The 144179-nt window shown below is 37.8% G+C and overlaps 4 protein-coding genes across 7 annotated transcripts in view; 1 reads left to right on the forward strand and 3 right to left on the reverse strand.

Moving 5' to 3' along the window:
- DDX46 (DEAD-box helicase 46) overlaps window positions 1–36334 on the reverse strand; it is a 57343-nt gene extending 21009 nt beyond the window's left edge. Inside the window, exons 1-13 of the mRNA XM_072400751.1 lie at window positions 36190–36334; window positions 31629–31820; window positions 29794–29934; window positions 28838–28928; window positions 25778–25943; window positions 25039–25184; window positions 24246–24359; window positions 23159–23324; window positions 21625–21745; window positions 15329–15504; window positions 10923–11044; window positions 6283–6361; window positions 2830–2912 (exon numbers count right to left, since the gene is read on the reverse strand). Coding sequence (XP_072256852.1) covers window positions 2830–2912; window positions 6283–6361; window positions 10923–11044; window positions 15329–15504; window positions 21625–21745; window positions 23159–23324; window positions 24246–24359; window positions 25039–25184; window positions 25778–25943; window positions 28838–28928; window positions 29794–29934; window positions 31629–31820; window positions 36190–36206 — 1614 coding nt within the window. The 5' untranslated portion in view covers window positions 36207–36334. The remainder of the gene's footprint in view (window positions 1–2829; window positions 2913–6282; window positions 6362–10922; window positions 11045–15328; window positions 15505–21624; window positions 21746–23158; window positions 23325–24245; window positions 24360–25038; window positions 25185–25777; window positions 25944–28837; window positions 28929–29793; window positions 29935–31628; window positions 31821–36189) is intronic.
- A 17958-nt stretch (window positions 36335–54292) lies between these two features.
- CAMLG (calcium modulating ligand) lies at window positions 54293–66185 on the reverse strand. Its single transcript, XM_072400752.1, has 4 exons — window positions 65940–66185; window positions 59796–60214; window positions 57720–57785; window positions 54293–54838 (listed from the first exon to the last, which is right to left on the reverse strand). The coding sequence occupies exons 1-4, from the start codon at window positions 66088–66090 to the stop codon at window positions 54647–54649; spliced, it is 828 nt and encodes a 275-aa protein (XP_072256853.1). The 5' UTR covers window positions 66091–66185; the 3' UTR covers window positions 54293–54646.
- A 13021-nt stretch (window positions 66186–79206) lies between these two features.
- SEC24A (SEC24 homolog A, COPII coat complex component) lies at window positions 79207–121374 on the reverse strand. Of its 2 annotated transcripts, XM_072400754.1 has the most exons (23): window positions 121093–121374; window positions 114652–115167; window positions 113455–113619; window positions 103827–103907; window positions 102930–103096; window positions 101980–102164; window positions 99660–99762; window positions 99190–99316; window positions 98499–98608; window positions 98154–98266; window positions 96609–96727; window positions 96093–96148; window positions 94467–94673; window positions 93185–93308; window positions 92934–93092; window positions 92266–92439; window positions 91360–91470; window positions 90233–90408; window positions 89345–89482; window positions 88711–88815; window positions 88209–88301; window positions 87409–87512; window positions 79207–86434 (listed from the first exon to the last, which is right to left on the reverse strand). In XM_072400754.1, exons 1-23 carry the CDS (start codon window positions 121148–121150, stop codon window positions 86320–86322), a joined length of 3306 nt encoding a protein of 1101 aa, XP_072256855.1. In that variant the 5' UTR covers window positions 121151–121374; the 3' UTR covers window positions 79207–86319. The 2 variants fall into 2 exon arrangements, with proteins under 2 accessions (XP_072256855.1, XP_072256856.1); XM_072400755.1 differs by lacking the exon at window positions 113455–113619.
- A 15891-nt stretch (window positions 121375–137265) lies between these two features.
- SAR1B (secretion associated Ras related GTPase 1B) overlaps window positions 137266–144179 on the forward strand; it is a 35931-nt gene continuing 29017 nt past the window's right edge. Inside the window, exon 1 of one of the 3 annotated variants that reach the window (XM_072400758.1) lies at window positions 137266–137292. The gene's annotated coding sequence lies outside the window, so the exon portion shown is untranslated. The other 2 variants (XM_072400757.1, XM_072400756.1) reach the window with 2 other exon arrangements.

The following is a 144179-nucleotide window of genomic DNA, read 5'->3' on the forward strand; positions in this document are numbered from 1 at the left end:
AACCAAATATGGGGTCCACCTACTAGATTGTAAGCTCTTCCAGGCAGGGTGCTCTCCTTCTGTGTCACTGTCTGTATTCGTCTGTCATTTGCAACCCGTTTAATGTACAGTGCTACATAGATATTATGTTGGCACTATATAATTCTGTTTAATAATAATATTAATAACGTCCTATCCGTTGAACAGCCTCTAAAACATCTGCCTGTAAGATGAGGGGAACCTTTCTGCATACAGTGTGGCAGCATTCATTAACAGTTTAAAATTAGTTTCAATGGCCGATGCATTCACACTGCAATGGGCCACAGGGTCCCAGATTTGTGACCAAACATCTGGATCCAGAGATAAGCTCAAGCCTCTTTCTCAACAATGTATATATTGTAAGGGTGATTGTTTCTGTTTAATCAAAAAAAGATCATACAGGATAAAGATATGATCCCTATTTTTAGGTGGGGTGGTCAAAAGTCGGATGTTAGCAGAGACAAAGTGTTTGATTTAGAGGTACGCGGCGAAAGGGGACAATCCTGTAGGGTGCCCCTCTATGGAGTTTGAGGAGAGAACACCCATATATTGTATAAACGCTTAGGTTGAGTTATACAATGAAAAACCCCAGCTCTGAAAAAAGGCACCAAGGCCCTAATGTTCCAGAAGGGAGATAAGACACAGCACTGAACAGATGGATGCTTCTAGAGTGCAATGAGCCAGCATACCTCCCTTGCAGATCGCATTAAAGAGCCTCATAAGATACACTGTCAATACAGCTGCAAATATTTTATAGTAGGCGGCCGTAAAGCCATCTGTTAGATTTAAGGGCTTTTATCACCACTTGTATCTCAAGTACAGTAATAGGGGCTTCTATATTCTCATATAGAGCTGGGGGGGATAGTAGGTAAGGACAAGTTGGCGAAAAAGGATCTCAGTTGGTTTAGGGAAAAGGATTTTAGTGGGATCAAAGTGCCATGTTTGTTCAACATGATGAATGCAAGCGGAAATTATTATTTATTTAAACATATACTGTCTGACAATATAATTCAATAATTTTATTATTTGATACATATGAATTTTTTACATAATTAGGTAGATAATTATTTATATATTTACTTTTTTTTGATGTTCTAGAGTCAAACTTCCCTTCTAAACTCCTGAAGACTTTTTTGTTTTGAAAACAAAATGCATTATGTATGGGCATTCTTATATCAAGTTGGACAATATGTTATGATCCTAAAATTCTTTATATTGATTGATTCTTCTAATGTTGCAATACACGAGTTGTGACTGAAATTTTTTAAATTGTTACCAAAATGAAGTTTTTATGCATGTTTTCAAAATATGCGATCAAATTATTTTCATATAATGTGTGCCATTAATGTCCTAATATATTGATAATGATGAAAGTAAAAGTACTGGGCATGAAAATCATAGCAATTTTATTATTAATAATAATAATAATAATAATGGCATCAAGGTGGGCTGTACGCCCAATGAAAGGGATTTAAGAGCAGTTCTAATATAAAATAAAAACTTATAAGAGCTGGAACAAAAACACAATAGAACCATCAGAAAGATCCAGGTATACCTGAGCATAGGTGGAGGACACTTGGGTGTTCTTTGGAATGAGGTAGAGCCAGATGCTTGGCAAGAACCATCAGGTTATTGGATGGGTAGACACAAAGTCACAAAACAGGTGTCAGCTTCCTCTACTGTGGTTATGATGTAGGGCTTCCCTCCAAATTAAAAGAGTAACTTAAAGGGGTGACCCCAACGGTGGGATACAGTGTGTTCCTGCAGAATTTTGAGGTATGGTTTAAGCTCCTGTCGACGCTGCATGGTGGCAAAACCAAGATCCGCAAACAACTTGTATGTCCCTGGAATTGTAGGGGGTTATGGTACATACTGTTTGTAAAAGTTTATCCTTAGTTTGAAAATAGTGTAGTGCCACTATAATGTCAAGTGGTGGGCCCTCTGGTTTGGGTTTAGGCAAGGCTCGGTGAATCCTGTCAAACTCTCCTGCATGAACTCTGCCCAGGTAGAGTGATTACAAAGAATTAAGGCCAATTGGTTCTGGGTATCCTCGTATATGCAGGTTTGCCCGGCAAGATCGTTTTTCTAGAACCTCAATTTTGTATTGCAGTACTTGGAACGTTGGATCAGAAGGTTTCTAGGATAGAATCATGGCCCTCCAAAACCGTATTGGCATCATTCACACGACCTTTAAGCTGTACTCTATGGGATAACAGATCTAGAAAGTTCTGGCTTAAAGTGATTTGTAATACATTTAGCCATGACTTCCAAAGAAAAGAGTATAATTCGTTGGGTGCACAGGTGAGCCGTCAAGTAATCTGTCAGATTCACTGGGTAGATCACTGTCCTCTCGGCACGTCTCTGGGCTGCCTGCAGCCATCTTAGATTTGGCCAAGGCCATGGCCTTTTTAGTAGCATGCTTCGATTGCCTGGTTTTATGGCTAGTAGGCTCAATAGGTGCCAGGAGTGTCCTCAAAGCCTCTCACTGCCACTGTGCTCAGTATCGATTGCCGTTGTGGAAAACCTGCCTTTCAGCCAAGGGGGGCCCAGCACACAAGACAGGTCCATCAGCTGGTCCTGCGCATGCGCACTCGCTGGTGTATATTTTAAAAACCTAATTGAACAGGCAAAAGAATACATGCAAACGAGGTTCAAATTGTTTCCACGAAAAAAATGGCAACTACAAATATCTAATTGAAAATGTTAACTGTTGGTATCACACTGTTTGTTCATTACTACATGTTCAAGGATTTCTTCAAATACATTAGTATAATGTTATAAAGTTTGCTATGGTTTACGTCATGCTGTTACCTGTGGTTCAAAGCCCATGTCAAACATTCGGTCTGCTTCATCAAGAACAACATAAGTAGCCCGTCGAAAATTTGTTACTCGACCTGCACATTGGAAAGTCACAAAAAAATACAAGGGAAAGCTTATTAGAATATGAACTATTAAAAAGTGACTGTAAAAAGTTGTTTAAAATAAATTGGACAAATTAAATGTTTAAACCTAGCATTACAGACTTCACATTGGCTAGGAAAATTTCATAAGATGGCATTATTAGTCCCTCTAAAGTCTGGCTCAGTTGTGCCTACTCTTGCGTACCATCTCATGGCTACGAGGACCTGCATAATTCAGCCCTCTCCAAGCACACATCATAAAACTAAGACTGAGGTGGAGCCACGTGAGGCATTTTATGACAGCAGTCACCTAGGAAAGAACATATTAGAGATTACAGAGCATGTGTGGAAGGCAGAAAGTCCAAACTATGTGTCCCAGATTCAGCAAACACACTTTGTCCACTGACTTCCATAAGAAACTGATTGCACAATCTGTATGGGTAGTAAGGAGTCATTTCAAATGGAAATAACTATCTACAGTCTTAGTAATTTAGAGTCAGATTATCCAAAAATGCATAATCAAATAAATGCTGACATGAACAGTCATCTGATGGTGTCTTAAAACTTGCAGGGTGCCTGCATTGAAAACATCACTTGGGATCTTAGGCTCTACTTTCTTGTTATATCTGTCACCTCATTCCTGCTGGTATTGTTCCCTGGAATACAGAAGAACTGAATACCTGAGGTTACACTAAATAGTGCAATTATATAAGAGGGAACAGATGGCATCACCCCTCAAGGACTTCATTGGGTTATCAAAAAGCAAGTGGGCTTATGAATCTGCCAATATACACCCAAAAAATATAAACTAGTTTTAAAAAAACAATGCTAATATGGATTTAGTTTACTTTTCCAGTGTACTGTAAATGCAATCTGGGTGACAGCAGAGCATGGTCTTCTAGGTGATATTTTTTCTGCTTGCTCAACTCAAATAATGAAATATAGCATTTGTAAGGTAAACACACAAACTGTTGCTTATAAAACATATTAACAAACCTAATACATTTACATATGAAAAATACCTTATTACCTCCTATAAATAACTCAAACCTTCAAATACCTTGCCATTACTAAACAGGCTTTCGCTTTTTTCAAACTGCATCCTCACAAAATGGCAGAATAAACCTACCTCAGAAGAGAGAAGTCTTGGAAATCCAGTTCTATATATCTTGCACCGATATATTTTTTTCCCACAGAAGTTAAATAATGTAACAGTTTAGTAAGTTTTTTCATGGTAAATAGACTGATAAAAACAGACAAGTTCAGCATGCAAATCAAACAGACATAAGAGCCAGAAAATATTTTGATTGTAATAGCAAGGTTTTTTTAGCCACTGTAAAATTCAGTATTTAAGCAAAGCACTGTGAAATGTTTCATATTATACTCTTCAGAAATGGCTTCAAAAGCCTTTCAACATCCTGCTATCAAACTGCCTGTGGTGCTTATTTAAGTCTCAGTCTCACCCTACATGGCAGGATTTCCTGACCTGGGCTGTGGTGTTTATGCCAAAGGGTTTGTGCTTTTTCAACATAATCTTAGACACAAGCAAGAAACCAACAGTGGGACACTTTAAATAGGTATCATTCTGAAGGGGAAACCCAAAATTAAAACCTGTGATATTTAATAACTTCAGGAACTGTTAACGTGGGGTTGCTAACTTTCTAATTTTTAAGTGTGGCAATAATTTGTTTAATACATTATTACAGATACATATACAGACTTTGCTCAGTTTCATTGTGATTAACAATTTTTGCAAATCCCAGCAGGTGCACTGCAGCAAAACGTAATAATGCAGAGAGCTCATTTCTATCCCATTATTTACTACAAGATGAGACACTGTGGTAGATTTTTGGCAATAAATTACTCAGAAAACTGGACTAAAGAATAATGCAAACAGAAAATTGTGGTAAAAATAAAATATATATATTTGTAATGCTTCCACAATAATATTTATATTGCCCATTGCATACATATTACAAAACAGATAGTCTCAATAATCATTATAGCCATATTTGCCACAGGAAGAACTGAACCCTAAGGATACTGTATTCCGATTTTCACCCTGATTTTATATTGGGTCAAAAAGTTTAACTCTATTTCTGGTTTTACTTGCTGTGCTGCAAATGGAAAATGTAGGGTCACATGAGCTTTCCCAATAGATACTGCCTAAAGGGGAGCATATTGCATGTTTTGTGACCACCTGAATAGCACAACAGGAACAATACTGTTCGGACATATAAAATAAGAAGTTTACTTTTTTGTTGAATGTACATTGTATAATAGGAAATAAAACCCTGCATCTTAACTGTAAAACATATTAAAGAATTACAAATGTGAAGATGTTACCTTAGGTCCTGGACATCTTTGAATCACTACCAGCAATCAGGAGTTTAGGGTATAACTCAGAAGTCATGAACCAAGACTATGGTCCCCAACATAGTAGCAAACACAGAAAATCTGTGCACATTCTATATTTTACAATGCCAAAAGGCAGAGACCTGACGCTATACTGAAAAATATTTAATTTTGCATTAGGTCTTTTTGTCATTAAAATTTTAAAAAGTGTGGGAAGGTTTCTTACTCCCACCCACTGTTCTATTGATCTATTCTAAAACCTGCCTTGTAATACCAGGACCTCAGTTCTATTAAATATGTAGTGCGTGTGCGAGAAAAAAAAAAAAAGGATACCCAGAATCATTGGGCATCTACCAGTTGAGGTAAAAGCAGGGGGAATGGGGGATTGTTGGAGTGGTGAGAATCAGTACATTGGGCGGAGAGGAGACTTTTCATACACTTACTTTTGCCTATTTTCTAGCACTTTTGCTCCACAAACTTATACATTGTGTTCAATGGCAATGTTACATGTGTTAAAACTATTGTTTTTATTATGAATGGTTTGATATTTAGGAGACAATATTAAAGAAGTCAACATTTCTAATTGTTATAAACTTCTTACAAGACTTTTTGTTTTTAAATGTAGAGACTGCAGAACAGTGCTGGTACATCTAGAATTTTTATACGAACGACCAGAAAAGATCCTTCTTTTCATAGTCCTAAAAGATTTATAGGCTTCCAACCTGGGAAGTCAGCTGCAACAACAAGTGAAATTTGTAAGAATTGCTTTTAAGATGTCTTGCATTATTTCAATCAAAGAAAAGCCCTACCACTCCAAAATCCAGCTTTTTACACTGTAGTGCAGTGTTCATGTGGGTTAGTTACAGTATGCCATTCCATGCAGCTAATTTTGTGCTTGGGTAAACTGATAAGATGGCTCTTAGATAAAATAAAACTTGCCATTACAATGTGTACAAAAAAAGAAAAAAAAAAAATACATACACTTTGAAAAGAAATTAAGTAAACTCACCATTGTTAGCGGCTAACATGTCAATCATGCGACCTGGAGTACAAACTATTATCTCTGCACCTCGTTTCAATTCCGCAATCTAAAAAAACAAACAAAAAACAACTGTTTAATAAATGTTTTATGTGCCTTTCCTAAACTCAACCTGTGCCTAAGCCCCTGAAACATATTCATATATTAAGAACAAGTAGTAAAAGCACTTAACACAAATAAAAGTCGCTTTAAAGCATTGTGAAGAACATCTTCAATGTTCAAAATTGATGCGCTGATATTAAAGTTCTTTCTTTCTTTCTGTTGCAACAGAATTTTTACAGCCTGCAACCCCTTTAATTTTAAACACACAACATGTGTTTCTAAGGGCCTTTTCTTAGCAAAAGCATTGCCCAATGCAAAAACAAGGCAAATTGCCTTTAGTTCACACCAAAACACTTTTGATGTGACCTTTAAATATTTTGAGAATGACATCAGTGTGCAAAAATCTTGGGATTTTTATTGTTTGTTAGGAATATGTGAATATTTTAAATTCCTATTCTGGGCACAAGGTTCTATAATAGCTCTACACAGGCATTGCTGCAAACACAAGCCAATTAAGCGGAAATAAAAGACAGTTTAAAAGGAAAGCGCAAGTTATTTTTTTGAATTCTCAGTACTGTAGTTTTAAATCAGTTAAGTTTAAGCGTATCTAAATGTAAATTTTGTTTTATGCAGGCAAATATAAAGTAATACACAAAAAAAAGGTTTCCTATTTGCCACTTTCATCCAGCAATTACAAAACAGAATAGATGGGTTATAACTGGATTAAAGTCACACCGTCTGCCTTATGTCTACCTAGAAAATAAACAGGGCTTTCCGTTTACACGGGATGCCAACAAGCAAGCAGTTTTACTTTATATTTATACAAGTCAAGCATTTCTTGAAAACTAAATGATATGGAGTCCTCTTGTATTAAATGGTTCAGTTAAGCACTATATTTAGGGGCAAAACAAATAAATGTATAATTGTGATTAAGTGTAGTTATACTTTAAAGACCAAGTGAGCTTTCATTTCAAAATCAGCTAAACAAATCTAACCCACAGCCTAAACAGAAAACCTGCAATCCCCATGTTGTAGAAGGACCTTTACTCAATGTGTGAAAGCAGTGATCCCTATGCAGAGGTCTAAGACCTATAGCTCTGCAATGAGCAGTCATAATCTCTGCTGATAGGAGAGCTCTAGTTTTGATTCACAACTGTCAACTGTACAACTGTCCTTCATTACAACAAGCTAGCAAGGTACAGGCTTTTGTATTTAGGTTATGGCTGTGCACCTGGAATGTATTTAGCATGGATGCTCCAACGATAGTCAGTCATCATATGTACATCCCATCTGCCGATACCGTCCTTCCATGACCTTCAAATCTTGGTGGAATCCTTCACCTTGCTCATCACTGACTGTACCCAAGGTTTTCCAGGAAGTTAGAAAGATGGCTATGCAGAAAATGCACCTTGATGCTTATATTGCAATCAAGCATTTTGTAGCTCTCCAAGAGTTTCTGGACAATTTATGTGTAATTATTTGCTTGTGTGATTCCAAGAAAATCCTTGACAATGGTTTTGAATGATAACCAAGCATTCGTTTCCACTTCTGACATTGTCCTGATAAAATGTTCATCTTTGATGAACTGCCGAATCTGTGAACCATCAAGCACACCAGCATTTACTTTTTCAAATGACAGGCTAGGAAATGCCAAAATTAGGTACTTCAAGCAGTCTCCTTCAGTTGGAAAAGCTTTGGCTAACTGCTTCATCAGACCCAGTTTCATGTGCAGAGGCCGGAATATAATATTCATTCTATCAGCAAGTGGCTCATGTAGAATGTTTGGATCTCATGGTTTTAGGGCAGATCTTCAAGGCCAATTCCTTTCCATCCAATGCCAATTCCTTTCCATCCAATGCCTCCCACGAGCTCTGCCACCCCACATGCACAGATAACGGGGATACTTGGCGTATCCCCATTGCTGACTAAGAAGGAAGCATGCCATTTTAAGGTCAACACAGATGACCCAATTGTGTTGGTGATATTGCAACAACTCAATGACTCTCTATGTCTGGATTATGTTCACACAGAGAAACTGAATGGCCAATTGGGACTGATCCAAATATATTGCCATTGTGAGGGACACTTTAAGCTCTGCTTTGAGCTATTGATGAATAGTCGCCATTCAGATCAGTTATAGATTTGAATTTCTCCATTAAACCAGGTATATTATGGCAATACACAAAGCCACTGTCAATTCTAAAGTACTGGAGAAATGCAATTTCTTTGGTTCCAAAGTACGATACCATCGTTCCTTTTTCGAGTTCTGAAGCCTTCTTCGATAGTCCCAAATCACTCAACTCATACTGATCAAATCTCTTACGAACAGAGTACTCTTCAATATCAAACTCTTCATCATTGTTGTCACCTAGTTCATCACCATAATCACGTTCTTCGAGAGAGGGTAGTTTAACGAAAATGGGCACTGTCATTTCATCTGAATGAGCCACTGGGCATATAGCTGATGGTAGACTAGGATACTCTATGTTACATTTATTTTTCTTGTTATAGCCCGAAGTTTTCACTATACAAAATTAACAGTCACTGAAATGATCTCCTGACTCTCGCCAAAGCATAGGTATCCCAAATGGCATCTTATCACGTGTTCCCTTTGTCCACGTCCGTAAACCCTCTACACACTGTTTGCACACCTTATGTGGGGACAAGGCTTACAGTTTAAAGGTCCATAAATATTTAGACTGACAACTTTTTTTTTTTTTTTATATATATAGTTTTGGTTGTGTACATTAACACAATTAATTTTCAATGAAAGAACGTAGATGCAGACTTTCAGCTTTAATTCAGTGGGTTGAACAAAAAGAGTGCATAAAAATTTGAGGAACTAAAGGTTTTTTTTTTTTTAAACAATCACTTCATTTCAGGGGCTCAAAAGTAATTGGACAATTGACACAAAGGCTATTTCATGGGCTGGTGTAAGCAATTCCGTCTTTGGTCATTATCAATTAAGCAGATAGGTCTGGAATTGATTTTAGGGGGGGGGGGGTGCTTGTACATGGAAAATTTTGCTGTGAACAAACATGCGGTCAAGGTAGCACTCCATAGGATCCCTAAGCTGCAAAAACAGAAAAAAAAAACATTCGAGAAATTGCTAGATTGGACTTTGCTCAAAAACATCTGAAAAAGCCAGCACAATTCTGGAAAAACATTCTTTGGACAGATGAAACCAAGATCAACCCTTACCAGAATGATAGCAAGAACAAAATATTGAGAAGGCAAGGAACAGCTTATGATCCAAAACATACCACATCACCTCTAAAACATGGCGGAGGCAGTGTGATGGCTTGGGCGTGCATGGCTGCCAGCGGCACTGGGACACTAGTGTTCATCCATGATGAGACACAGGACAGAAGCAGCCGAATTAATTCTGAGGTGTTCAGAGACATACTGTCTGCTCAAATCCAGCTAAATGCAGTCACATTGATTGGGAGGCATTTCATATTACAGATGGACAATGACCCAAAACAAACATCCAAAGCAACCCAGGAGTTTATTAAAGCAAAGAAGTGGATTATTCTTGAATGGCCAGGTCAGTCACCTGATCTGAATCCAATTGAGCATGCATTTCACTTGTTGAAGACTAAACTTCAGGCAGAAAGGCTAACAAACAAACAGCAACTGAAAGCCGCTGCAGTAAAGGCCTGGCAGAGCATTAAAAAGGAGGAAACCCAGCATCTGGTGATGTCCATGAGTTCAAGACTACAGGCTGTCAATGCCAGCAAAGGGTTTTCAACCAAGTATTAGAAATGAGCATTTTATTTTCAGCTTTTAAACTTGTCCATTTACTTTTGGCTTTAGTTCCTCACATTTTTGCAATCTTTTTGTTCAACCCACTGAATTAAAGCTGGAAGTCTGCAGTTCAACTGCATCTGAGTTGTTTCATTTAAAATTAATTGTGGTAATGTACAGAACCAAAAGTTGTCTCTGTCTAAATATTTATGGACCTAACTGTATCTCGATCACCAAGTATAACTTTGAAATATGCCAAATAGCCTTGCTCTACAAATGTGCTGATGATCGCCCTTTGACTGAGAATGGTGAAACTGCCACACATATAACAAAATGAATCAGAGTTGTTTAGGCACGTACGACGAGAAAAAGCAGAGCCAGACATGATCTGAAAGAAAGGAAATACGTGTGCTAGTAGAAAAATTAATTTTGCTCATTCACTATGTAGAGCAGCACACAACCTCTGACTGCACTGTCTTGCGTGTAAATGAATGGCCTATACAAATCCACGCTACAGTAATCGCATTATTATAAGCGGTAGAGAAAAACACCTGACGTGATAAAAGAAAAGTGCACTTTCGGAATCACAATACCTATTTTAGTGTAAAAAAGCTTAAGGATTTAGGTCAACAAAAAATTTGTTTAAAATTGTTCCCCAGTGTATTTGTTATCACTTGTGTGTAACACAGACTAGCAATGCTATTCCCTTTAACTATAAAGCCAAGTGATAAAAAGAGAGCTCTCTCACTGGTTACCTAGGTATTCACATAGTTTAGTCATAACTCAAATACATTAGAGAGAGATGATTATATTTTTGTTACCTGTTCACTGATGCCTGTCCCTCCATACACACAAACTACTCTCAGTCCAAGGGGCTTGGAGAATTTCTTGCACTCCTTTGTTATTTGCAAAGCAAGCTCTCTTGTTGGGGTCATTATAACAGCTGAAAATAAGAACATTTTGTGTTAACAATAACCTTTTTAGGATTCAACTACAATTATATTTAAGCACAATACATGCCCAATGTGCTAAATTTTGTATAATTTTGAATTCAAGCAGACCTAAACATCCACAATTCGATTTAACTTTCCATTTATACAATCAGCAATTTATTATTCCTGGGAAAAACAGAGCAGTTGCATGAGGGAAAATTTGCACAATATGAACTATAACAAGTACTATGGTTAGTGAGTGTGTATTTGTAAAAATTCATAATAAATAACCAGTTCTCTGTGCATAAAGCCCTCTTTAGGAAACCCATGATTCCTATTTCTGCACTTTGGTTGGAAAAGTTTAGTCATCTTAGGTGATGTGTTTAGAGAAACTTTTCAGAAAAAGTGACTGTAAAAGCATAGAATGTTTATGTCTGCCAACCAGTGATGGCAATAATATTGAGAAACTAAATTACAATTCTTGCTAATAAGATATTAAATTTGCACTTCAAATAGAATTAGACAGTAATTATTTCATCAATAATGTTCCACCTCAAGAGATATCAGTACTTGCCCCACCCCCTTCAATTTGCATAACACATCCATGCTAATTGCAGACCTATAAAGAAGAATATTGCAAAAAGGATAGGAAACATCAAATTATAAAAGAGGGAGGGGGAATAAGATCCAAACCTAAAAAATTATAATTACCTTTAATTCCACGCCGTCCTGGAATCCTTGTTCCCAAAAAAAAAAAAAAAAAAAACACCCCTTCATGCCCTAACCATAGTCTCCATGCAGCCAGGAGCCTCCTGGGATGCGTGACGTGGGTATTCCAGGAGCCTCTGCGCTCACATCCTATCTTTATCAGCAGCACTTTTTTTTGTGTGTTTTTTTGATTTTTTAATGGTGTAACCCCGCCAAATCTATTCCCTAGTTTTAAGAACACCCATAAACAGCTGAAAAGTCAAAGTTTTAACACAATATATGAGTCAGGAAATACGCTGCTTTGAATTTCCAAAAAAATTCACAAGTTTAACTTTTACAAATGCTTTATCAGGCAAGTTATTATTGCAGAAAAGGCACAGGTGATGTCCTTTCTGCAATAAAATGTCTTACTTGCCTGACTGAGCGTGTGCATGCATAGTGTCAGCTTTCATTGCCAAGGAAACCCAGCAGTCCCAGCTTCCCTAGTGAGTGCTTCCGCATGCTTGTGCAGAAGTTACGTTAACCGGGAACGGCCAATCAAGATGCCTGAAGATTATCTTGGGGAGGAAGAGGAGAAAAAAGATAATGATGCCCTGCGATAGAACATATTATATTCACGTGAGTTTAGTTTAGATCCACTTTAATGGCTCTTATGACACAGCAAATTTTAATATTCTTTTGACAGATTTAATGAACACTGACACTGAAAGTGCTTGGTGAGAAGATGGGGGGAAAAAAAATTACCAGCTACAACAAAATAAACATTAGTAAGAACATCCGTATAAGAGGGTCATTTATACAAAATAGGTAGAAAATAACATTGTTTTACCTACACCAATTGCTTATAAGCAAGGATACAACCCCAGAGTCTAAATAGTAAAGCTACAAAATGTAAAAAAACATTACATTACAAGTGTACTATATATAGTCATCAAGGCTTTCAGGGGAAACTAGTCTCCTTTACTGATGCCAGCATGCACATTGTTAGTAAATGCTAATAGGTACTTAGATGTAATTTCCCTAATATATATGATTCTCAGCTGCTCTTCAACTGCTACTCATTACACCCCTCCACATTTAGTGATTAGTAATCAAGGAGCCGGACTTGGAGTAGTATGTACTCTCTCTGTAAAATATGAAGAACCAGTTTGTCATTTTCAAAAGTATTCACAATATTCACACAAAAATGAACTTCTGTTCAATTATCAAACCAAGCTCAGTTATAGACGTGCATGTAGTAGATAAAATGTTGTCTAATCAATATATAGAAGTCTCCTGTAAAAGTACAACAGTTTTGACCAGAAGGTTTTACCAGTCTCACTTAACTGCATCAGAGATCTGGTAAAACAATGGTTCCTATCAATTTATGGAGGAAGCAATGGCTGCAAGATATCATTCCTGCTTTATTTCAATATATACTCAGGCTAGGTACACACACACACGCGTGTGTGTACAGTGCTTGTCATCCATCCATCGAACCGAACGACCATCCTGGCCGATCTGTCTTCCCCCCCCCCCCCCCCTCCCCAACAGAACGGTGCTGTTTGTACAGCACTTGTTCATGCATTGTGCAGTCTTTTGTCGTTGGGAAGGACAATTATTGCATGCCTGGTACATAGCCTTAGTGTGATGATTGGATTATTGATGTGGTTAAATTGCTCCAAGCCTAAAGAGATGTGATTAAATAAAATCTAATCCTTCTCTGCTTTGAAGTAGGGGGGTATAACAGAGTGCAGAGGTCAGAAGTACATACAGTCCAGCACACACAGATTCCCACCATACATACAGTCACTTACCCTTTTAGGTAATCCCCACCTGATAAAGGTAAAGTTATGTAGCAGTGGTGTTATTGCAGTATCCCCACTAGATGTCACTACTACCAGCATTTACTGCATACAGATGCTTCTCATCTAAGGACCATGTTCCGTTCCCAAGATTTGGTTAAGTGAATTCATCATTAAAGTGTACCTAAATTCAGAAATTTTACTTTTTTTTTTTTTAAAGTGTTGTATACCCTTTTATGTAAAGTAAAAATTTTCTTTGTTTTTAAGTGCCCATATATAGTGACAATGTAATTTGTTTTTAAAGGTGTGAAAGATCCTTTCCAAAGACAAATATTGCATGTGTGTACTTGGTTGGCATTAGGCTCCATTTTTGTCAATTTAACTTTCACCAACTTTCCTTACTTCTAGACCTTCCTAAACAGATAGCATAACCAAGGGCTGTTAGTAGGTATTTGATCTTATAATCATTTATCCCTGCCCCAATAGGCAAAAAGACTAACATTTGTAAGTAATACTTATATACATTTATAAGGATATATACATGACATTATGTACCGATAATGTCTAATATAGCTGTACAGAGCGCTGGGGTAAAATAGAATAAAATTCCTTATAGTTTTAATCAAAAACTAAAACATACCAATACCTATTACACATCCTTCTAATTCCTTCAAACATGTTTGTGTAACAAATGCAAAGATGCACTATACTGTTTCTCTTTCAAATTCATTCAATACAGCAGTTCATTACCAAGATTCTGATTTGTCTTATATTGTGCCTTATATGCGGATCACAACCACTGTTACACACACGTTTCATAAAGAAAAAAAAATCCCCCCCCCCCCAAACCCCACTGATATAGGTGCTCTTAGACTATCTCAGAAAAAAAAAAAGACTCTCCACACCTGTTCTGTAATCTTTGTCCCTCCAATATTTATCTTGATCTATTTGATTTCCAAACAAGGTGGGGGTTCTTCTGGATACATATAAAAATATCCCTTTGAAGTTTTAAAATTCTTCCAACCCAGGAGTTCATTTAAATTCTTGCTCAACAACTTTACAACCACATGCAATACTGTATTAACTTTAGTTGTTGTTTATAAAACTCTGTTAAGTAATTATGTCGTTTGACTTCCCATTCATGTTTATTCGGGCGATACAGACAGGATGTGCTTTTGTGTGAGATTTTGTTGACTTTAAAGAATTGGTTTCACATAAATATCAGGGGAGGAAATACATACTGCAAGTCCAATTCCTAAATGGTACATTTCTAAATGTGGAGGCATTTAATGAACAGCAGTAGAAAATATGTATACATGTATGATGAGATCTACTGCATGCAGTGATACTATGCTAAAACCATGCTCTTCTGCATGGTATTCAGAATTATATGAACTTCATGCCCCCATCAAGGAGCAAGTTCATCCAGTCTCATTTCCTATAAAGCATTGTTGTAGATTGAATAATCGTTTATTGGAGGTAGAGCAGTCATCACACTGGGGATACTGGACGTTCATTACAATAATTTTCCTGATTATACTGTATTTGGTGATTTGTGCCTTGCAGTTATGCAAATAATTTAAGTAATTTTAAAGCTAGTCTTAAAATGAGGAGGTCTGGAAGTTCTTTTATGGGGAGTTTTTTTTTTTTTTTTTTTACATTGGGAGTGCTTTTTTTAACATTGTTTACGTTAGAATAAACTGTAAATGTGGGTAAAAATGAACACTTTTAGGAGTAACATATGGTTGTTTGATATCAGCTGCAGTACATAATTAGGTTTTGTATGTATAAACATTGAGTTACCTATTGGTCCTTCCCCATCTTCAAGAGGCCTCTGATCCATAATATGGCGAAACATGGGCAGAAGGAAGGCAATTGTTTTTCCACTACCAGTTTTGGCAATTCCTATTAGGTCACGTCCAGACATAATTGCAGGAATAGCTTGAGCCTGGATTGGAGTGGGCTTTTCATATGAGTGCCTGGTAAAAGAGAAAGAATTTTTTTAATTGTATTTTATTTTTCATTTTTCATTGTATTTTTTCTAGACAAATTTACCAAAACAGATATTCAAAATAAACAACATTAAAACTAAAGCACAAACTCATATTGTAAAACATGCATAAAGAGATATTTGAAAGAGGTTGAATAACTAAAAAGTCTTCTACCTTCATTATAATGTTATGCTATCCGCAAATGGTAAAGCACACTACCCCTTGAATCATAAATTACTGTAATGTCTGAAATCCAACTGACAAATGCATCACACAGAAAGTCTAGGTCTACCCTGACAGTTAAATGCTTTTGCTATAGGGGCGTGGCCAGAAGACGGCAAACATTGCTGGTTTTGCCTAAGGCTCTTCAGCATGTACGACCCCCAGGCTCATTAGTGAATATTACAGAGTGTTTTCTTACTTGGTCACTGGCTTCTTGACTCCCACGATGTGAAAATGCAAACCGGGTTTCTCTACTTCCCCTGGAGACTCACTAAGTTCTTCACTACAATTGAGCTAAACTGAAACTCTGCTTACCAGATGACATAGATAACAGGGTAAGCCCAGCTATTTTTCCTATTTCAGAAGAAACAGAATACACCAATCGTATCCTTCCCTACTTCAGATTGCCCAGTTTCAGATACAACTCTTAAAGAGATGTTAGTTTCTCTGCACAGCTCTCTCCACCAATTTTTTTTTAAGCCCTTTTTCAACAACTCAAAAGTGATGTACAAGAAGTGGGGGATTGGGTAAACCATGTTGAAAATAACATAGGAGAGTATGCTGAATGAAGCCCAGGATGAATTAGCTGACTCTTACACTGAAACTCTGATTACTTTACAGCAAGTGCAACTTAAATTGGCGGTTATAGAAGATCAAGCAAGGAGGAGCAATATTAAATTTAGAGGTATAGAGTCGATACCACCTGCAATATTATGCCCTTACCCATCACAGTTGATCACTACCTTGATCCCTTCTGCCTCTCCATTTGAATTGACAGAGCACACGAGCTACAAAAACCTGCCCAACCATCAGAAAAAAATCTCCAGATATGTTTGAGCCCAAATTCATTTTCAACATATTAAGGAGCTTCATGCAATGATGACCATTTCCAAAAATAAATCTTTTTTTTTTTTCACCTGAATTGATGACCATTTCTAAAAAAGAATCTTTTTTTTTTTTTTTTACCTGAACCATATTCCCAGATCTCATTGTTGTCTGATTTAAACTAAACTACAATTCTAGCAAGGAGGACATTTTCGCCTATTACCTTAGCCCTCAATACATTATCCTCATATCCATGCAACATTATCGGGGATTATAAAATGGATTATTTTCTCAGATATGAATGGAAATTGATCCTAACAGTCATTATATAATTTTAGTAGCTAAGTTCAATAATGCCACTAGGAGCCTAGTGAATGTGTATGCTCCTAATGTCTATTCAATAGCCTCTCAAAGTTTTCAACAAATAAAGAAAAAATTCAAGAGGCTTCCCTGAACTCTAACAAAAAAAAAAAAAAAGTACACAAGGCCAACTATTTCTTACATCTCCAGAAAGAACTATGCAGTGCTTGGAGATGAATCCACTCATCAGAAAAGGACTTTACCTTTTTCTCAACTCCACACCAAAATTACTCACGCATCGATTTGTTTTTAGTAAACAAACTAAAATGATATAAAAATTATTATAAAAAATGTACAAGAATATTTTAGATTTAATGACTCATGAGATGTGATCCTTCAATTCTATGCTGTGCCCATAAGGCATATGCTAGAAGTATCCTAATTCAACTATCTTGTGGGGAATGTAAGAAAAGAAATGCAACGATTAAATGATTTACTTAAGAAAATTGAGGAATTGAAACATATCCAAAAAAGTGTGATAACTGCCTCTGTTTCAGAGGAATTGTTTAAATGCAGACAGGAACTGTGCCTACTCCTACTTCTACTGTCTACTACTGTGATAAGCAAGAAAAATCCTTCCAACTGTTGCGAACAGCTTACCATGCACAAGGAAATAGAGCAAGTAAGTTACTTGCACCTAAACTGAAAGCAAAACAATCAAAACATAAAATTCCCCTTTATTTTACACCATAGAACTAAAGTGCAACCATTTAATCCCTTAGATATAGCCAACGCCTTCAAAGATAATCAAAATCTTTATATTCTCAAAAATTATGTACATACTAAGCAACCTACTCAACCCCTAATTGATAGGGTTTGAGAAAAGATGTATATTAACTTGCCATCTCCATTCTTAGCTAAATAAAATATTTACCCAAGCGATTAGAGTACAATATTTTCCAAGAAATGCTTAAGGCTATAATTGTTACCATACCCAAACCTGGAAAGGAACCATCTCACCCTCATAACTTTTTTTTATTATTATTATTAGTGTTAAGCAGGATTTATATAGCACCAACATATTATGCAGCGTTGTACATTAAACAGGCCTTTATTGATCTTAAATACGGATCTCCAAAATTTTGCCAAAATCATGATTTAATTCCCCATTTATTCCATCCCAACCAAGTTAAAGGGAGACAAGCCACAATTGGTACACGGCGAGCGATTAATCTTCTAAAGATAGAAAAAAATACTAATAAACCGGTAGACTTTTTCATGCTTGACACTGAGAAGGCAAAAGAAATACACTGGGGATATTCACATCCAACACTTAAAATTGTATGCATGGTACAATTTTATCTGCTATTATGGCCCTATATACTTTTCCTTCAGCCTAAGTCTTTACTTCAAATATGTTATCCTCTTCCTTTGTGCCCTCTCACCATAGTTATTTGCTCCAATTATGGAAAGTCATTATTACTCCAAGTTTATTATTTTTATTAGACCAAGTTTTCTCTATAGAAGAGCTCAGCTGCAAATCATAGCTAATTAACCTTCCTAGCAGTCTAATTCCATGCAAATTTCCATGTAAAAAGCAGTACAATTTTTTGCATTGAAATGTATATTTCTGATTTTAGGCTATAATTCTTAGGCATAACTCACCGATATTTAATACATTTAATGTTAAATTAAAAAAAAAAAAACACTAAGTGTACAGTAGAATGCTATATAGATATATATATAATTATACATACACACAAATATATGAACATTTCTTTGTATTGAACGCAATACAGGTATTTTGTATTGCATTCAATACAAAATTATTAGAATTTCCCGCCGATCCGCCCGCAACCAAACATGCGCCGACGTCACTGGGAAACTTCGGAGATCGTCGCTGCATTCGCCAGCTAGAGATCGAAGAAGGAATGACGTGACCCCAGGACCTGCGGGGACCAGCAGGACAACAGCGGAGCAAGGTAAGTGTTTTAACTCCCTACACTCAGCTACCCTTAGTGTAGGGGGTTATCCAAAGCAGTCTACTACAAAATCAACAAATTCAAATGCAATATACTCAATGCTGGGATTCCCTCACTAATACAATTGGAGATGTCCACTGCCTTCTCTTTCATTTGGACCCCCAATTGCATTCCATATTTGGGAATCCAGTTGACATATGCTTCTAAAAATCTATGTAATTATAATTTTATACATCATTATCATCTTTACAAGAGGATATCCTAAAACTTTCTAACACTGAATTATCTTGGTTTGGCCGTATTGCTGCATTTAAAAGTTCAGTTCTGGCTAAAATATTGTACTTGTTCCAAAATATTCCCATTACTCTGCCTACTTAATTTTTGACTTCTCTCATGGTGAACACATTTTATACGGAATCATAAAAAACACACCTATTTCTTATTCCCTTCTAATTCGGACAAAACGAGTAGAAGGTATAGGCCTCCCTTATTTACAGAAATATTATGGAGAATCCATATTAGATCAACTCAAAATTATGTATGAATTCCACTGCCAATAAACGCTGGTTGAATATAGAAAGATCCCCCATCCCAAGTGAAAACTACCTAGCATTTTTTTTAGCAACTTCATGTTTCCCAACTTCATCCAACAGTGGGTATGGCAGAAAATTAGAAATGTACAATTACCATAAATTTCAAAGGAATCCCGATTCCTTTGAAATTTATGAAATTATTCATTCCAGATCTTAATCTCCAAACTTGGCGTGAGCAAGGGTATTACTTTATTAAAGACTTACCCGATTTCTTTCACTTTTAAAAAAATATATGTGGCAAATAAACCACAATCTTTAATCTCTCTTTCTAGGACATACCACAAGCTTTCTGGAAAAGAAGTCAGAACCCAAACATTTGTAGAAGTGGTATTGTAGTATAACTTGCTTCAATTAAAAAAATAAATACATTGACGAAATTACCTATTTTTTTAGTCTGGGGGAGACCTAAAAAAACAAAGAACAAAACAAAACTTATTTCTCCCTTTCTCAATGGAAACTAGCTATCTCAACTAATTCACTTGCTTTGAAATGTATATCCTATTGGGAAAACTATCAAAAATACTCTTCCCTGGTTTAGAACACCTAATAGACTCTCTAAATTTGTCCTAGTTTATTTGGTCTAATGTTGGAGGAACTCTGGTGACTATGGCACCTATTTACATATGTTCTAAGAATGTAAAAATCTTTTCGTTTTTGGAATTTATTTTTTCTTAACTATCTAAAGTTACAGGATGTTTACCAGACCTAACCCTGCTTTAGCACTACTCAGTCTAGGAAAAGATAATTTCCTTCCCCCACAGTACTGGTAAACTATATACTAATAGCAGCAAGACAGACAATTGTTAGTTAGTAATCACTCCACACCGCCTAATGATACAGAGGTGGTACAAGCAATTATTTAAATTACCACTATGAAAGAATGCTAGCCTATAGTAAATTTGCCTTCTAAAAATGTTATAATAACTGGAAATATTGGGCAGACAACTTACCTCCTTCATTTAGATAAAATGAAGTAGATCTGAATTCATTTTTTTTACGAAAATTATTTCTTTATTACACTATAACTTACATGTTATACCATTGTATGTTTCGCTTTTCACGTTTGGTTCTTTTGACTTTACACCTCCTTTCTATTTATTTCCTAATCGGATTTTATACAAAATTGAACTTCTTCATTTTAAATAGTTCATTTGGTAATTATATACTGTTTGCATATTGGAACTCATACCTTTCCTATAAACTCCAATAAAAATTAAATTAAACAATAAATAAATATATTTGCTATAGAGAGCTTTAACTGCTTTTTGGCAGTGATCTCACGGGTGGTGCACCGAAATCAATGTGCTTTTTTTTGCAAAGGGCACAAAAGATAATATCAGCCATGTAATCCAAGGTTAGCATGGTTTGATCCAGCTTAATGTCCACAAATGGCAACTTTCGCCTGGCAGCTAGAGGAGAGGTGAAGAGCTTGTGATCTGTGTTAGCAATATCTTGTAAGTACATGTAAAAAAAAAAAAACAAAAAAAAACGTACTTATTTAAATAGTAAAACATGCATGGTCTGATGCTATCAAGAGCAGCTGAATATAAAGATGATCAATGTAGTTTTTTGGTGTTTGAGATCCTGATGCATGTGTACCATGGTGTGCGTTTGTAAAGGTGATGTAAAATATAAAATTAGGCAAATGAAATAAAATAACTAATACACTGAATACCAAAATTACGAGTACTAACAAGACACAGTAACCTGTAGCAACAAGTGAGTATAGATAAACCTTTTTTTTTTTTAGTTAGAATAGGGAAGAGATAAAAAAAGAGATTTTTTTTGCTGTCTACATTTCAACATTTCCTGTGACAGAGAGGAAGCAAAGTTATGAAAGTTTCCCAAAATAGGACAATGAAAACTCGGGCTCTACAATTATATATGGTGTTGCCTAGAGTTACTTAAAACTGATAAGCAACTTTTTTAAGTTACTGGATTTGTGTGGTGCAAATGTAATCACAAATGGCACACTGTAAAAACACAGACTGTGTCCAAAAATCATATACAATGCAACTAACAGCTGCAAGTTGTGTATCGCACTTCTCTAAGGTGGTCTCAACTTTTGCACACAAGATTTAAAAAAAAAAAAAAAATTCACCTTAATTCACCTAAATTCTACCTTAACTTTAAGAGCAATACATTGCTTAAACCATATGGATTCAACGTAAAAGACCAAAGCTTACTTTTTTAGTGCATTTAAAATCTTCATAGATATCCCACACTGCACCCAAGTTTTGATTGGCTTTGGACAATTCTTTCCTTGCACTGTAATGCCCTCCAATTGTAGTCTGAAGGCACTGACTTCTAAAAAAACACAAACAAAAAATTATATTACATATTGCTACTGCATAAATCTTTTCAACCCAAACCCGACATACTCCCTCAATTATACACGTTTGTGTTCCCCTGCATCACATGGCAGTGTTCTCACCAGCTTTTCTTAGGTGAGTTCACCATGCGGAACGTTTCAGTAACCAACTAGCTGCTTTTGGGTGGTTACTGAAGAGTTGGGTGACAGTACAAGGGCTGCCATCCACCTACAATTTCTTTCCCCGTTTGCCTTAAAAAAGGACTGGGTTTAACAGTGCATCAGTGAAATGCTTTTTTGGATAGGGCAACGTTTCTCAACCAGGGTTCCTTGTACACCAAGTTTCTTTCTGGCTATCTGTAAGGGTGGCATTCTTCTCACTGGCCATCAATGTAGGAGGCAAGTATTCCACTGGCTACAACACTAATGTACTTATGAATATAAAAATTACTGAAAACCTGAAAGTTATTTTAGGGGTTCCCCATGCAAAAAAGATCGATAAACATTGGTCTAAAAAGAGAATAGTAAGCATGAAAAGTTTATTTCTCACTTCTCTGGCAGTTAGCACATTTCTTTACTAAGTGAAGTAGGTGGAGCCTACCTGTCCTTCAGTACCAAACTAGCTTTGGCTGTTAGGAGTTCTGAAAGGAATATGGAGTGGGAGAATTCCAGCCCTTGTAGCGAGTTAAGGCCTTGTGAGTGTCACTAATGTGACACTTTATATGTTAAGGGAAAAACTAGAAACACTACATGTGTAGCCAATAAATAATAGAAGACATTGCTAGTAAGCAGTGCTAGTAAGCAGAAGTGAAAAAAAAGTGTCACCTCACAAGAGTTGTGGGCAGATGTGCCCGTCATACAGACAGACTTTAGGTGTTAAAATATAACTTAATATGAAAAAGGTCTTTAACAAAGAGATGGATTACTTACAGCAAAATGGAAAAGGACAGGAGGACAGACAAAAAGAGCAGGAAAAATCTAGAAAAAATGCCAGGAAGGCCCTATATTGTGCTGGTGAAGAAAATGACCTGCATAATGTGAGAGGCTGAGAAAAGAAGAATCTTACCCAAATGCAAAACAAGCTCTAGGGTTGGCAGCAAAAGTACCACTAAGTTGATACCTCCAATTGGACAAAACAAGCCAGGACTACAAAAGAATAGCTACATTTTCTCTAAAAAGATTTTCAGGAATGAGTAAGTAAAATAAAAGTTTAATATTTAAAATATATTAAAAAATGTTTATTTTAAAATAAAAGTTCATATTACACCTACTGCGTCAGGTACAAATTAGGGCACAAGTTTATAAGAATAGCATATCATTGAGGGTATACTTTGTGAAAAAACCTGCAGGAAAGTAAAATAACCTTAGAAGTCTGCAGTGTTCTTCAGCAAACAAAAGAAAAAGTTTACCTTCTGTGGTCATTCTGGCAAGCTCTGGAACTTCCACATAAAAGTTTTTCCTAAAGGGTTCATATTCAATTTTCCCATGATCCACAGGCTCCAGTAGTTTTCGCTGCTTAGTTTGAAAACCTGTCAAAGCAGTTTGAAGGTCTACTTCTTCTTCTTCTGAGGAATACTAGAAGTGTAAAATGGAAGCATTTCATTGCATCTTTATCTTTGATGTTAGGGGTTAAGCAATATTAACTTTTAAGCAGACAGCATACCCTCTAGATGGAACTAAACATTTAAAAATTAAGTCCCTCATCATCCTGCAATACCTCTTTGCCCCGGCGATCTTCTTTCTTTGTCCTCTGCCTACGTCACCTGATCTTGCACTGCACAGGCACCAGATCAGATGACTTAGCCTACGGTAAATGAGGAAGAAAAAAGTCTCACTGCACATGCGTGAGAGCAGCATTTTTTTCCCCATAGAAGTAAAAGCTCCTTCTGTGCATGCCTAAGATTGGTCATGCACAGAAGGAGCAGCCACAAGCTGAAGTTTTACCTGAAGGGTTGTCTACCCTTTGATGTAAAGTAAAAACATTGGCGATAGGTCCTAGTTAACCTTGCAAAGCAGAAAAAAATGTTAAAAAATACCATTGAAGCACAAGTGGGAGACTGTCTTCATGGTAGAGGGAGGTTAAAGGTTACTTTTAAAAACGTGTTGACCCGAGTTTACCTTAAAAAAATACTTATTGACAACACAAGGTGACTTTCAGCAGTCTGTTGACTGTCAACAGTATTATATGGCTAGGTCTATACCAGCACAGGAACAAATATTATGTTAAAATAAAATTGTGATAAAATTGTTGGTGGTACAAAGTAAATAGGCGTTACTTTATAAGTTTTAGCAACAGTTTCAGCTAATACAAATGCAATTTATTCCAGCTGTACATTAGCATTGCACGAATAGTCCTTAACATTAACCAAAAAAACCTAAAACCTTAATTAACTGTGATGCCAAGAAAGCTTGTACATTGGGGGAACAAGGCAAATCAATATTACATCTATACAAATTGATGAGAAATTATTTCTAAACATTTTTAAGGTAATTTACCTCCATTGCATCTTGATCATTTTCCATTAGTTCTCCTTTTTTCTTTGTTGTTTCAGCAGGAGCCTTTTTTGTGGTTAGCACAGTGACAACTTTTGTGACAGTTGGTCCACCTTTCTATGGACAAAGAATAAATAAAGGTTTATCAATACAATACCCTAGAAAGTTATAAATGAAATCTTTTATGTTAAAAGTCTGGCCCTCTGCTGTATGTATAATACAGGACACTTTGGCTATACTGGAGCCTATTAACAAGATTAAACAGTGGTGGTAGAGAAATTTTTGTGCATTTAGAGAATATTTATGTTTTTATGGGGCTTTTAGATTATGTTAAAATCATTAAGAGCCTCAATTTAGACCTTGGTGAGTCAACCTTAATATGAAGGTACAAATACAGTTGATGCATTCATGCCAAGCCCTGCTTCAAAATCCTTCACCTACTTTTTCTTACATCAATAAATTTAGGGAAAAGTCTCTATACCAAACAATGCTTTAGAGCAGAATTGAACTGCAAAGATGACCTTTAAATGAACAAATGCTGTCTATGTTACATACAACGCAATTACAAAATAATAATCAATTTTACAACATAGGAACTATTTAGTGTCTATGTTGTAGGAAGAGAAGAATGGGAAGGATTCAGTTGTTTACCAAAAAGCAATTGGGCACAGTTAGCACGAAAATTCTGAGCTTTGATGGGCCACTTCTCATGTTATCATTGTCTCTCCATGGGTTTTAATAAGATATCCATACTGGATACAAAACAGTCCTAAAACAAGCTACAAACCAATCTTACCTTTTCACTTCCACCTTTGACACTGCCCATGTTAAATTTTTTGACTTCCTCTTTGACTTCTTCCATGTAGGCATCCAAAGGATCCACTTCCTCATTTTCCTCCTCTTGCCCTTCTTTCTCTCCTTCTGCAGGTTCCTCTTCATCATCTGTAGTAAAGAAAACACAAAATGCACTTAAGCAACATACATAAGCATGGGACATGTAAAGGTAAAACATTTTTATTTTAGTCTTTGATAAGGGAATGAAGGATTAGACCCCATCAAGTTTATACTGCTGTGTTAGTCCCCAATTTACCTCCACACTACCATTATTTTTGTCCTGGTAATCAATGTTAATAGGTATAGAAATAGGGGGAAATGCAACAATCAGCTTTCTATGGACTAAAGGGAGGATAGATTATCCAATAGGGACAAATGATAAAGTGACAACGAATATGTAAATCATCTCACTTTGGGGAGCTCTCCTCTTATTTCCTTTTGTGCCAATAAAATAGGGGTAAAAATACACAGTGGGATAAACATCAAAAGTAACCTAACTAGGGGTTTTACCCTTTTCTTACTGTATCCAATGCCTTTGATTTTAGGGGCTTTTTCCTACCTGGGGAACCTTATCTCACAATGTGAAAAATCAATCAATTTTAATAAAACAACTTTTTTGTGGTGCATTTTAAAAGGAGTCCAAAAATTTGGACACAACATAGGTTGACATGTTGCAATACAAAACTGGTAGCAGAACTAACCATCATCATCTTCTAAACTCCACTTTTTCCCTTGCTTCAACTCTTCAACTTCTCTCTTTAACTCTCCAATGGTCTCCTCGACTCTCTTACGCTGTTCTTCTCGCCATTTTTCAACTCTTTCTTTGCGTTTTCTCATTTCTTCTTCAAGTTTGTTCTGGTCAAAATTCTAAAGCAGCAAAAAAATATATTTATACTAAAAAGCTTTCTACAAATCAATAAGCCAGTATTACAGTAGCAGGGAACATACTCCTGCAACTTTTAAATAATTTTAGGATGAACATCCCTGAAAAAAAGGTTATGTATGACTATGGGAAACATGGTACCAACCAGTAAACAGAAAAAGACCATGTAGATTTTTTTTTTAACCTCAGGTTTTTCCATTTTTCATTGAAATGTAAGCAGTTTACATCCATCTAATAACCTATTAATTTATTGTTCCTTACACCTTGCATACCAAAAGTCTTCCCTTGGTTTTCAGCTGCTGATAGAGCTGGGTGGTGAGAAAAGCAGTTAGGATGAGATAGGGACACAGGCTGTTCCTTTCCCATACTCTAGCTCATGCTGTGCCTTCTATATTGAAAAAAAAAAACAAAAACACTTGTAACATGTATGTAATGTATCCCCCGAGTGGGCATGTGTAATTACATCATTGGGAGCAGTGCAATAGCGGTGTGTGTGAATGCTGCATGTAAAATTCTGCAGCCTTACTCTGTGCACAAACCTTCATATCTCTTAAGCCGTATGTTTTAACGACTTGACATTTTCAAAGTGCACAGAGGTCCCTCATTGCTAATAGTAATCACAACTTCAGCACCCAGATTTCAGGAATTTAAAGATATGGGGACGAGAATAGTAAAAACATGAAATCAACTTTGGGGTTGCTGTTTCAAAAGCAAGTGCCCCTAAGAGTCCTTAATTGAAAATACAATACGTAGTATGTTTTTGTACATAGGTTTGTTCTTTAGTTGAATTTGTATGTAAGTTAGAACAGGTACATTATTTTAATAAACGTAAATAGATGATTGTCTCAACATATTAGGAAGTGTCCACTCAATTACTGTAAAAAATCCTCACTGTAAGTTAATCACAAAGAAAGCAAAAAAAAAAAAAAAAATGGAGCCTAGCTAGATGTTCATTAGCTTCTGGAGCAAGCTGTGCTTTGATATGGCATAAAAACAACTGCAGAGTTTGTCTTGGCCATCAAAGAGTTACAACATGTTGGAGAGGAGCTCAGTCTCAGGTGTGTTTATTATTATCAAATAGGATTTTTATAGCGCCAACATATTATGCAGCGCTGAACATTAAATACATGTTGCAAATGACAGATGGATACAGACAGTAACACAGGAGGAAGAGAGGACCCTGCCCTGAAGAGCTTGCAATCTAGGAGGTGGGGGAAGTCTCACACAATGGGAGGGGAGATGTGTAGTGAAAGGAAGTAGTGAGGGTTTTAAGAGACAGTTTATAGCAAAGATTTTCTCTGCAAGTCTTGCAAACCATCACCCACCCCCCAATCAAGCCTCTGTCCTGCACACAAACGAGCAGGGAAGCCCCATTCAAATCTAGGAGTCGCCGTATGTTGAATGTCCTTAACTCAGGGACTACCTGTCTCACACTACTACAAGGGATTGCACTATTAAAACCATGGAACACTAAGAAGTTGGAACAAAATACACAGCACTGAACAGTTTGGGCATAATACAAAAAAATAGAAAAATTGGACATTATAACAAGCCAGGCATTAGAAAGTTGGACACATAGTATAGAGGGAAGATAGAACACTGACACAAAAGGAGGTTACTGGATACCTATGGCATAAACTAGGAGCACTAACTTTGCTGAGTATTGCCCTGCCCACTTGTTTACCACCCTGCTGAAAAAATTTCTGGGGAGAATATCCCCATAATAATTTTGACACCTGTGAATGTTCAGCAGGTTTTTATGGTATACAGATTATCTAGTGAGATTTTGATGAAGTCAGTATAGGGCAAAGCATATTACACATTTGCAAGTGACAATGTTTTTAATGGCAACATGTGAAACGTACCTAATGAAGTACTAGATGACTGACCTGTGTGCTCGTGGTAATTGATTGGGGAATAGGGAAAAATGTGTATTCGATATGATATTCAATTGAAAGTCCGAGCTGTATCTGAAAGCGGTTTCTATTTTTGGATGTTCAATTCAGTCCAGCTAAGTGAATGGGCAACCCAGCAACAATGATGCCAAAAAGCCAAAAATGTTGGTGTCCATTTTCTGGGACAAAGACGGTATTCTGTAGGTGGACTACCTACCTCAGGGCTCTACTATCACCGGACAGTATTATGCTAACCTCCTGGAGCTGAAGGAGGCAATTAAGACGAAACGCAGTGGAAGGTTGACCAAAGGGGTCCTTTTTTTTGTAGGACAATGCACCTGCGCACACATCCAACATTGTGGCTGCCAAACTGAACACCCTGGGTTTTCAATTGGTCCACCATCCCCCCTACCCACCTGACCTGGCCCCTTCGGACTAATATCTGTTCCCGAATTTGATCAAACACCTGAAGGGGCAACGTTTCAGGACATTTCTGACATCGAAGATGCTGCCGACAGCTGGTTTGCGGCCAAAACAAGGGACTTTTATTTGAAAGGTCTAGGTTATTTCATAACTCTGGCTCTTTTTTCTGGGCAAAGCCAGGAACTTCTCAGCACCCCCTCATTTAATATATATATTACATGAAGATGTCTTTGTATTGGACTCAATACAGCTATTTTGTATTGAATCCAATACAAAATATTTGAATTTCCTCCCACTCCTACCTGCACCGACCTTGTCTCTGCAGATTGCGGCTGGAGATCGGAGGGCGTAACCTCAGGACCTGTGGGGACCAGCAGGACACCGGGGACGCTAACAGAGCAACGTAAGTGGGTTTTTAAGTTTTAAGCAAACCCGAGTGTGATTCGGGATTACTGCTAGGGGGGTTAATGAAGTTCCCAGGACCAACTGGATTTTCATCCTTTTACATTTCAAGAAACTTTTACTACTGCATACCACATAAATTACACACTGATACTTACATTAACATCCTTTTCCTTGTCTTTTTCTTCTTCATCCTTTTTCTTTTCTTTGCTTGTATCAGGAATGTCTGTCTTCTCTTTAGATTTAGATCTACATAAAAAAAAAACAATAAGAATAATATATTAGGTAATTTGTCATTTTAAGACCTATGTTAACTGTACTGTTTGCATCAGTCTGCTTTTGCACTCCATATGTTGGACAAACTAAACCAAAGTATGGTTTTGAAGAAAAATAATACTAAACCACCTTTAGGCATCTGTGTACTACATTTTGTTCACAAAAAATTTTGTTTACCAACAGGGAAGAGATAAAATCTACAGCCGAGTTTGTTGTAAACTGACGTTTATTGACTCTAGTAGGCAGAGTGACCTGGTGCCTGTATAGCCCAAACTAACATCAAAATAGGCAGGACATGGACAACAAATATACCTTGCGTTAGCGCTAGGACCAAGGAATGCTTCCACTCTAACCAATGCTGGGGTGCTATTTCTAATATTGTCACCAATTCCATACAAAGTTTATGAGAATACAAAATTCTTGAAGATGATCAATTGCAGCTCAGGAGGTCTCAAACTGATGTCATGCACACAAGCACTTAGTCTTATTGACCAACAGCGCAAGGGCATTTATTACTCCCACCACCACTGAAATCTGGGCCTTTATTGGTAATTTTAATTATGGGGAATGGTCTCAGAAACAGTGAATTGTCAATTTGTGAAAATGAAAAAAAAAAAAAAAAAAAAACTAAAATATACCTCTTCAGGGAAAATTATATTATTACTTATTTTTAGCTAATAATTTTATTACTGAACCTGAAATAATTTGGTGTGGATGGTAATGTTTTTATGTCAAAGCAAGCAGAAGTCTTGTTACATTTCTGAACTTTTTCAAGAGTGTATAAAGTAAAAAAAAAAAAAAAATAAAAATAAAAAAATAAAACACTAAGGTCACCTACCTTATTTCCCCCTTCTTAGTTTTGCTTGGACTAGCAGAGCGTGATCGCCTACTGCGGCTTTTGCTCCTGGATCGTCGTCTTTCACGACTGCGGGATCTTCTTCTTTCTCTGCTACGCTCCCTCTCTCTGCTTGGTCGACGGCTGGAAGTAAACAGAAAAAGTTACCTAGTAAATCTATTGAAAAAAAAAAAATGTTTCCCTAGATTCCAAGCTCCTCAGGACAGGGTCCTCTACTCTTCCTGTTGTCACTGTTTGTATCGGTCTGTCATTTACAACCTGTATTTAATGTTCATCGCTGCATAGTATGTTGGTGCTATATAAATCCTGTTTAATAATAACAATAATAATAATTAACAAAGCTGAGACTGAGCTCCTCTGCAACATCTTGTAACTCTTTGATGATCAAGACAAACCCTGCAGTTGTTTTTTTTGCATATCAAAGCACAGCTTGTTCCAGAATATAATGATTGTCTAGGCTCCATAAAGTTTTTTTGCTTTATTTGTGATTAACAGTGAGTATTTTATACAGTAACTGAGAGGACGCTGTCTAATATTATGTTGAGACAAACATCTAATTGCATTTATTAAAAAAATGTACCTGTTCCGACTTACATACAAATTTTACTACAGCAGTAGTGAAATTTCATTTCATGTACCATGATCTGTCAAAGTAAATTATTGCAAGGGTTCCTCTACGATAACATATTGAAAGAGTGCATAGGATATGGGCAAGACAGTTGGGCTTAAAATTAAAATTAAGGTAAACCTTTAGAAACCAGATGTTTGACATTTCAAGTGCCAGAAAACCATTTTATTAAATACGTTTGAATTCACTTGGTGTATTTCTAACTACCTTTGGGAAATAATAGGATACATTCAGATATCTATTGCACTGGGCCCATCTAAGGCTGGGTCTACATGAACGATTTTAAAAACGCATATAAACATTCCTACCACATTTATCTGCGCTTTTATGCACGTTTTCAAGTGTTTTAAAGCTTAAAAGGGGGAATGAGTAAGGGGATATATGTACCCCTGTACTCATTCCCCAGGGTGGGGCGGTGGAGATCTGGGAGTCTCCTTATTAAAAGGGGCATTCAGAGTCCAAAGTCCTGCTAAAAACGTTTATAAAAGTTTATAAAGTTTCAAGCGTTTTCCCACGTTTTAATTTTTTAAACGTTGCAAGCAACGTTTAAGATAACGCTCAAAAACGTGCCTGAAGGAAACATCCTGGTATAGATTAGCCCATTGGAATGCATGGGGACTTCAAACATGGGCTTTAAAAGCCTCAGGTAAACGCTGGGGAACGGTCCGTGTAGACTAAGCCTAAGGGAGACAGGGTAGATTGTTATTTTCAATAAAAACAGAGCTGTCCATTTCTGAAATTAACCCAGATGATTTCCAGGTGTTACTTTTGGTGTATAGTAACCTTTATAGTTTATGTTAGGCTGGGTCTACATATGTAAACATTCCTACTGCGTTTTTATGCATTTTTTTTGGCACTTTAAAACTTGCCTTGAAAACGCTGGAAAACGTCTATGCCGTGTTTTCCTGCGTTTTTGCATGTTTATGTTTTAACCCGGTGTTTTAATTTTTTAAACGTTGCAAGCAACGTTTAGGATAAGTGTCATAAACCTGCCTCAAGGAAACGTCCCTGATGTAGATTAGCCCATACGAATGCATGGGAATTTCAAAGACTTTAAAAGCCTCAGGTTAAACGCTGAGGAAAACGACCGTGTAGACTAAGCCTAAAGTATCTCAGATTTTAAATATTTACTTGGAATATGATTTGGATGGAAAGTGTAAACAGAAAGTGAAGAATAACTCCATCCTACCTTGGCCGCTTTCTATCTCTGGATCGTGATCTTCTACGATCCCGGCTGCGTGATCGTTCCCTTCTACGATCTCTGTCACGCTCCCGGCTTCTGGATCGGTGGTCATCTCTTTTAGATCTCTTATCAGGTGGTGATCGGCTTTTTGACTTGCTACCAGAACGACCACGTGATGATGAGCGTTTTCGATAATGTCTAAAACCAAGAAATAAAAAGATTATTAACCTCCTGGGGAGTTCACTTCTGTCTGGTATTTACTATTACTTATGACTGTTTAAGCTATCCCGAGTGTGACTCGTATCACTTTCAGCATCTTTTTTCTAACCTGAGTCACATTCGGGGTTAGCGCTCAGGGGGTTAAATTAAATAGGATATTAGAATGCATTCCTCTGAACTTACTCACTGACATAATATAAAATACAGATACCATATAAGCCAGGTCCAAAAAAAGGCAAGAGATATTCACACATTTCTACACTTTTTGATTACAAGTAAAAGGCTTCATGTTAAATTTATGTGTATAAAACAGAGCTGTGACTTCATTTATTTTCTACAGTTAAAAATATAAAATGATAGTCATTTCATTTATTTTGGCTTTACACATTCATATACATGGAAAAGAAAAAATTAAAGAAAACTTTACCCAAAGAAAAATTTTAATTTGAAACTGAATTTACACTTTACCAATGCTTGATCAGGCAGGCCATTAATGCCAAAAAGGGACAGGCAATGTTGATTTTTCAATGATGCAACCGCACTTCAAAAATGCAACTTACCGGTCTGAATAATGCAGTGTCAGCTTTGGCTGCCAGTGAGACTCAGCAATCCCAGCTTCCAATGCCTGTGCCGTGGATGAATGAACTCCATCCTGGCATGGCCAATCAAGATGGCTGAAGATAGTCTTTAGGACTATGCTAGGCTGCATGTCATATTTTGCCTAACAACTCAGGTTTGTGTACAAACCTTCATTTCTTCCCAACAGTAAGTTGTAACAACTTAACATTTTAGGGTGCACAGGGCACACTAGTTGTAGTAGTAACCAAAATTTCAGCCACCCAGCTTACAAGAATTTTATGACATGCGCCTCATGGCCCAAAACTGAAGATGCACATTGGGTCCCCCCCCCTAGGGGCACTTACATAGCAAGGAGCATTGAGATGGGGCCCCTAAATTTATAACTACTTTTCAAAAAACTATACTACCCTGTCTGTCTCTGCTTCTCCTAATTGGGAGCGCATAGCCTTCTGGGATACCTACGTCACGCATCATGGGAGGCTCTTGGGTGCTCCTTCTGCGCATGCCCGAGCATCTTTTGCACAAAGAAAAAATTTTTCCCATCTCACGCATGCGCAGTGAGATCGGAAAGTTTGTTTTCCATCCTACGTCACCCAATTTTGTGCCTGAGTCGGTTGACGTAGTATGAAGAACCAGGAAGAAGAGGAGAATATGGCTTCCGGGACCGGTGCAAGACACCCCCAAGTGGATTGGACTGCACTGCAGGATTAAAGGTACGTGTTTTTTTTTTTTTTTACGCACTTTTCAATTTAGTTTCTATTTAAATTTAATTATGATCACATCATCAGAACATGAAAAACTCCACCCAAGAAACCATACAACCCTTTTAAAGATTACTACCCACTTCTAACACTCTGGAATGGGAGGGTGTAAGAAACTGAAAATGTAAGTACAAGTGGGGAACATCTGTCTACAGTGGTAAACAATATCCCCCAAAATGTTATCACTATGGTATCATTAGAACATAAAATAAACTCTGCCTATTAAAATAAAACTGGGGTTTAGTTATTGGAAGGGGTATAGTCATGTGTAACAGATGGTTGCCTTTTGATGGGTAAAGTTTTTATGTTGTAGTGATGCTATTGTGATGAGTTTGGGGGGTGTTAGCCAAACATGTCCCCCACTTGCACCTATATCTTTATTTACCTGCACATCTTCATTCTAGAGAAATTAGGGTTCAAGAGATGAAGACAAATATGTGTAACAGGGCAGGCCAGAGCGTTTTGATAGGTAGATGTTATAATAATGCCATGATAATTTTTTTTTAATTTATACACGTCCCCCACTTGCACCTATATTTTCTGTTTCCTACACTTGCCCATTTCAGATGAATTGGGGTTCAAACAAAAGAAGCAGACAGGGTGGTTTAGTATGACAGTCACAGTTTTTTTGAAAGCCAAGTAAAAATTTAGGGGCCTCACCCATATGCTCCTTGCTATGTAAGTGGCCCTGGGGGTCCCCAAGTTTCATTTTCAATTTTGGGCTCAATGACACACTTGCCTTTGAAACAGCAACCCCAATCATAGTTCTTCAAAGTACCCTTCTGGGTTGAGTGCCCGGCTGCTCTGCCTCCCCCCTCTGTCTCTTATCAGCAGTTCTAATCTCTAATCCTCTGAATGGACAATGAGGAGGCTGAGGTAAACCCATACAGATGACATCAAACTACTTTTGCTGAAAACAGTCTTTCATGATAACTTTTGCATATCTGAAGCCAAAGGCCTGTCAACAAAAGCGTTGGTAAACGTACTAATGGTGCCCTATAATTGGTGCACGCCTCTTTATTATTGCACAGTATTTATAGAGCGCCAACATATTATGCAGCGCTGTACAAAGTCCATGGTCATGTCACTAGCTGTCCCTCAATGGAGCTCACAATCTAACGTCCCTACCATAGTCATATGTCATTACCACATTCTAAGGTCCATTTGCGGGGAAGCCAATTAACCTCCAGTAACTGTATGCTTTTTTTTTTGGAATGTGGGAGGAAACGCACACAATCACAGGGAGAACCTGCAACTCCACACAGCCGGATGGTCACTGAAAAGCCCCGGATGGTACGCCCTCCTAAAAGGGGCTGGGGAGAACACTGTAGCACGCTATCTGCATGGAGTTTGCATGTCTCCTCTGGGCACTCAGTTTTCTCCCACATGCCTTGAGAGACAGTTAGTTACATGGCTACGGACTTAAGCAATGCATGATATGTTGTGGATATAGAACAGCAAAAAAGTTAATATTGTATAGTCAAAAACTATAGGCACTTCTTGATGCTACAAAAATAGTTAATTTGATGAATGTTTAAAAATCCTATATATATATATATATATATATATATATATATATATATATATATATATATATATATATCTGGATGTATGTGTGTATGTCCCACCATCACTCGGAAACACATCGACACATTTAACCAAACTTGCTGGACATATGACTCAGACCCATGTGAGTGCACCGCTGATCTTTGTACAGCGCTGTGGTATATGTCAGAGGTATATTCGCATATGTGTGTGTGTGTGTGTAAATATTGCTCAGTGGCAGTGTGCCTTTTGCTTAACACTACAGCTTTATTTGATTGCTTTTCCTGTATAATAAAGGATTGCAATAAAAAAATACCTGGGCAATGCCGAGTAATCAGCTAGTTTTCTGATAAAACACAAGTTAGGTTGCTGAGTAGAGGACAACCACTCAGAAGTTTGAGCTAAAGGAGTAATTTCAAGAAAATAGCAGGCCAGATTTTGCCGAGTGCTTGCTAGACTGATTGCTAGACTACTTGCCTAACATGAACCAATGTAGATCAGATGTGCAGCTTATTGTGGCTTATTTACCACACAGTTATATGATTGTTTTAGATGTGTAAATGACAATACTAAAACCAAAAGATCAGCTTTACATCCAGGTAAATTGGCATTGTTTGGAACGAATCCTGACGGGAAGTAAATGTAACATGTATCACCAATAAAGAATACATATCATTATTGTAATTTAACTATATTGGGAGCAAACCCCACACCCCCATCCTGAACAGAGTAAAATCGCCTCTTTTTCCCTTTTGACGAAAGGGAGCAGAAGGAGATACCAAGAGCCTACCGGGATGCGTGACGTAGGTATCCCAGGAGGCTTTGCGCTCCCATTCTCGATTGCCTAGGCGATCGAGAATGAAGGGGGCAGCGTTGCACCTTTTTTTTTTTTTAATGATGTAACACCTAAAAAAAAAAGAAGTTTTACTTTACATTAGGGTTATCTACCCTTTTATGTAAAGTGAAAATTGTGAGTTTAGGTACACTTTAGACCTTGGGGATTTTTGCTTGGGATGTCCATAGAAATACATTTCAGCATGTGTTATTTAGTTTATATTTAATACAAGAGCACAAGGCAAAGTGTACGGGTATTTTATGGGATAGGAAGCAGAGGGGGCATTTCCCCAATGGCGGAGGTTGTCCTCCGTCTGTAAAAAACACGTCTGTAAAAAGAGAATTACCCTGACCTGGCAGATTCGGGCCCCGTAAGATGGTATGAGGTTTTACATACTGACTGGTAAATATATTGCTATGTGTACACAAACATAACAACACATCATGCAGAGAGCATTGTCACCATCCCGCCTGTACAGCAGATCAGTGTGCGCGCTCTTACCACGGGCAGACAAAAGTTCGTCCCAGAGCTCGCTATTTCCCTACAACGCGGCCCAAGACACAACCGTGTTCCCCGCCAAATACCCCTTAGAACATGCAACCAACGCTACGACTCCACACACACTCACCGAGACTCCCTGCCCATGGTTCACTCGTCCTCAGCCCGAGCTCACACCTTACGCAGTGAGAGATTAGGAAAAACAGCGGCGGCTATTTCCAATACAGCACAAGGACCTGGAAGTGACGGTGACCAGAGAACCGGAAGTAGGCGGGACCTCGTTGATCAATCTTCAAGCCCGGGAAACCCACACTTGAGAGGCAGGGAAAATGGATTATTAATCTCCTCACACAGCAAGAAAGGCATAACTCTGTGTGATTTGTATAATATAGGCGCTCAGGATTATTCTGGCGTGTCATACCCTTATTGTAGAGGGGTATGGGGGTTCAGGAAGGGAGTGTTAGGTGATGGAATGCATTGGTACTATTGCAGGATGAAGGTGGTGAAGAAGGTGTCAGACAGGTGATGGGGTGAACTGGTTATACATATACATACTGGTAATTGCAATGGACATGGAAGGATAGGGAAAAGTGAGGGCAGGTGTTTGTACACTGGTGTTATTGCAGGGTAACATGGAGTTCAGGAAGGGAGAGATGGGTGATGAGTGGTGTACAGGAACCTGGCAGTGATATTGTAGGGTGATACTGGGATTAGGTAAAGGGTTAGAGAGAGGTAAGGACAACGCGGATAATGGGGGCAATGTGCTTCACAGATGGGGGTGCAGATTATGTAGATAACACAGTTTAGAGTAACAGCGCAGTGTTACCAGGCTCCACAAATGAGGATGATGGTGATGATACTGTGCAGTTGGCAGCTAAATGGGGTACTTAACCTTCCTGGCAGTATGAATACAAAGTATTTTTAAATGTAAAAGCAGTACATTTAAAACTGCTCATTGTTTTAAATTACCTGGCTGGTCCCACCCTCCAGCCACACACTCACAAGCAGATGCCCGGCTGGCATCTTCTTCCCCTGGCCTCACGCCCCCAATGTTGGAATCACCAGGGGAAGAAGATGCCACGGGCACCACTGGAATGTGGGAACCAGGTAGGACTTGCAAGCCTCGGCAATTCCAACCTGAGTGTGGCTCAGGGTTACTGCCTTTGGTATGGATAATTCACCCCGAGCCACACCCAGGATTACCACCAGGGAGGGTAGTTTGTGATGGTGGACCTGATCTGTATCTATGACATCAGCACCAACCAATCACAGAAGACAACACACTGAGTGATTGGTTAGAGAGCCCATGTGGGGGTTGAGAAATGAGGGAGGGATGTAGGCAGTGAAGAAGATTAGGAGTGGATGGCAAGGCAATTTGCCACACACAGGATGGCTGCTTTCATATATATAATGTTTTATTTTTTATTGATGCAAACTGACCAGCGCCAATATGGAGTTTGCTTTAAGTGGATTCCAGATTCTAAATAAGACCCACAGCCACATAACCCCACACACATTTTGGGCCACGTTGTGGGAAAGAGGCTCAGGTAGGGGTGAAGGCCTGTTTTTGCCAGAAACCCAAAGCAATTAAACAGGTAATATGCATATTACAGAAAGGGATCTTTCTGCAATAATGACCTGCCTGATCATACAAATTTGTAAGCCTAGTTCAGAGGCGAGGTAAATCAATCACATAGGCACATGCATGCATAGTGGAAGCAGTGGGAGTTGTTAACATTTTAAAAAAATGTGTACAAGTAGATCTGCATGCATTGCCAAGTGGTATCTTATAAGCAAAATGTCGCTTCTCAGTGGGGTTTACCACGCAACCACTTCTATTGGCTTTAATAGAATTATTTGCAACTGGTTTGCAATGTGTTCCCCATTCAGGTCAATTGAATCAGTTGCAAAATGTCCCATGAGGTTGCAGTGCTGTAAGCAAATATAAATACAACTACTGTGGTTGCCTTATAGAACTACTCCTGGGCACATAGTGGTTACACCTGGGAGTAGTTTACTAGGCAGTTGACAACTGTACATCCCAAACTGACCTAAGCACTGACATACGTGTTAGTCAATCTACACAATCTCTTCTAGATCCAAAAACACCTATGTAATGCAAAAGTCAGCCAAAATGGATAAAGATTGATCAGATGTTTTTGGTAGATCCAACTTTGTAGGTAAATCTAAAGTTGGTTGTACAATGAAATTGTCATTTGTATGGCGAGCTTTGGTCATTATGTGATTAGTTTGGATGAGATTACAAAGGTATGTAGCTAAGGTATTATGCCAGGAGAGTAAGCTGGAACAAGGGGATAGAGGTGAACAGGTGCTAGAAGCCTCCACCAATGTGTAACGGTAGATTTATTTGATGGGCAGAGTTTTTTATGTTCTGGCGATGGCCTAACAATGAAATTTAGGGTGTGTTAGTCACAGGTGTCCCCCACTTGTACCTCCAATTTTGTTCACCTGTACCCCCCATTCCTGAGAAATTGGGGTCCAGGTGCTAGAAGCCTCCACCGATGTGTAACGGTAGATTTATTTGATGGGCAGAGTTTTTTTATGTTTTGGCGATGGCCTAACGATTACATTTTAGGGGGTGTTAGCCACAGGTTTCCCCCACTTGCACCTACAATTTTGTTCACCTGCACCCTGCCCCCGTTTATGAGAAATTGGGGTTCAGGTGCTGGAAGCCTCCACAAATGTGTAATAGAGTAGATATCTTTGATGGGCAGAGTTTATGTTCTGATGATGGCCTAATGATGACATTTTAGGGGGTGTCAGCCACAGGTGTCCCCCACTTGCACCTATAATTTTGTTCACCTGTACCCCTGTTTCAGAGAAACTGAGGTTCAGGTACTAGAAGCCTCCACCAATGTGTAAAGGGTAGATTTTTTTATGGGCAGAGTTTTTTATATTCTGGAAATGGCCTAACAATGAAAATGTAGGGGGTGTTAGCCACAGGTGTCCCCTACTTGCACCTATAATTTTGTTCACCTGTACACCCTCGTTCCAGAAAAATTGGAATTCAGGTGCTAGAAGCCCCCACCAATGTGCAACAGGGTTGATTTTTTTTTATGTTCTGGTGATGGCCTAACAATTAAATTTTTTAGGGCGTGTTAGCCACAGGTGTCCTCCACTTGCACCTACATTTTTGGTTTTGTACATCTCTTTGTTCCAGAGAAATTGGGGTTCAAAGTGGGGAAGGGGACAGTGTAGTGTAGTATGACATTTTTAGTTTTGTGACAGGTAGGTATAAATTTAGAGTTCGCACCTCCTTGCTATGTAAGTGGCCCTGGGGGTCCATAATTTGTATGTTTAATTTCGGGCTTCTAGACACACTTTTAAAACACCAACTAGTTTTTATAATTATGACCGCCATATTTTGAAAGCTATTAAAGGTGGGGATATAAAATTTAAGGTACTGCTAGCTATGAGGGTACCCTTGAGTACGCTGGAAATTTCAGGTCAGTATGACATACTGTTTGGGAGAGTTGGAGGTTTGTACTGGGAGAGATGTAAGTCTGCAGTGCATGACATGCAGCATTCGTAAACAGTGAAAGTGAAACCTTCCTAACGATAATGTCATTGTACACGCCTATTGGTTTATGCCCCCTGGTAGATTTTTTTCATTAGGACACCAGCTTAAACAAATTATTGGTTAAACACTGCAGTGTTCATCATTTCAGACTAATATATACCCAGATTCCATGAACAAGTACTGTATGTTCTATGGTAATCTTGAATTATAGTTTCATATGTTCTGATTTAAATAACTTTTTTTTTTCTATGTCTTACAGCTATAATTGGACAACATCGGGGTTCTAATTTGGTTTCCCCCAAGTCACTAAGAATGTTTAGCTTTGAAAGCTATAGTTCCACTGAGCAGATCCGTTTTTTTTTTTTCTCTTTTATTATGGGCCCCCGCAGCATATGGGCCCTAGAGAATGGACATGGAGATGCAATGACTCTTTGTTTAAAGACTCTCTCTGTGCAAAAGCGGTTCTTGATGCGATAACCCAACGCCTCGGACCCCACTCCCCTTCCTATGCAGTGGGAGGCCATGAAAGCAGTTGTACAAGGGGTTCTAATACAACAAGGCGCTAGGTTAAAAAAGATCAGATCACAGGATATAGCATGTACATCCGATAAAATCTGCTCCTTGGAACGCCTGCATAAACAAAACATGGCCCCTGCTGTAGTTTTAGAATTGACTGCTGCTAGAACCCATCTTTTGAAACTGTATGATTTGGCTCACCAACGCCACAGAGATCGTTTCCGTAAATTAATCTACCAATATGGGGATAAATGTGGCAGACTGCTGGCGAGGGGGCTTCACCCGCGCACATCCACCACATATATCCCATCCATACATACCCCTAATGGCAGGTTGACATCTATCCCCAAAGAGATACTGCAAACTTTTCATAACTATTATGCACAGCTTTATCAAATCTGCCCTGCTTCAGCTACTCCTTCCTCTCTACAGGAATATTTGACTAAAACTGCCCTTCCCACATTAGATTCTGAGGTGATCGGAGGAGGTCTCTGCTGCTTTGCAGGCCACCCCGACCGGAAAAAGCCCTGGTCCAGATGGATTCACTCCACGGTTTTATAAGCTCCATGCTCTTAATCTTGTCCCTTTCATGACCAAAGTGTTCTCTTCCGTTTCTGCTGATATGCCGTTTCCACCACAAAGTCTAGAAGCGCATATACCAGTCCTTCCCAAGCCTGGAAAAGACCACACCGTTTGCTCTAATTATAAACCTATATCATTGATTAATGTGGACGCAAAAATTTTTTCTAAGTTGATTGCCAATAGGCTGTCCCCACATATGCCCTCGTTGATCCATAAGGATCAAACAGGGTTTATTTATGGAAGGGAAGCCAAGGACAATACTATTAAGACTCTCCTACTGACATAATTTGCTAAATCTTCAGGCACCCCTGCGTGCTTACTGTCAATAGATGCTGAAAAAGCCTTTGACAGGGTTAGCTGGCAGTTTATGTATTCTGCGTAACGCCAGGTGGGACTGGGCCCTTGCATGGTCTCTAGAATTGCGGCACTGTACTCTTCACCCAGAGCTTGGGTGCGGACGAGGCAGTGGTGTCCTCTTTCCCCTTTACTCTATGCCTTAAAAATGGAACATTTGGCTGTAGCTTTGCGCCACAAACCGGATGTTAAAGGGATCCAGGTGGGTGATACACAATATAAAATTTCTTTATACGCGGATGACCTCCTGATATATATAACATCCCCTCATATCACGATACCTTCCATCCTGAGGGAACTTGATTAATTTGGTATACATAGTAATTTCAAGGTCAACTATTCCAAATCTGAAATTCTTAATGTTACCTTGGATTCTAATCAAATGTCAGTTATGCGTGCTAATGTGCCTTTCCGGATTTGTACTGATGCCATTAAGTATTTGGGTATATTGGTTCCATCAGATCCCTCCAAATTGTTCTCAATTATTCCTTAATGTACAGTAAACTTCAATCTGACCTTCAGAAATATGACTCCCTGCTTCTCTCCTGGTTCGCCCGCATAAACACTCTTAAGATGTATATAATCTCCAGACTGTTATATCTTTTTCAATCGGTTCCTATATTCTTGCCAACCGCATATCTTCGTAAAATACACAGGTTATTTTTACAATACATATGGCAACAGAAGCGCCCTAGACTGGCATTTAGTACCCTGTCCAAGGCCAAAAATAGAGGAGGGGCAGGGGCCCCGGATGTTATTTCCTATTATACGGCATCGGTCCTAGTGCGTCTGATAGACTGGTTTCACAACAGGGAGCTGAAGGAATGAGTGCGGCTGGAAGACTGCTTATCTCCAGTTAGCCTCCAATCCTTGCCAAGGGGGGACCGGTCGTTGATACAGCCGGCCCATCCTCTACTGCCACTTACCATTAGATTTACTACACATTTGGGATATCCTCCTCAGGGCGGGCAAATTGTTGACGAATCCAGGACCCATGACACCGCTATTTGATAATCGAGCGTTCCCCCCGGCAAAGCGAACCTCCACATTTCTATCTTGGTCCGCCTCAGACATCCGCCATCTTGGGAGTATATTGCATAATGGACGGGTTCCCCCACTGGCCTCCCTGGATCTTACAAACAGAAGCAAGTTGCTATCTTGGCTTTCATACAGGCAACTGACGTCATTTGTAGCTTCATTTACTGATTTATCTTCCCTATATAGAAGTTTTACGGTATTTGAGCAGTTGATTAGCTCGCCTGACCGCCCCTCTCATGTTGTGTCCAGGTTGTACGAGCTAATTACTCTCTGCGCCTATATACACTAAATATTGGGAGAGGGAAATGACTGGACTCATAACTGCGGATAACTGGGAAAAATCGTTTATCCTAACGCATACGTTGGCATTAACCTGTAAAGCTCAAGAGATTAATTACAAGATTTTATCCAGGTGGTATTATTGCCCTGTGGACTGCCTAGAATCTCCCCTACACAACCTGATCGTTGCTGGCGATGCCACTTACAACAAGGGACTATGCTTCATATATGGTGGGAATGTCCACTCATATTTCGCTTTTGGGACACGAATATTCAGATATTTAATGACAGCACTGGGTCCAATATACCCAATACTCCCAAAATAACTCTTTTATCTATCCCCACCCCACCTTTGATAGTTTTATCTCGCTCAAAACTATCAAAGGTGGGGTTTTACGTCATTTTCTTACGGCAGCAAGGGCCACTATTCCGAGATTACGGAAGCAATGTGTTGCTCCTTCTATAGCCAATTGGATCTTCGAACTTGAGAAAATTTGTCATATGGAGATGTTGGTCGCGGAGGATGATGATAGATTGGAACAATTTAATCTTACCTGGTCTATCTGGGATTGGTTTAAAGACTCTCCCCGATTCCATACATATTTTATTTAGTGTCTAGGTTTACAAGATGGAACACGACCCCAGTATTGAGGGTTATTGAATTTTTGTTATATTCTTGTATCGAGTGACATTCCCCACCCCCCTCCCGTCCCCCCTTTTCCCCTGGGCTGATTTATTATATGTGTTTGTTTTTGTTCTTGTTTTTATTATTATTTGTTGTCTAAGATTATTGGTTTATACTCTGTGCCATTTGCTTCCGCTAGCGGATATGTAGCTGCTTTTGTACGGGTTCAATATGTGCTATACCTTTTGGACTATTATGCTTTTTGTTATATTTTCTGGGTATATGCAGCTTTCTGATTATTTACTTCTGTTAACGTGAAGCCTATACTGTTATGCTTGAAATGTTATATGCGTTGTATGTCTGATTTTTTGTTATGTCTATTTGTTCTTTTCTCTGTAAATTCAATAAATTCAGATTGAAAGAAAAATCAGATTCTGGCTTGGCAGTGACACCACGTAATTGCATATTACCACTGCTGCAGTAACACACAGTAAAGAACATTTAGTGCATTTAGAACATTTAATTCATTCTGAATGGCCCCCCAATACACTTTGGGGACTGATGTGCTTTTGCAGTGTGCTGCCTGATGGCACATGCTCCTTCAAGGTGTGTTAAGTAGCCCTTTCATAGTTAACACTGTTGTGAAAGGGCCTTCAATGACATCCAAAATATATATATATAAAAAAAAAAGCACACCAAAAAAATGTCAGTGGGGGCAGGAGCTGTTGCCTAGCAATGGCCTTGCATTTTTACAGTCCAGCTGCTATTTCACCCTCACCCTGCAATTCCTTGCTTACCTTTACGCCTGGCAGATGCAGCACTCATGTCTAATCTAAGCAGCCATCCTTCACGGGTCTCCCACAGTATTTTTGTGGCTTAGACACCCGCGGCCTTCCAGATTTTCAATCAAAGATGGTGCCCACACATCCTCCAGATCCTGTGAGTCTGTGTCCCCTGTGAAGATTTCTTACTACAAATTCAAGCAAGACTTCAAGGCTTAGCGCTCGCTTAGAAAGCTACCCAAGGTCTCTCTACCATTACTTTATGCCTAGCGGAACATGAAACTACAACTACAGAAATTTTACCAGGGTTCAAGGCCAGCCAGAAGCTACCTCATCTTCAGACCTGAATACTATCATCACTGCTATCTTCAATTTCCTATTGGATAAACCCCTGACAACAGCTCTGGAGATTAAGTACATCGAGTACCTGACTCAATGTCACAGTCGTCCACTATGTGATGTGATCTGTAGAGTTCATTTTTTTTTTGCTCTAAAAAAAAAAGCTGTATTACAAAAAGCTCATAGTTCTCCCCAGAGGTTTTTAGCCAGTTGCTCCGCCCGGCTGATTTGAATATCCCGCCCAGCTCTCGGCAGCTCCCCTCCTCGGATGCACGGATCTCGGGCTGCTGTGTGTCATCAGTTCAGAGGATTGCTGCTGCCGATGAGAGGTGAGCACGCAGCTCAGCCTACATGTGAAAGAGACACAGGCAGCCCCGCCCCCATCTCATAGCACAGAGCTCGGATTACTGTTTAAAAAAAAAATGAAATGTATCCAGTGTGTATAAAGTCTGCATGTCATTCTGCATCCTCACAGCTCTGTGTACAAACCTCCATATCTCCTAAACTGTATGTCACAATGACCTGTAATCTTCAGGGTGTACAGGGGACCCTCGTAGATACTAGTTACTACAATTGCAGCCCCCCAGGTTCAAAGAATTTCAAGATATGGGGGTCACAAATAGTTTGTGAAGTTTGGGGTTGCTGTTTCAGGGGAAAGTACAACTAGGAGTCCTAAATTGAAAGTGCAAATTGGGGACCCCAGAGCCACAAACATAGCAAGGAACATTGGGGAGGGGCCCCTTAATATATACTTACCTGTCACAAATCTATACCTATGAGACTACTGTTTGCTTCTCTTCTTTGTACACCAATTTTTCTGAGGGTGGGGGTACAAAACTGAAAATATAGGTACAAGTGTCGGGCACATTCTCCCCTTACAATCTCATTACTACAGCATCATTAGAACATAAAACACTCTGCCCAATAAAATGAGCTTCCCTGTCCTGTTATACATTCCTGTCCTCTTATCTAACATTCTGAACTTCAATTGGGGAATGGGGAGGTGTAAGAAACAAAAAATATAGGTACAAGTGGGGGACATTAGTGACTAACATCCCCTAAAACTTCATCACTATGGCATCATTAGAAAATTAACTCGGCCCACTAAACTTTATTGAGGTTGAAGTGTTGGAAGGTTACAGTCGTGTAACAAGGAAGTGCATTTTGATGGACAGTTTTATTTAATGTTGTAATGATGCCATGGTGATGAAAGGTGATCGCCACACGTGTCTCCCACTTCCACCTATATTTAAAATCTATCAGTAAAATGGAAATGATTACCAGCAATCCCCTTCTCCTCAAATGTCAACTGCTTTGATGAATGTTAGGCTACAGCTTAAATCCTTATTATTCTTTAAAAATGATGTTTATATTAAACATTTGAAGGCAACACAGTACTCTCTAGGCAACAAGCCAGGGGCCCTTCTAGGTAGGAAAACCAAACTTAGGAGGGTAAGTCCAATATTTTCTCTATAGTGGACACTATTAGTAAACGGAGTTCTTTCAGTCCGCATGGTATAGCAGAAGCTTTCTGTAATTACTATAAGTAGTTTGAGTAACTTGTGTGAGGATAGAGACACATTTCAACCAACTGATTTGACTATTGACGATTTTTTAAGCTCCACTCCCTTGAGGTCAAATACCGATGCTCAGTTGCAGTATTTGTCCAAACCTTTTTACAGTGGCTGAAGTAGATAGAGTTATAAAATCCCTACCAAATCATAAATCTCCGGGGAATGATGGATTCCCTAATGATTCATTTCAGTACATGCTTTCGTTAAGATAGCTCTTAGATACATGAAAATTTCCAATGTACTCAACTAGTTTATTGAATTTAAATATGTTGCAAAATGTAGTACTTATTATCCTTTAGAAGCAATGTGCAGGATACAGACATCTCCTACTCATTACCACACTCCAGTTATTGCCACTACTGGAGACATCCCAATGTCATTTGTGGGTGAAAATACTGAATATCGATGTAAACAAAGCCTATTGTCCTGCTGGGACTGGTTCTGCTACCACCTGGGGATTGCACAACAACATCCTTTTATGCCTTTCACACCCCTGGTAAAATTTTAAAATTGTGCAAAGCATGTATGACTCTACTTTTACATTCTCAGGAGGAATCCAAAAACTGCCCATTTGTCTATATTTTCAAAATACTAAATCTTCTTTAGAAGCAAGACATCTCCTACTTATTACCACACTCCAGATATTGCCACTACTGGAGACATCCTAATGTCATTTGTGGGTGAAAACACTGAATATTGATGTAAACCAGGCATATTTTCCTGCTGGGACTGGTTCTGCTACCACCTGGGGATTGCACAACAACATCCTTTTATGCCTTTCACACCCCCCGTAGGTGTTCCTCTACTTTACCTAACAAAAGGAACCACTGCTGTCTCCTGATTGGTTAATTGTGTGAGGGGCTTGGCATATGAAGGGTTTTAAAAAGGCCTCAAGTAGATACCAAGAAACAACTGAAGATAGATCTACTGGGATAAAACTCTGTTCTCTGCCCAGAGGTAGGCTTTGATTCATTCTTTCAAATTAAAGTCCTGTTTTTCAGCCTAGAGAGAACATTACATTCAATTATCCCATCTTACATGACTCGAAACACAGCTCTCTCATCTTCCATTGTTGATGAGAAAGTGTCTGCAGTTTCTGCAAATGGAATTTATTATAGATAAATGTAAATTTATGCAGTTGGGGGCTAACAACATGCATAGTCCATATTGTCTAGGGGGGATACATTTGGGGGAGTGATAAATGGAAAAGGATCTGGGGGTTCTGGTAGATCATAGACTTAATAACAGCATGCAATGCCAAGCTGCAATATCTAATGACATTTAAGTCAGAGGAAAAGGATCTGGGGGTTCTGGTAGATCATAGACTTAATAACAGCATGCAATGCCAAGCTGCAATATCTAAAACTAGTAAAGTACTTTCCTGTATTACCCTGAGTGTGACTTGGGGTGGATTTTACTTGCTAAAAGTGGTAAACCTGAGTCACACTCGGGGTTGCTTTACACTTAAAAAAAAAACACTTACCTTGCTCCGTCGGCNAAAGGATCTGGGGGTTCTGGTAGATCATAGACTTAATAACAGCATGCAATGCCAAGCTGCAATATCTAAAGCTAGTAAAGTACTTTCTTGTATTATAAGAGGAATAGACTGCAGAGATGGAGACATATTCCTGCCCCTGTACAAAGCATTGGTCAGAACACATCTGGAGTTTGCAGTCCAGTTTTGGGCACCAGTTCACAAAAAGGACATTGTGGAATTAGAGAGTGCAGAGAAGGGCAACTACATTAATAAAAGGAATAGAAGAGCTCAGCTATGAGGAGAGATTAGATGAACTGAATCTATTCTCCCTTGAGAAGAGACGTATAAGGGGGGATATGATCACCCTGTATAAATATATTAACGGTCCATATAGAAAACTCTCTTCCCCATTTTCCACTTTGAGACCATTACAAAGAACAAGAGGGCACTCTTTGCGTCTGGAGGAAAATAGGTTTTTGCTCCAAGAAAGGAAGGGGTTCTTCACTGTAAGGTCTATGAAAATGTGGAATCAGCTCCCTCAGGAAGTAGTTTCAGCAACTACTATCGATTGCTTTAAGAAAAAGCTGGATGCTTTTCTAGAAACACAGAATTAATGATTTAAAGTAAAGATAACAGAAACTGTTGATCCAGGGAACATCCGATTGCCTTATTGAATCAGGCAGGAATTTTTTTCCCGTTGAAGCAAATTGTACCAGGGTTTATTTTGCCATCCTCTGGACCAACTATGTCTTATAGGGTTTTAAATCTGGGATATGTTTTTTCCCTAGTGGTTGAACGTTTTTCAACCCAACCTACTATGTAACCACACACCAGTTATTGAAGACATCTTAATGTAATTTGTTGGGGAAAACACTGAATATTGATTGATGTAAACAATGTCTATGGTCCTGCTGGGCAAGTAGTAATCAAGTATCAAAGCCAGAGTGGGTACACAGGAAATAAGTAGCTGGAGACGCAGGCAGACATAGCAGGTACCAGGAACAGAGCCTAAGGAAACTTCCTGTTGCCAGTCACTTCCTTTTATAGCAGAGGTCATGAGGCAGATGGAAATCATATGACCCGCAGGTAAGAGAACCCACCATCAGTGGGAGTACGGAAGCAGATGCAGCTCAGGTAGTGTTCAGCACTTCTGCAAGCAGATGGAGTGCTTCTGTGGAATATTCTGGTTCTCTGGGGTAAAGGGGCAGCTCTTCTGGGATTACGTGACTCAGACCAGCGGACAGGATTCATGAACAGAGCAGCTGCTGGCTGCACAGAAATGTGGGTGGTACAGACACAGGCATAGATCCCCTGTTCATGTGGGGATCTGTGACAGTTTCTTTGCATTTAAATGCCTACTGGTTTGACCAAGATGAGGAGCAGATTATCCAATACATGAGTAACATCAATTTTCTTAAATGTTTTTTTTAAAAAAATTCAAACCACTTCATAAGGGCTTCTTTTCTGTCAAGACATACATGGACGTCACTCTTTTGTTTGAGGAATTGTGTAACCAGATTTCTGACATGAACCTGCTGACACAGGTGAATCAGATGTGGTACATGAGACAGAATCGAGTACAAACCAGAGGACAGGGCAGGCGGCAAGCAGTAGTAGTCAAGGATTAAAGCCAGAGTCGGTACACAGGAAAGCAGTAGCTGGAGACGCAGGCAGGAATTGCAGGAACCTGTTTCAGGGCCTAAGGAAACTTTGTTCAAGCAACTTCCTGTTCAGTTACTTCTTTTTATAGGGGAGGTTATGAGGCAGATGGAAATCACATGACCTGCAGGTTAGAGTGGGGAAACACAGGCACCTCAGATGGTGTTCACACTTCTGCCAGCAGATGGAGTGCTTCTGTGGAACATTCTGGTTCTCTGGGGTAAAGGGGCAGCTCTTATGGGATCATGTTACTTGTCACAATTGCCTTAAAAGCGGTTGCACAGCACTTCTTAAGCAGCACTTTTATGTCAATACCGAAATAGACATCATTCTTCTGTTTTAAGTATTGTGTAACCCAAAGGTGCCCAACTCACATGCTGTGGGGCCAGATCTGGGATGATCCCATCTACGGAATGTGTCCTAGCAGTTGATTGGGCGTTTACAATAACATCACAATCAGCTGTGTGTCTGTACACGATTCTCCTATCTTTTTTATTAGATCGGACTACAAGAAGGAAAGGGAACGTCCTGAGCAAGTATTAGTTCCCTAAGAGTGGGTGCTTACTGTAGTTCTCAGAAATGAGCCGTGTTTCCGCACACCTTGTACATTTAAACATCATGCTCCCAGCTCACTACTGCCTTAAGTCAAATCTGCAGACGCTGTGGTTCAAGAGACTGAGCAGCTGGTGGGGTGTTGTTAAATGTAAGTGCAAGTGCAGGAGTTTTATTTCCAACTCCCCCTACAGATTCATCACAAGATATGAAAAACTATACCTGTCATATTGTGCTACCCTGGCACACCTAGCTGGCCACTTACCTTCAGTGAACCCTAATATGTCTTTAACAATACAGAAAGGGAAATGTAGGATAAGTGGTGGACTCTTGTGGCTCACCCCACAAAAATTTTAACAATCCTACTATACCATAGCATGGTGCCCCGTCTCATATAAAGGTTTGGCTATGTTCTTTGAACCCCAAATTTTCCTGAAAGGGGAGCTGTAGGTATATTAAATGTGGGATAAATGCTAGATGTAGGGACCTAAAGATGGAGTATTAGGTATCCCTTGGCTATCTGTGACATGAATTATATTTCTCTGAAAATATCCATTGCAGAGATTATGGGGCACAAAGAAGGTTAGTAGCCCCCTATAACTGACAGGACACATTGTACGGTGTAGTTTCTGCCCTTTGGTACAGGAATGGTGAGGGGGAGTAATATAGGACTGGCCAGGACTGAATGATAGCTTTTGTTTTGTATCTTTTATTAACCACCTGGGCAGTTACCCTGACCCTAATTCGGGGTAAATAAAAAAAACTTGCTGAAAGTGTTTACCCTGAACTAGGTTCGGAGTAGTTAAAAATAGAATCAAGCGTTACAGTGCAATCTGATTGTCATACAACATTGTATGACAATCTGATTACAACTGGAAAAAAAAACACCTTGTCCCCGCAGGTCCTCCGGAAACGTCTTCACCCGGCATGTGCAGAGACGAGCTCCCGGGTTTCACGGTTATATTATAAACATTTTTTTTTCATATAAAGTTTACTAACAAATTTTTTAAATATTGGACATATTTCAGCAAGTTATGCCTAAGAATTATAGCCTACAATGTAAAATAAATTTCCATGCAAAAAAATGTAACGCTTTTTGCATGCACATACAGAGAAAAATAGAACACTGTGTTCGAGTCCCTCTGCGAATCCGCATGATGTGCGGGCGTGAGCCTGTCAAGAAGGGGCATGGCGGGAAATTCTAATATTTTGTATTGGATTCAATACAAACTCTTGTATCCAATCCAATACAAAATATATTTATGTGGTTTTGTCTATAGCTATGTGACGTTGTGCTGCCTTGTTTTAAATCTTACCACACTAGGGAGGTGTTTTAGAAAAATATAGTACTTTACAGAATACAGAATTATTGCATTTTCAGTATTTTTGATTTATGCATTCTTCTTTAACCCCCCTAGCGGTAATCCCAAGGGTGCATTCCACTTGGAAAAAGCGGTATTCCCGAGTCAGGTTTAGAAGCACCCCTTACCTGTGCCCCGCGCTCCAGCAGCGATCTAATGCCGGGATATTTCTGAATTAGGGGGCATGGCCAGTCGCTGCTGCCCACAATCCACAATGCGAGCAGCAATAGTAAATTCTGGGGGTGGTCCCAGCAGGAAATCACAGCTGGCACCACCCCCAGAATTTACTACAGCTGCTCGCATCACCTGAAAGATGCGATGCACAATGTAGAAGTCCTGCATTGTGCTTCACATGTGCTTACATTTGGGGGGGGGGGCGGAAATTTAAAAGCAGATTACAATGTATTCTGCTTTTAAATGGTTTTTACAGTAATAAACACCACACAACATATAATAAAAATAAAAGTACATATTTTAGTGCATCAAACATAATTGCCCATTGGCCTTCATTTACATTTTGCCTTTTGAAATGTTTTGCCTTTTAAAAAGTTAGTTTTTTTTTTTTTTATAAATTACATTGTTGTGGTCTATTATTTCATTATTTTGTATAATTATTTATTATATTATAATATAATAAATATAATTATCATACCCGGGAGTTAATCCTAAGAATTACAGGCCCACAATATAAACAAAAATTTCTATGCAAATAGGATCACTTTTTGCATCAAAAAACTGACAGAATTAGAACACTGGGGGGGGGGTGTTAAACTGATTTTTGTGTTTTTTTATTAAATTTTATTATTAAACTTTTTTTTTGCATGATTGTGTGTTTCAAACTTTATTATATTCAGGATATCTACTAGACCCTTGTTTGGACATATTTCGGTAACCTCTTTTGGTACAGAAATCCAGACATTAGTGAAACGCCCAGAAGGTTAATAAAATGAGCAATAAATGGTAAATGCAAAAATTCCTAATTTGACATTTCTTTTATTTGGTGCATGTACGTTTCAACAACTAGAAACATTTCAATCTAATTTCATTTTAAATTAAAACTATTCTCGTTTTAAACATACATCTTTAATGTTTGTTTCCATTGTGGCCCGCAAGTTTTATCCCAATGTCAACAGCTGCCCCCAGATGAAAAAGGGTTGGGCACCACTGTTCTAAGCAATCATTACATCATCACATGTATAACCTGGATCAGCCATCCTGAGGGTTTTAATTTAATTTATTTTAGCACTTTTTTTTTGCCCCTCTCTGCACTCTCTCTATTTCCTCAACATCCATTTGTAAACTGATGCTCAAAACTGAACTTTATACTCTATGGGCAAGCTTCTGTCTATACTACGTCTAATACAAGAAAGTATTGTACTTTCTTTGAAAACTGTAGGCATTGCATGATATTTTTAAGTCTTTGATCTACAATAATACCCAAATCATTTTATAGCTTCCCTAGTTTTATTCTCACAGAAGGTATGAAACATGCATGTATTTAGCCCACATGTGCATAAAGTAGGGGATATATGTACCTGGAAGAAAAAAAGGATGAACACACGAAAATTGATTTGGTTTAGGTTTTTTTTTTTTTACTGTTTATGAACTTTGTATGCTATAAATTGATACATTGAAATGATAAATGTTATTGTTTTTGAAGTATTCTTAGATTCACAGTATATACATGTGTGGGTGGGTGTATATATATATATATATATATATATATATATATATATATATATATATATATATATATATACATATACACATACATACATACATACACATATACATATATACACACACACACACACACACATACACACACACACACACACACACACACACACACACACACTATACATTCTTTCAGTACTGGACATACTTTTCAAGTAGGCAGAACTGATGCATTTAATGCTTTTTTTAATTATGATTAATATTATTATTAATTTTATTTTAAAATTAAAACTATTCTAGTTTTAAACATACATCTTTAATGTTTGTTTGCATTGTGGCTCTGGTCATTTTAAACATATGATTTGGTAATTTAACAGCCTAACCAAACCAGGTTTTGGAACACATTTTTTAAACTGACATCTTCTCTAACAGACTATGTAACCAAACTGTCACCAGCTTTATTGATATTTAGCTTGGGAATAGATAACTTCCCCTCACAATACAGAACTCTTGTTAGTAACATCCTTTTTGCACGCAGACATGCTATAGTCAATTTATGGAAGCATAGCAAATCCCCCAACATCTCTAAACTATTATCCGCAATTCAAACTGAATACACATATGAGAAAAGGATACCGTAAGATGTGCATGCAACACAAAAATGTAACAAGAATTAGGAAATCTTGGTTTACGTTTAGTGTTTTATCTCAATAAATGTTATCGTTGTTCACTTTAATTTATCACACAGTTGTTTACGACTTCCGAAAAACATTTTCAAGCTACATTGGTGTAAACTTATTATTTATAGTAAAACATAAAATAAAAAAAGGAAAACAAATGTAAAGAAAAATGCACATTTGCCATTGTGATCACCTTACCATTTCAGTTTTAGTAAAAACGCAGCATGGATTGGCAATGTATAGGAATGAGAAGGATGCAAACTACAGCTATATAGAAAAAAAAAAAACTAGAGCAAATCTGTAGTTACTACGAGGGAAAGGGGGTAAGTAAAGAGAAGCACAAATGGTATCAAAAAGATCCAAACACACCCCAACTCAGAATTGTTTGCTAAGCCTGCATAAAGGAGAACCACAGTTGTAACTGCCAAAATATAAAGCATATCTTGTTTGCAAAAAAAAAAAAAAAAAAAAAAAAAAAAAAAAAAAGCAGAAGCAGGGGTATGTTCCCCCAACACAATATGAATAACTGCATAAAGCATGTGCACCCATGAGCCACACACCAAGCAGCATATGGGTCTCGTAGTCATAATCCTTTCCATAGAGGAAACCAACAGGAAATTACATTTTTAGGCACCAGCGATTTATGAAGTATTTGAGTTACCAGTGCAGCATTGAAGTGGGCTAGTTTAGTAGGCAAATTTGCCACAATATGCAAATGTGCTTTGCATACTTGCATATTATGACAAAACCCTAGTTGTCGAGAGGAAACTCAATTCTATGTCAAAATCAAACTCCAGCATTACAAATATTTTTAATGTGCTTGATATTTCAGGAACAGGAAGGGCACAGATAGCAAGAAATTTATTCCCAGAAGAATGGCTATGGAATCAAAAGCAAGTATTGTGTACCTGGAGTTGAAGAAAGGAAACATGTACTAACTACTACTCCCCAGCCCTGGTCAGAAGTTTTGACTTTTTCATAATAAAATTATGTTTGTTTTGTTTACTTAGGGGAAATATGAATAGGGACACTGGCTGCAATTACATCTTTACAGGATGTTACTGCAGTACCTGTGCCTATTCAGAAAATTTCTACTAGTTTCTTGTGAGCAAAAAAAACAAAAACAGGCAGTTTTAGGTACAGGTAAAGCAACAAAAAAGGTTTAAAAACCCTTATATACAATCACCACAAACAAACTGGGAAAACCATAGACACATGTATTTCAAAGCACATTACATCCATGCATGGTAGAAACCTGGGTAACAACATATTTCCCTTTTGATATGATAACTAATATGTTAGACAAGCATTTCCAGTACTTGGATATTTTATAAATTAGCCTTAAAACAATAAAAATGGTTACCCTACATTTTAAACATAATATTCCCCAACAATATAACATTAAATATTTGATTTAGGCACCACAGTGTGTTTCCCAGTTTTGGACTTAAAATAGCTATGTAGCTTATGATTTAAATCTCCTGGCAAGTAACTAAGTATCAGGCAGTAAGGCCAGAAAGATATACAGTCTATCGGAGGAATATTGAACTGTCATAGATCTTCTGTGCCAAGAAATAAAAGCACTTCATGACAGAAGATAAAGGTGAAAAAGTAAATACACAGGTCAGTAAAAACATCTGCCATCTTGCTGTATGTATCCAGTGAGCGACTGATCACCTCAGACGGAATTCCAGACAATAAAAGGGCAGCAGTGAGAACAGTTGTCTTTGTTTTCTTCTCCCCCTAAAAATAAAATTACACATTTTTTACTTTCAGCATTTAAAAGACTGACATTCTATTTTACATTTGATGGTCATTGCCCTGTCTGATGGATCATTGTCCTGTTGCATGACCCAATTTCAAGCTTTACCTGTTGCACAAATTGACTCACATTTGATTCCAAATGTGCTGGCATGTTCTTTTTAAGAGGCTTTTATACTGTAAACCCTTCCCAAACATTTAACATTCTGACCGAGGCATGTAGAATTTGATATGTATCTCTTGGGTTTTTTTGCAATTTTTTCTGACCAGTAAATGATCAGACCTTAGGGTGAATTTGCTAAGAAGACCACCACTGGGCAGATTGGCAGCTGAATTGAATATTTTCCACTTTTGAATAATCCTACTGCAGAATGATGGACTTTGAATTGTTTAGAAATGGTCTTGTAAGTCTTTCTAGATTGTAGAGGAACAGCAAACTGACAAAAACTTGTTTTTCACAAAAAAAACAAAAAAAAAGTATTTGATTACTAGCATTTGGCTTACCCTCTCAATCCCTATATAAGTGTTAGGGGTATATAAAATAGCGACAGTATATTACGTCATGGTTTGGTAAATCTGAGGTTGTAATTACCTAATTTTAAAAACTTCTAAGGATCAGATTATTTTTATGTCCTAACATGCAAACCCTTAGAATTGAAAAAGGGTGTATTATGACTAGCAAACAGCTTTAACAAGAAGGGGCTGTTTTTTACCTGCTTTTCCAGCAGTTCACAATGACCCTTCTTAGGATATACTGCATCTAAATAATAGAACAGCATAAAGCATGCCAAAAGTAGCCCCTGAACTGCCAAAAGCTCTGTAAATGAAAGTCAATGGGATTTTTATGACTTGTAGGTCGAAGGCTTCAGATTAAGATCAGGGAAGAACATGGGTTATTTTATACTAGTTTAAGTTCAGGCTGAAGGCAGGTTGGGATGTGTTTGTAATATTACAGAGGATTTTTGTCTCTCTCGTCAGTAAATACTGAGAGAGGCCATGCTAGCACACTTGATTAACCTCCCCAGCAGTAACCCCGGGTGTGGCTCGGGGTAAAAAAAAAAAAACTGCTAAAAGCAGTAACCCTGAGCTACACTCGGGGTAGCTAAAACAATGAAAAACAATAATAAATACTACGTTACCTGGCCCGCCAGCGTCCTTCAAAATCCCCGCCCTCTTGCATCCTCTGGGCGGCATCCTCTGCATCCGATAAGTCACCCGGGAGATCCCGGTGACGTCGCTGGGTGCGACCGTTGCGTTTGGGTTGAGTGGCAGGAATTGCATTCAATACAAAATACAGTGGATTTATATGTCTAAAAGCAGTACATCTGTCTTAGTACATGTGTACATGTACTACATGTGTCTTCCATGAAAATGTATTTTACCATATAATAGCGAGTATAATAAAGTTTGAAACACAAAATCATGTCAAAATAATAAATTTAAACAAAATTTATAATACATTAATTATTAAATTTTTTTTAATTTTAATTTATTTAATTTATTATTTTGACATGATTTTGTGTTTCAAAGTTTATTATACTCATTATTATATTATACTGTAAAATAAATTTTCTTGAAAAACAATTTACAGCTTTTAGACATAAAAATCCGGACAGAAATGAACCACCCAGGAGGTTAAATTGATTGCTAAGTTAGGGGGTGCAAAATGTAAACACAATTATTCCTAAGGTTGAAACCCTACAAAACTACTACACACTTGCATCCGATATTTGACTAGCAAGGTTTGGAATACATAAGGGCCTACTGCCTTTGCCAAAACCCATGAATTCAGGAGCTCACAGTTTGTGGTTATCAGTATAAGATGGCTCTGTTTGCTAATGACCTTCTCCTATTTTTCACCTCACATGTCCATCCTATTCATTCTCAAAAACTTTTGATCCAATTTAAAATGGCCAATTTAATTTAAAATGTATGCGTATATACACTATAGGTGACATTTATCAAATCAGGCTCAAAGCAAGGCAATACACAGCAGGAAAAATGAGATTGAATGTGTGACAGATTCATATAATACTACATCTTGATTTAAAATTCCTCCTTTGGCTGAATTAAAACTGACTACTTGCTAACTATGCATCTGCTTTGAGTGAAAATATGAAAACTCTCTCCTGTGCAGGGAGTCAGAAACCTGTCAAGAAAAGACTTTGCTAAGTGATATTTGCATCTAACTATATATTGTAATTTGCATAATACATAACCTCCTAGATGTTTTACAAAATTATTTACTACATTCATTTACACCTAATTGTAGATAGCTTCGGACAGGTAGTCCAATTAAAAATGTCTAATAATGGCAAGAGGGGTTCACTCACAAAAGACGGCATTCTGTTGGTGGACTACCTACCTCAGGGCTCTAGTATCACCGGACAGTATTATGCTAACTTTCTGTACCGGGTGAAGGAGGCAATTAAGACGAAATGCCGTGGAAAGTTGACCAAAGAGATCCTTTTTTTGCAGAACAATGCACCCGTGCACACGTTCAACGTACTCACCTGACCTGGCCCCTTCGGACTATTATCTGTTCCCGAATTTAAAGAAACACCTGACGAGGCAACATTTTTAAAGGACATTTCTGACGTCAAATATGCTGTTGAGAGCTGGTTTGCAGCCTGACCAAAGGAATTTTATTTGAACGATCTAGAAAAGCTGCAACTATGCTGTAATAAGTGCATCAGTTTTAGGGGGGATATGTTGAATAAATGTGTTATTTCATAACTTCGCCTCTCTTCTTTCTGGGCAAAGCCAGGAACTTCTCAGTACCCCCTCGTACATGCTTGTGTGAAAAAATAATATAGGCATATATCCAACAACACATCATTTAAAATTACAACTTAAATCTTACCTTTGGAAAATATTTGGATAATCCCATAAATGCAAGTTGTAATGTGAGGAACGGAGCAAATATTGACTGTAAACAAACACAAACAAAGAAGTCAAAGCCAATTACAGAGATGATGCAAAGAATAATCGACAATGCCACTTTCCACTTATTAAAGGATCCTAAAACCAACTTTACAATGTTTTCTGTAAAAAACCCCAACAGGCCATGATAAAGCTACTGGAAAATCAGAGAACTGTCTTACTTGCTGGGTTTATCACAATACACCTAAGAAATTTACATTTTGATTCCATGTTTTAAAACTTCATTTAATAATAAAATACCCTTTTTCTATATATAGTTTCATAGGTAGTACAGAAAAGCTTTGGGAAGAATGTTATTTACAACATTAAGATAAGAGAAGAATTTTTTTAACAAGCTGTCAAGATTGTTTCCTAAAAAATACATTTCAAAACTATTTGTTTTTAGAAAAGAGAGACCACAAGAGAGAGTGTTTAATGGGGACAATTATGAAAAACACAAAAAACAGCACAAAAAACTGTACTGTAGAACTTTATATTGCAGATGTACCTCCATTTAAAAATATAAAGGATCAAGTTATTTACGTATTTAATTTATTCATCCAACTTAAACAATTTTTTCTAATGAAAAACTCAGAGTAAATCTAAGTAATTCCATATTTCAAGTATTTTGTAGATCTAAACTCTTAACTGGGCAAAGTTTTGGTTAATAAATTACTGTATACCAAACTACTGCCCTTTTTTTACATACACAAACATGTATTCTTATCTTAGAGTTGCTGATCTCATCCAGCCTTTTCCATCCATATCTTGCATTCATTCACTTCCTCCAGTTTCGACTACAGAATATTGCCCTAAACTAACTTCCTAATACCAGTAGTGGCAATGCCAACTTAGGAAAGCAACTGCAACAAAGTTGTTATTCCATTACAGTTAGTGCCTGAATAAGGACCATAAGAATTTTAATGGTATTAAATTAGTGTTGGTGTTCCCTATATTCAAGCCGAAAATGGCAGTTTGAATTTGGGCAGATCTGACCCAAAAACACGAAATTCGACTTTGCAAATTCGTGTTTAAAAATACATTAAAAAAAAAAAAAAAAAAAAAAAAAAGGCGAACCCTAGATGAACTTACAAGGAGTTTCTTCATTGAGAGACATAATAATCCACTGAGTTCAGTTCCTATGGTCACTGGGCTGTACTTATCATTTATGCACACGAGTGCTTTCAATCAGCTGTGACTGCAGATGAACTCTCAATGTAGTTTCTCTATTGAGAGTTCATCTGCAGTTCAGTTCCCACGGTCACCGGGCTGAAAAGTACAGCCTGGTGACTGCGGGAACTTTGCGGTGACAGCTGATTGGAGGAGGCATGCGACTGCTTCTAATTAGCTGTGACTGCAGATGAACTGCTGTTCCATATGTGTTCTTGGATAGAGAATCTCTATCCAAGAACACATACTACAGTTACGCTAGGGCTGCAAGAGCAATCAGGGAAGCGGAGCTGTCAGCAGTCCGCCCCCGAGTGCTTTTGGAGTTTTACATAGTCCTAAAAAAAACCTGAATACCCCCCCCCCAGACTCTAATGGTGTTCGAATTCGGCATTCAATCACCCGAAAAATATCAGGCTATTCGATCAAATAGCTGCCGAATCAAACACTCGGCTGTTCGACCAACAGTAATTATTTTAATGAAAAATGCATATGTAACTGCTTACGCACCAGAGCATTTACTTTTCAAACCTCTACAGTATACCAGTTTCTATTTAACCTTAAATATTGGCCCTAAAATTATTCCTCTGAATGCTGTATCTGTGGCAATACCAAATATGCATTGCACAATCATTGCTTATATACATGTGTGCTCCCTACAAGAGCGATTGCATTCATATGTGTGTGCGCGCACAAGGAGCCCCAGGACCATGAGCGAAGGATAAGAGAGAGAAGGGTACACAGACAGCCACCTTGGAAAAAAAATGATGGATTACTTCTACATGAAAAGCTTCTAGCTAAATTAAGGTCTAGAAAAAAAAAAAAAAAAAAAAAAACATCACTAACTTACCAAGTATTTGCACACAAACATTCTAACAAACACAGCAAGGATGGCACTTCCCACAAGTCTAAAAATGCGGAAAGAGTCCATTTCATCTACGCCATTGGTATTGTCAGGAACTGGCTTGTCATTATTGATCTGGTTTCGAAGTTTCATTGCTTCATCAAATCTTGTTAAGTATTGGTTCAGGCCTCCTGGGGTAGACTCTGCAGTAACATCTGTTCTGTTTCGGAGTCCATTGCTATCTTTTCCGAAATTGGAACTCTTGTTGAAGTCCATCCGTTCCTCCAGGTTTATTGCCATGCCTTCTGAACAAGAGTGGTCACCTGAAGGGGCAGTATCTCCTGAAAATATAGCCCCTCGCTTAGACAATGATGACTGCAATAGTAGGGAGTCTGGCTTGTCAAGTTTTTCAATTCGAAGTTCATCTAAAAATAATAATAATAATAGTAATAAAAAAAATTTAAAAAAAGATAATTTTTTCAAGGTTTTGAGAAAACACCAGCTAAAAGAAATGGAACCTCTGTTACTATCAGTCAAATCTATTGGAAGCTCAGAAAAATATACCTGCCAGTGATCAAAGGGTCTTACAAAGGGTGCTTAGGAATACGCTGTGTGTCAATGTTGTATCCAGTATAATAATTTGGGAGCTAGCAGGGCGACATGACAAACAATATTACAAACAAGCGATATTAAACAAGTGAGCACCCTGTGGTTTTCTTATCATCTCTATACAAGTATTACCCATAAAACGCAGGATTAAGAAGTATTTTACAAATACAAGGAAACCATTTAATAAAATAAACAGATTACCCACAATAGTTATTAGTAAAGGAGAGGTTTTAGGTTTAACAACACTTAAATATTAAAGTCCATTCAGACTCCAGCAATTTCCCTGACTAATAACCTATGCTAACCCCTAAAGATGATTTACATTTTAGAGAGATGTGGTGCTTTAATGAATGCATGTTAATATATGTTGTGTTAAGGCATCAAATGCAGGCAAATATGACCAGGCACCCTTTCTTTCAGAGGCAGCTTGTAGGGATGTGGTAATATTAGTTGCAGCTTCTGAACAGTCACAGAGCATTATTTTGCAAGTGTAGTTCATTTAATATAAAAAAAGTTAACTATAAATAATATATTATGTTATCAACTTTGCCGTGTCTTAAAACATATTGGGTTGTAAACAGAAAAAAAAAAACACAATGGCTAATAGACAAAATAGAAACAACATGGTACAATGTAAACCCCAAATAGGGCAATATTAGCAGTTTACCTTAAGGCCAGATCAGAACACAAGTAGTGCAGTAAAGTCATATATAAATCAATCATGCAACCACTGATTATATTTCCTAGAATGCCAATAAAGGCAACCAATTTCATATTAGATGTGCAACCACTAACAGAGTTTTATCAAGAGGTTACCTTTGGTACCACCCACTACTTTAGGTGAGCACCACTCTCCAAGCTCTGTAGAACACTCATCTACCCTGGGTAGGATTTCCAGAGAGGAAACAAGATACTACTACTACTTCATCCCAACATGTACAAAAAAAAAAGCCTGTGTGTCATTAGTTATATAAAAAAGGACATAATGCATATGGCAAGAAGAAGCCCTGTACTGTACTGTACAAAAAAAAATACTGCCTATGTCTGGATATCCAGATTTGGTAGTAGCACTACCACATTTTGGGTGTGTGCTTGCTTTTCTTGCTTGAAAGGACCATGCACTGGCCTCTCATGCCCATGTAGGAAACCATAAGCTTTTACTGGAACTGCACCAAGCTACTTCAAGAGACATACAGGCACCCACTGCTTCACTGCAAGGACATAACTTTATATAGCACAAACTTATGCAGCACTGTCATTTAGGGCCAATTCAGATATCTGTGTCACTGTAATGCACATAACATTCCTTGTTGTGACACCACAAAACAAATTAAGACACAAAACAAATTAAGAAAGAGCCCCTGCATTGCTGTGTACTGCAATGTATGGGGACATTTCATAGCATATTATGTTGTTGGACAATTATATGCTTTGTGTTTTTTTTTCCATCTGTTTTAATGGCTGCATTAATGCAGCACACATAAAACACGAAACATAAGGTTCAATTAAGCACTGCATAGATTTAGAGCAACCCTCATACATGGCTGAATCAATGTTTCTAAATATAAGCAGTAAAGGTACATGAACTTTACATCAACCCTTTTGCAAAAGAGCTCAGTCTAGGGGCACTAGGAGTTAATCAAGTGTGCTGCAGTGCAAAAAGATTGCAAATTATAATAAAAATCTGAGTGACAGAGAAATGAGCTCATCAGTATGCTGATTTAGATTTCACCATCTACTCAGTGGGAAGATGTAGAGGGGGCCTGTAAGTACAGTTTAAACTGCAGCAGGAAAAACCACAGATCCCCTCCACTTTCAAGCAGAACTGTAAATCATTTGGTAGTTAAAATACCGGTCATATGTATTTCTGTGTCTATTACCCGTGTGCAAATGAAATCTGTGTTTTAGCAGTTGACTCCTGAGGCTGAATTCACACTAGCAGTGAGGTTGCCTCACAGGGAAATGCTACCTGCGGCAGCCCCATAGCAAAGCAATAAGAGGCCACAGATGTACCTTACAGCTTCTAATTGACAGAAATGCAGCATTAGTGGTACCTTGTGGATATATCAGTTTATCATTTGCAACTATTTATTGCACAGTGCTGCATAATATGTAGGTTCTATATAAATACAGTTTATTAATAATATTAGTAATAATACTACATCTAACAGTTCAAAAGTCTCAATTGCTGTTAAGAAAAAAAAACAGAAAAGAAAAAAACTGATTCCATATTACAGTCCATGGAGTTCTCACTCTGCCAAACAGACTGTTTTCCCTATGATAAATTGGCCCCTTTTGACAGTAATTTTCAGGGGTGTCAGAAGCTTTTAATATTAAGTTTAAATGCTGATGCATAGAAATATTCCAAACCTTGAGCTGTGTTGGGGAGTGCCTGCACATTATCAGTGAAAACAAGGGGTTTCTATGCTCTGCACTGACAACATCTCAGCTTGTACCATTGTCACTTACAGACAGCTGGATAATTTCCAGGCAGGACACTTTTGTGAGTGAGGAGGGGAAAGGAGTCCAAGCTAGACTCAGAAGCAAATTATACAACTGATACAGCCAAATGTTATATTAATTGCTATACAGAAGCAGTGTCAGTGTGTGTTTACAGACGCTCCTCGATAACTAAAAGGTTCTGTTCCTGCGACCTGGTCATTAAGTGAATTCGTCATTAAGTGAGGAGCATAGGAAAGACCTAGTCGGCAGCACTGGGAGTGTGCAGCGCCTTTCAGTAACACGTTCAAGTTTCAGTAACTGTCTGCAGACCGGGAATCGTGAAGGAGGGAACCAGAGGGAGCCCAGAAGACCAAAGAGGAGAAATCGTGTGGATGTAAACTGTACAGTGTACTCCTCAGAGAATCCGGTTGTGTGGGTGGTAAACAGGTAAGTCACTAAAGGAGGAATGCCTGTACTGTAAACATTTAATTCATGTTAGAAGCTTGAAAAGTGATTCTTGTTTAGGTAAAAAAAAAGTCCCTAGGGTCCATATTTTGTTAGCTGTAGAAGGCATATGCCACCGTTCCTTTGGCATGTATAAAATAACCAATAAAACTAACAATGTCCCTGATCAGTAAAAACTTCAGAACAGAGCACTTCCAAGTTCATTCTTAGCAGATGACATCTGTTAGCAGGAATTGTACAATCACCTGGTTCAATCTTAATGTAAAAGCTTGTATGAATATGAAAGGTATCTCTTTTCACTGAATGATGTACATTGGATGACAACTGGGTTACTAACTTTTTCAGAAGCAAAGGGCTACAATGGCAGCCTTCAAATTTTCTCCACACAGATTTCCATTGATACACAATTCAATCTAGAAGATTCCTAAAGTATAAATATGACATATTTGAACAATTCCATGAAATCCAAGAGAATGTAAACCATAACAATGAACATAAAATGATCTTTCACATACGAGAGGGTGCTTAGAAGTTCCTGGCTTTGCCCCCTTCCAGATGAAATAGAAAAATGAGTGTGGGGGCATATGACAGCTTAATATCTTAGTATGTAAGTGTGCAAATATTGGGTCTTTGCAATTCTTAAACCTGTATTTCTTTTAGTGAGAAGCTGTGAAGGCAGAGGCAGAAGCAAGTTTTAAGTTGTTGGAGTTACGGGCCGTCATGAAGTTTTAGTTTCTCCAGGGAAAGTCAGCAAAGGACATTCACACTGAGATGTCACAAACACTGGGGGAGAAGTGTCCTTCATACAGCACTGTCAAAACCTGGATATCTCGTTTTAAGACTGGGCATTTCACCATTGAAGATGAGCCCCACAGTGGGCACCACCCAACCTCAACTGACCCGGCAATCTGCGATGCTGTCCATGAGCCTATTATTGAGGATCGACGAATATCCGCAAAAAGTATTGCCCAGATACTTGACATCTCACGGGAGCGTGTTGGGTTTGTATCATCACTATCCTAGACATGCGCAAGCTTTCAGCGAAGTGGGTGCCTAAATGTTTGAACAGTGATCAGAAGAATTGCGTTGAAGCATCCAGAGCTGTTTTGTCCCATTTTGAAGGCACAGGACTTTTTGGCTAGGTTAGTGACTGAGGATGAAACCTGGCTCCGCATCTATGATCCCGAAACCAAGGAACAGTTAAAAGAATGGCACCACAGTGGGTCCCCGCGGCCGAAGAAGTTCCGAACCCAGAAATCGACCAAAAAGGTCATGGCGTCTGTTTTCTGGGACAAAGATGGTATTCTGTTGGTGGATTACCTACCTCAGGGCTCTAGTATCATCGGACAGTATTATGCTAACCTCCTCGACCAGCTGAAGGAGGCAATTACGACGAAACGCTGTGGAAAGTTGACCAAAGGGATCCTTTTTTTGCAGGACAATGCACCTGTGCACACGTCCAACGTTGTTGCTGCCAAATTGAACGTCCTGGGTTTCCAATTGGTCCACCATCCCCCCCTACTCACCTGAGCTGGCCCCCCTATTATCTGTTCCCGAATTTGAAGAAACACCTGAAGGGGCAACGTTTTGAGGACATTTCTGATGTCAAAGATGCTGCCGAGAGCTGGTTTGCAGCCAAACCAAAGGACTTTTATTTGAACAGTCTAGAAAAGCTGCACCTACGCTGTACTAAGTACATCAGTCTCAGGGGGAATATGCTGAATAAATGTGTTATTTCATAACTCTGGCTCTCTTCTTTCTGGGCAAAGCCAGGAACTTCTCAGCACCCCTCATATACTATTAAAGATAATAAACTTACAGATACAAAAAAAATACCTATCGATCACGACAGAAATCCATTAATCTTTTTTCTACCTGAACCTTTTGCCGAGTTCACCTATGTTAGTTACAAACCTCCACTTTTCTATGTTACAGAGATGATGAGGAGGTGGTGAATAGCACAAATCAGAGCAACCTAACTTAATGCTGTAGCTGTATGCACACAGTACAGTGAAAAGTGATACCCTGGGAGATACTGAAGGATACAGCCCATCTCATGTCTTGGGTGGAGGGTACCCGCATCATTTAGCCCTTTCCTCCCCGGCCCTAATGTCCCACCCCTTTCATTTATTAAAATCTCTTTTCTTCAGGCGTGGCGGATTAGACTCACATAAATGTAGCCCACATGCAGCCTGCATATAATTGCCCACTTCAGACTGATATCTACCCATCAAGGCATTCTGATCTTTACATATCTCTCAAGAGCCAGCCCACTGCTTCCACCACATGGAGGGGAGATGCTGTCAGGTTTTCAGAAAGCTCTGTACAACACCATTCATATTTTAATATAACTATGAGTAGGGTGATGCACAACACCAGTAATGTCCTCAGAAACACATGTGTATCCTCTGACACAACAAGGCTTCTCTTGCATTGTCCTTACACCACTGAAGCAATGACTGATTCACGATGGTCCACCCAAGTAAGACAGATGTGGTGTTATTACTGTGACGCTGATGTGGCCCCTGAACGCCATCCACCCATATTGAATTATAAAACAGGAATGTCATGCTGCCTACAGATACAAAACACAAGTAAATATCGCATCGTGCGCAGATCTGGTCAGGCTCTCACCACTGCTGACTGGCTTATGTATGCCCATGATCCTATTCATCCTCTCCTCAGAATTAATCATCAGTTTCCGTCTCCTGATCTCAGCTCTCCGCTGGGAAGCAGACATTCTCTCTGGAGCTGAGTCTCCAGTGCCGTCCGCCAAAACCTCCATGCCGTGTAAGTGTATCTGACCACCTAATCACCTTCTGTAATCATCAACACAATGAGCTCTTCTGTCAGCTTTGTGCCGGCTCACTGTGATGACATCATTGCCTGCGCCCTCCATCTTGTGGTTGGCTGTTACGTAAAGTGAGGTTACAGGGACAAAATATTAGCTGCGTCATGAAAGTTACAGCAAAGCTTTAGTTTCGCTTCCGGTCTGCTCTTTTTTTTTCGTGTTTCATAAAACCGTCCTTAGTAGGTGGTCCTTAGAAGAGGTGATTGGTAACCACCATACTGTATCAGTGTTAGTTGAGTATGTCATTGTAGCCTCTGCTCACAGAAGTGTTTTGGATGACCCTGTTGGTTGTTCAGCCAAACATTAGTCCAATCTGAAAAATGTGTATTTTAATTAAAATTGAATGAACTTGGGTATTTCTATTTCCACCACTTTTTAACTGGGCAAATTTGTCCAATGATTCTTTGATTCATATACCCTATAGAGCAGGAGTGTCAAACTCAAATACACAGAGGACCAAAATTAAAAACAGACAAAGTCACAGGCCAAACTTGGAACTTTATTGAAAAAATTAAGGTTTTTCCTTCTTGGATTAGATTTCCTTCTTAGATTTATTAGATATAAAACATTTTCATATGGAAACAAAGGTTTTGCTTAACATTCAATCTGGAACAAGCCTATAATAGAGAAATAGTACCGCTACTACAATTCCCTGCGTCAATAAGACAGTCCAATGTCGGGGCTTAATGTTATGAGTGGCTGGAACTCCCTCTTCACTAAAAAATCACGCTACTACAATTCTGTGTGTCTATAAAACATGGGCCGCTGGTCTATAGACGCCGGGAATTGTAGAAGCAGCTTTTTCAAAGAAGCGGCGGGCCAGCTGCAATTCATATTTAAAATTCATTTGGAGGCCAAAAAAATTCCTTTGTCTTTAAATGTTTAGCCTAAGCACAATTACACTTGGGAACCCATTTTTTTGTTGAGTTAGATCTTACACTTGTTTTTTTACTGTTTTTTTGGTGGTTAATCCAGAAATGACCCCAGTTTTTTTGCTATCACATCCAGTTTTTAGGATATAGGGTACCCTCCATTTTTGTCAAAAGAACATACAAATTTTTCATACAATGCAAAAATAAAGAAACAACTTGAATGTACTGTTTATTTAAATTTATTTTGTTTATACAAAGTAATAATTGTTACTCTATGACATTTTTTTTACAGTTAAACGTTTGAAAATTAATCGGGGAAGTGGTTGAGGTAAAAATTTACGAAAGATGGCTATGCAGAAAATGCACCTTGATGCTCATATTGCAACTAAGCATTTTGTAGCTCTCCAAGCGTTTCTGGACAATTTCTGTGTAATTATTTGCTTGTGTGATTCCAAGAAAGTCCTTGACAATGGCTTTGAATGAAAACCAAGCATTCTTTTCGACTTCTGACATTGTCCTGATGAAATGTTCATCTTTGATGAGCTGCTGAATCTGTGGACCATCAAACACACCAACCTTTATTTTTTCAAATGACAGGCTGAGAAATGCCAAAATAAGGTACTTGAAACAGTCTTTACCGAACTGCTTCATCAGACCCAGTTTCATGTGCAGAGGCGGGAATATAATATTCTTTCTATCAACAAGTGGCTCATGGTTTCCTAAAGTTTTTACTTAGTTTTTACAAAAGTACCAGTCACTGGGGGGCGTGGCCGGCTGATGGCCACCTAGGAGGCACATTGCCCTAGCTCTCGCCAGCCCGGGGAAGTCCACACAGTGCCAGCACTTTTAGTGTCTCATATTCAACACTGGATAGGTCCCAAAGGCAAGGGGACCCAGAAGGGACATCCAGGCAGGCAGCAGGAGCACAGCGGGCGGGCTCACCAGATACTTTTCCTCAGGCGCCCACACCACGTCCTTAGTTATTCCGCGGCCACGAATACAGGGGCGGAAGCGCGGTCACCCAAAAGGCAGCAAGACAGAGCCCATATGAATTCAGCAGACTTTGGGACCATGGAAGGGACCCCTATTCATGCATCCAGCACCTCAAATTCTCTAATCAAGACCCACAAATTCCTGAAATGATGGAGGAATCCTCTTCTTTTACTACCTCTCCAGCAACAGGTGAGGATGAATAGGACTGGAGGGCACATCTTGGGGCATTGCCCACCAGATATGATCTGGAGCAAAGCATTGGCAGATTAGAGGAAAGCTGCAAGTCTGAATTCCAGGCCATGCAGCGCTCTATCCAGCAAGTTGCAGCCACCACACTCACGCTGAAGAACACTTGTGCTGACCTCTCTACTCAAATGGCTGCCCACAGTACAATTTTAGAAAGGCATGAAGCCCATTTTACAACCTTATTCTCGCTTCATGACGATGCTGAAAACCGTAATCCACGCATTATCTGCATCAGGGGTCTGCCAGAATCCGTTCCAAACAGATGTGGACTCAGAGATAGATCAAGTCCATAGAACATTGGGCCCACCTAGCAAAAAGCCCCAAGGACCAAGAGACGTGCTCTGCAGGATCCATTTCTACAGAACCAAGGAAGATATCACGCGGAAGGCCAGAGAGTCCATCAAATACACAGGCGCACAACTTCAACTCCTACCAGATCTATCCAAGTTTACACTGGATCAAAGGAGAGCTCTTAAGCCACTACTCAACGTTCTGAAAGAGTGAAAGAGTAAATATACTGTATATTCTTCATATTGTGCTGATCACAAGGGACCTACCTTGGGAGTTGATACCACTGACACTGTTAGTTCCCTCTATACCCCATGGGCATCGTGGCTACTGGTAGATATATATATATTTTTTTTTTCTCTTCCTAAGTTCTCTATATTTGCATTTTTGTTGATGTTATTGCTAAAATCCGAATATGGTTCTCTGATGCTGTCCCCCACTGGTTTCTCTGCTATTTAGCTAGAGTTACTAGCTGAACGTTCAATGTTATGTGGACACACTCGAAGTCAGCAGTGGATTGACACACTTAATGTGGTTTACCCCTTTTCATTGTTTTGATGGGTCTATGGCCCAAAAACTTGGCACATGCTGCGAGGTGGAGGCTGACCGGTATTCATATACCCTTTTAATAGTCAGAATCCCCTATCAGCATTCTACTCCCTTTGTATTGCTCCATGCTTCAATAATGGTATCTACGCTTTGAACATGTTTTTTTGTACTCTGCGAGATTTCATGTACACACCTGGCTACACGGATTCCCCCAGGTGAGATTTAAATTGATTTGTTTTGTTCAACTCCACCATAGGTTGACACTTCCCCACATAGGCCAACTGTCCTTTCCGGACGGCAGTTTTGGACTTATGATTCCACTTTACTTTTTCACCCCACATGCGGGACCTTAGCCTGTCTCATGACCCTTCCCCCCATCCCTTATCCACATGTGACCACCCAATGTACAACTGCAAATTTTGAGAATTCGTACCCCTAACACTAAAGATCTTATTAGCCCCAATAAGCGTTTCCAATTGTTATATGCCCAACACAAAGCTAGAGCACATAAATTACTTCTCCAAGAGACCCACTTTCAGACTAACCGGATCCCATCTCTCTGAAACCGCTATTACTCCACTTGGTCCCATAGCTCCAACCCTGAATCCAAAATCAAAGTTGTTTCCATAGGGTTACACAAAACGCTACCAGCGCAGATATTAGATTCTTATTGTGACCCTCAGGGCAGATATTTGATTCTTAAGATTTCCATTTGGAAAAAGAAGTTTACCATTGCTTCCTTCTATGCACCCAACTATCAACCCACGACGGCCATCACTCAGTATTTGGAGACCCTAAAAGGAGTCGCTGAAGGCACTGTCATAGTAGGTGGCGACTTGAATTTTGTACTAGACCCCCGCATTGACACATCCTCTGGGAAAACCCCCATTTCCTATTCCAAGCTAAACTCTTTCCGCTCCACATTACACAATCTTAGATTGATAGACATCTGGCGTACACTGCACCCGGCAACTAAAGACTATACCTTTTTTCTTACACCCGCACTCCATGTATTCTCGCATAGACTATCTACTAGTGAGTCACTCGGCACTAGTCTGGCACCCAACTGCCTCAAATGACTCCTGCCCCCGATCCGATCAATCCTCAGTGACATTAACCCATTAAATCCCACAAGCAGGTCCTAGAGATTGGACATGGAAGTGTAATGACTCTCTGTTTAAGGACCCGATTTGCGCTAAGGCAGTACTAAACACGATATCTAATTTAATCACAGATCACTCCTCAGATCTCACTCTCCTTCTGACACAATGGATAGCTATGAGGGCTGTTCTTTGGGGGGTTCTAATACAGCAGGGAGCTAGACTCAAGAAGATTAGATCTCAGGATATTAATCTCACGATTGATAAAGTCGCTCTTTAGAACACTTACACAAGCAAAACATGGCCCCTGACGTATTTTTGGAACTAACGGCAGCTAGAACACACCTTTTAGAATTGTATGACCTGGCAAATCAACGACACTGGGATCGCTTTCGCAAATTGATCTATCAATACGGGGATAAATGTGGCAGACTTTTAGCGCGAGAACTGCACCCGCGTACATCTGCCACATTCATACCCTCTATACAAACACTTCCGGTACAATGACCTCCATTCCTAAAGACATTTTGCAGGTATTCCATAAATATTATTCCAACCTATACCAACTACGGCTGGACCCAGTTTCCCCACCTTTCTTAGATCAATATATATCTGAAACGGCTCCCCCAGAACTAGACCCAGAGATCTCCCACCTGGAATCCCCATTTACTGAGGAAGAAGCTAGTGCGGCCATAAAATCCACTCCGGCGGGTAAAAGCCCAGGGCCAGACAGGTTCACCCCTTGATTCTACAAGCTACATGCTCTTAACTTGGCTCCCTTTCTGTCTCAAGTATTCTCCTTTATATCAACGGACACATCTTTCCCTCCACAAAGCCTTGAAGCACACATTATTGTTTTCCCAAAACCGGGCAAAGACCACACAGTATGTTCTAATTACAAGCCCATATCCTTGATAAACGTAGACGCAAAACTATTCTCTAAACTACTGGCAAACAGGCTCTCTCCATACATGCCATCATTGATTCACAAGGATCAAACCGGGTTCATTTTTGGAAGGGAGGCAAGAGACAACACCATTAAAACTTTTTTTGCTGACCCAGCCTGCTCCAACCACGGGAACCCCATTGTGTCTCTTATCAGTTGACATCGAAAAGGCTTTCGACAGAGTCAGTTGGCAGTTCATGTACTGGACACTGCGCCAAGTGGGTCTTTGCCCAAATATGATTGCAAGAATTTCAGCACTCTATTCTTTTCCAGCAGCATGGGTGCGGGTTAATGGTGCTCTGTCCGAATCCTTTCAGAATGGCACGAGACAGGGGTGTCCCCTCTCCCAATTACTTTATGCATTGGTAATGGAACATTTAGCGGTAGCTTTGCGCCAAAACCCAGCTATCTAGAGCATCAAGCTGAGCGAGTCACACCACAAACTCTCACTATACGCACACAATCTCCTCCATCATATATCCTCTCCACACATTACAATACCATCTATACTGAAGGAATTCAATAAATTCAGTCTCTATAGTAACTTCAAGGTGAACTACTCGATTCGAATCAATACCTAGGTGTGTTATTTACATCTGATCCCGACAGTTTATTCTCCTAAGAGTACACCCCTCTATACAGTAAACTGCAGGCAGACCTCCAGAAATACTCCTCCCGAACTCTAAACTGGTTTGCACGTATTATTACTCTTAAAATTTACATGTTGCTATTTATGTTCCAAACAGTCCCTATATTTATTTCGGTGACCTATTTCTGTAAATTGCATAGCCTATTTTGACACTTTCAATGGGATGCGAAGCATTCCCAGTTAGCATTCCATACATTGGCCAAACCTAAAGCCAGAGGTGGGGTAGGTGTTCCTGATGTGATTTCCTTATATTGGGCATCGGTTAGTGTGGTTAATAGAATGGTTCCATAATAGAGAATCAAAAGAATAGTAACGCTAGAAGAATCTCTCTCCCCAATTGACCTTAGGTCCCTATCTTGGGTAGACCGGTCACTTTTGCCCCTAACTACCCCCTACCTAGGCTTACTCTTGATTTATTGCATAATTTAGATGTCTCCATCAACTCAGGTAACATATCAACAAGATGGGGCCCCTTGACACCATTGTTTAATAATCCAGCCTTTCCACCAGCTATGGGTACAACTTACTTTTTATCTTTGTCGGCATCAAATGATCGACATATCAAGAATACTTTAATGGCCAAGTTCCCCCCTTGACATCTCTTAATCTTTCTAATAAAAGCAAGATGCTATCCTGGCTTTCATACAGACAACTGACATCTTTTGTGGCCTCCTTTCTTGATACCTCCCCACTTTGCAGGGGCTAGACGGAATTTGAGCAGCTCCACCACACGTCCCACCCATGTTATCTCACTACTATAAGGGTTGATCACCCAGGTACCCAACTCCAACATACCTGTGTATACCCGATATTGGGAGAGAGATTTAGAAGGGTCGATAACAGATGAGGACTGTAAAAAAACCTTTATAATCACCCATAAGCTAGCACCGATATATAATGCCAAGGAAACGTATTACAAGATACTATCTGGATGGTATTCTTGTCCAGTTGATCTCCATCAAATATCCCCCAAACAGTCTGATAGATGCTGGCACCTTCACACACAAAGAGGATCATTGCTTCACATATGATGGGAATGTCCGCCTATTTTCCGGTTTTGGGAGACAGTTCTTCGTTTATACAACAAATGCGTTGGGTCCACTGTCCCATATAACCCCAAGGTGACTCTTCTTTCTATGATCCCTGGATCACTCAAAACAAAAGAAAAGGCTTACTTCGCCATTTTTTTCACGGCCGCCAGGGCCCTGATTCAGAGATTATGGAAACAATGCACAATTCTTTCTATTAGAGATTGGGTCTCGGAACTTGAAAAAATCCGCCATGGAAATTCTGGTGGCGGGGGATAACGACCGCATGGAACAATTAAAAAAGACATGGTCTGTCTAGGACTGGTTTAAAGAATCCTCCCAAATCCAGTCTTAAATATGCTAAAGCAATAAAAGTTGAAGAGAATCTTCGGGCCTAGTGTTGAGAAACCCTACCTACAACACATCACCCTTGTTACCCCCTACGAGGGCTATTTTATTGCTTGTTTGTATTTATAATTGCTTACGTCTGTTTGGAAATTGTTGTTGTCGACCAAGGGTCCGTATATTACCATGGACATAGGAGCGGCCTAACTGTGTATCTCATGCAACATGATGTTCTCATTTCCTCTGATAGGTATATGTTATTTTTGTTAGCCTTATAGGCATTGTGACATAAGCCCATGTTTATACTGTACCCTGTTTGAAATATGGTCCCATTTTTTATTATTTTTTTGTATCCTGGATGTTCAAATTGTTGCTATGTAATTGAATTGTATGTATCCTGTCTATCTGTATGTTGTAAAATTTCCTTAAAAACCATGAAAAAAGATTGAAACAAAAGTAACAGTCACTGAAATGATCTCCTTACTCTCGCCAAACCGTATGTATACCAAATGACATCTTATCACGTGTTCCCTTTGTCCACATCCGTAAACCCCCAACACACTGTTTGCACACCTTATGAGGGGCCCAAGACTTATCTTGATCACCAAGTTTAACTTTGAAATATGCCAAATAAGCTTCCTCTACAAATGTGCTGATGTTTGCCCTTTGACTGGGAAAGGTGAAACTGCCAGGGTTGTTTAGGCACTTACGATGAGAAACAGCACAGCCAGACATGATCTGAAAGAAAGGAAATATATTTGTAAGTGTAAAAATAGATTTTGCCTATTCACAGGTAGAGCAGCGCACACCCTCTGACTGCACAGTTTTGAAAAGTTTGTGAAAAGCCTATACAAATCGACGCTTGAGTAATCACATTATTATAAGCGGTAGAGAAAAAACCCAACGTGATTGAAGAAAACCAAGTGCACTTTCAGAATCAGCATACCTATTTTACTGTATATAGGCTTAAAAATTGAAGTCAACAAAAAATTTGTTCAAAATTGTTCCCCAGTAATATTAGTCTGTGTAATTATTCATATAATGGTTTATGACCACTTAGTAACTCTCTTAGTAAAGTGAATTGACACTTTGCAAGGGATAATTCACCTAGCTGAGTGAAGTTTTAAAAGCTTGCTGATTTTAGCCATCCAATCATATGGAAGCAAAATTAATTTGCATGTGATTAGGTATTCCTTGAAAAGTAAATTTTCACCCACCCCACTAAAAAGACTCAATTATCCTTTGCATGGTGATAATTTATTGCTAAGTACACATCCTAAATTCCTGTAGTAAATCATCCCCAATGTGTTCAATCCAAGTGACAAATGCTCATCTGCTTGTTTCTAGCATCCATACGTACCCGGAATGATGTCAGTCAATGCAACAAAGGCAAAATTGCAGCTTCTTGTAATCGTCATCCTTTTTTTTTTTTTACAAACCAATTACAGCTTCAAAACTACTTCACAAGGATACATTCTCATATATTATTTTCTAAAAAAAAAAAACCTAATTTTTGACCTAGTTAAATTCAAGTTTGTTATGCATTGATGGATTCCCCTAATGATTCTAAACAAACAGATAAGAGTGTTTGGAAAAATATACAATTTAGGTTGATTTCACACACAAAGTGTGTGTATGTGTGTGCTTAAAGATGGGTGAATTTGTCACAGTTTTTCTATTTCATGGAAAACCAGTCAAACTCAAACTTTTTTGCAAACCCTTTCAAAGTCTATGTATATCAAACATTGCAATTTTTAGAGCTAAATTGGAAACTTGTGAAAAAGGTATGGAAAGCCATGGAATGTAGGGCATGTACTATTTAAAAAAAAAAGCTTCAAGGAGAAAAGACACAAAATGATTAAAACTCCATCTCTTACCTACCCTCATGCTTTTTAATTTTAATTATAATTTCTTGTGATACATATATATAACATCCAAGCACCCTGACAGTCCTGCTTCCAGGTGCTGGAAGCCGCTGATCCACAGCACAGATGAGTACACATCACTTGCTGCTCAATAGGAATGCATGCAGTGTTTTGTCACTGAAAATGTGAATAAAAGGGTCAGATGCGACAACGCCATGATTAGTGGCATATTGTTAAGTTTGAGTTTTAGCAGGTAGGATTACTAATTAGAGATAGATTTATTTCCTGCTGAATTCAGGACACGCAAACTGTAATCAGGAATGACTACCTAAAGTGACTAAACACCATAAGGTCAGAAGGAATGCCCTCTTAGACATCATGGAAGCCATGGTACTTGGTTATATGCAGAGTTATATGGCTGATTGACCAGGAATTGTAGGGCAGACAACAGGTTAGTGCACCTATCAAACATGCCCTTGCCTGGTGTAGGATGGTATGAGGTTGGCCACCTTTTGGCCTGTAACTTGAGTGCATATGATATCCCTGGTAAAGAAAGCCTTTAGGTCAAATAGTGGTGGCTGGGAAACTACTATTATGGTGAAGCACAAGCCATATATGAATCTACCAGCTAGAGCTCCAGAAGTGTGACCAAGATGGCAGTCACACTATGGGCATAGGGGTGTTATCTATTTCATTTGTAGACTTGCCTTAAAGGAGTCTACAGTGGATGTTGCAGGAGTATCTTGTGAGGGGGTGTAAGACCTGGACAAGGAGAATTTAGCAGGAGAAGAAGAAGTCTTTCTGGCTAACTGGAATTATTTATGTTCTGTTTCACCAGGATCTGTGTTTTAGAGTCACATGCCTCCTGATGCATGTAGTACCCAAATACTGTTGTTTTTTCAGTAGCTGATGTACTGCAGGCACAGGCTGCAGGCCACAACAGTGCTGTCAGCAGCAGATACATTAAATCAGTGTTTTTCAACCGCTGTTCCGCGGCACACTAGTGTGCCTTGAGAGATCTTCGGGTGTACCGTGGGAAATTATCCAATTTCAGTTAATTGGTCCCAAAATGATTTATTTACTGCAAAAAATTTGTCTTCATTTGTCTATACCAGCGATGTATAGTGATAGGCAGATAATTTACGTGTCTGACTTTTTGGTGGTGTTCCGTGGGATTTTTCTAATTGTAAAATATGTGCCGTGACTAAGAAAGGTTGGTCAATGTTGGGGGGCGTGACTTGGCCAATGTCAGGATTGGAAGCCAGGAGACACAGCTCCCGCTCCAGTGTCCTAACAAAAAAAACTACCCATGAAAATTAACTGCCAGGGTGTGGATACCAGTGGGTGTGTACAATGACCTAATCATCAAAAAAGTTTCACTTTCACTTTGCGTATGAATTGCGTATCCAGAACAGGTGGAACTTGGTTCTGGCAATTGCCTATTGATGAAATTTTAGGGGGTGTTAGCCAAAAGTGTCACCCACTTGCACCTATGATTTTGTTCACCTGTACTGCACCGTTCATGGGAAATCGAGCTTCAGGTGCTGAAAGCCTCCAGCAATGTGTAACAGGGTAGTTTGTCATGGGCGGAGTTCCACCTGTTCTTGTAATGGCCTATTGATGAAAGTTTAGGGGGTGATAGCCACAGGTATCCCCCACTTGCACCTCTAGTTTTGTTCACCTGCACCGCACCATTCCTGGGAAATTGGGCTTCAGGTGCTGGAAGCCTCCAGCAATGTGTAACAGGGTAGTTATTTATGGGCGGAGTTCCACCTGTTCTGGCAATGGCCTATTGATGAAATTTTACGGCGTGTTAGCCACACGTATTCCCCATATGCACCTCTAGTTTTGTTCACCTGCACTGCACCGTTCCTGGGAAATTGGGCTTAAGGTGCTGGAAGCCTCCAGCAAACTGTAACAGGGTTGTTTTTTTATGGGCAGAGTTCTACCTGTCTAGGCAATGGCCTATTGATGAAATTTTAGGAGGTGTTAGCCAAAAGTGTACCCCACTTGCATCTATGATTTTGTTCCTCTGCACCACACCATTCTTGGGAAATTAGGGTTGAAAGTAGGGAAAGGGACAGTGTACTGTATTATGAGCATTTTCTAGTTTTGTGACAGGTCTGTATAAATTTGGGGGTCGCATCTCCTTGCTATGTAAGTGGCCCCGGGGGTCCCTAATTTGTTTAATTTTGGGCTTCAGGACACATTACCTTTTAAAACAGCAACCCTGATGTTCAATTTTCACTACTTTTATAACCTTTTTATACTTTTTACATGACCCTCATATTTTGTAATTTATTAAAGGTATGGGGATGAAATTAGGGGTATTGCTAGCTATGAGAAGCTATCCTCTGTGGAGATATGGAGGTTTGTACAGGGAGAGATGTAAGGCTGCAGAACATGCAGCATTCATACGCAAAGTGAAAGTGAAACTTTCCTGACAATTAGGTCATTGTACACACCAACTGGTATCCGCCCCCTGGCAGTTATTTTTAATGGGTATTTTTTTTTTGTTAGAACACCGGCTTCACGACAGTGACAAGAAACTGATATAGGCAGCAACCATCAGCAACGGATATAGGAAGTAAATGTGCTCTACAAGCTCACAGGCACTTCTGGATTAACCCTATCGCAGAGGATAGGGCTCTTTTTTGCACTGGATCTGCCCACTGTCCTCCAACCAGGCAGCTTCCAAGATGGTGCTGTGGTCTCCCTGTGGTCCCGCCTGTGGGCAGGAGCACACATCAACCACTGCTGCCAGCATGGCTCAATCTGAGTCCCCTCCCTGCATACAGGAGTACTCCGCTTTTATGGGCTTATCAGGGCAGCCTCAGGAAGCAAAAGCAACAGCACCCAGCCCCCCTCCCCTGCGAACTCTGACAAGCACATAGAAGCACTTTTGCCTACTTTGAGGATTTTAAGGAAAGCCCAATACTATTCTTTACTTGTCTAAATGAATGGTTGCAAATCAGTATTGTCCAAGCTCTCCCTCTTGCACAAAAGTCACAAATCATGTAAGAATAAGTCCACTGACTTCTATATTGTTTGCAAGGCTATGGTAGGCTTTGTAGCAGAGGAGAATGTTGGCAAGCAGCAGTGGCATTGGCCAATCTGCATCTGGAAAGTTAAAAAAAAAAGGTTATCAGGCCAAGTCATCCAATCCTTCACTACCTGTTCGATCCCTGAATGTATTACATGTACGTTCTGGCCTCCAGAACTTGCCCATCATCTTTCATCTCTGCCAATCCTTCAAAGCCTGACATTTTTGAGAAAAAACCCTAATAAAAGAATTTTGAAAGTGTTATCTTCCCCAGCCTTGGGGAGCTTTATTAAATTGCACTCATTGTGTCATTACGGCACTGACTTGGCAACTTTTAACTGCAGGTAGTTTGCTTTAAAAAGAAAAACTCACTGGTTTCCAGGCATTTGGAGCTTTCCTCCTCCTCCATACTTACGGTAATTTTCACAATGGCAGCATACATAGTAACGTCTTTTTTTTACCTATGTTTTTAGGAGGGCTAGTTACAGTACATTAGGTGTATGGACTGCCTTGAATTTATCTAGTCAGGTCTTGAGAGTAGGAAGAATAAGGGAATAACCCATTCATACGCTGCCATAGAGCAATCAGGAAATTAAAGCTATAGTAGGTATTTTCTGTTGTCTCTCTGTGAGATTTCTTTGCAGCTTGAACTAAACACCATAATACTTACCTTATGTATGGTTATGTTATAATATTCATTGCTGTATTCCCTCAATTTTATTTATGCAAATATAAACAAGAATATTGCTATAACAATTATAAAACCAAGGCCCTGCAACTTTTTTTTTGTCCAAATGTCCAAAAAAAATTTGTTTTTATTTATATACTTGGTGATCTGTATAAGGTAGTATTTTTTTTGAAAGTTTAAACAGTAATTAGTCCATTGCTGCCCAATAATCCTGAGAGGGTATAAGTAATTACATTCATATGTAGGCCTGCATGGCCAAAAGAAAATGTGAACCCATCAAGCTAACTTAAAAAGGCCCCGTAATCATGAAGGACTCCAAGGGGACAGTGATCTATGTACAAAGTACATCCACCACCAAGTGTCTGTACTACATAAATTAGAGACATTAAAAATGCACATACAGTGACAGAACATGCTACTAAACAATCAACAAACAAACAAGATTTATATTAAGTTTATTAAGTTGCTAAACCTGATAACTTAGCACAGACAAAATAAGCATGTGCATGTGTTACAAATGAGATTTTCTTTACAGAATTAAAACAGAAATTTACAGTACAAACTGTAAAAAGAATGACAAGTCAGCTTGTCCCAAACTAATTCTCATAAGAACGGCACATTTTTACCTGTTCAGTTAAGGTTAGGATTTTCTTCCTCCTCCAAACATGATTTCAATATTACAAATATTACACTACTTTACAAAAATCAGCCTAGAAATGAGAAATAACAAACAAGTGTTATATACAAAAATGTGAACTTGTAATCAGTATCCACGGCTCAACGATGTTTTCAGTTGATAGGATATGGCTAAATTCTGCATTTTCCCTGTCATAAGAGGAAACAGCATCCCCTTCAGCAGCAGGAAATATCTTCAATATTGTTGCAGAAGCTATGTCTGTATTATATTACACATATTTTGCACACTATTTCAGTATTGAAAATTTGACATCCATACTTCAGATAGATAGGAAACTCATATTTTAATGAAATCTTACCCCAGTTTTGCTAAATGGGTATTAGAGCTGGTTTTAAAAAGCATTAATTAGGCTTAAACATTTTGTACCATATGAGGTGTCCGCTAGTATTGCTTTTTTACTTTATAATATCCTGAAAGCGAGAACACCAAATTAAAAGGTTATGGCAGTCTTGCATCAATATTTACTATAATTTTCCCTAGTCTGCACTTATCTTTAGGGTTAAATAAACATAAAGCTTGAATAGGTTGATGCAGATAGGAATCCATTTGCGGAGATGCAAAGATTTTCTACAAAATATGCACACACAAACGTGCATTTCTAGAAATTTGACTATGATTAATTTACCTTTGCAATTAGACCTTATTATTCTAAATGGTCTATTTATCAGAAAAGGGCATTTTTTTCCTCTACTTATTTTCTGATTGCCACATGTTTATGGCTATTTCTGATCATAGTGGTGATCAGTAATGGATCATCAGACCGTACTCTAAATTACCTGGAAACATTATAAATTTTTATAATGGCTATCAGTACTCTATTAGGTTAATAAGCGCCTGTTGTCTTGTAATTGGATCATAGGGCAATATTTAAAAAAATAATAAAAAAAAAGAACCTATTCTTTACCGTTACAAATTTTTATTTTTGCTCCATATTTATACAAGCGGGAACAGGTTTTGTAGGTTCTGGAGAGCAGCCTTCAAAATGTGGAAAACAGAGGAATCGCAATACTATTCTGCCGATTTAAACATCTATTTACTTAAATGAAGTACTGATAGCCACTTCCTGATGCTAATTATTTTAAAGCAGCAACCAGTGGTTTGGGGAACAAAAAACACTATTCTCCAATGTGCCTCAGGCTATTCTCTTTTAAAGTGGCCAAGGCTAACTGGTGAAATTTAAGTGTCAATGAAGCTGATCACTTTATAAATGTGGCAAACAGTACAGTAAATGTCAAAAGTGGATCTAATTATACAATGAGAATGACACTGAAAAGCAGCTTCTTTTTTTTTTATAAATGTAGCAAAGTTGTTTAAGTTGTGAATAGGTATTTTTTCTGAACAGTCTGCTTAGCCCTTGATAAATGGGGGCCCCTAAGACATTTGAGATTTTTCAGCTTTACTCCTATTGATAAAATTGAATGGGAGCTGTGGTTTTCCACACACTTAACCATGCTCCTATTCAACAGAATGGTGGTTGGGAACCATTTAGTGCTTGTGTTGTGGCACAGTTCATGTAAATGACATGTTGCTCCTTGTCACGCATTTGCTTTTCCTTCTCCCTTGCAAGTTTTCTCCTCACTCATAAGTGGCTAACTGTACAGTTTATACCACGGGTCTGAAAGAAGCTTTAGGAGCTGGTATGAGAATTTCTTCAATTTACAGATCAAAACCCGTTTATCTGAGTAACACTTGCAGCTTTTACTATACATTTACATAACTTCACTTCAACTGAACACAACCCTGCCTTTCACATTAAAAAGCACTGACCAAATATTCTTGGTGTCTCTTAAGCAGTAGGATACACAGTGGGCACAGTAGACATTTCATTTTACCCAAGACATAATGTGTGGTATTTTCTTTTTGTTCCCACATCAAATAATAGATGGCCCCATCTCCTTGCAAACTGGCTTTCACAGGAAAATTCTGCACTAATGTACAGAAAGGTTGAAATACTTTTTATTCATAAATGTTGCCCCTTCTTTTCTTTTTATCCATAAATGTTGCCCCTTCTTTTCTATCTCATGATACAGATTCTGAAATAAGGTTTTCAGCCTAGAGTTCCACTCTAAACTTCCAAACTTTGCAGTTTTTGTGCATAAAGATATTGGTGTTCTCATTTACAGGTATCACCTCAAATTATAGATTGTCCCAAGTTAAAATATACATGCTATATAAAACTTTTCTGCACCTAGAAAATGGTCTGTTGAATCTTGCCAATGGCAACAAGTACTGGTGCATAAATGAATGCTAAACACATTTTTATCTATTTTTTTGTTAAGTGTTAATTTTCATTTATTCAAATATAAAATTCTTGACATAACGTATGTCCAGATTATAGACTTGTAGTATTTGCATTCATATATAAATAAGTAAAATAGGTTCAAAACAACCATTCATTACCCTCTAAATGTGGACACTGAGAAAGAACTCATCTTTAACTCTGCTTAGCTCAATGTGTGACCTCACGCTGATACTCTTCTAGCAGCCTTCTAACATAAAAATAAACACAAAGCAGGTGCTCCAGGAAGGGAAACAGAGGAGAGTGGAGATAATGGGCCTGAATTATTAAAGCTGGAGAGAATAATACACTTTCATCAGTGAAGCTGGTTGATCCAGCAAACCTGGAATGGATCTCATCCAAGTCATTTGCTAGCAAATGTTTTGAATCCTGGACCAGATCCATTTCAGGTTTGCTGGATCACCTAGCTTCACTGATGAAAGTGTATTCTCTACAGCCTTGGAGAGCTTAAATGAATAGGGCAATAAAAAGGGGGGAGGGGTACTGTGAACTGCACCACAGAACTGACAGTCAGAGGTCAATTAAATTTCAATTTAATGCTAAACTACAATTTAAGAACCAAGCCAATTGAACTAGCACCTTCTAGAAATTCAGCATAATTTGCAAGGTAGTCTGTGATGAAAGACAAGATAATTGTTTTTCCAGTTGCATGTATCAATCTTTAGGGACTCTAAGACAGTGCCTAGGACATTAAGTATAATTGAAATGACTGTAGCCTGACATTCTTGCTCTAGGCAAGAACAAATTAAATGAACAGTAACACATACAAATGCGTTTTACTCTTAAAATAAAGTTTTCCGTGAAATCAAATATAGCATGAAATAAAATTTTATTGAATAAAAATACCTCCAATCTTACAGTTTTATTTTAAACCACACACATCAAAAAGACCCTTTTCTGTCTCGGTCAGGAGGGGGTACTGAATGTTTGGAAAATCTGGTCATTTACACTTGTGCATATTTCTCTTAAAGTGAAGTTAGTAAATGCTAGCTTGAAGAGTATCTTTGATCAGCAGGCATTTAGCCAGCAGCATAAGCATGCATTTAACATTTAGTGTCTGAAAACATCAACTCAGTAGTCTTCCAGAAACAGCCTTTCAAAGCCTGCTAAATGCTTATTATAATCGTGATTCCCATTAAAAACATTAAGCTAAAGCCAAGAAGCAGCTCAACAGCATCTGTAATTTAAACGTTAGTTTAGTCAAATATTTTAGTCTAAATACTTTAGCAGATAAGCTTTGTGTTATGAATACCTTCTGCTAAGTTTAGTGGATTTGAATTAGGACTTTGCATTAATGCTGTAGAATGTCATTTTTTATTGTATTCTATCAGCTCTCAAGGTCAAAAGTAAACAATTTATAGAATCTTTAAAAACTTAACAAGAAATTCCAGAACAAAAGGTGAATTTTATTAAAACAATGAAAACTGAAATTATTCAATTACACAAATTTTGTTCTATCCTTGCACTTCACAATAAATTAGTAATAAAGCTATGCCAAAATAGGGGGGGGGGGGCTTAGGTGGGCAGAAACTTTTTTAGTTAACTCTAAACTTTTCTGGACACCCTTGTTGTTTAGGGTGTAATCCCTCATTGAACCAATGTCTTCGAGACATTCAAGAGAAAGTAGGTATGCTTGCTTTAATAATTGAGTGGAATGTTTTTTTTCATTCAGTGTCACATTCCAAGCTTAAAACATTGGTTTAAAATATTTGGGATTTCAAATATGTTTTTAAGAAAACTTAATAGAATAGTTTGGATACCCTAGCAACAGTGGTGACCCATGCAAAACCTTCTACAGATATAGCCACAAATATGCAAGGTGAAACCTGATATATGTAAACTGGCTTTAAAACAAATTATAATTTGCAAATGCTTAAAACATGGTTTATATTTAGTTGAAAAAAAAAAAAAAAAAGGTCAAGCGCTTCTGTAACAAACCCAGTGCACAGCCTGTAAGATCTTACAACAAAATGCAAAATACCTCAGTCTCCGTTCCTTTTATTGTTATGAAATTTGTGATTAGTCATAGGACAGTAGAGAATTTTCATTCATGTAACTGAGAATTACACATATAGATGAGCCTGATCCTTTGGTAGATTATAATCAAAGCTGAATGGGCAGCTGCCAGGGGCTCAGATTCAAGAGGTCTTTAATACACAGGAGTATATAATGGGTTTTGAACAACTTTATGTGCTAATGACTACTTGTCCGCTATAGACTTTAGAGAGGTATCAGAGATGCCTGAAAATTCTCTACACCAGAACTATTTATGGAAAGTTATTTTCTGCTTTGGAAGTCTTAAGTTTGTCTTAGGATTTTGTTCACATCAAACAGATTTTGCATTCTCATAAAAGTCCATAAAAATGAAAAACCCACTAGAAACAGGTCAAACACACCTGTCAATGAATTCTGGAAGATTTTAGAAGCATTTCAAATGGATGCCCCGACTTAAGCCTAAGGACCGTGACCACAGGCTATGAGGCTAATCAAATGGTCACATACATGCATCTCACTGCACCCGAAAGCATCCTTTCCATATTTATTTTCTATTATGGAATATGCCAAATGAAAATGACTGTGGTAAACCTGCATTTATGAATCTGCTTTTCTTATCCTTTCTGAATCACTGACCCAGAGAATGACTATTCAGGTCTGGTGACAACTTGCACAACTTGCCACACAGTTATCTACACAAGCTTGTTTCAGTTGAATGACAAACTACAGAAGTATTTTTGTATAGTTATCCTTGATACACTATCAAATAATTGCCACTTCCCTCAACATTGTAATTTATAGAAAAAGCTTATAGGATTTTAACAGTAAATATTATTTAAATATAACAATTTATCATACAATAGTAAAATTATAAAAAAAAACGCAATTATATGTGTTAATAGATATTAATAATGTAACAATTAACACAAAGTTTTTTTTATAATTGTATTACTGTACGTTGAATTGTTATATTTAGGTTAATATTTGCCATTAAAGTCCCATAAGCCTTTTCTATAAAAGACAAACCACAGAAACCAAATGACCAGCGTTACATCCAGGCAATTGGCATTCTTTATAGTGGGTTTAGCAATGGTAGCTTACACTAGTGTGGTAGGTCTGCTTTTATAAACAAAAGGCAAGTTCAAGGCTAAACTTGAAAGATTTCAGCTACCCCCTATCTGATCCAGTGAGAGTTTTAAATACTGATTTTCCTGTAGCTAAGGTGGTTTATAATTCATGCAGAACAACTATTTGATGTACAGCGCTGCGTAATATGTTGGCGCTATATAAATCCTGTTTAATAATAATAACTATAAAAAAATGAGATTCTGTAAAATCTGGGACACAATCCAATCCATTCCTTTCACAGCTACTTGTATGTTCCTTTATACATTTTACAGAACATTTGCTGTTTGTTTTAGTCATTGCCAAAGAAGCACAACTTGAAAACTATTGCTAAAATACAAATGGCTTCAATGTCAAGGAACATCTTGTAATTGTCACAGACAAAAATTATGATTCCATTTCTTGCTAGAAGTTAAAGTGCACCTATGACAAAGGAAAACTGCTTTGTTACATGCCTCAAGATGGAAACTATTTTTAAAACTTGGTCTTGAGTTTGGGTATTTATAGCCTGGAAGTTAAAAAATGACAGATTCCATCAAAGGTCTGGCAAAAAGATACCCTGCATCAAAAAAAGATTCCCTCAAAATAAAACTCTATCCAAAATCTGTGATTGTAGTCTAGGATAAATCTGCATGGATATCAAAAATTATCCACTGAAATCAATGAATCAGTCATTCATAAGCAAACTAGCTCAAGCAGATAATAAATAAAATGGTTTCAGAGATTTCACAGAGGCAGATCAGACAAGAACAACTACTGTTTTCTACAATGCAAAAAAAGTTCTTGGTGAAGTTCTAAATAATGTTTAAAAAAAAAGCTATTTATCACACATAATTTCTTGTACATTTAAAATAGAGATGGTCAACACATCCCAGTTGCAGGGGAAAATTGCTCTATTGCCCACTGTAAACACATTTTTAAAGTTCTGCCAAATTATGAAAACATATGTGAGTACAAAGCAGTTTCTCTTATAGCAGCAACTTGTATTTTTTGTATTTCATTTAAATTTAAAAAACTAGCAGCAAAAAAAGACAAGAAAGCAAAACAAGAAAAACATTTTAAAATCTGTATTCCAAAGTAAGATTTGGCTATATTTTATTAAAGGTCTTTTTGCCTCCTGCATTCTGTGGAAACTATATGATACCAACAAGGGCTGCTGCGTAGTGCGTTGATTTGCCCATCTGTTTTTACAGAAACCTGGCACAAAGGCATCCCCATTTATTGTATTCCACGCATCTCAATTAAAATGACAGTTTACACATCTCAGTTCCAAAATATGGTCATTAGATTACTTTTTGTTGAAATCACAGTGTATGCACATCTTAAATCATGAGGCCTAGGGACCTAACATTGCAGACGTTGCATTAAGAGGGCCATTGTATGGGGTACTGCTGAGAAGGAATTCTCCTCTTGCACACAGGAGCTATTCAGTGGTTTACTTGTTTACTTGCTGCTGGAGGTGAAGAAGGAATTCGTAGTAAGATAAGGCCGATTCTGTTCTGTCTTCAATCATGTACTGAAGGAAAGTGGACTTTAAAGGACTCTCATCCCTGAGGATTTAAAAAAAACAAAAAACAAAAAAAAAAACACGATAAAAAAGACTGTCAATGGAATAACCAAAATCAAGACTATCTGTCACTAAAGACAAGAAACAGACCAAAGGTAGCTTCAAAGCCACAGACACGTGCCCAATAGATACATATATGGTTTTTGCCTACCAATTTGTCAGCCACTCTTCCATCGTCTACTCAATTTTACATATAAACCCATCATCTGTCAATCTGTATACATATGCCTTATTGACTAATTTGGAGTATTGTCTGCAATAACTTAGCAGCCCTATACCGAGGAACCCAGACAGCATATAGCACAATACTCAGATTTTGGGCACAGAAATTAGTGATTATAGAGAGGTTGTAAAATAAACAGACTGATAAGAGAATTAATTAGTATACTGTATTTTATTGTATCATTCCCAACAAATGTATATGCTTTTGCATTGAGCTTAGAAAGGAAAGAATGTTATGTCAATAATAAATATATTTTTTATTTTACATTTACAGTAACCCTGGATATAACAAAATCCTTTACCATTTTTAGTCCAGTTTATGCGTTGTTATACAGAATCAACTCTTGATAAAGGACTTTGAACCCTTGAAAATACTGGATTTTTATGATACAAGAGTCTGAACAACTTAACTTGAAATATGGACTTTATATATTCTGGTTTTGTTTATTTCTCCCTTGTTTGCACTTGTTTCTACTCGAGCGATGGAGCCGACCTTTGGTCCACTACTTCTGCTGCTTTAAGGTAATTAATATACACTGTTTAAGAACTGACTGGAAGAGATCCAGTTCTAAACCACTCCCACTGATCTGATCAGCAAGTGTAGTGCTTTTTTTTTTCTTTTCCCCGTCGTGATAATTTTCCTCTCTCATGACCATAATGACACAGAGTAACTCATCAAGAATAAATTACAAAGAAAAAAGAAAACACTACATAAAAAAAGTTGACAAAGCTTACCGGATTATGTGTAATGTTGGGAAGAAAGGTCTTTGCTCTCTAAGCCAAGAGGTAAAAGCCACTAGTCTGCTGGATTCAGGTGTATTAAGTTCAGGGAGCTGAGTCTATTGTAGAGAAAGGCGATAACAAAATTAAAAAATTTATGAGCTTTAAAGTCCAACACAATCCTTTTTAAGCAGCAGAATGCAGTTTCAATTACCTGTTGTCGGTTAATGCATACTATTCATTTATTACAAAATACACCCAAAACAAACTTCTGTTAGCTAGAAACGGGAGGCAATGTTAGCGTTTGCCTGGGTCAACAGTACTCAGAGGGGTTTAGCCAAGTATTTAAAGTGGATTGTACCAAAAGGTACACTTGTCTTTGAGATGTAACAATTATACACAAACGCATGTGGATATCCACATCTTTTAAACAAAAGTGTATCATCAGACAAAGCAACTTTTTGGGTGATCAGTGTATGTGTGCATATTAGTACATTGATCTTGAAAGGCAGATCCAAATATTTATATACACAAACACTGGAAAGGTACGGGACATGTGGCTAACCACGGATTCCCTATGTAACCTGCTAGTTGCGTATTAGAAACTCCTTTTGGCTTAATAACTAAAGATGAACGGTCATTGATGGTTGCTTTTACTAACATACCAAGACATGTAAATGTAACATGAAATGAGCACGAGTACATTCTATATTATCTGTGCTCCCTCCTGCACATGTGGAAAACACTGTTAGTAAGTCTTGAAAAATGGTCATGTTGCAAGGTCCCCCAAACCCTTAATAATACAGTAAGCTTACCATGTCTTGCATTAACGCCGAGTAATTTGCAACTCCAAGAACTTGAGTAATGAAGTTCTGTCCACAGTTGCGTCCTACCCAAAGAAGCATAATCTAATAATATATACAAAAAAAATGGATTATCAAATATGTGTTTCTACCAAATGTTCTACTCACTTAAACATTAAAACATATGATTATCACTATATTAAAAAAGTAAAAATATTTGCTCTCTAGATATATATTACAAGAAATATCCAATATAAATGTTACCAAAATTAAAGGGTTAATAGATGCCCTAAAGGTTCCCATAAATAGCCATATATTAATAAGTTATTTTTACATAAATGATGTTAGCTACAAAGCTGTTGTCTAGAATATTGCCCTTAGTTGTAGACTCACTCATGAAGGTATTTTTCTAAACATCCAAAGCTATGAGTAAGCAGAGTGCAAACAAAACACATTACGCTAAAGTGAACTTCCACTGAAGCTTCAGTTCCAAGTAATTTTTAATTGTACATACCGTTCCTGCATCCATAAGATAGGCTCCATCCCTATTTAACTTTTCTACTGATAGTTGAAGAATTGGTGGTTGAGGTATTGTCTTGTCGTTGATGTTAAGGGCTCCCTGCAACACAATGTAAAGAATATTGTAACTCCAACTGCAGTGTGGAAGGCCAACTTCAACTTTCCACCAATTTAGCATTACCATTAAGTAATGAAGATATACTGTAAGAAATTCTATAGAATTCACATAGCGTTTGAAGACAAATATGACACACCAAGTAATTTTGCTGTCAACACAGTGTTCTTGTTAGGAGAATGCTTTGAAAGAATGCCTCATTTAAAGAATATGACAAGAATAGTTTTCCTGTTTTTTTTTTTTGGATAGAGTTAGAACCTCTGTCAAAGTCCCCATTGCAGAGTTTGACACTTACTAATATACTATAAATCATGACAGGTTGTGTAGGTTCACAGTGATCAAGCCAAAGTAGGGCACCCATACCCTGCCACAAGATGGTGTGGAAGACAAACAAAGAGGTCAAATTTGTAACAAACAAGGCACAGAACGCAATTCTATTCCTCAATGAACCTGTCATTCAGACAGGTGACTAGTACATTTTCATACAAAATATTTTAAACAAAGTAAAACAAACCTCATCTGATAAATTGTCCACTCTGTACAAGTTTGGATGGGTCATCAGCATAAGGTATATGAGTGGCTGGCTCTTAATCTGACACATAGCGTAAGTTCTCTCATCCAAACTTGCATTTGTACCAGTCTGAAATGCTTTCTGTAGATTAAAAAAAAAAGGTAAAAAGGTGACAATCATACAGCATAATAAATTAACACTTGATATAACTTCACATTAATGCATTCTTCTAGCATGACAGGATTTATTCAATTCACATTTAGGTAAACACTGAATATCAGACTTGTGTGTCAGTATTTTTTCAAGTGTATTCATAGGTGCAAAATGAGCAAGAAAGCCTGCCTATTAATTCTTTAAAAATTTTGTTATTAAAGAAAAGGCATACTTATGGCAACCTGCTTGTGATCTTGCAAGATGTGGCTGTCCTATAGGAATGTCCAAGGCTGCAGAGTGTATGTGCATTAAGATGGGAATCCAACTAGAGGTTTATTTTGCAAAGATATGCCTTTAGGCAGGGCTACAAAGGGAACATCACAATTGGTTAGGAAGGTAATTGTGCTACTAGGTGGGATAACCTTGAAAACAGATTTTTAACAGACAAATTCAACAAAGAAAATGTCATCTGAGTTAAAGTGGTAAGCTGCCTTGATTTGTTCAGTTATTTAGGAAATAGAAAAGTAGTTAAAATTGTCTAAAAATAGACAAAGGTCTGGCCAGTGGCAACGGTTTGCTATAAGGACCACTGATAGATATACTGTAACTATTTCATGTGTAGAAGGTTACATGCATCTGTTTCACATTTCAGTGAGGTGTATGCACAAAAAATTAAAATCTCCAAACTTGTTTAAAATATTTTTAACAGTAACAAGTCATGCAATAAAAGCTACTAACCTGCTTTAGCAGGGCAAGCACAAACATAGGGAAGAGACACAATGAGTGTGGTGCCAATAGGCCAGGCTGCTGTACAGTAAGCACTAAATTACGATATGCAGTAAGAGAGTCAATTGCTGCATTAACTAAAGCATCTCGTGCATCACTTAAACTTGAAGCCACGGACCGGTCTACAGCTAGAGGTAGAAAATGAAATACATTATACATTAATAAAACATTTTTAAACATGCATACCAAAAAAATAAATAATCTTGCGTGTACAGTTTATATCTTCATTTTTCCTGTTTACAATGGAAACTGGCACTTGTTATAATATGTTGATTTAGTCAAAATGTAGTATATCACCTAAGCATTGAAAAAGGAAGTGCAATCAAAATAAAATATATATAGTGTAAGACTTTATGCACACAATGCACCGACCATGTTCCCCTAACATATCACAGGCTTGAGGCGGTGGGCGCCACAACCTGCCCACTCTCCAATTGTGTGCTCAGACCTGCCATGGGAAAGTGGGTGGGTTCTGGCATCATGACGTCACTCTGGGGGAAGTGTCCTTCCCTTTGACTGACACACGGCTACCCACGCATGAGCGGTCCCGGAGTCCGTAAAATTAGTGGTCTGTGAAAAACAAAAGGTTGGCGACCACTGGTATACAAAATAATTGTAATTAATTACCCCCTGTAAAATTCTCTTCTCTGATATTTATCAAGGTATACAGTCCTTGTATATTCAAGACCTTGAGTTTCTACTGCTACCTACAAGTGGATAGATTAAAAATAAAAAAAATAAACCCGCCACATGTAGCAAGCAGTTGAGAATTCCAAGGGAATGGCAAAGGGGAAAGGAATTGTGCTCCCAAAATATCTGTGAAAGTCCACCTCAAAATGACACCAAGAACATACAGCAAAAAATGTCTGGAACACAGAACTCAGTTGTTAACATGCAAATTTATTCTTCTAGTGACGGCAAGTGGTACGAGGTAGACTTTTCCTGTAATAATGTCTCCTATATGGTGCAAATCTCTTATATTTGTCATAGTGCTGTCCAAAATTGTGTTTTCTATTATATTTTTCAAAATGATATTAAAAAAAAAAAAAAAAAAAAAAAAATGAATATCTGCTTTTTACCCATATTTGCCAAGAGTCCAACCACTGCCTGCACATCAGCGCCAGCATAGACATCAGACAGTGCTGAAACAACAGGAAGGCACATTGTGTGCACACGGATCCTCCTCTCTCCTATTGTAAAGAAGACAATAAAATCAGAAGAAAAACAAAAATTTCAACTTATGTACACCACAAGATAAGTAAATACCATACCTAGCGTTAGATATTTTCATATGTGATGCCTCAAATGGGCAACTGTGGGATGTTTATAATCTTTAAATGACATGACATGTGGTACGCAACCAAAAACAAAAACGTAATATTTTTTCAGTTAACCAGTCCTGTGGCTGCATTTGTTTCCTTTTTTAAAAGACTTTCTCTATTTCCAATGGTGGTCTTGCCAGTAAAACTTCCTATCCTTGGGTGACAACCCTCACTTGCCTAAACTGTACATATGAGGAACCGGCGTTGGCACCCTAAGCTAGTCCTATTTGAAGTTCAAACTTTTACTCATTATATTAAAACATGTAAAAAACTAGAGTAGTTTGCAGAATTGTTATTATAGTTTGGGGCAGATGAAGTTCTGATTATACAAGTTTTCGCACATTATCAAAAGTTATTTTTCAGTATTTTTGCAGAAAATGTACTTGATCTGCACTTGCACCATGCTTAGGCACATTGTTTCCCTGTACCATAACATTACTAAATGCTTGTGAGCATTTTGTCATTCATCCCTACACAGCCTCTCAGCAATATCTGTAAAACTTGTTTCAAACACCCCCTTGAGTCTTCCATGTATACAGGGCCTGAAAGGATTATAAAAAGACTATATTAAATATAGTACAGGAATAAGTGTTAAATGACTGAACTAAAATGTGTATGTAATTTGGTGAACAACATTAAATATGAAAAAAAAAAAAAAAAAACCTTTGCTTGAAGTATACAAAAGAGCTGACTGAAAGGAGACTAAAGGTGTATCTGTCAAATTCTCTTCCACTGACATCTGGACAGCAAAGCCAGCATCAGGATTAATGTTGGGTAGTGACAGCAGATCTGTAGAACGCACAAAAAAGTTTCCATGGAACGTATGGATAGAAAGGCCTGTTAGGGGGGGAAAAAAAAAAAAAAAAAAAAAAAAAGGTCAGAAATGTTTATGCTTATAAATTGAATAGACTTTGTTTTAAGAAGAAAGTAGATAATGCACAAATCTTTGTAATTTATTGTGAAACATTAAAGGAATGAGTCAAAAATAAAATAGCAATATAGTACACTACTATATAGATCAGACACCTGGCAATAAAGGCCAGGTTTTATAAACCAATCAGTATAGCTTGTTAAAAATTCTAATATTACAAAGTATGCTGGAACTCCCGAAACCCAGGGCCTTTCTTGACATGAATGAACTGTAAAACCCAAAAAGCATTGTGTATTTACATCTGCATATAGTGGGGATTTTCTTGCCTTCAAACACCTTGAAAGCAGTGGATTTTTTTTTTTTGACCAACTGGAATGTATTTGGATTTCTTTTTTCTTTTGACCAACTGAAATGTATGTCATCATATTTTTATGATAAAAGTGATTTTTTTTTTACTAACCTTTCGTACACCTAATCCTCATGACAGCCTCAAAACCAATCTTCCGGGTCAGGTATCGCTTCAGTTCCTTCTGAAGTTTCTCAACTTGCACAGGATTGTGCTGATGATGATAAGCACGATAATAGTAAATACTACCAGCTGAATACCGAGAAATGCAACCTGAAACAGCAGTGAAATACAAGCTGTCAGTCTGTAACTAAACACAAGCAGCCTACTGAACAGTGAAGATAAATGCAAGCTTTAAAACATACCTAGAGAGGCCAAATCAGAGTATCGTCCACTCAGAAGAAATAGGTCCACTGCTACCTGTTGTCCTGAACAATCCAAGGCCAATTTCTTGTAGAAGTCAGTCGCTGGTGTCAAATTGTGGATATCCTGTTATAATTTTAAAAGTAAAAATTGACTATATATATTTAACTGTTATGAAAAAAAGATCACCACCTGCACCTGCTTTGACGCCACAAGGACTTACTTGTTTTTAAACAAAATAGTTTTGGCATTAGAAGTAACACTTTCCAGCAAACATTGTAAATACTTTTTGAGAATGAAAGAGCAGCAGATTGGTGGTTTGTTTATATCTGCCAGCCATTATTCCCCTCCTTGAACCTGCGCATTAGAGGTTAACAGACTTCAAAGCTACAGTTAGGTCAATAAATATCTGGACAGAGACTCTTTTCTAAATTTGGTTCTGTACAGTACCACAATTCATTTTAAATGAAACAACATGAATTGCAGACTTTCAGCTTTAATTCAGTGGGTTGAACAAAAAGATTGCATAAAATTGTGAGGAACTAAAGCATTTTTTTGTTACACCATCACTTCATTTCAGGGGTAAGTAATTAGACAATTGACTCAAAGGCTATTTCATGGGCTGGTGTGGGCAATTCCTTCACTTGTTGAAGACTAAACTTCGGACAGAAAAGCCCACAAACAAACAGCAACTGAAAGCCGCTGCAGTAAAGGCCTGGCAGAGCATTAAAAAGGAGGAAACCCAGCATCGGGTGATGTCCATGAGTTCAAGACTACAGGCTGTCATTGCCAGCAAAGGGTTTTCAATGTACAGCACGTATGTTTTCTTTTTTGGCTGTAACATACTTTTTTTGGCACTTGTTTACCCCCTAGCTTAAATGCTGCATTCAAATGCAAGGTAAAAATAAACCTGTTGGGGGTAAAAACTGTACTCACATTTTCCTGATTTCTGAGAGGGAGTGAAGTCATTCTCTTGCCTACAAGACCCCTGGGAAAACAGTGTATCCAAGGACTCTTGTTGGAAGGAGAATGACATTACCAAAAACTAGCATTTGTGGAAGAAAGCTACATCATGTAGTAAACAAGAGCTGCAGCAGATACTCAAATACAATTATATGGTCAACATTACAGTGAGTACCGACATCAAAACTAGTTAAAAATACAATATAATATATAGTGCAATTAAAATAAATCACTGTTTCTGCTTAAAATCAAAGGCTACTATAAATAAGGCATTATAAAAAGACGCAATAAATGCTGGTGCAAAATTTTAAATCCTATTACCTTAGCGGTGGATTTTTGATTGGGTTCTTCTCTGGGTTTTAGTGCTCCAGCTCCTACTGTTGGCAGTTGTGTTTGGAATACAGATATACGTCCACCAGTGGGTGATATAAGTTTATAAGCTGCTTGGAGAGCTGGTCCCAGCGCACTTTGTGTCTCGGAGGACTTTGTGAACATTTGTGGCAGGTTCTTCAGCAAATCCTGGACTAGCTGAATACAAAAATATAAAGAAAATATAGTACCAATAGTACCACAACTACAGCTAGACGACACAACTAAGCAGCTACAATACCATAAAACAAACGTGAAGCAGAAGAATTAACATATATCTGTTCTGCACTGAATTACTAAAAGAGTAATATTTAACTGTGTCACTACCATAGCAATTTTTGTGTTCTTTGCACTTAAGTCCTTACGTTAAAATGTTCCCTTTCATTAAATAAAATTTAAATCCCAAAACATTCTGAAAGCAAAGCCTGTGGAATAAATTGATTCATAGTTGCAATTTATGTCACAATATTTGCAATAACATACATATGTGCATACAAAATTTACTTTTTTAGTTGAGTAAGGAAAATGGTGGGGTCTTTTCATTTATTGCTTCAACATCTTGTGACTACAAGGAATAGTGGGCCTGACCGCAGTTTCATTTTTTCCGTGGCCAGAGGTTCAAAATGATAAATTCTTATTAGATTCTATTAGATTCTATTAGATTCTCTAAAAAGGTGTAATACAAAGTGTCATGACTAATTTAACTTCTTATTTTAATAACAACCACTTGGGTCACAATTCAGCTTTAAAATGTCAACTTTAAAATTGACTTGTTAAGCTGCTACAGTTTCAGATGGTTGTTTGTGCTATAACTAATACGGTCATTGAAAGCTGGGAGCTTGGAGAACCAATGCCATTTAGGTTTTTAGCAATCAAACCTGAAAAAAGTTGTTGGTGTGCTAATTAGGGTACTCCTCAATCCAAATTGATCTTATCTGAATGTTATGCCAACTTGTGTAAACATTTTATTGCTGTGTGCATTATCAAAACAGAAATTAAGCTCCGATACATTACATACAATTCACTCTGATTTTTTAATGTGGTTGTATTTTGGTAAAAATACCTAGGTATAGGCAAATAACAGAAAATTTATATCTGGGAAATCACTGAAATGCATTTTTTTCTAATTTTTCCTGAAAAAAAATATTTTCAAAATCATCTACACATGACTTTTGCAATTTACAAAGTCATGTCAATAACTGCCACCTACAGAAGCCTAGGATCTAATGTCCCTACCATAGTCATTAGTATAGTCTAAAGCCCATTTTGGGGGAAGCCAGTTATGCTTTTAGGATGTGGGATGAACACACGACCTGGAGGAAACCCATGCAAACAGGAGAAGAGCATAGATGCAGAAATGCAACTCTGTGTAGAGTGAAAACTTTAAGACTATAATGCTACAAAGAAAGTGTTGGTCACTGCTCAACTATGTAAAAATATATGTATTAAAATTGCTAATATATTAAAGCCCTAAAGCCAATAATGGCCAAAATGAAAAAAATCCTTTAGAACTCAAACAAAGTTTGGTTAAACAAAGGAAGCTGCTGACATATGGTAGATTGGGTTCTTAAAGCATACCTCTTTGCATTCATTTAAGTTAACCAAGAGATTTTCAGGCATTGGGATGAAAACATCTGTAACCAAGTAAAAACAAAAATAATTAATTGCAATTCATTTAAAATTGACTAACTTTGAAATAACTGGTTGATAGCAAAATTCTCTTGCAGTTAAAGAGAACCAGTTACTAAAAAAACACTGGTTATAACCTCAAACTCCACTTATGTTATTATACTGTGGTATTACCTGTTGAAAATTGAAGGTGATTTTTTACTATCTTTTGACATTCTCTGTGTTTAAAGTTAAATTGTCAAAGCTGGTAATGTACAAAAAGCTGTTGTATAACAATGGCGCCAGATTGGGTGACGTAGATGGGAAAAAAGTGTCAATCTCAATCTCTACCCTTTAATGCAAACTGAAATTTTAATTTAGGTCTATTTTAAGACTACGAATACATTTACCAATATTGAGGTATTTTTTGTCACTATGTACATTAGTACACACTTATTTTTAATATATTTATATAGGAACACTTACCATCAATATCTGACACCACTAGCATTTGAGGCTGTGAGAGTCCTTCTTGTAAGCTGTAGAAATGTATTGTGCTGTCATACGTGATGAAAGCTATTTTTGTCCTTGTGTTGCCTGGAAGCCTGTAAATGGTTACAAATGTCACTGGTGATAATTTTGTACATATTCTAATAAGAAATGTAATGTTTTTATTATACCAATACCCTTGACTGCTAGTTCAACAAGTTTTGGCGTAAAATTGCTTTTTGTTATTATTGTAATGTACACCATTGTCCTAAAAGAGCTTGCTGGAAAGGATGTTGTACCTGAGGACTTGTAGTTAACATATCTTTCAGCTTTTGCTGCCTTTTTGTTATTTCTTAGTCATTTGGGGGAGGGGCAACCCTGACAACATAGTAAAGCCCTGTTCCTTTGCAAAGATGGCCACCTCCACGGAATGACACAGTGAGGAACAAGGCAAAGTTACACAGTTAGGTTGACAAAAAATAAACCTACATATACCAAACACGAAATATAATCAGATATTCCTTGGATCAACAATATAATTTATACCACTGATTTTTTTTTATAAATGTTCATTCTGTTCCATTCCTATGCAAAAAAAAAAAAATACATCATGCCTTTTATGAAACAATCAATCAAAGGAGTATAATCCCAAATTTTATGGCCTTTGCTCCAAAAAATCTTTTCCATATGCTGAGGTAAACCTCTCTTCCTGTGGATGCAAAGAGTTCCTCTCCCTCCTACATGGTAACTAAGTAATAGTTGCATACAGGCAATACAGGTGTCTAAAGGTTAACCCTTTTTGAGCTAATCAATTATTTTGAGCAATGTTTTATTGGTAACGCTTGCTAGGTTGTAATAATGATAGATAGATAGGGTCTTAATAAAAGCTGTTTATTAAGCTTTATTAAAAGCTCTCCAAGGCAGGCACCAAAGAAGATTTGGGAGAGTTCTTTGGACACACTTAGATCACAGCTGCTCTATTATGAGTTGAAGCAAACAGCAGGGAGTGCAAAACTGCAAGGTAGTTAGTCCCCGAGCGGGGCTTTTTTTTTTTTGTTATTTTTTGTTGTTCACATTGTGTTTGCTGGCATGCCTGTGCTTGAAAAAAGTACCCAGGCCGGAGCCTGAACTTTGACTGATGCTGCCTCATTTAAACTGCTGCAAGTGTGTTGCTATGAACAATCCCTCACAGCAAGCTCACTATATACATATATACATTATATAGTGTTTGTCAATATAGACCTGCAAAAGTGTCTTCCTTTAAACTTTCTGTGGCAGACTAAAGTGAAAACTAAAGAGTTAAAGAATACAGCAAATTAAGTCTATAGTTTCTTTAACATAGATCCTAAAATTACCAAGTTTGGGCATCACATAAGGACCATTCACTATAACTAAATTGAAACAATGCAGCGGTTTCAGAAAGTCTTACATGTATAAATATATTTAACAGGTATAAGACTATATGGTTTTATGGATAATTCAAAATGTGTTCACTTACTTACATACAGACATTTTATTGGGTAAGTGAGTGTGCAAACATACCATTCCAGATTGTCAAGCAAGGTCTGACATACAGTATTTAAATATCCAGTCTCTATAGCATTGTGGGACACATCAAACATGAACAGATATACTGGAGGTTGAGGAGGACGAAGCTTTAAAGATAAAAAACAAATCGAAAAATATAGTTAACTTTTTGGGGCTTTTTGGATGTCACTTTATGTGCACACAATCTCAAATGTAGTAATTTAGCAATATTTAGTTTGTTTTTTTTTTATTTTACAGTTTAAAATATTTACAAAAATGATTTAGACAGGTACAAAACTGTGGTACATCACTGAAACATTTCTGTACTGCCAAATAATAGTGTATTAGTCACACTCTTACCATATATTCTGATGGTGCCATAAATTCAATAGTGGCATTCTGGACTTCTGGTCTTTTGTGTGGTTCTCCGTAAGCTCTTGTTACAGGATTGTACATGAATTCTTCAGGCACTACATTAAAAAATACATAGCAAAAAATAGTTTATTAGTTCAAATCTAAAAGAAGTACACAAAGAAATTATTTTCTAATATACATATATAGAATATAATCAATTTTGCTGGAGTCTGGTTATTTAAAACCAGTAATGTGACAGAGAATGATAATATCTATATGGTCATATTACAATGCGGCACTGACTTAGTCTTAGCTTCAAGAACCAATTTTAGAAGTTGCAGGGACTGTTGCTTTACAAAGGGGAGTGTGAGTGTAAGGAACAAAAGATTTTCTAAAAGATTCCCATTAACTTTACTATTTTTAAAGTAACTATCTTACTAGAAATCAAACATTCCCAAATATACACTATGGTATGTGAAGGGAATTTTATTTGGGGTCTCCCAAATAAGGTCACAGATGGAATTAAAAACTGGACAGAGTCTCTAACATTGATATATTTTATGCATTAAAAATACACTGATTTGGCTAAAGACAAGTTTCATAATTAGATGCAATTTTTTTTTTAAACAAATTAAAGCAAAATAAAAATGTTGGTCTTTTTACATGAAAAATATATTTCTTCACAAAAAACACTTACCATCATTTACTCTGTAGCATAAATTACATTTCCACCGCCTTTGGTCCAAGAAGGTGACAAAAGGGTTGATGTATGTACGGCAAGAGCGACATCTGACTATAGTACTCGATGTTACAACAGGAAGTTGCTACAAAAACAAGATTATGAACATCTTAAAAAGAATAAAGTTATAATAAAAGATGACCACAGTAAAACATATGCAATTAACTATCAGGGCATTCCCAAATCTGAGGTCTAGTCACTAAAATGTAACTGGGATTTAGATCTATTCTGTGAAACTGAATTTAGTTAGGATTGCTATTGCAATACAGGTTTTTATTTAAACAATTTTTTTTTGTAACGAGAGAGTAGCACACTAATAAGTAAGGAAACAAAGTATATTCATATATAGTTTAGCACTGGTTAAAATTATAAAGTTAAAGCAAGCACAAAGCGTGCACAAATGGTACATGCTTGAAAAAGGTTCATACCGACAAATCCTTGAATGGATGAAGCAGGAGCCCCAGTGGAAGCTTGGCTTTGTTCAGCAGAGCCTGAGTTTGAGGGATGTTAGTTAAAGTACAGCGAAATAACCTGCAAGGCACATCAATACGGACCAGGTAAGACACAGCCATATTAACAAAGCATATGGTTAAAAACACCAATCTGAAAGCAAGTTTATACACAGATTCCCACTTTTTTTGATCTGCAAACTATGTATCTAGTAAGGAGGAGGACAATAATGTTAACCCTGTGTAAACTGGAATGGTTTACCTCAAAAATTCTCTTTTGCAGCTACCTAATTCCTTGTCATCAGTTGGAATTCCAGAGTTCCACCACACTTCATCTGCCCCTTCCACAAGATTATCCACTAATTCAATTATGACCATAAAAATAATGGACATGAAAGGATTTACATATAAGTTTACAAAAAGTAAATCTATAAAACAAGTCATACTTGACCTCTCTAGCTGTGAACAAGGTAAATTGTGGTTGTGAGAGTTAATCCACACGCTACTTCAATTTAATGTGTGTATGGCCAAGCACTAAACAGTATAAATATTTGATACATAACAGCTTATTCGATTTTTGGCCACAAGTTGGCACTAGACAAAACTGGACCCCTATTTATTGTACAGGGCTGCGTAATATGTTGGCGCTATATAAATCCTGTTTATTAATAATAATCCAAAGTACGTGTAACAGAGACTTATAAATCGGAATACCGATAAACGAGTGGGTAATGGTTATAATGTCCAAAATAACGGTTGCCGACATGTTTCCCCTGACAATTAGGCTTCCTCAGGGGTATTATTGGCTTGCAATAAATGGTACAGAGGTGTATGATTGGATGCCAGCAAATACACATATATCCAGATATATAAAGCAATGTACAGATCAAAAGGTTCCTCATAAGGGTAAACAAAACCTTCTTAAGGAAGTTAAGTTAGCTTTCAAAAACTCCTACAAGGGTCCCCAAACTAATCACATAGCTTATGTTCTTTACAGATGTCCAAAAGTAAAGATCCTATCTGTGAGTCCTATAAGACATTAATGTGAAGTTATTAATTCTCAAAGTTTTTTGAGGAATAAAACACACGGAGTTCAGTTTCCAAAAGCATGTTCACACTAGATATTTTTTCTTTTGGGGTTTAGTTCCGCTTTAACCCCCCTAGCGTTCTAATTCTCTCTGTATTTCCATGCAAAAAGCATTACATTTTTTTGCATAGAAGTTCATTTTAAATTGTAGGCTATAATTCTTAGGCATAATTCACCGAAATATGTCCAAAATGTAATAAATTTAATAAACTTTAAATGAAAAAAAACACAAAAATCTGTGAAAAAAATTGTGAAACATTATATAACTACAGTATTATTTAAATTATTTGAATTTCCAGCCAATCTTTCTGCCTGCATCGACGCCAAGGGGAAACCCCAGAGAATGAGTGAGGATCAAAGAGGAAGGACGTGTCCCCAGGACGCCGACGGAACAAAGGAAAGCGACCCCGAGTGTGACTCAGCATTACCGCTTTTAGCAAGTAAAATCCACCCCGAGTCACACTTTGGAATACAGCCAGGAGGGTTAAGCCTACAGGCAATAGCAAAACTTTTTGACTTAAAACATTTTTTTTTTTTTTAGTAAGATAAGGAAAAATACTCTTTCAAACCCATCTACCCATGTACAAAAATAATTATTGTTCCAAACATGTTAGTCATCACCAATAATGTAACTAGTAGGAATAAATGGTGCTAATCTTTAAAACTAAAATATGAGTTTTAAGAAAAAAAAAAAAAAAAAAGGGGGGGGGGGGGGGGTGGTGGACAGCTCTGGCAGAAAAATGATATCTCTGTATATTAAAAGAACAAAAGCTATTTTCAAATATAATTTTTCCAGTTTATTCCTTTGGCAGCCTGTAGTCCTAATGCTACACAAGGGCCAGGCCATTATGATTAGGATCTTTAAGTATAAAAGAATGTAAAGCTATATACATTTTGCAATTTTTTGACCTTCAGGCAAAACAATGAAGTTCACATTTACAAGGAAGTGAAAGAAAGGAACAGAATTTTGTACAGCCTCACTAGGGTAAATTAAACAGTACTGTATGTTAAGAATGGTAAAAAGTTTTTTTTTTTTTTTTATCATACTAAAGGTACCTAAAGTTGTACAGACATGGAATATTTGACATAGATGTGAAAAGTACCATAAGATCCTTTCCATACAAGTGATTTATACTTTTGGTGGCCATGTGCGATTTGAAAACCACGTTATATATATATAATATACACATACAAACCCATATAAACACTTACTCTGGACTACAATTGACTTTCCGTATATCTTCCTGTAGACAGGGTGTAGGGGCCTTTACTGGTGTTGGAGGCAATATGTTCCGCTCTTGAAGAAGGTTCACAGTACGTAACTCATCTAGTTGCTGTGCTTGATGAAGACTCAGACCTCCTACTGATGATACCAAATTGTTCATCCCCATAGAAGGCTGTAAATAAACAAAATAAAAATGGTTTACAGACCTGGAAACAAGTGCAGTCATATCCTAAAAGCTTCTGTCACTAAAAACACTGCAGTACAAAATCAGGTCTTATTCCCTAAAAAGCAAGGTTTGAAAAAGGAATTTTGTGGTAGAATCACAAATTACAAACTACTTGTTGCAGTCTGTCACTAGAATTACTGACACTATATCGTTCTGCCCTTATTACCTGAAATAGGGTGACAGTGCAGCACAAAGAAGAATTGTCACCTTATGGGCAGGGAAAATTTAGATTAATCTGTATTTTTAAATAGAGACGAAAAGTAAACTAATAACTAAATCCAGCAAACACACCTTGGGAAGAGAGTTGAAAACATATCAATAAAAAGCAAAATGTTGTAAGCAGAATTATTAAACAACCTCAAACTGTAACTTCTGCTGACCTGCTAAAGGGTGGAGGAAAAAAGAGGATCTACTGGCAGTATCAACAGGTAATGAAACCATTTACAGCATAACTGCAATTTGGTCACTGATAAAAGGTTTTCAGACTTGTGAAAATATCTTTAAACTTCTGTATTTATCATGAGCTAAAATCCTTATTAATCTCAACAGGTAATACATTACTCATCAATGAAGCATATCACTAGCAAAATGTGAAGTACAGTGAGAAAATTAATATCTCTAGCTGTTCAATGGAATAAAGCCATAATCCAAAGAACAGTTTTCTGTTTAAACTAAGATACATGAAAGCAACAGTCTTATCTTGTATTGTACCTGAGGCAACGGCTGTGGTGGAGTAGGATATCTCTGTGTAGCAGATGTTAAAGCTGGACCTCCTGCTGGGAAAGCATTTTGGTACCCTGGAGGTAAAGTTGGGTATGCATTCCTGGTGATTTTAGGATTCTGAGGAGGTGGAGGAGGCTGAGCAGGATGAACCATCCCTATAACAAAAAGAAAAGTAATTTGAATGCAACAGATAATTTAACATAAAAGGCATATTTGAAGCTCCTGCAAGACTTCTCAACAGTAATATGATAACAATTCAGCGCCTCCCAATCTAAAAGCACCTAGTGCTGGGTGCCAAACACACAAAAAAAAAGCCTTCCGAGTTTGGAGTTCATAATAAGTAAATGATTGTAGATATTGTTTAAGTAATGTTTTGCCTTCTAAGTCTCTGCAAAACGAACACATAGATAACAGAGGTTCGTTGTTTCTTCATTAGCTATGTTCTTCACTGTGCTTTTCTCCATATGGCCAAGGTGGGGCTTTTATAGATAGTGCCCTCAGAAGACAATCTGGACAAATCTTGAATGGTTGATAAAACGTTTAGCAATATAGTGAGCACCAATTTAGAAGCACTTGAGTGTTTTTTAGCAAGCAAAGCCAACAGGGAACTTGTAGGCTTTCATTTAAGAATATTTAGTTTTAAGTAACTAACTGAAGTTCAGAAATTAAATGTGTTTTGGGGAATCCAGGTAATTTTTTGACATATGATTTTAAAATGATAAAAAAAAATCAATTTGGAAACTAAGTACTAGGTAAACTAGGTAACTTTTGAGGCACAGACCAAAATAGTTTATAGCCAGGATTGTGTTTCTCATGTTTGGAATGGCTGACAAGTTATTGTTAGTAGATCAAAAATGTCCTGGAAAATGAGAATTGACTGCTTACCCATGAATCCACCACCTTCTATGGTATCGTAGCTGTTTTGGACTGAAGTGTTGTCACTGGTTGGGGGTGGATGAGCAAGACCTAAAAAAATATTTAAAGTCAATACATAAAACTCTTTTTAATTTTATCAGACTAAGAACAAGGGCAGCACAAATTTTGACTTGTCAATCTTGCCAATTCTAATGTTTTCTATGAGGAAACTCAAAATGCAGCAGACTATAAAAGTCCTGTGCATGTGCGCGACAATTCATTTGTCCTTGTCATTTGTGCCCAGTTTTTATAGGCTCTCGCAATCATGATCATGCAAATGCATTATACATTCAACAAAAGATTGCAAATACATGTGTAGAAATTTTTTACAGATTAATTTAATGGTTTTAAGGCTAGGTTTTCTTTCTGGTTATTAACATTTGTTCGTCGACAAAAATTTTTTCATGTGAACATTATAATACAGCAATATATGTAGGGACAAATCCAGTCTATGAAATACACTGATATCAGAAAATAGGTTTTTACCATTGTCTACTCTATTCAAACAGAAAAAAAAAAAAAAAAAAAAAAAGTGTCTATATTTACATACTAACGCTCTAAAGCTAAGTACACACGTCAAATTTTTCTCGCCTGATAATCAGGTCTGGGCCTATATCAGGAGAGAATCTGGCGTGTGTACAGCCCGCGTCGTTCATCGTCCGTGGACCCGATCCTAATGCAAGGGAAGGGGGAGAGCACACAGCAGGGTGTCGCTCCATCACTCTCGCCCTCCCCTCTCCATAGAGCAGAAAGGTGCTGTATATACAGCACTTGTTCATGCATCGTGCAGCTCTTATCGTTGGAAAGGATCATGAAAGATCTTTTCCAACGAGAAGAATTGCATGTGTGTACGCGGCTTAACAGCTACCAAAACAAAAAAGTGTGTTACGTGGTTTAAGATGATAGACCGTTAAATGATCTGAAGACATATGTATCACATACAGAAGGATTCAAATGTAAGGTCTTTTTTTATTTGGAGGACAATGTTCTGAATAATACTTATCATCAGATATGATTATTACACGGCATGTTCTTTTAATTGAAGTGATAAGTGACTCCCTAAATCAGTTAATTTAAAATGGATAATTTAATCTGTCTGATAAAGCATAATCTAAATATATTAGAATATGATCAAGATTCTACATTTAAATGCTATTGATACATGAAGTGCCACGTCTTATTTCCCCAAGGGGGGGAGGGGCTAATTTAGAAGGATGACTTAAGGAAAATACAGTATTCTGATAAAATACTGAACAGTGCTCAACCCAGGAATTTTTTTGAGCCGGGTGGGAAGAAATTGTAGGCGGATGGCAGCCCCTGTATTGTGACCCAACTTTTCAGTAGCCACATGAAAAAACAGCCGGGTGGTTACTGAAAAGTGCCGGGTGGTGCGCCCAGCTAAAAGGGGCTGGGGAGAACACTGCTGAAAATTGTTATCTTGTTTTTAATTTTGCATGTCTATATTTTTTTTTTCCAACATTTACAGGAGCAGTGCTGGGGATATTTAAATCAGCCACCTTTTAGTTATTCCATTCTTTTTAAAAAAATAATTACTTTAAATATTTAGGCATCCTGGCACATTTGTTGTAACCACTTTACACAACTGCTTTTTTGCATAAAAGTGCAAAGAGAAACATGAAGACAAGCAAGATTGAAAAATGAATACACACGATACTATCAATATGGAGTATTAACCACATATAGAATGCACTGTAGCTTTAAGTGCTCATATACAACAACCCCAAATAAACACCCCTTCCCTCTCCACCGCTATTGCACAAGTCTAATTATAGGTTCACATAGGGTTACAGCAATGTATTTCACTTTTCCAGGGAGGATTCTTTCCCAGAGGAGAGGATTGGAGTAAATATCAGAACTGCTTAACCCAACCTATTAATATACCAAGCTGGTAAAGGAAAATATTCTTCTCACAAACTTGCTTCTACTGCAATAAGACATAATATCTTAAGTTCTTACCAATAAGTGTTTGACATCATTCTGATTTCAACAAATGTTTCCCTGGGAAATTTTTAACTAAAATCAAGGCTTATTAGCAATTACTGTGTACCTTACAATGCAATAACTTTATTTAGTCAGTCTTTTAGGTGGAATTAAAGTTTAGCACAACATGCAATAAAACCCTGTCTTCCAACTCCTAATTGTCCATATAACTATTCTACTAACCCTTGTCCCAAAACAATGTCATCTGTGCAAAAAACACAGTTCATCATACATTAAAGTGCTTAAAATCATAGATATTTGTTCTTAAACTAATAAACGATGTCCCAGAAGTTGAAAAATATCCAAAACATATTAAACAGTAAAGTATTCAGAATTTTAATATTAGGGCAATCATTTTGTTGGACAACATTTTGCAGTTCTCTTCTTTCTTTGGTACTGCAAGTTATCTCCATATATAATTAAAAGCAGTAATAAAAATCAAAGCAACTTATGTCACAAAGTACTGGACATAGAGTTTTGTGGGCTCATTACCATCTAAAATAAGCCGTAGGGGATTTCACCTACCACTGTGCATAATAGTGAAAGTTTTGGGTGGGCTGTTCCTATGTGCATGTGTATTATTTGTGAACCCAAACAAATAATAAGGCTTTGCTAAGGGTAAAGACTGGAATATATTAATTGTAACTTGGTCAAACAGAGGTACACATTAATTACAGCACGAAGGTATTAGTTTCAAATTAGCACAGTAATATGTTAAGGCTAATCCCCTACCTCTTGGACACTCTACAGCTGTACCTGCTGTTTCTCAGTTGAATGCGCTTCCTTCTCTTGTACTGAAATGCTCACTCCAAATTCATAGCACACGGTGAGCTTCCAACATTGTGCATTGAAAGCTGCATCAGGTCTCACAAAGCAGTTTTTTTTTTTTTTTTAAGTTTGGAGGTTGTCTAGCATCGTCTAGCACTTCTTTCGCTTGATTCAATGCTAAGGGCTCTTTATATAAAGTACAGTGCTTTAGTTGTAATGCAATTTATTTTTCCCCCATGTTCTTTACCTTACCTAGCCGAGTTCTAGATCATGTAATTATACCAACTAGATATTGACTACCAATATTCATGCTGGGAGACCTACATCAGTACAAGGTGGAGACAGCCTTGCCTAGTGCATGTTTCTCCACAACCTGGAATTGAAGACAATTTTTTCCCTTTTCAATTAACCTTTACTGAAAAAGGTGAATGCTTAAACGTGGTGTGCTTCATTCAAGACACAAGACAGGAGAATGTCAAAATTAAACTGATATTTACCATTTAAGGTTGAATATATTCCACAAAATGGTGCTAACTACTTTACAATAAAAAATAAAGGCATAAAGTCAGTTGAAGTTCTAAATTTGTTACATATGACAATATGCAGCAAAGGTATATTTTTTTAATGAAAGCTGTTATTTTTCATCAGCAACAAGAAATCCTTTGGCTAGGCCGAGACTTCCTCAGTACGGATCGAGGTAGGAAACCTAGCCAAGAGCTGCACATGCATCATGATGTAAAGGTTTAGCCACCATATTAAATAGGGAGTGCATTAGCTTATTAGGAATATATCTGATACTATGTTCATTTTGAAGCGTATGTATATCCAAATATTTTTTTTAATTACTTATAGGGTAGGAAGTCATTTCTGTGATTTCCCTTTACTACGTGTCATGGAGACGGAAAAGAAAATGTGTGTGTGTACTTTGTTTATGTGTATGTATATATATATATATATATATATATATATATATATATATATATATATATATATAAACACAAACACACAAAGTGTGATGAATTCCCCTCTTAAACACTTGACCCCAAATGCAAAATGTTTCCATTGAAAGATCAGAAGCCATTTGTAGTATTTCTGTGACAAAAGTTTTCAGTACAAACAGAATAAATATCCCCAGTATAGTCACAGGCAACATTAAAATGTAGCAGTTCTTCTAACCCTTCCCAAGCTCGATCCAAATCTTTCCAGAATATTAGACATCTTTTTCCCTTATGTCTCTTTACAATTATGCTCTCTACCATTCTAAACATATATTACTCAACAGCAATTTAATCTTGCACAGGTCTATCATACTGATGTTCTGTGCACCTGAATTCCCAGATGGATAAAGAGAACCTCCCTTTGGCAGAGCAGGTGCACAAAAGCACAACGTGATATTAAGAATTTAAAAAAACGAATACCAAAATTAGCCATGCATTGCCACAAATGCAGACTAGCTAATCCCAGGTCCACATTGACTTCTTTATCAGTGCAGCAAGAAACAATATTTGTAGTCAGTTTAATGTCATTGTAACATGGCAGTCAAGAAAGACATCAACAAGCGATTTGTTTTCAGCATTCAATAGTCTAAACAGATGCAATATTGAATGCTCTTAACAGGCTGCAATAGGTTGTGGCACTATGAGCAACATTTCTACATAAAATGTAACAAAAAAAATCTCATTTACAAAATAAAAGGCTACAACTCCTTCTAGTGGAAAAAAACACCATAGCTCATAACACAGATCAACAAAAATTTTGTTTTTTTTCGAGCAGATTTTAGATCTGTTTTCAGTTTTTCCCTAACACGTACATTTCCCGAGTTATGAGTACTAATATAGTTGTACATGCATGTTTTTTGTACTAAAACGTAAGCACTTTTGAAGTGAATAGGGGTTGAAAATGATAGATATAGACAGTGAAACAGAAGGGGGAGAGAACCCTGCCTAGCAGAGATTACAATCTAAGAGGTGGGAGAAGTAACACACAATAGGATACCCAACACAGCTTCACTGTCCTACATGCCACCTCCATTATCCCCAGTGCTACTGACATACTCACTCCTTCAATTCTTTCCACTGCTTACCATCAATACAACAGAAGTTACATTTGTTACAGAACATATGAATACAGGATATAGAAAATAACATTTTACATATTATGAAACATTCCAAACAACAACCAGCAAGCACCCTTTCCAAAAAGTTCCCTGTTCATAAGAGTGAACATTATCTCTACTATTACAAATAAATCTACACTAATCTGGAAGATTCAGGAAGGAACACAGAATTATTTTGCATTACCTACAGTTCATTCCAAGTTACTTGACAGCTTAACATAACACAATCTGCAAGCTTAGTTATACATCTTACATCTTCAGTGTGAAGTAAAATAGAGCACACTGTGGTATAGATCTACTGAACAGTGTTAGTCAGGTACCATTGTTTCTTCAGAAATGCTTAGAGTATTATTTTCTTGTGTACTCTGTCTGGATTGTAGCATTCAACAGTAGTCAGCCATTATACTTTCATTCCAGAAACCTTGGTAGCGGTGCTCTATTAACGGAATGTCCTGGTGAAAACGTTCTCCCTGTTTGTCACTCACCATACCAAGATTTTACGGGAAAAATTTTAGATGTGAGTGCAAGAAATGACACGCAACAACACAGTTTTTCTGGTATGAATCAAGCAAATTCTGAACCCCTTCTTTGTATGCAGAAGACTTATGGTTTTTGCCCAGGAAATTTTCACACAACCACTTGAATGCATCTCAAGCTTCTAGCTCAGCTGCTAAGAGAGATTGTTTGAAAACATCATCCTGCAAAACAGGCTTGATCTGTGGCCCTATACATATCCCTTCCTTCATTTTTGCAGTGCTTATGTTTGGAAACATCTCAACAAGGTACTGAAAACCCATGGAGTTTGATTTACTCATGGCCTTTAGAAGGTTCTTCATCAAGCCTAACTTGATATGGAGAGGTGGCAGAAATATTTTAGGTGGATCAACAAGAAGCAGAAACTTGACACTGCTTGTTCCAGGCTTATAGGTATCTCTTGGTAGCCAATCACGCTTGGCATAATGATCTCCCGTAGATCGGCTGTCCCACAGGCATAGGAAACAGCAATATTTTGTGAATCCTCCTTGCATTCCCCTCAGTAAGCCAATGACCTTTAGATTCCCACAGATGTTCCACTGGTGTGTTTTATACTGGATTGCTTTAAGTAGTAACTTCATGTTGTCATACGACTGCTTCAGGTTAACAAATGGTCAATCGGTAAACTTGGTTTGGAATTACCATTATGCAGTAAGACTGCTTTCAAGATTCTTTTAGAGGAATCAATGAAGATACGCCATTCAGATGGAACATGCTCGTGACAAACTGTTTAAGAGTGCATTTATATCATGACAGTAGCATAGTGAACCATCTTCAGAAATAATTTTAAAGACATCAATACAATATATAGCCTGCTTTGACCTAAGATAAAGGCAACATGCAAACAAATGCTACTTAAGTAATGGGCAGAGTGTTAAGGATATTTAATAACTTAGGCGGTTTTTCTCTACAATATCTCTTATTATAAAAGACATAACAGCAGCTGTAAAGAGAATTTTAATAATTCTACAAATAATAACAAGTCCCCTTACCTATTATAAGGAAGTTACATGCAAACAGTCAGAGCTTGGCAGATGATCGCAGTAACTTGGCTTTAACGTACACCAACTGCACTAACAGCTTTAAACAATGTAAAAGAAAAAGCTCCTGTCTTAGCTATAAAAACAGTATATTGTTACTCTAGGGGTTTAACCTATCTTCAGGGACCATGCTGATTTGAACTTCTAAGGAAGGGACCTAGGGATTTTATGTGTCAGGCAGTGTATGGCCGATTTGTAGCAAATCACCTGCTAGAAGCGTATAATTGAGCTCTTAATTTAATATCCTTCACATCAGCTTTGAGTAGAGAAAATTCAGGTTTACAGTATACAACAAAGCTTACTATCATTATGTGGAAATGGGTTTATTGCACAGCAATGCCACTCAAATCCTCCATAGGAGAAGTTAATGCAAAAAGAAAAAAAGAAAAAAAAAAGGAAATCTAAAGGACAGACCTAAATGGAACATTTCATGTAAGAGAACCCAGAATAATTCAATTTAGTTCAAAAAAAGATATAAGGCTATTAGTTAAGCTATATAGTATTTTTCTTTTATAAATCCTTACTTTGCCATATGCCTTTATTGTTATTATTATTAATAAGAATAATAAACAGTATTTATATATCACCAACATATTATGCAGCGCTGTACAATAAATAGAGATTGCAAATGACAGACAGATACAGACAGTGACACTGAAGGAGAGGGCCCTGCTCTGAAGAGCTTACAATCTAAGAGGAGAAAGGAACTTTTATTTTGTATGTAACCTTTTCCTTATCATTCCCCTACTGGTAAGTCTCTAAATTTTAGACTTGAATGAAACATAGTTAACTCAGACAAAAGGTAACCTATGGAATTATTAAATTTTCTCTATGTTTGTAGGTATCAGCAGATGTATGTAAATCAAAGACTGACCGTACTGGCTTAAAAATCTATCTATGACATTTTACAATAATATTAAAGAGTATTTATTTAACACCAACATATTAGGCAGCACTGTACATTAAATAGGGGTTGAAAATGACAGAGAGTGACACAGAAGGGGGAGAGAACCCTGCCTAGTAGAGATTACAATCTAAGAGGTGGGAGAAGTAACACACAATAGGATACCCAACACAGCTTCACTGTCCTACATGCCACCACCATTATCCCCAGTGCTACTGACATACTCACTCCTTCAATTCTTTCCACTGCTTACCATCAATACAACAGAAGTTACATTTGTTACAGAACATATGAATACAGGATATAGAAAATAACATTTTACATAATATGACACATTCCAAACAACAACCTGCACCCTCTCCAAAAAGTTCCCTGTTCATAGGACTGAACATTATCTCTACTATTACAAATAAATCTACACTAATCTGGAAGATTCAGGAAGGAACACAGAATTAGACATTTGCATTACCTACAGTGCATTCCAAGTTACTTGACAGCTTTGAAAGTGCAGTGATTAATATAACACAATCTGCAAGTTTAATTTACTATGAATTAGTAATCATCAGTGTGACTGACAGGGCAAGCCACAAAGTGTAAATGAGAATACAAACACCTACACCTGTAGAGCTCCTTTAAACTTAAAGCGAACCTAAACTAAATTTTTTCCTTATATAAAAGGGTAGACAACCCTTTTTATAAGGTAAAAAAAATTACCTTTTTTTTGGTGGGGGTTTAAATCCTTTAAAAAAAAAAAAAAAAAAAAAAAAAAAAAAAAAAAAACACAAAGCACCTCCCCTTTCTTTCTTGATCAACGCAACGATCAAGACAGAATGGGAACGCAGAGCCTTTCAGGATATATGCATCATGCATCCAAGGAGGCTTCTGGCTGCTATTTCTATGCATGCCCAAGATCGGCCATGCACAGAGTCTTTTCTTCAATGGGGGAAAAAAATGTCAATCTCACTTGTGTCACTTGATCTCCCGCCTGAGCAGTGCGAGGTCAAGTGACATATTAAGAAGGAGTAGGAAAGCCAAAGAAGATGGCAGCGCCACAAAAGAGGTTACTGGGACAACACAGGACTCGAATAAGTAAACCTCCAGATGGATCAACGGATCTGCCAACGTGAAGGGGACGGTGAGTTTTTTTGTTTTTCCGGTTTACTTCCACTTGAAACAATAGGAATGGCTGCTATAACAGCTGCAAGATGCTGCTGTAAAAGTTGGATATAGGAAGTGGTATCAGTTTGGTTGTCTAACTTTCAAATTTGTTTATTTTCAGATTTCTCTCTAGTACTTTTAAAAACTGACCCAGTGCACTAACTGATCTGGTGGTAACATTCACAAAGAGTATGGCAAGATAAAAGTAGAGTTTGAATAACGTATACAACAAAAATTACTATGGCAAAGAGAAATATGTAGTAGAGTAAGCTTAAAGTAGACCTACGATAAATCATCTTAAGATTCAACATGTTATTGTACCGTTATTTTTTTTAAATCTGTTGATTACTTTTAATAAATCTGGTTATGTCATTAAAAACTTTGTTGCAGCACTTTCTTCTACAGGGTGACAGCCATCTCCCAAGTGTGCTCACCCAGTCATATACACCTTTGACAGAAAATACAAGATGCCATGCCAACACACATTTTACAGACAAGCAATTTTTCCAAGACCACACCAGCAATACAGAATAATAGGACAGGTCTTTTTACAGTTTAAGAAAGACCAAGGTACAGTAGGAAGAATGAATAATGTATTTTTTTCTGAGTGGGCTATTGCATTCTTAAAACATTATTCCAACTGTACATCAATGTGATACAACGAACAAAAGCATTGCTTTCTAAAATGTAGTCCTATCTTTATTACATATACCACAGGCCTGATACACGGTTCTCACTTTTAGAAATTCTGTCCTATGCAACAATTCACAGCCAGCAATGAAGTGAGCAGTTGTACGCAGAAGTAAAAAGAAGAGGGTTAGAGATTAGCATCGTTAAGATGCCAAGAGGAAAAGAAAAAAAAAAAGTGAAAACAGTCATATCTTTGTTACACAATGCTTTAGCAAACTTAACTTCATCTATCAACTTTAAAGCACAAAAAACAAACTAGGACATTTTGCAATGTTTACAGTCATGGGCAGCTGCCCATTATACTAATCTAATGTTAAGTAATAGGTTCCTAATTCAAGGGAAAAAATGCAACATACTGTATTAACATTTTATGATTAGCACACTTACCATCCCCTCTGGGTGGAGCATTGATTAAAGTAGGTAAAGGTGCCGTGCTAACTGGGGGGCCAGAGGGTGGTGCTGAGGGTCTTGTCAAAGGGGGTAATGATGTGGGAGGAGGCCCTAAATTTGGCCGGCCGGGCTCAGACTGACTTATTGGTGGTGGAGTAGGACCTGGAAATCATGGTAAGAATAGCAGATGTTAAAAATATTTACAATGCAAATCAGGCTTAGTATGATGCAAACCAATACGTATCCCTCTCAAAGACAGAATGTCATGTAGCCTCACAGAAGCCTGGTTCGGAAACACTGGTTTAGTCTACTTTTATAGATTACATTTCAGTAAATTGCACATTATAGCTAATTGAAAGACAGAAGCATGTCATGCATCGCTTAACATTGTTTCTAATTGTAATCTCCTCTGAGTGCAATGGCAGAATAGAAAAATAGCTAGACCTAATCTAGTTTGCGAAGGGTTAAGTAAAAGAACATATGTTAAATTTCAAAAGTTTTAGTAAAACATATGATCATTTAGCAAAGAGTGGAGAATATTCCAGTTACATGAATGAAACCTTTAGTTAAAATGATGAGCCAAGTCTTACAGCTGGTATTCTTTAGAAAGGAGATACATCCTAGGTAAAAATGCCTGTCCACTTCCAACACACTGCAGAACAGGGCTCCTATCCTCTGTGTGAAAGCAGTATCCTCTCTGAATAGGTCCGACATGCCTGCTTCACAATAAGCAGGGTGCATGAGCTTTACCAATTGGAGATCTCCAGCTGTGAGATCCCAGCTAAATGCAAAGACAGCTCTGCACTTGGCTCAGACCTCTAAAGAAAGACTACTGCTTTCACCCAGAGGGTCCTTCATTGCAGCATACAGGCAGGCAACAAGTTTTTCCACTTATACCCATTTTTTTTTTACAGAAAAACAACTGCTTTTTTGTTTAGGAAATTACTTTGAACACCTTTTGTTTTGATGAACTTTGAATTATTGCAGCTGAATAAAAGTGAAAACACAATAGGTTTTAAAGTTAAAAAGGACCAGCTGTATACATAGGCTGCATTTTGTGCTGTAACCAAACATATCCACACGTTTAAAAACCATGATGAAAATGCAACACCTTTTAAAGCTCCTTATGTAAGGTTTAAAATTATGATAAGCTGTAGTTACATAATTAAAAAAAGACATTTTCAAATGTTTTACCTGTGGCCATTAAACTGTTTTGAATAGAAGAGCCTCCAAAGTTGGATCCATACTGCTGAGTTGTTGGAGGCTTTGAATTGCCAAGTACTGATGGTGGTCCTTGGACCAATCCCACTGTGGATGGTGTATGGTTAGCTAGAGACTGTCCATGACTTAATGGTGTTGGAAAATACTGCCAGTTTGACTGTGCTGCATGTGGAACACTGCTGCCAATTGTTGCAGGAGATCCATACGAGTTTTGCAATGGGGTTGGCATTCTTGCTGTAGAACCAGTATTTGGGGGAGGTGCCACTGAAGAAGGTCCCATATGCGGTCTAACAGTTTGTCCAGATCCCTGATAATTTCCTGGCAGTGGGGCAGCCTGAGGAATACTTTGAGGACCACCATAACTGTAAAGTCCAGCAACTGCTGCTTGCGGAGGCGTTTTAGCTGGCATTTGTTGTGGGTATGAGCTGGGATGTCCCGGACCGTAATTCTGTCCAACTGGTGGATAAATCAAAGGATTTTGAACTGGACCTTAAAAAGAGAATTAAAATAAAAACATCAAAAACTGGTTCTAATAAGCAAAGTCCAATAATAAATATAAGCAGCTGTGTTCTTTATGCTGCCTTAAATTGTGTATTTTTCACTGAATTACAGCAAATGAGATGGCAGAGGGATAAGTGTATGGACATTTGCACAGCAGATTATGGCATACACTAACCTTCTGTGCAGAAATAATGGGATTGCACAGGGAAGCACAGAAACAGTGATGTCCTTGAAACTAAAATAAACTATGTAATAAAAAAAAAAAAAAAAAGGTTTTATTTAAAAATCTAATAGGCAAGTTTAAAAAGGGGGAAAGAAAGAACCACGTGGAGCAAAATAGTTAACATAGAAACATAAGTTCTAAAGAGTAATGGCTTGTCGTTAGCGGGAGGTGTCAGTTGAAGCCAGTACATCACTACACTTACTGCAACAGTAATTGAGTTTTTGGTGACATTTAAGTGAACACACAGTTTTGCCTAAATGTGAACACTACAAGATAGTAAATGAACTGCTATGTGGTACATGTGTCTACAGCACAAATCAAACAATATAGAACTGTAGTCTAGGCTACCTTTCCATACTTTTTTTTTACATCTGTATGTGAATAATACACAGACGATATTATCTAATGCAATAAGGAGAACACATCAGTCTTACTCACTAAGAAACACCATATTTATGCAGAAAACACTAGCAGGAGATGCTGTTATTTGTGTTTACAGACCAGATCACACTACACTTGCTTTCTTTAAAGCAGACCTAAATTAAAATGTTTACTTTACATAAAAGGGTAGACAACTCTTTTGAATAAAGTATAAAGTGCAACAACCTTTTGGGAGCGCAGAGCCTCCCAGGATACATATATCACACATTCCGGGTAGGCATGTGCAGAAGAACATTTTCATTTACTCGGGGGAAAGAGATGCCGGTATCATACATGCACAGTGAGATTGGCGCTCTTTTTTTCCCTTTACAGCAAGCTACGTCACCCAACCTTGCGCCTGCACAGTGCAAGATCAGATGACGCACCCAGAAGGAGGCTCCTATTAATACACAAAAGTGTCCTTTGACATTTTTAAAACCCATTTTTAAGCAAAGCAGTGTTTATTCTTTCTTGCTTTCATTCTTTTTTCCCCTAAACATTTTAGTCGTAAATATAACTTGTAATGTATTTATATAAAACACATTTGCTACCAATTGCAACAGAAGTGTAGCAGTCCCACATATGATCCCTTAGCCCAGTCATACAATGTGATAAATATTTAAGAAGCTTCCACATAGCCACTACTGTAAATGTGGCAGCTAGAGCCTCGTTCACAGAACAAAGACAAAAATTGTGAGAAATGTGCCAAGAATACTCAGCAGTTGCTACAGTAAACCTGAAACAAACTGCGTCATTAATAAACATGTACAAACATTATCAAATAAACTAGTTGACCTGAATGTAAAAATCGAAGACACAAATCCCTTGACTTAAATGTATTTTTGTCATGTATATCATGGGTGTTGGTATGGTAACAAGTTCAAGAAAGTAAAAATTAATTTGACTCAAAACGTGTGCAGTTACTCTTTCTCCACAGAGTCTTTAAACTAAATTTATACTTTTCCATCATGTGCAGCGGCATATAGTAAACCTATTTTTATGCATGTTACCATAATTAACCTGTGTTAAAAGTGTTGCATCCCACCAGGATATGTGCACTACAATTCATTATAATTCATCCAGAATGACTCCCAAAATGTACAAAGATGACCAAAACAAACACAACTCACTGTAAAATGCAGACATGCACATTGTGGAGGGAAAAAAACATGAAAATGCAGAGAATCGTAAGATCCGGTTTTATTTTTCAGGTATGATGGTGGTAAGTTTAGTAAAACAGACAACACACCTTCTGCTTGCTCTCAATTATTAATTGTTTTGCCAGACACAAAACTCTGATTTCTGGTTTAGACTTTGCCGCCTTTCTTAGCTGCCCTAGCTTAAACAAACTGAGAAATATTTGATAGGATACAATTACAAATCTTTATTTATGAGAGATAAGATATTGTCAAAAACTAGGCTGACACCAGGGTAGCATTTTTATGTCAGAGGAAATTAATGAGGTTTTTTTTTTGCATTGTATTTCTAACAACTGCCCAAATTATTATTTCCCCTCTTTTTTATTTATTGCTACATAATAATACTGCTAATCTTCAACAACCTGTACAGCCAGTTCTTGTAAACGTACCCTTTTTTTCAAAACTCTTTTGCAGAAGAGACAGGAGATGTCATTTCTGCAATAAAATACCTTACCTGTTTGATCACAATTTTTTAAATTTCCCGTTCTATTCCCGTTCTCGCCGGTGCTGCCCCCCTTATTTTTCTCTTCCTGGTTTCAATCTTTGGCTATTTTAAAGGCCAGGTTGGGATGATAACTCCTGCATAGGCACAAGGAAGTTCATTCAGTCTCGGCAGCCATATCCCAGCTTCCTATTTTTTAGTTTCTCAGCTCAGAGTATAATTGCTAACCTCAGAGATAGGACAGGTTAGCGTCTGTAGGAGGCTTTACAGTCAAGATTTCTGCTCAGAAAAGGAAGAAAATAGAACTAAATACCAGAATACATAATCATCCACTGAAAGGAATTATTATTATTATCCCCTGAACTATATTATTGTGACATACAGGTTAAAGCAAAACACAGGGATACACATTGAGTTATATATATATATATATAGTATGTTTATCTGCCAAAGTGTCATTCCAGCCAGCCATTCTTGTGCTACTAGTCAGTTACATCAAATGCAAATTCCTGTCTTTGCAATACTCCTTCCCAGGCCAGCTACCTGTGAACTGAAGAAGTTGATTCATTGCCCAGTGAGGAAGCTGGAAGGTAGAGAGGTTTAATGCACCTGCAATGCAGACATACAGAAACCATTGCCCATTTTTTTCCAGATCTCATTGCTCCTATTTGACCACTGTAATGAGATTGGAAAGTGGGAAAGAGGCCAGTGAACTCCTGCTTACTCTACGAAGTTCACTTTTCTTTAAACCAGCAAAATCCTGACTATGCAATCAATGTCTTCAGTGCTAGCAAGCTTTTTAAAAAAATCTAAGATCACATTCTACATTCAACTTTAAAAGTACACATTCATGCATGTACACATCTGCAGAGTTCTCCCCAGCTCCTTTTACCCACCTTACCCAGCACTTTCCTGCGACCACCGAGCTGTTTTTGGGTGATTGCTAAAAAGTTGGGCTACAATACAGAGGCTACTACCCCCTACAGCTCCTTTTGTTGTTTTTATTTCTTTTTCTCTAAATTTTGTGGTAAAAATGTTGGCATTGTGGTCAGGTTTCAAATGTTCTCTGTTTTACAATAACATTTTCCTATGCTATAAAAAACGATATAAATGGTAAGAGGTCAACTTTTTTATTAACAGCATTTCTAAAAAGGTACATACACAACAATGCATAACAATCTCTGAGCCCTGTACTTATAACAAAAACATACAAAATATTCTTCAAATGTGTGTTAAAGTGTGTATACCCAAGATCCTGTTTATTTTTGCAGCCTGTGTACTATTGAAGACCTTTCCTTTTACTTGGTGGCTTTAAGTGGCATTAGGAAAGGAGATGAAAATTCCAGAAAGCCTGGAGAATGTTTCTCAGCCAGTGTTTGTTATAAAATTAATGGCTTATATACACCAGCTTGGTTGCTAAAGTGCACTAAGCATTAGGGCAACTCAACAGCCAAAAAACCACGAATGCAGCATTTTTGGCAGTATGCAGCACAGTGCCGAGAAGGTGCATTGGGGTGCCATTCACAATCAATGACACCACATCACACCAAAACATGCATTGCAGAAAAATTAGGTGGATAAACCTTTAGGCTAAATCTTTTGGAGACAAATTTAAAATTTTGAATTCCCCATCAATTTCCGTCACTGTGACATTTTTTACCAGGACAAACACAAAGGTGAAATCTACCTACTTACCTGGGACACACATAGCATAAACTTTGGACAGGAAATCCAACCTCCAAAAAATGTTCTGGCAATGCATATACTTTGATTGTAATCTAAATCTCAGAGAATTACCAAGCAGCATTTAAAATGAAGCATATCATTTATTATATACAAAATATAACTGGGTATTAAAGCTTTGAAGTAAAGATAGCAGAGACTGTTGGTCCTCATGGAATCAGGAAGGAGTTTTTTCCCGTTAGAGCAAATTGATTTTTTTTGCCTTCCTATGTCCATAGGGTTTAATATCTGAGATATGTTTACTTCTCCTAACTTCCACACTCCTGATTCTCTTGTTATGATTACCCACTGTAGAAGCACCAGATATCTCTGGGACTGAGGGGCTGACTTTCCACTACAGGAGTTGGTGCAAGAGCTAAACCCTGTCAAGAAATAAGGGGGGTCTTAAGAGTAAGCCTAAACCCAGTACAAGTTGCTTCACTTACTATTTTTATATGTCTCCTTACTGACAAATGAGGCCATTACCACGTCAGGAAAATAGGGAAAGTTCTAATATACAAAATGTATGAAGCTGCATGTTTTAAACTACACTTGCTTGACAAAAGCAGCAAAAACCACAGCGATCTACAGAAAAAAAGTCATTGTGCATGTATTTTATTTGCAAATTAGCTGCAGACAGAATACATAAAAGATATACAAACCTGAGCTTTAGAAATAACATGTCAGCCAGGCATTTTACTGGTCTGGCTCGTCCCACTAAGCTTCTGCAAGGTTAGCATTTCATGTACCTGACAAAATGGAAACACCTGTCCCAATTTCTTTTTTTAAACTTGCAGTTCTGTTGCACATTTTACCTATATAAGCCACAATAAGCCATTAGTTATAATACTTATGCATTGCTGCTATTTGGTGGAAACGGTGGCAGACAATTAAAAGCAAGTAAATGTCTCCTGACCTTCCCCAAACTAATGCAATGCACCCTCTCTTTCATTACCCTTAAATGTAATTTAATAAAAGTGTGCAAGCCAATTAAGTAATGACACCAAACACCTAATGTTCAACGTCACAAAAAGACGGTTTCCGGATAGGTGGATTCCCTCTGGGCTATAACAATCATTCCAAAATAAAGAAAACTTTTTTTTTTCCCCCATTTCACCTGGTTACTCACAAACTGTGTTACCACAATCATCACAGATGTGTCAAAGTCCAAGCACAATCATCACAAATATGTCAAATAAAGTCCAGGCTCTGTGGTATATCATAAATCTCAGAAACGGAGGTGGCAGATACCAAGCTATCACCAATGCAGACACTGCACAGATTGTTTCAATGGTTGTAACCTTTCCAAAAAACAAAATATAGAAATGTACAAGGCTGTATTTTTCTGTAAAAATAATTTACTGAATCCTATTAGAAACACAATGTTTTTTATTGTATCAGACATCTGTTGGAATCAACAAGTTGGTTTTCTCTAAAAACATAAGTTTTCATGATCTCATCTGGTAATTTCACCTTTATAACATTTTATAATGAGTATTACTGAACACAGATCACAATGCTGTACAATACTGCCACATACACTGATGACAGCAGCACTAAAAGCTCAAAGGTAACAGCAGGCTGGAAGGTACAGTGACCTTTGGTAAGATTAGCTGGAGGGGAGCAGGACTGAGGGGGCCACCTGACCCACCAAGGTCTCCCATACCCTGATCTGTGATTAATGTATTACACTGTGGCCCCACAAAGGTTCAGGGGGTATCCAACTTTTCTGTGATACCCACTCACATCCCCCACGCTTTAACTCCTTCCCTGCTGTCACACAGAAATGGGCACAGCCACCAGCATTCTGCCATCAGGGCGAAGGGGCACTCATTAAGCACCTAAGGTGTTTCCAATTCGTCCCCCCGTTAATGTGTGGATCATACCCAGTGGGAAGCCGTACTTACCATTAGAGTAGGGCGGCCCGGATCCCCCATTTTGGGAGTTGTAATGAGCGCTGGACATGGTGACTATTCAGACTACTGACGAGGCAGAGCGCACCGGATATCCTGCACAGGCGGCCTGTGTGTTGGAGACTTAATCGCTCATGGTGACTATTCCTGGTTAGTAGCCACCGGTGTTCGTCTGACCTAGGCCTGAGAATATTAGCAATAACGAAATTATCCAACCCTGGGAGCTCAGGCAGCAGGAAGTGCAGAGTCCCGGCCCTGGGGCGGCCCCGCACATGCGCGCTTAGTACACGTGGCACTTCCTGTTCGAGCTGCTTACTGAGCTGCTGATCAGCGTGAGGGAAAAGCTTGCTGCTGGTTAGATTCCGGCTGTGTCATGTGTCACTTGGACTGTGCTCAGAGATAGCGTTCTGAAATGTCATTTATAGAACAGTACAAGTATTCTGATGCTGAATGAGATGTGTTTCATGCAGCTTAGCAGTTTCAATTAGCTGAGTGCATCTATATTTAATAACAAGCGTGCCTATTCCAGTATGGGTAAGTATGTGGGATGCAAGGGACTGCAGTCAGTATTTATTTGCTGAAACACGAGCACAGCAGATTATCAGAAGGGAATGTAATGGAGATTGTTAGTGAGGGGTGTAGATGGGAGAGAGTGAAGCAATCTGAACGTGGATTGAGGTGGCCTATAAGGAGTTCTGTAACACATTATTAGGTGCCATCCTAAAAAATAAACTAACATCTGGACACTGCACATCCCAAACCAGTGATCAGAGGTCTAATTCCCAGTGTTACTTGTCGGCTTTTCCAGCAGTTAATGTTTTTGCCATAACTTGTGCCATGTCTACCAGGAGGCAGCCATCTTGGTAAAAGCACAGTTTTACTTCCTCCTGTCAGTGCCTCCAGCAAGGAGAACAATGTGAAGCACAGCAGTGGTAGTGACATCACCAAATCACCTGAAACTAGAAGTGAGAGGCAGCAGTGTTGGAAATCTCACGCTACAGATATACCGCCAAGAAGGTACTGGAGTGCAAGGAGACACTCATACACAATGTACTGATATTTTTTGTGAGGGGTTTAAGACAGAGGTATATTTATGCTCAAGCTGCTGCCTACAGAGAAGTTACATTTTTAAATGTACCCTGCAACATAGTGGATTTTCACTTTTTGAGTATCGCATACCAAGTTTCCCACAATACCCATGTCAAGCTCCTAAATGTGAAACAGGGTTTTGGCCATGACAGTTGGTTGGGTTTTTTTCTGTTTCCTGTCAACTGGCGGCTGCTTAATGCTGGCAGACAGTCCACAGGGTTCTGCTGCCACCTTGTTACACTTTAATAATGTTAGTGGCCTGGGTGCTTTCTGTTGCTGTATAACCTTTGCTTGTTGACACCAGTCAGGCAGGTGAATTACTGCTTCTGCAAAATTCTGACTTGGCGTTTGTGTGTCTTAGCTAGGAAAAAGCTAGATTGCAGCCACTATGGGGCTAAGGAGGACAGTCTTCAGTATGTACCTGTATGTAGGTTGTGATGTGCCTAATAAACAGGTAAACAGATGTGAGTAATAAACAGGTTTTTTTGGCAAAACAAGAATATATTGTTGAGATATCAACAAATCCAAATAGTAACAATATTAGAGTAAGGTGTCGGTAAAAAGCAAAAATATCACAGAATAGTGGTTCAAGACTCAATAATAAGTCATGGGTCTAAGAACCTGTGTATATACAAAGCTCGTCTGAAATACTATTCAAATGATTGTATTTCTTGACGCATTTCACCTATCAGCTTTTTCTTGGGTAAATTGAGACTAAGGTAAACAAAACCAGACATGAATTTAATAGAATAGTGAAAATTACTTTAATTGTAAGAATGAACTCAGGTGAACATCATATCAGTTTTATATAATTTTTTTGGTATGGGAAAAGGTACAGATTGGTTATATTGTTTCCAAGATTTGACACCTATTGTGTTACAGCCTATACAGCATATTAAGAAATACACAATCTGCATTAATACAGGAGAATGAGTGGTAAGTAGGGTAGTATGTTAAAAAGTTAACTTTAGCCATACGTCATGTTTACAAATAAAAATGAAACTTACAAATTAGTGGTATGGGATCCAAGGCATGAAATTTATTTTAGTTACTGTGGACAGTATTAGGCTAGTGGAATTCGCAGGCAGACATAGAAGCGCAAACATGTGCCTGTGATCAGTGTGGTGTATTTATAGAGTGCTGAAGGGAAACCTACCATCATTGGGCTCTTAAAAATAATTGTTTATCTGTTTTTGGCCTTCCTACTGTTTAAGATTCAAAACAAAAATGCAGTTGGGAGGATAGAACTCTTGATCTCTGTACTTGTTGTCGATCACTTATTCAGAGTACAAAATCTGAAACCTTTGTAAAACCTGAAAGGCTGAGCAGAAAGTATTTTCAGCAATTGGGAACTGTATATTTTGTTAGTACAGTGTTCATCTATAAAGATGTAAGCTATTGATGTACAGTCTTTAATTACATACTGTTTCTTAGGGTAATGCCTACTGACTGTAGGTGACAAAGAACTTTCATTGAGAATGCTTTTTTTTAAAACGTATGTGATCCCCCATATAAAAAATTTTATTAAATCACAGCTTGCCCCTCCTTGCGTGTTAGCAGTTGTACCTTTAATTTTTTTTGTACTCTATACTTCTGTTTCGGCCAGCTGATTACTAAGATTACTAGTTTTGGTCGATGGCCTTGGCTGAAAGAAGTGGCCACAATGGAGTCTCTACTGCTTCAAAGATGCTGTTCTGCATACCTTGATTGTTACAGGTACCTAATATCTGTTTCAGATGTCAGTGAGAGGCAACTTCCATACACTTATCTGCCAGTCCTTGTTTCATGACACTTGGCAACACCCCCACTCCACTTGTACCACATACCATAAATATGAGTTTCCAGGTTGACAGTAGACAGACCTTGATGACCTCGTGTCCAGCAACCCAAAATGCCATAGTAACACAATGCAATGTTGATGGTCGTAAACCTAAAAGGCTTTGGTATTCAGAATAAAATAATAAGTGATTACAGATAAGCCCTGGTTCTTAGTCCTGCCAGCACTAAGGCCTGAACTTTGGTAAAAACTTGCAGCTATGGGCAAACCGAAGACACCATAAACTGGACGTGCTGGTCCTCCAGCCTTGTTTCGAAAAAGGTCACATATAAATACATTACTTCAACTTAAATCTTTTGGAAACAAAGGATTGAGAACCTTATGGTCCAGAATGAGTTGACCCATCTAGCTTGGGCACCATGAACAAGTAAGAATAAAAACCTCTGAAACATTGCAAAGTAGGTACAGAAACTACTACTCAATTAATAATGAGCCATTTTACTATTAGGTGAATGGATGCCCTCAGAGAGAAAGAGGATAATATAAAGTAGAAAACCTTTTTGGAGTGGTACCTATCTTACATTCAGTCAATACAGCTTCCTTCATTTATGTACTCGAAATGTTGTGAATCCAGATCCAAATGTCACCAATCTTCATACCCCCTTGTCAAAAGGAAAGATTTTTGGAGAAGTTAGTTATCAAAGTTGGCCTCTGTCTGGCTTGGTAGAAAAGCAATGGGATATAGAATTATCATTATGGGAAAAAGTAGCTTCTGTAGGAGTGAGAAGTGTATTCCCTACTTTTTGGATTAGGTAAGAAAAGGCAAAAAGGTTGTCACCCGTAAAAGGAAGTGAACCCTGAAATCTCTTGGAGGTTTCCAAGGTTTAAAACAAAAGGAACATTTCTAGCTGACATGTTCACCCCTCATTCTGCTTCTAGTGTGGTATTACAATCCCAACATTTGACCTTAACAAAGTGTTCTCTGAAACTGATTTTGAATTAGAGTTCTGATGCAAGATTGTGCAGTAGCACTGTCATTCTGATCTAGTCTTGAAGACTCAAGTGATGAAAAAAACAGAAAGCAGTGCCAGAAGCAGAAAAAAAGGATGCTAGAATGAAACTTTATCTTTTTCGTTAGCTAGATTTTGACATATGCAGTGTCTTGCACAAGCAGGTTTATGAAAAGTATTGGGCTGTCAGTAATGACCATAAAGAGAGATGTTATAACCATTGATTGCTTCCATATGCTTATGTTCTAATTCAAACATCTGGGCTTGGTGTAATATCCTAGCAAACTTTAATCTTCCTAGCCTAGGGAAGAATTTTCAAAAATCCAGATACACAAGAGTAGAGACAGGTAAGAGCTCTACAAGTGTTGCAGAGTAACCATGTTCAAGTGTGAGGGTGTGTAGGACACAAGAAATGTGTAAAACAGACGTGTGCTAGCGTTACAATGGCTACTTTCCTTCTTCCAAGTGTCAGATATGTTGCCAAAATTATTGAACATCCCAAAAAAGGTAACTATTGGTTGTATTCCTTTATGAGAATCGCCACAGCTAGAACCACAGCTGCAATAGCAGTGGAATTAATAGGTGCAAACATACTTTTCCTCAAAGAAAAAAAAAGCTTACAGAGGTGTGTGTAGAGGCTGTGCTAAAGCAAGGATGAGTGGATGTAGCCACATGAAGCGTCTTCACTGCCACTGATGTGTATTAGGGAAAACTCCATCCACTTACTTGACTTGTGCACTAGTAAATGTGTCTTTCAGGAAATGCTCAATAAAGAAACACTAATCCTGTTTTCCGAGAATGGTGCCAAAATAATGGCAATACCAATACAGAAATAAAACTAAAAGATACTGCAGACAGAAGAAAATGAAGAGGAATTAGAGAAAAGCATCTTGTGCCCATCTCACAAAAGGACACAGTGGAGCTCTCTGTATACAGTCTACTCACCTCACCATCAGGACCAGACCAAAGGCAAATCTAGGAGGGCGCCTTGGGTGCTGTGTTGGTGGAGGCTAGGTTTTCCTGCATCCACAATGCCTCAGCCATCTTCTGCACTGTGCAGGACTGGGTTGCTAAATTGTCAGTTCAGCCCACAGATTACACTTTGGGAGCTGGCACATTGATATCAAAATTCTGTTTTTAATTTTAAACAGCATTTTACCTTTTTTTTATTGTTTTATTAACAAGTTCGCCCATTTCTTCCCTTTACTGTGTTTTTTTTACTAAATTTGTTTTATTACATATGTTATATTGTTTTTCTAGCTTTACATTAAAAATGTCTTTACCAGAAAAATATTTATAGTGTCTTTCTAAAAGAGTCACACCCTAGAATACAATTTGTACTTTTAGTCAATTCCAAACTACTTTATCCAATGTTTGTAATAATACTAAAACTACTTTTTGGTTACTGTAAAAATAATAGGAACCTGATTTGGTTCCTGATTTGAATTATTGTGTTTATTATAAGTTAACCATACTTTTTTAACCACAGCTTTACGCTTAAGTTTAAACACAACCTCACCTTATGCTGTTGTTCTTGGACCATAAAGTGATAATTCTATGAGCAATGTACATAGGCTGTCATTTACACACCCTGCACAGTGCTGGCCATTTTACAAGTGGATGTACAACCACATTTGTGTCAACTCAAGGGTAGATAGAAACACTTTGTCAAGTTCATTGTGGGTGCTAGAGATCCATGTGAACAGTACTGCCCTGCTACTAGCGAGTGAATCGGTGGTGAATCATCAGTTACTATATTATTTGGTTCAGTATAACACAAAGCAGAGCAGTGACTGCTGCAGTGGATATCCCAGTCTGGGGCTCCAGTTTGTCACTGCAAGAAAATTTGATGGAAGATTCTTTTAGCATAATTGCCTTCAACTAGCAGACCTTCTAATGTCACTACACTAAAATTATCGTGTTTAGTATAAACAGAAAAACTACCAGTTAGAGCTGCATTTGTGAATTTTCTCCACAGATGTGGTGAGAAACATATCAAACATGAGAACATTGTATATATCTGTGTACTTAGAGTCAGAATTTGAATACATTTTGTTACTGCAAAATAGTAAATCTTAAATCACACGTGAGGCATTTATAAACATAATTAAATTATTATCAAAATGTCAATGATCTTCATGAACTAGCCTACAAAAGAATAAAGGAAATCTACCAGTATGAGGCACCTACAATCAACAAAACAACAAGAGAGCATGATAAATGTAAGCCTGGGAACTATGTATAGAAAAACAGGCAAGTCTTCAGCAAAAAGAGGGGGGGGGAGGGGGTGTGTGAATTTTTGTTTAATCAATTAGGTGATTTAGAAAAAAAATCCTATTTTCTACTTAAGTCATACCAGTAGATGGTGATGTGTCCTCATAAAACTGTTTAATAAACTCAGCATCTGAGGCAAGACACATGGCTAGGGGGAAAACAGTTGAGGGAGTCATAAATGGAAAAGGATCTGGGGGTTCTGGTAGATCAAAGACTTAATAACAGCATGCAATGCCAAGCTGCACTATCTAAAGCTAGTAAAGTACTTTCTTTTATTAAAAGAGGAATAGATTGCAGAGATCAAGACATAATCCTGCCCCTGTACAAAGCATTGGTCAGACCACATTGGGAATATGCAGTCCAGTTTTGGGCACCAGTTTACAAAAAGGACATTGTGGAATTGGAGAGAGTGCAGAGAAGGACAACTAAGCTAATAAAAGGAATGGAGGAGAGATTAGCTGAACTGAATTTATTCTCCTTTGGGAAGAGAGATATAAGGGGGCATTCGATCACCCTATATAAAAAGTCCATATAGAAAACTCTCTTCCCTATTATTCACTTTGTGATCATTACAAAGAACAAGAGGGTACTCTTTGCGTCTGGAGGAAAATAAGTTTACACTCCGGATAAAGAAGGGATTGTAAGGTCTGTGAAAAAGTGGAATCGGCTCCCTCAGGAAGTAGTTTCAACAACTACTATAGATTGCTTTAAGAAGAAGCTGGATATTTTTCTAGAAGCACAGAATATAACTGGGTATTAAGGCTTTAAAGTAAAAATAACAGTGACTGTTGATCCAAGGAACATCTGAATGCCTCATGGAATCAGGAAGGAACTTTTTCCCCTGTTGAAGCAAATTGTACCATGGGTTTTTTGCCTTCCTCTGGACCAACTATGTCTTATAGGGTTTTATATCTGGAATATGTTTACTTCCCTAGTGGTTGAGCTTGATGGATTTATGTCTTTTTCCAACCTAACCTACTATGTAACTATGAGTTTGTTACACACTTTACATGTGAACACAGCATTATCTATTGGTGGTCAACAACCATGCACAAAGGATCATTTGTAAACAAGTGACGTGTCAAAACAAACTCAAAAGTACAACAGCCTCATTTTGTACCCTAAGTTTAAGTTTCCCACACATCTTCCTTTGGAGCTCATATGCCTTGTCTTTGCTGTGGAAAGGAGCTTTTTTGACTTCATACAGTGAATACATGACACAGTCTAAATTAACAAATGGTTAGACCCGTTTACTCAAAAAGAAATACTTCTTGACATTAGCACTCATTTTATGGCTAGACATTCGTTTTCTATTAATGAACAGTTTGTCACAGGAATTAGTTTCCAACTAAGGTATGCCACTGGATGTTCTTCCCCTTTATTTCCTAGGCAGAGGCAGCTGATTAACAGGCTTGACTAAAGTTGAAGGTGTCAAACAGCCTTTAGTATTTGGAAATTGCTCTGTGTCCCTTCATTCATTTTGACCAGACTTGTTCTTTGAGCATTAAGCAGTCATAAAAGATTGGCTACAAATCTCTGCTGGTATTCTACAATCCCTAGAAATCTCTATCCTGTGTTTCACTGGCTGAGGCTAACCTTTAATACCTTTAGTACTATTCATTAGAGCAGGGTTCCCCAACCTTTTGGATGTCATGGACCGCATGCGTGGGAAGCTGTGTGTCACTTAAAGGGGAATAAACTTCCCCCAGAGTGACATCATGATGCCAGAACCCACCCACCGCCCTGAGCCTGCGATGCATATGGGAGACATGGTCTGCGGCTCTGGCCAGTGCGACCCTCAAGTGGGGTCATTCTCCTGACCCTGCTGGGGGGTGCACTGACTGGAGCCGTGGACCACAGGTTGGGGACCGCTGCATTAGAGGCTTTATGATACTTTTTTCAATGCTCTTGCTAATGTCTATCGCATAGTTTTTAGATTAGCTGTTAACTTGGTCTGAAATGCAAAACTGGCTAAACGTTCTGTTGTTCTGTTGTGGAAACTCAAATCAGGACTATAAATGACAACAAAATTTAGATACTCTGAAGCATATGCTTTGTGGGTATTATGTAATGCAGTCTGTTACTTTTGGCAATGAGACAGGAGACCAAAAACAACGTTTTCATCATTGTTAAATTAGTTTAGCCAGTCATTCATGGGCACAGCTGAGGACACTTAATCCCAGTTGCCCTGGGTGAAAGAAATGACAGGAGCTCTGTCCTCCATCCAGCAGGAGGGCGGTGTTGCTGGATTGGCTGAATGAATGATAGGAGCACCTCCTACCTGGCTGTAGCACCTGTCAGTCTACAGCAGGAAGCTGCTGGTGCTGAATGAGAACCAGCCATCTAACAATGGATTATAGAATGCTTTTTAGACATTGCCGGATCCTACAAAGGTAAGCATTAGTTAAAAAAAAAAAAAAAAACAGTAAAGTTACAAACGTTTTATCTTTACACAGGCATTTACAAGCACCTGGAAGAAAACTAAAAACCAATTTATTTGTTTATTTATTTTTTTGCCTGAAATCTTTCCCGGACACCTGCCTATGAAAAAAAGCACCAAGTGTGGTAAATTCTAGTCGGAACATGAACTCCTCAAAGCTTCTGTATAGTATACAGTATAGGGCTGCCACCATCCATAATTTCAGGAGCATTCCCAATATGCATTCCCATTAAGGCAAGTAATTTTTTACTACTGATTTCCAAAAAACGGTATTATTTTACAGATATTGGGCTTGTAATGTTTTTACCAGTGGTAGGTAAAATTTTTAATCTGCAGATAGATGTGTTTTATACTTCACAAATCAGTTAAGTGTAGGAAGTCAACAGATTAGAAGATTGTTAGGAAACATATATCTGGCCAGGGATCCCATGCTGTTCGCCGCCGCAGGACAACGCACCCTGCTTATTCTCTTAATCAGTGTTGCTTGCAGCAGCAAGGAAGATCGGGTAAATTGCTGTTAGTCCTCTGCTCTGCAGCCTGTGGCATCACTGGCTTCCCTTTGGATGTGAATGGTCCCTCTCCATCCCCGGCTCTGAGACTGTGCAGCTGAAGGGGATTGTTTCGGAGTAGTTTCTAATTTCAGCCCTAGGCTGCCATTGGTTGTTAGGGCTTTATAGGATCTCTGCTCCCACTGATCTTTGCCTGTTGTAGTGTTTAGTTGGGCTATTCTGTGCTGGAGTGAATTTCGTGTTATTTACTGTTGCCAACCTTGCCTGTTCCTAACCTATGGTTTGTATGCAGCATGCCGTAGCAGTACCTACACCCTCTGTACCTCGTCTGGTGGACTGATTGCTCATGTATGACCTTGGCTTTATACTGTGGATTTGGCTCGTAGAACTTGTACCGCAACCTGTGGGCCCCTGGTCCTCTGCTGGCCTATCCCCAGAAGCCTTCCATTGTGCATTAAGTCCTGTGCTCGACCGTGTGCTGGGAGATGCAACTAGTCTCCCGAGGCTAAGCAGGGGCTTGTTAAAGGTGGAGACTGCAGCGTTAGATTGGGGGACTGGCGTCTGGTGAGTACTGGTGCGGACCTGGGTCTTCCACAGATATATAATTGGTTTGACTTAGTGCAGTACAGTTGATATTGCATGTAATACTGACGTGGTAGGGTGATGATAGTCGTCTATTTTTGCATGTCAAGTTAATACGTTTGTGAATAGGTCCCTATGGAGTTTTTTGGAGTCTCAAAATTATTGAAAACAATAAAAAGCATAACTTAAATTTATAAAACTATTATATAGGTTCCTAAAACTGAACAATGGACGGCTTAGCAGTTGTTAGTTCTAGGGTTATATAGTAACAGAATACTTTTGTAAATAGATCTGTATGAGTCTGAGGTGCAAGGTCAAAACCTTGTGTAAATTGTTTCAGGAAATTTGCAAAGTCACAATAAGAGTTTAGTAAAAAATACTTTATTAAATACTTACCAATAAATGCTAAAATAGTAATATGAATATAGTCAACTGTTGTTTACATAACATTATTCTAAGAATTTAAATTTAGACTTTAAACCTATTTTAGTAAATAACAAAATGGCCTCATTCAAAAGCCAATACAAACATTTTTTGTATTGCAAAAAATGCAAGCAATCTCTTGAAAATGGTAATGCTCCTTGTATATATCACTGATAATATGTTTGTATTTTCCTATGAATTTATTTAAAATATGTCTTAGTTTGAATACATTTAACATTTTTCAAAAGCCCCAACAATTTTTCAGTACTGCACATTAAAAATGGACTGCAGATGACAAACCAGTACAAACAATGACACAGTAACTCAAACTTCTGGAAATAAATAACAATAACTATTACCCATTTTTTTTCTTTTTTTTTATTTGAAGATTTACATTTCTTGCCATATTTTAGAAGATGTTGTATGCTTCAGTTTTTTTTTTTACAGGATTATTTACTTTTAAAGGTATAGTAATATAAATGAGCCAGTCTTACTTGACAGAGCTGCACAGCCTACTTGTATATACACCTATTTATAATCCAAAAATACCCATTGTGTACCACAGGGTGCATTAGGGCATGTGTCTCCAGACCAGACATGGGCAACTTAAGGCCTGGGGGCTGTATACGGCCCAACAGGGATGTTTCTCCAGCCCCAATGGGGATGTTTCTCTGGTGCCACCGCGAGTAGGGTCAGAAAAAGGACCCCGCCGGGGGGGTGCACCGGCCAGAGCCGCGGATCACGTCCCCTGATCTGAGCTTGCAATAAGAGAGTGGGCGGGCTGTGTCACTGCACATAACCTGTCCACTCTCCCATCACAGACTCAAATCTGCGATGGGAGAGTGGGCAGGGTTATGCCATCATGATGTCACGTTCAGGGGCGTCATGATGGCATAATCCCGGCCACCCTACCATCGACCCGGTGCCTCTGGCCAATTTTTCTTTCAGATTGTTGCCCACCCCTGCTCTAGACAGCAGAAACAAAGTTCTAGCTTTGTGTAAAGCTACCTGTAGAGTTATTGATCTCATGTATTCTTCCCCATCATCATACAAATATAATCTCATATACCATTGGACAGATGTAAAACACAGAAATTAAACGGCTTCATCCAATCTTATAGAGCAGCACTCAGACTGGGAGGGAGTAGGCAGGTCTGAGCGCTAATCAGGTATGCTCCATGGAAATGTGTTAACAAGGAGACAGAGGGAGAGAACTGAGGGAGCAGTGTGATGACCTTATTAGTCTCCTCCTATGATTTCACTTTTAACAGTTGGAGATAAAAAAAAAAAACGTTTGCATTTCCAAACTCTAAATAGTAATTTTTTAACCACAAAATAAATGAAAAAAAAATTTAAAACTTTTAGTAGGTAAGACAAGTTACTTGTGTTTGTGTCTTGTGTTCAGCTTTACATCAGGGTTAAACAGTAACTATTTTGTCGAAAAGAAGTAAACCTAAAATAGGTGATGTTGCTTTAGAAATGCATTGTGTGTTGCAATAAGCCAGTCTTTTCAAATAAATTAGATGATGGTGTTTCATTATAAGATAAAAAATAGAAACACAGAAGTGCATATAAAGCTGTTTAATTTTTGTCTAGGGTGCTTTTCAAAATGAATGGCATGTTAACATGTTGGCACCAATAATGAACCTAATTTAATAAAGCTCTTCAAGAGAGAGAGACGGTCATGGGAGAACCTGGGTGATTCAGCATCCAGTGTGATGCAGCAATATGGACATTACTTCAGGACACCTTGACAGAAACATGTACATTTTCCTATATGATGCATCTCTAAAGAAATTCTAAGTAGGCTATGAATAGGTAAATTTACAGAGTCACTCTTTAACACCTAAACCTCAAACTTACCAATGAAAGCAACATGCCCTGAGGGGAATATGTAGTAATGCATTTTGGGCCTACTTTTGCAAATTCTCCTTGCCCAGCAGTCATGCTAACGCAATGGTTTTCAAACAAAGTCACTGATCCAGATCATGTAGTCAGACCTGCTTTCATTCTTTCACCTTAACTGTACAGGCATATTCCTACTGGCAGTAATTCGTTAATGCTTAAATATACATAATACAGCAACATTTTTTACCTATATTACCATCTGCCCTAAAAAAATCCGCAAAAAATGTTTGTTTTCAATTTGTTAAGCATAAGGTGGGTGTGCACAGTGATTTGCTAAGAAATGCTTTCATAAAAGCAATTTATTAACATTTTCAAAATAAGTACTTAGTAGCAGCTTAAAAGTTTGGATACTTCTGAGATCATTCAGATCTCATTTATAGATTTAAGTAATCTCCTTTTGACCTACAAGAATCAATGATATTTCTTTGTATATTTTTTACAGGTACACATTGCTGTATAATGTACCTGTCAGTGGTTACCAAGTTGGAATGCAGCATTATCTGAAGTTCAAGTCATCATTGAGGTGTATACAAGCCATTCTTAAAAGCACTGAATTCAACCTGTACCTGTAGATTTATTGAAACCACCTAAGAGCAAAAAAGTTTAAGCTAGATACAATACTAAAAAGAAAATTGCAAACTAAACAAAATGTCATATTTTTCCTTCATTTTAACTGTTTTGCATTCATATTGTGATACAAAAAAGGTGAAATAGCCTTTGCCTCATTTTGTTGCATTACCTACCAGCGTGTATAGAAACTTTGTACTCTGCTGATAAAGCAGTACTCACACCATCACGTGGCAGATTGTGTAACTCTCCTGTGATTCAGCTGCTCAGACTGCTTTACTTGTGTGTCTCAGAATATTCTCAAAGCTTACTCTAGGCTAAAGTGGAAAAATGTTGAACAGTTAAACAAAGAATGTGCTCACAAATTTCTACAGCTGTATAACCGTCCTTAGTAACTGTAATGCTGTTTGAGTTCGAGCAGACCATGAATGACCTAAACATTGCATATCCAGTTCAGTTAACCTGTGCTTTGTAGCTAGCAAAGTAAGAACTTTGTTTAAATAATTTAGCAGGATTTTAACAGTAGAATAGTGTTTCCTAAATATCAATTATTATGTAGAATACATTATTTAAAAAAAAAAAAATTGCCAAGCGACCATAGGCCACTATTCCTTACCTCTAAACCTGAACTCCAATGACTTCAATAGCTGCTGTGTCAGTAACCTAGATTAGGCATGCAGATCAGGAATTCAGATCTCACTCTATCTACATGTTTGTTCTTAAAGCAGACCTTTCACTATGAGATTATGTAAAATGGCATTTCTAACCTAGTTTTAAGAAATGTTGCTTTCCTGGTTAGTGTTCTAATTCACTGTCTTTAATACTTTCCGACCCAGAATCCGTATATAGCTCAGATGTTCAGTTAATTTCTGCACAACATGCCACATATTTGCATGCTTCTTTGAGATGTGCGACTGAGACTACTAATACCAAAATATTAATTTTAGGACCATGCCATTAGCATACTTTTGACAGTTTTCAGTCAGTTCAGTCAGTTGGTAAGTCCACTCCAAATATTGAAGCTATTTGGATCAAGAAGACAGACCAGCCAATAGCATTTTCAGAGGTCAGAATTTGTAGAATTTGCCTACATTTTTCTGACAGCAAAGAACTGTCAGAAAAAGAGATAATTAAAATATATTATTGACTTGCCCTTTTAATGATTCTCTTCAAGGGTAATATTTTTATATTAGAAAGTATCCTATGCAAGGATGTTGTACAACAAGGTTATGTTTAGTACTTCATGTGCTCACATAAAGGTTTTGCTCGTTCTCACGTCTCAGTGAAGTTGTTAAAGCTACCCCTGTGGCTCCTTTTTTACCCTGACAAGGAGAAGGCAGACAAATTACTGGATTTACCTGTGTTTTTCCTTTGCCCACTTTTCAAGGTGAAAGTTGCAAATTGATTAAAAAATTGACTACTAGTGTAGGTTTTGAGTCTGCCATTTGGTAAAAAAAATCATTCTAAGCCAGTTTTAGGAGGCAGAATTGCTGGCCCTTTTTATTCACCGCTTTTGGGAAAGGGTGCCTTCTTGGCTAAAGTTGATATTAAATCTGCATTTTGTTTTTAACCTATCCATCTAGCAGCACTTTTATCCTTTTTTTTTTGATCATTTGTTTTTCTTTGATATGGCCCCTTCTATGGGTTGTTCCCTTTCTTGTCAACTATTTGAGCCTTCTTTCTTTTTAGAATAGGTGGTAAAATACAAATGTGCTTCATCAAATGTAATACACTATTTGGATCATTTTTTTTGTCTTGGCAGGTTCATCTAATTGTTGGAACTGTATTCCACCTTTCTGGCAATTTGCTCTGGAGCAGGGGTTCCTTTAACAGTAGAAAAGTTAGTTCTGCCTGCCACTTGTTTAGATGGACCGAGTGAAATCTTTTAATAAATATTTAATTCACAGAAGGGAGGTGTCTTTAAAATGTATGTAGTTCTTTTAGTGCCTGTTAGCATTTGTGTTTAGAGTTATGCCTAAGAGCCTGCATATTTTGTGAGAGGTTTTTCTTGGCCATATTTGGTTTAAAATCTCCTTAGTCTCATGTTCACCTGAATTTTTTGAAGGAGGATTTTAAGGTTTTGCACAGGTGTTCGGCTCTTAAAGAAGTATGTTTTAAAGAAATGTGTTACAAATGCTGTTCAGGATTCAGTACAGATTTCTTCTCATTTCATATAGAGGCTGGGGATCTGTTTTTTCAAGTCGTATATATATCCTAACCTCTGCATGTGATTTTCTTTCTTAGGTTCCAAAAAAGCAATTTGGATTAAAGGTCAGTCTTACATCACAATGATATGAGACTGCCAACCTAGGCTTTGACCCTTGCTTCTACAAGATTTATTGGTATGGAAAGAAAGGGATGCAGTGGGTGGAGTTTTCTGCAATTAATGATATTGATATTAGTCATTTCAAGACTTTGGATATTGACCTTTCTGTTGAGTGTGGAAATGTAGAAAGTATAGGCCAGAACTAGGTAATTTATCTGATTCGAGTCCTGATGTTTTAATTTGGGTCTTCAATCGAAAATTAAATCAGCCCTTTTTGGGGTAGGTGGCAGCATTTGTCTGAAGTCAATGCTGTCTGGTGGAGAAGTGGCGTGAACTCTTAGGTTATATAGTTAAGAGCTCTTAGTTATATATTTATATTCTAAGTGTTCTTGTGATGTATTTATTTAATTAAATCTTGGTTATGTGATGGAATTTAAATTTAATAAAGTCAATAAAACGATTGTGGCTAATTTAAAATCCAAATAATAGTAGTGCTTGTCTTTTATTTTAATTTATTTTAATTTAGCAAGTATTTCACTTATAGTAGTTAGTTACTAGTGCTGACTATAATCCCATAGCCCAGTCCAGTGAGAGGTACATAGTTTACCGGGAAATTTGTTGTGTAGTTAGCCACAAACCTCCAAAAGCATTTTATTTACAAGCAGTTCCAGAGAGCATGATATAGATCTGCTTTCTAAGCCCCACATTTAAGACAGAGGGAGCACACAAACCCATAAGGAATGCTTGGTATAGTGAGACATAGGCCCCATGAAAGATTTTTAGGGTTCTCTATACATAGCAGAGAGGATGGCTGCCTATGCTTTAGTAAAATCAGGTAGGAGTTCTTTCTGGAAAGTAGTCAGTTCATTTGGATAAGCTCATTTGTTGTCTCCCTTAGTGGGACCTTAATTCTATGGTAGAGCTCAGAAGTGGCCTGCAGTGGATTAGGGGCAGAAAATAACTGATCTAAAATATTAGACCAATCCCTATAGGAAAAATATGGAATATTGATAGGGGTATTGATAGGGGTATCTTGCTTAGGGCATTAAAGCCTGTTTTTACCAGCATTTAAATGCAGCGTTTAATAAACTAGTCCACACCAAAGCAATTGTAAGCAGCATTAAAGAGAACACTTCTTGCTGCATTTAATTTTTTAACTTCTTGTAAATGCTTATAAACACCTTCTAAACATAGGCTTTATATAGTTTTTCTACCTTCTTGAATGACAAATAGCTCTGTGAAGTTTGAATCCATGTAAGAGTGCACAGATCAGACACCTTGTTAAGGACAGCATAGCTCCGCCTTTGTTATTCAAGGGAGCCCCTTGCTGGGTGACATGCCTGAGACAGGTAAATCAGTAGTGTCAGTACAGAGTTTGCTACCAGGGGAAGGGGACTGCCTGATTCCAGGGATTTGTACTGGGGATTTTGTGATTCTGTACAGTGGAGATTACCGGGCCAGATTGCCTTTTCGACTTTCTCTTTTCTTGTCGCTGTCAGGTGATGATTCTGTTCTAAACATTCTATAGGTCTGTATAGAAAATAATTCCTCCATGTTTCACCTTTTGATTGTGATGGCTGACAAGCCGGAGTTGGTGAATCAATAACTATTTGTTTTATATGACTTTGGGCTTCAGTGAAAACGAGATAGTTATGTATTTGTTTAGTCCCAGTGTATACTAGTCTGACTTTTAGTGTATTCTGATTGGCTATTGTAGGCTATTGTGGTGTATCTAAACCGATTTTTTTTTACCATTCTGATAGGTTATAATTTTTGGTTAGGGTTGTATTGCTTCATGAAAACCAAAGATTAATATTAAAAAGTCTTATAAAGATGAATCAGAACAGTAAAAGGAATTTTCCTGACATATACACAATGTCAGTGCTGTGTTTCACCACAATTAAAAAACTTCTACTAAAACCCACTTTTTTTAATTGTTTCCACCATACCTCAAGGTACTAGAATAGAGTAATTGAGGGTTATTCACCTATTTTACTTACAGGTATTGCTAACCTAAGGTTTGGTTTGTAAAGATGTTTATATAGGAAGATGAGGGTCACGTTTCTAGAAAATCAATTATCTGTGTATGAGTAAGAGGGGAGTAACACGCATAATTTGTTATTGAAACTTTATATCACATTGCCTGTACCTGTAACATTTGTACTGTACACTTGTTTGTTATTTTTGTATAATATACTTTTTATGTCTGCACTTTGTTTACACATTTTTTTTATTGTTTTCTCAACAGTTGACTAAAAAAATATATTTAGAAAAAAAATTGTGAGCAGGCAGGTTTTTTCTGCCGTAAAACTAATAATACTTTTCACAATCTTTTCTGAAATGTACACTGAGCTGCACATATGTAGCCCAGTGTATGATGTTGGAAATTTAATAACTCCTGCGCATATGCTCGAGGGTTGTCATTTCAGGCTGGCCAACTAAAATGGCAAAACATGAAAGAATGTTAGATTTGGATGACAGATCTGGTGCTGGAGGTAAAAATAACCTGGCTGCTCACATTTTTATTTTATGTTTTGTTTTTAGTTCTGTTTTAAGAATTAGCACATACAAATCTGGATTTGTAACTCGATATGTTTGAGACTAAGATATAGTAAGAAAAGCAAATCTATATATGTTTTTAAACTTCCCCATTAGCTATCAAGAATATTTTAGGCTAGATCCCCACAGGCATTGGGCAGCAAAGTGCTAAAAATTTCTTGATGTGTATGAATGCAATAAATGTGTCACTCTCAATGCATTCTGTATCGACTTGTAAGGCAACCTATCAGGACTAACTAAATAGTTTCAAATGTTGTGGATTTGTTTGGGTATATTGATTCCACACTGCAGCGTGTCAAGCTTTCTATTACGGGTATTCCCATTTTTTGTTCCTTAGGGTCTGTATTCACGCATGTTATTTCAGGTTGGTCTCTATATTCTATATATATCTCAGACGAGGCATAGATTTGGTGCTATGAAACATGTTGAATTAAGTCTCGGCCCTAAAGGGATAAAGTGAATTTAATTATTTTATGCAAGCTTGCATCTGTGAATATATTTAGTTAGCCAATAAAAGCTATCAGATTCAAATCTAGCCTTCTTTCAGCTAATATCTATGGCTAACATGGTACTACATATAGTTGTAGAGCTGAACAGCTCCTTCTGCCTATTTATTTACTTACAAAATATAGATTATAATGCATGTTTATGTGACATGCAGGGCCCCCGACTTCTACCATTGTTGGGACAAGTCGAAGAGTCCTTCTTCAGGCTTCAATATCACTATCGAGGTGGCATTGACACTTCCTACTGAAGGTTTAGTAACACAGTCCTTTCTGATTTGACACAGCATAACACTGGTCATGCAGTGCTTGATCTACTAGTTGCCACTTCTATTGCAGGTATCACATACAAGCACTGTACTTGAAACAGACTTCCAAACCTTTTTTTTCTGGGTCACATGCAGGACAGGGCTGCAAACTCCATTTTTATTTTTTATGAAAAACAGGGCAAACAATTCTCAATACACAATTGTCAACAGCACACACTATGAAAAAAATGTGGATGTGGCTAAATTGCAGGCATGGTCACCCTTTTAAACAGGTGTTAGCCCTGCCTAAGATCCCCCACAGAGCCTAACAATGATAATAGGAAACCTCAATACCTGTGTGTTAGTGTTCACTCTAGACTGCCACGCTTAATTCACTAATGAAACATATACACACATGCCAACATGTAAAAAAAAATCCCCCTTATTTCCACATTCAAGTCAATCAGTGCAGCCCACTTATGAGCCATGAAGATTTTGAAAACACTGCCTCTACCTGTTCCTTTACCCTGGTTAACCCATCTCATCTCTGATGTTCTAACTTTGTTACTGCATTTATTTATACCTTAATGTTACATACAATAGTATTGAAACATTTTGTGATGTCACCTATTAACCAAATATACTAAAAGCCACCCCACCTGTCATATTTATTCTTAAAGTACACCCTGATCATATCAAGGCACTAATGCCATACAAAACACCATCAGGTAAAATGATTCCCCCTATCATCTCAGTGACAGGTGCAAGCACATGAGGACAGTCTGTTTGCCAGGTATGCACCTAAGGCCACCTTCCTGGCTCCTGCATTTACCTAATAACCAGTAAAGCTGATAATCAGTATGACAGGCCAAAGTAAATGTGTTGGGGCAAGTTTAACGGAAAGATCTGACACTATCCAGAATTGTCTAAGCGCTCCTGGACAGAATGGCCTTGCTATTGGCTGTCACTGGGAGGTTAAGAGGATTTTGAGAGGTTGCAGCAACCTTGTGCAGACATCTCTAGGTACCTCCACTTTATACTTATGAACAGTTTTTTTTTCCATAACATGGTCTATTTAATAAATATTTGTAATTTTTAAACTTACTGTATGGTATTTAGCATGCATGCTTGACATGAATAAATAGAACCAACTTTGACTTCATGTTAAAACGGAAGTGAATCTGCTGCTACTGTATGTCCAATTATCAGCCAGTCGCTTATCTGCAAACACTGACCATAGTCCTCCTACTTTCCTCTTCATTTTAAGGATGAACCATTGAGGAAATAAGGTTCTGTAAAAAAAATTACTACACTAAAAGAAATTTTAAATAATGTTGCCTTCTCATTGATTTCTATGTAGTTCACCTAAAAGTTTCACTTTTAATAAATGACCCATTTTTCTCATAACTAGTTTGTGATTGTTTTTGCTGGCTGGCACTGGTAGAGAATTTCAGAACTGCTAAAAACGTTGGTGAAAACCTGGGAGATGAGCTCAGCATAGAGCTTTGGAGTTATGAGGCAACTTTTGCGTAGAATTTAGGGTTAACACACGTGACAGGTGTGCTGATTCTCAAAGTTCTTACCTCTGAAACAGCAGAACGCAGTTTGACACCAAGCTGAGAGCTAGAAAAATCATCTTCCCTGCACTCAAATTACTTTCTTGCATCCTATTGCATCTACGACATTTCTAACTTAGAGGAACTAATGCTCACAATTACAGGATACCACCTTGTTTGCTTGTTGATTTTTAGCAAATTGCCTTATTGTTTGTGATGCCTTGTGGAACCCCGATGTGAGGTGGAGAACTCACATCCACCTGGGTGGAGGGTGCCTTTTATTATGAAGGTGAGAATTCTGATGTGAAGGGACTTGTTCAAAAATTATTTCTGAGGCTCAAAGATTTGTTGAAAGAACACTATTGAAAGAGATGAGGTTTTGCTGTGAAAGGAGGGCCCTGGTCCGGATCCGCCATCAGGGCCATTGGTCTACAGCTACATACCAAAAAAAATACCATTGCATAAAACTATATTAAAACAACCTCACTCCTTACTTCTTTACACAGACACGCTGGAGCAGCAGTGTTTATTAGATCCTAACATGTTTCAGCAGTTAGTTCAGTTTTACATTTCCTTGGCTATATTTCTGCCATCACTGTTTTAGTACAGGAATATTCATGAGTGTAAAATATGCACTTCTGACATTCTTCTCCTTGTACACAAGTTCCAGTCATTTCTACATGGACTGCCAGAATGATGGAACTATGACCTTTAGAGTTTGTTCTGACCTGCGATAAAATTAGATGTTTTGTAGTGTTTTTAATGCTACAAATTGTCTGTAAAAATAGATTAGATTAGAATGAATGAGTTAGTTCATTGTACAGGCAACAGGAGGCAGTATCGCTATCTTGCGGTGATCCAGGCGCTAATTGTAGCTTCTGCAAGCATTTTCCTCCACAGTCATCAATGGAAAGAGATTATAACTGCTTAGAAACGTCTAGACAGATGTTTTAGGCATTTTTTTAGAGCTGTTTACAGACATTTTTGATGCCTGCAAAGTTCCCCCTAGTGCTCAGGACAGGAAGTCCTAGGTGACAACATCTCTGCCCCTATAGAGTGACAACAATGGCTGTACCCCATGAACACAGCAGAGCTGATTATCCAAATTGATATCCATCCTGAGGTGTGACACAAATCTCACACCTCATATGCATAGGATTGATGGATGTTATGGATAATTTCTTCCCAGCAGAAGAGGATGGAAGCATGGCGTCAACAAAATGGGTGTGGGTCAAAATTTTTTTTGGTGATTTAGTCCTTTTGTGTGGTAGCAAAGAGTATTTGAAATCAGATATACTGGTTTTGCTGCAAAGATGAAGAGGAATAAAGGGCAGCCAAGTGCATTGGTAGCCCAAATGAGGAATCAAGGGCAGCCAGTTGCATTAGTAGTCCTGATGAGGATCTAAGAGCACTCAGGTGCATCAGTAGCCCAAATATGGTTAGAAAGGCAGACATGTGCACTGGTAACCCACATGTGGTTAGGAAAGCAGCCAGGTACATTTGCAGGCCAAGGGTTGGTGTAATGGGGGTCTGGGGGGGGGGGCTTATTTGATATGCAGAAACCCCATTTAACAAGTGGATCACCAAATGTCTGCCCATCAACACCCTGGAAAGAATACAGGAAATAAAGAATAAGTAATATCATTCCCTTAACTGTCGCCAGCTCAACTTACTGTTTAAATAAAGCTTAAAAAAAAGAAGCCTGAAATCCCCCCAAAAAACATCTGCATAAGCCTTTGCAAAAGCCTATAAAGGCATTTGCAAAAGCTAGCGTTATAGCCTGAAGCAGTTGGAAGCAATAAGGTCTTAACATAGCCTTGTAGCATTGTAAGAATGGACTTTTTAACTAATTACCAATGTAAAGGGAGCACTTCACCACTGGCTATCAAGGGAGCACTTTACCACCACCGATAAAAGTGGTAGTATTTTTTTCTTCGAAATTGGCCCTTTTTCACTGACCACCAATGAAATAGGCACTGACTATCAATGTAAAGATAGTAAGGGGTTAATACCAATGAAATTGAATTTAAAGGGGCACTTCTCTACTGATCATCAATGTAAAAGGGCCATTCCACTGGGGACCAGGTGCTATTCATATTATGGTAAATTTATTATAATACTTTTTTTAGCAGGGGTTTTCTAAGAATTATTTCAAGGGTTCTGTCAGTGTTAACAAGATGAGAAACATTGTTCCACAGTTTTACATATATATTGTAATAGTATAATATTTTCCTTTTTAACACCTGTCTACATACACATGTTTGACTGAATACATATTTTTAAACTGATGTATATGATATTTATATTATTATTATTTTACAGTATCTATATAGTGCCAACATATTACGCAGCACTTTACAAAGTCCATAGTCATATGCCACTAGCTGTCCCTCAAAGGGGCTCAAAATCTTATGCCCTACCTCAGCCATATGTCTTTAATACAGTGTAAGGCCAATTTTGGGGGGAAATCCAATTAAACTAACTGCATGTTTTTGGAATGTGGGAGAAAATCCACAAATACTCAGGGAGAACCTGCAAATTCCATGAAGACAGTGCCCTAGCTAAGATTTGAACATATAAATTATCTACGCACAAATATACCATATTTAAAATATGAGTGTGCTTATTCCTTTGTGTATGTGCTATGTTTGAATGTCTTTTTCTCCAGGCAAATGGCTAAATACAGCAGAATTGCATATTGTACAGAGACTGCTTTACTTGCCAAAGGTTTGCATTTCTTTCCAACCACTCCTGATATTTATACAGTTTTGGTCACTATATCCAGCTTGTATTTGGACAGGGAAAGAGTCAAATCCCTACACTATTTGACTTTACCTAAATTTTTTTTCTAATAAATTTCAGCAATCTTTAAAGCAGAACTAAACCTAATGTTACTCACCTGACCCAGTCTCTTGCAGGATACTGCCATCTTCTTCGTACTTTCCATCCTCATTTTTTACCATCTTGATTGGCTGGCCTGACAAAGTTCATTCATTCCAGGCACCTGCAGAGGGAATGCCAGGTACCCTGGCTAAAAAAAGCAAGCAGTGGATAGGACAATTACATATTGTTGTGATCTTCCTAAATCCAATGTCTCAAGGGCGTGAATGAAAAAGCAAAATTACAAATACCATAGCAGGAAAATGTACTAGTTTTATCAACTTAGTGTTTAGATGGGTCCTAAAAGAGTTATAGTACATCTCTGAATCTCAGTTTCCATGCCCCAAATCACTTAACAATCTTTACTAATTCTTTTGGTTATACATAATACAAATATAGGGCCTCTTTAAAAAATAATAATGTAAAAGGTACTGTAATATGCCAATAAAATTACATTTTCTATAAATAGTAAAGATAACAATGCCTTTTT

This window comes from Pyxicephalus adspersus, chromosome 2 (genome assembly GCF_032062135.1).
Source record: "Pyxicephalus adspersus chromosome 2, UCB_Pads_2.0, whole genome shotgun sequence".
Taxonomy (NCBI): Eukaryota; Metazoa; Chordata; class Amphibia; order Anura; family Pyxicephalidae; genus Pyxicephalus; species Pyxicephalus adspersus.

What these genes read in the sequence shown, in the direction of transcription:
- CAMLG (XM_072400752.1), bottom strand. Translation starts at nt 66,090, where the DNA reads ATGGAGGTTTTGGCGGACGGCACTGGAGACTCAGCTCCAGAGAGAATG. An exon ending in ACATAAGCCAGTCAGCAGTG is followed by an intron (nt 60,215 to 65,939) that starts GTGAGAGCCTGA and finishes TATTATTTTTAG; the next exon opens with ATGAACTTCGAATTGAAAAA. An exon ending in TATCCAAATATTTTCCAAAG is followed by an intron (nt 54,839 to 57,719) that starts GTAAGATTTAAG and finishes TTTTATTTTTAG; the next exon opens with GGGGAGAAGAAAACAAAGAC.
- SEC24A (XM_072400754.1), bottom strand. Translation starts at nt 121,150, where the DNA reads ATGTCCAGCGCTCATTACAACTCCCAAAATGGGGGATCCGGGCCGCCC. An exon ending in TGGCACCATCAGAATATATG is followed by an intron (nt 98,267 to 98,498) that starts GTAAGAGTGTGA and finishes TTATCTTTAAAG; the next exon opens with CTTCGTCCTCCTCAACCTCC. An exon ending in ACTTAAATGAATGCAAAGAG is followed by an intron (nt 94,674 to 96,092) that starts GTATGCTTTAAG and finishes TTTTGTATTCAG; the next exon opens with CTAGTCCAGGATTTGCTGAA.